Raw genomic sequence first — 144,179 nt, forward strand, 5'->3', positions numbered from 1 at the left:
AGGCCTGGCGTGCAGTGTTGCCAATGGAAATATTATAGAAATCTGCTAAATTAGTCTCAGATGCAGTAAAAATCCACCAGACTGAGGGAAATTAACAAAACAATAAGATAGGTAAGACCTTAAAAAAAGCCAGATAAATGTAATAATGTAACTTTTTACCAGCAAGATTGTTTTTAAAATCTCTAAATTTAGTGGGAAAATCACTTCATTGGTAACTGCTGGCATGAGTCATGAAAACATTCCAGATTTCACTTTTTATTTAATTACTGATTGATCTAAAAAAAAAAAAAAAAAGAACACTGAACTCAACTAATATTTTCACAAGATTAGTTTTTCTTACACCGTAAATAATGTTTGCAGGGCTGGCAAAGACTGTTTCCGTCTCCTAAGTGAACGTTGCCAGACCCAGGGAGTTTTGTCCGAAACTTAAGAGAAAGCGAGACATCACTTCTTTGGGCGATTGTACAATCACACCCTTTTCCCACTCTGCTGGCACAGTTTCACTCATCTATGCCTTCTTACATATCTCCAACAAGCACTTCATTCAGCTCTCTCCACTACACTTAATCAACTCTGCATACACCTCACCAACCCCAGCTGCTTTCCCATTTTTCAGCCGCTTCACAGTGCTCTTCACCTGTGCGAGGGTCACGTTTGCTTGCATTGGATTCCTTCTTTGCACACCCCCAAAAGCAATCCTTACTTTATTTATATATTTATATATATATATATATATATATATACACAGTATATACAGCTACTGCAAACTGACTTAGGACCTTCCCCCACAAGGTATTAAAAACCACAGAAATCATAGTATATCACAATGTTTACTCATGAAATGCCATTCATTAATATGAAATCATGTTTCCCTTGTTTTTCAGGACCAGTTGGATGCATTTTAGCATGGAATCACTTAGATCTCTAAAGTAATCTAAGGACATTTCTTTTGCCCTGTAGTTTTCTATCACATTTAGATCCAGACTGTTGCCAGGCCAGTCAAGGACCTCAATCCAATTATCCTGAAGCCATTTTGTCACCTTTCTTGACCTGTGACGTGGAGCTGAATCGTGCATGAAAAAGTCGCACCCATGAACAGCACAAAAGTATAACAAATGATCTTTCAGAACTTGAATGTACTGGCTGCCATTCATCATCAAGATCTTAGGAAGAAAGTAGAGGCCTCCCCTTCCCATTTCAACACAGAAACACCCCCATACCCTTACTGATTGTGGGTCCTTAACCCGTTAACTGCTCTATACAGCCTGGGCCGTTCCGAGTGCGATTACTCAATATAGCCCTGGCTGCACAGGTGAACTTCGAACATAGTGCCATGGTGACCAAGGCTGACCCATGCAAGAATGTTTGAGCCTTGAAAACCGAAACCAAAACCAAAACCAGAAAAGAAAACGAAAACCATACATTCTAATATGGAATCAGACACTTTGATGTTCATCCATGGCTTTACCAAGGTAAATATTGAGCTAATATTTCGTTACTATATTCTTTGGCATGTGTTCTCTCAATTCCCAAGACAAAATTTGGCCTCTGGGAAATTTCATTTTTACCCCTATGTTTACGCACCACGGACACCTTCAAAAAACCGCCATGCGCAGTTAACGAGTTAACAGTCGGCACCGTGTAAGCAGGGTCATATCAACTATGGGAGGCAGGGCGACGAACCTTGGTAGAATGCACCTGGAACACTTAAAATGTGCTTTCATCGGAAAACATGGCTTTTCTCCACTCATCCGATATCCAGTGTGCATACTTCTTGGTAAACTGAATGCACTGCTTCTTCATGCAGTCAGTGAGAAGCGGTTTCTTGGCTGTGGTGCGGCTTGGCAAACCCAGCTCCTTCTGTGAGCGGTGTTGGATAGTTTGAACTGAGATGTCTTGTAACAGCTGGGGATGCATTGTCTTCAATGCTGCTTTCAGTCGAGGATTCTTGATTACTTCCCTCTTCAGAAGCGTATCTGTACCTCTGGAAGTCGTCCTCATCTTTCCATCGCCATGCTTGTGCTCTGGTACGACATCAGGTGGCAGGCCAGGCGCAGCAGCAAGACTCTTCATGACGGTTGACATTGAGCATCCAGTATGTTCACAAATCGTGTTGATAGGGACATTATCCTGTCTCCATGCAATGACACAGACTCTCTCATCCCTTGGGCAGTACTTTCCAGGCATGACAACTCGACTCTAGGAAAATAACAGGGCAAACAGTAACGCATACGAAAAAAGAGGGAGGTGCAAGCGCGGACCGACGGGAACATATACTCCCACTCTCGTTTCTGGGCAAGCACTGATGTGCTGAGTGTTTCACCACCTCCTGCCAACACCAGAGGAGTTGCCAATTACTTCTTACCCCCAAAATTCACTTGGTTGAGGTGGAAACACAAAGCAAAAACAGACAACTCTCCCATAGCAATTCTGTGTGTAGGTCCTAAGTCAATTTGAGGTGGGTGTATATATATATATATATATATATATATATATATATATATATATAAATCACTGACATCTCAGGATGCAACTTTTAAATTTCAGTACAAGTAGGGCAACTTTTCACATAATACTCAGAACCTCACACAACAAAAACCAATTCATCTAATGCTAGCCAAACTACTCTATGTTAAGACACATACTGGTAAGTAAAAGCATCCACCCTGTGCTGAATGCAACCAAAACTTATTACAATTATAAAGCTACTTTTATAATTATAAACCTACTGTTTACTGACATGAAAATGTTCTGGCCTCTTACTCACATTGCGGAGAATTAGCTGAACTGAAGGACTCTGTCAAAAATAACTGTCAGAAGCTCATATTTGAGCTGTAATGTAAGTGCCAAAACTTTACTGAGTTAATTAAGTGATAAAAGTAACATAATCTTTTATAAAAACACATATACTCTGGAGTTTATTATGATTTCCACACAATTAAGCTGGATACATTACTATATCTCAAATATGTTAAACAAAAATATAAGACAATGATTATAATTAAACACAAACTGTATACAGCACAGTAATCATGAGGTCAAAGTAAAGTGATTTGGTACTATGGCAGTCTACTAGGACGGACTCTTACATTTATAAAACCTCTTACATTTAACCCTATAAAAGACGGAATTAATTCATCACAAAATACCATTTATATGGCACAGGAACACCACACCACATTAATGCAAATCACTACACTGATAAATATCAGGTACACAAAATACTTATACTGGATGGAATAGCTGCTATTGCACATTACAATGGAATATTTAAAGCTGGATTTCTTATTCTTCATGACTAACATGCTTCTGAAAATACAAATGTGAAGTGGCAGTAACCATCATCCACTCATTTGATGTAGTGCTGCCTACTTTCTCCTTCACCTTTATTATTCTCTTTCTGTGTCTGGCTGCCCTCCTCTCTTCCTATTTCTCCCATCTTTCCTGTCACTTTCTATTACTATTCTTTCCTTTTCAGGTGCCTTTACAATGAATGAGAAGCCTAATGGTTTCCTTTAAGCCAGGAAACCATTTACAACGCTGGGTGGTAAACCATATAACCAAATCAGTTCCCTACATGTCAACAAGTGGGTTTGGCAGAGGGTTAGTGCCCCTCCCCATAAAACCACTAACTCAAAGACAAATGACCACCCCTTATGGGATTATGGCATCTGGCTATAGATAGATTTTTTTTTTTTTTTCTTTTTTAATAATTAGCATACAGTACTAATATGATAGACCCTTCAATCTTCCCATACAGAATAGTATATACAATATTATTTTTTCTATTACTCTACAATTTTAAACTGATGCATAAAACTAAGATTCACTGTTACGATAAAGATATTACAGTCCAATAATCTTATGAATCATACTTGTACATACAGTAATTTCATATAAAATACATGTAATAAACACTACAAAATGCAGCTAGGAAGCACAACTGCAAAAATTCAGAAGACTGATATTGACTATTCAGTTCTAATGATGGAATACTGTACTGTAGCAGTTGTTTTTGGTGTTGTTGTGCTACCCCAGTCTGTCAGACTGAGAAGACCCATGAACCACTGACAAGCAAGTGCCCTTGCAGGGCCGCCCCAGTCAGCAAACCAATGCTCTCACATGGCTGACAACCTGCCACAGCAAGGCACAGGATTAGTGTGAAGGTTTGGTTCCTGGGTGGATGTCGCATTTGCACCTCTCTACCCAGTTAACAGAGGCACCACAGCAGGCTTCACATCACCCTGCTATTTGGCTATCCAGTAAACTCTCAATCATATGTCATTGTAATATCTGGCCCAACGCAATATATGGTGCTGCTGGATCAGTTCTATTAAAGCAATATCCGGCAAAATTATGCAATATACGGTGTCGAGATGTATCAACTGGCTCATAAATGGTAACCAACCAGCACTGTATTACTGTACTGTATCATTAATTTATTGTATTTTATGCTTAATTTTCACCTTTTACTCATGGAAAAGTATTTAGGATAGAGGGTCGAGATCGATAGTAATGCAATATCTGACTCAATCCTGAATACTGAGCCGATGGGGGATACTGTGCAATATCTGGCATTTCACGTCATTTGGCACAGGGCTTGGCTGAATTATGCCGCACAATTGGGAGTTTACGAGTATGGTTACCACCCGGCACTGTAAACGGTTTCCTGGGTTACAGGAAACCATTTACATGTCACTCGGTGTAGAGCCATATGAAGTGGAAAAAAGAGTAATAAACAGTGACAGGAAGGATGGGAAAAAAAAAAAAAAAAAGAGATATAACAGAAGAAGTAGGCAGCACTACATCAGGTGAATATATGATGGATGCCCCCAACTACCACCAACTGTGCCAGTAAATTGCACAACACCATTAATATTTCATCAAATAACTGTAATTTAAAGCTTTACTAAGCAACACTGCAAAAGATAGCAGGAATAGTAGTGTAATACATAAGTATACCACACTATACTACTGTAACATCAACAAACTGCTGCAGGCCCACACAATTCAGCACTGGAAACTTGGCTGCTGCAGCGCACTACATAAATATGCTGAGTCAAGAGCGAAGTTTAAGGAGAAGTAGCCACTACTACAGCATTTATGATACCATTAATTACTCTTTTACATATGAATCTTCTATTAATGTCCATCATTACATTATAATGCAAGCAAACTGCTCTTTATAGTCACTATCTTGCGATTTTCATTTCAATGATGGTAGTTATATGATGCAGTTCTTTACATTTAGCACTATGTTAGTTTCACTCCAAAGTTTTAAGGCAGAATGGTATCCTGGAACTATATTATCTCATGCCTAGTTGAGTGGAAACTTCAAACCAGATAGGCTAATACAGTAAATACTCTCACCAAAATAACACCATCATTCCAACCCAACTTTTCACAATCATATGAGCGCTGGGTGTTATATTCCCATTATAATCCCAGCATAAAATGACTCGGCTCCCCAACCACCACACTTTCTGGAAGTCTGTTACATGATGCAGGAATATATAGGAAGTTTTCTTTCACCCCTCTCCCCTAATATAAAGGTAGTAATGATAATGTTTTTACATAACAAGGATCTATACTTTTTATGCATTCTGACGCTTTATAATCAATCACAGACTGAGTGAGATGCACCCTGTAAGCAAAGTTAATGACCATACAAGCACAAAAGCACAAAATCTTTTGGAATGTCCTTATACAGGTGAACCTGTATTACCCCTCAGTCAACTATCAAATCACTTGCATCTTTCATGAAAACTACTTACCTTTAACTTATTGTCACCCCTTCCCCTTTATGTACATACCGCCACACCATCATTCTTTCCATAGACAACACATTTTTATAATGATTATAAAGCTACCTTTTCAATCAAACAGTCCAATACAAGGTGACAATCATATGCAGTACAGTACAAGGAATAAACTGAGAATAAAATCTATTTTTATGTGAAAAATGTGGTTAATGAAAAAAACACACAAGCTGATATTATAACATTATGAAACAGAATGAAGCTAAAAGAAATTCACAAAACACTTTTGCCGTTACACTGAAGCGACTTCTGATGTGGGGAAAAGGGTGGGGATGTGGGAGAGGAAGAAACAGTGCAAGTTACCCACAGGTGCTTTTTTCCATAAATTAGTGTTTGGGGGGTTGTGAACAGGGTTAGAGATTTCACTGATCACAGTACTGTTCTAAGCAATTAAGCACTGGTATAGGAATCCCTCTGAGATCCGACATAATAGAGCCAAAGGCATGTCTGGGACTTGGGAAAATGCCTGTGGAGTCACGTGGAGAGACAGGCTGATGAATGAGGATATAAAGAAGCGTTGTGGTGTTGATGTGGATGTGATAGGAAGCGTTATGAGGAACACACTGAGGTGGTTTGGCCATGTGGAGAGGATGGAGGGTGAAAGACTGACGAAGAGAGTGTATGTGAGTGAGGTGGAGGGGGGAAGAGGGAGGGGGAGGCCAAGGATGAGATGGAGAGATGGGGTGGAGAGGTATATGAGAGAGGGGGGGTGTGAGTTGGGAGCAGGGCAGTGAAATGGCGGGGGACAGGGCGACTTGGAGGCGATTTGTGTGTGGCCACCCCAAACAGGATTGAGGCATCTGGCAATAGATAGATAGACAGATTGTTCAAACTTGTTAAATTGTTGAGAATATGCACCAGTGAATGCTTGGTAATCATATTTCAGTAATAAAAAAAGACAACAACAGGAGGAACAAATGTCTCTTGCCTTCACTGTCAAGAATATGGTGTGAACTGTGTCTGGTATAAGGGTAAATCCCAGAGCGAAATGATGTCAACACTTTTGGTGCTGTGGTTAATCACAATCATCCTGACAGTAACTCTTGTTTCAGTAAAGTGTCAATACGACAATAAAAGCTTGTGGTGCATACATGAAAGATGATCATGACGTCAAACCGTCATTCTAACCCCTCAAGAGCCAGAGGTTAGCTGACATAAATAAACAGAAAACAGCTACAGTAAAAATATATAAAAGTAATCATTACACTGATAAGGTTATTGATAATATCTATTACCCCTTGTCCTTCTTAAGCAGAATGAAACTACACTGCTCTCACACAGTGAACGAGTTTATGGGAGGCAGACGAGCTTGTTCACTGCGAATTCATTCACTGTGAACAACATATCTTATGGGAAAAATAGCATAGGGGCAGCACCGATTCCTTAAAATCCACTTTTTGAGCCACAGAAATGTACTAAAGGGCACATTTCAAACACATACAGTACATATATATAAAATATAAAACACATGGTTATTTACCTTAAGTGGAGCAGATGGCAGTCCTGACTGACTTGAATACAGATGGTTCCAAGGCAGGGAGATACACTCAGGGTGACCCCACCACATCATCTAACACTCCCTCGTTCCCGTCATCAGTCCTGCCCTCATCACTTGACTGAACCACTTCCCCATGTGCCTCTACCTTATTAATCTCTCCCATAAAACCTTCAAAGTCCAAAGATGACGCCACTGACATCACATCATTGCCTTCACCAGGAAGTGTAGCAGACAATGTGGAGGCAACTGGCTCCTGTTGTTCTTGAGTTCTGTAGTACCATGTGATGAGTGTTTTTTGTTGACTTCCATATTGTGCCTTTCAGTGTAATAACGAAAAGTGGTTTCTACTCCACTGAGCATTTCCTGTGTTCTAAGGTAGCTGGTTTCATGTCTTGACCTCTTCTCTCAGAATATCCACTGCTGCTAAAATTTTACTGATCTTCATCATAGGCAAATCTTCGTCCTCTATTGGATTCTGCTCAACAGGCTGCTCAGACCTGGCCTCTTGTGCACCGTGGACTAGGGGATGGGGGGTCATTCAATATGGGAGACGGCAGTTATGGCCTACTCTTTTCCCCGATTTCGTTCACTCGGGGTTCAAAACGTTCACTATGGTTTTCTGGACCTGATTACCGACTGCTCGTTCACTAGGCAAATCATTTACTCTGAATACGTTCACTGTGCGAGGGCACTGTATATGGTATCTGCCAAAAATATATATATATATATATATAACATCATAATGAAAAAGTTAAGCCTCACTGTGCACAAATGCCCAAATGATGTCTTCCTTATCATGATAACTATTCTCTTCTAAACTGTCCTGATCTCTGTCAACATTTAAATTTTTGCAGAGTTTATCCTCATTTTCCTTTCTTTGTGATAATATTTTATCATCTCCAGCTGCCTGCATTGTTATTCTTTCATTTTCACTGGTGAAATTAGGACAAAATGATGGCTTATCAATGTTTTCTCTTACTACACTAGTTTCATTTACTAGTGGGGACAACTGCTCTGGCAATGCATCCTCAATGTGTTCAGAATTTTCTGTCTTGCTCTCGAAATGAGCCTCTCCATAGGATGGGGACTGAGATTCATCCCCAGCTTTATCTGCATTACAAAAATTAGTCTTACTGACCACACTATGACTTTCTGAAGCTAAAGATACCTCTGAATGAATTGAAGAGTCCGAAGGTGATAAAACTCGAGACACTTGTGCCTCTGAAAGAGAAACATCAGACTCTGAAGAGGGATCCTTATTCAACTTTTTCATATTACTGTGAGGAGATGAACTGATCTTCTCAGGTGTTGTCAACATAGAGGATGGTACACTTGGTGAGGGAGCCATGCTCAGGTCTAAGTCTCGTTGAAGGCTCTGAATGAGAGCTTTGTACTGCTTATACCTGGCCTCTGAGAGTTCCCTCTGTTTTTTAGTTAACAGCTGCTCTGCTTCACTTAAGTTTACAGAGCTGCTGGTTACTGCATCCTTATTTTTTGTTAGGAAAAGTGTTGTTTCATTCTGCAATTTGTCTTTGTCCCCTGTGCAACCTAACTGTCCCTGAAGTTTCTTTGGACTTGCTGACCTAAGTTTTTTTGTTTTTAAAATAGATTTTGAGGAAGATGACACAGGACTAGAACCAACAAGTGACACACAGCCCCTCCTTAAGCTGGTTTCACCACCATAGTATACACTCTCATCTACAATGGTCAGATCACACAGTCTGGTCACTCTTGTCCCAGCAGATGACGTTGGCTCATTATCTGGAGTGTGTGTATGTTCTGCACCCACATCCAACTTACAAGTCACTACTGGGGTATCTGGAAAACCAAGGTGTGAGGTCTTGGGCAACTCACCAGTCTTCCAGCTATGCAGGCAGAGCTTTCTCAGCTGAGTCTGCAGCCACCTGGAGTTTTAAAAATACAGTATTATAATATCTGCATTAATGGAAAACATCTGTATATGAGTTTGTAGCATATTCAAGGATGGATAACGAGAAGAGTGAAATGGTTTGTACTATTATACTGGAACCTTAGTAGCAACTGCCAAACATCTTACTTACCCCTCCAGCTTTAATACAGTAACTGCATGTCATGTGTTCAGTCTGTAGGATGAGGCTGGTAATGTGAAAAGTATTCAAATACAGTGCCAATTTTACACAATGCTGTGTTAGTCAGTACAACACACCTGTTATATGATCAATGTCCATTCACATATACAGTAAGACTGGGATATAATACTGTTTTGTATAAACTGTATCACACTGTACTGATTATAAAGGCTCCAACATGCTTGCATGTGTCAGTCTGGTCACCTAATGACAGCTCCCCATGCTGCTTGATCTCTGGCAGCTTCCCCCCCCCCCCAACCCCTGAGGACCGAAATAACTTGAACAGTTTCTGACGTACTTCGAAATTGGTAGGAAAAATCTTATTATTTATTGCAAAAAACAACTAACGTGCTTTAACCCGCTGACTCCCATTGACGTGTATATACGTCCAAACATTCTGTCACTGTGACTCCTGTTGACGTATATAAACGCACCGCAACTGCAAGGTCTGTCATTTGCACGTTTTTCAAATTTCGTGCGTGATTTTTGGTACGTATACACGGGACACCTTCCTTTACCAGATGCCAGGCAGGGACAATGTCTTAACCCGCATGACCTCCCCCCCCCCCGCACGCCACTGTCTTGGCAATTTACCCGTTACCAGTGACCTGGCCAGTAAAGACATGTCGTGCCACGGTACGAAATTCAAGGCCAGAATGATTCCCCAATGGATGACAATGTGGAGGACAAAGTTTATGTAGCATTAAAGGAAGAAACAGTCAGAAATGATGATCAGGTAATGTTGCCAAAAAAGGTGAAGTATGTTGATGTGTTTTGTGAGTGAAACAATGCTTATATTGCCTATATTACTGTGTGAAAATCAATATACTCTTGTGCTACATATACATTCGTACCAAATAAATAAATACCATTTATGAGTGGTGTGGAACAGTTACCCCTCCCATAGAACTCGTTTTCTCTGAAGCCTGCCTCATAGAAAACACAGTACGGTAAGGGGTTCTGTTACCTGTATCCAGTATCTTAACCCACAGCGTCCCGTTGTCGTATATATACTTCCAAACGTTTTGTCACTGTGACTCCTGTTGACGTACAGTGGTTCCTCGTTTTTCGTTGCTTGGATGTTCCACCAAAAACACGCGAAATGTGAAACGTTGAACTGTGAAGTTAAGAATCAATGGGAAAAATAGAGAAGCATTCCAGTGGGACACATACCTACCCTATCAGAAAGCACCATAACACCAACAGAAAGAACCATAACACGAAACAAGCCCTACCCAAAATTAAATGAAGAGTGTTTACTAGTGCTAAAATATCATAACACAATAAACATGTACCTGAAAAGACATTAAAACTGTTATAAAGAACTGCAACACCAGAAATAAACTGAAGACTGGCTTGAGTCGCAAGTGAAGGTGTGTTTATTGTTGAAGGTGGATAGGCTGGTTCCGATGCAAAGCATTTGTCAGGAGATCATTGCTCTTCAAATACATAATGATCTTGTCCTTTAGTATATTCTCGAATATCTTTATCATGTGGGAAGTGAGGGCCACAACTTCCAATGTCACTAACCAAGAAAAAACTGCCGTTTTTCACCAGATTATTTAATTATCGACATCAAAGTCTGTAAACTAAACCATGGTAATTTTATGTGCCCTCTTTGTCACTAAAAGGAAGGAAGAAATTATAATAACATTATTTTACTCACTGCTACAAGGAAGAGAGGCTGTAATAATAGTCAAATAGAATAAAAAATTGGTGGGCTGAGTCTACCATCTCGGTCATGGGACGGTTATTATTCTTTCCTTCCTTAAATATCGATAAGCTTTATTTCACATCTATTTCACATATTTGTCCATCAAAACCAACAAAAACAGTGTTATGAGAAACATATCGATTCTTTGCTAAGAAATAATAGCACGACACGGCTGAAGATCGTACGTACAGTATGTTACGATCACACTAACAAACTTACGTGTGTCTACTTCCCCCATGACCTTTTTTCCTTGTTCATCTACAAGTTATTTATCAATGAAATATAACAAGGCTTGAGCTGTATTGTTGCAGATGTTGTGGCTGTTTTGCAGAAGAAATAACAATCAAAGAACAGTAGATCACATGTTTTGATGGGGAAATGTGGGAAATGTTAAGGTTACTGTATATTATGAAGGCAATTATTGATGAATTTTTCCAAAACCTAGCTACAGCTGTGCCTCACGGTAATAATCGGGTAATATATTCATACGGCAAATTAGAATACATGTGTAGAATAACAGGAAACAACAAGAAAGTGTATCTAAAGAGTATCGTCCATAACCTAACCAAACCAGTCTTTGACAGGGAAACAACCAGCCAAGGTCATGCAAGCGATCCATGATTGTCCTAAATTCAGTTATGTCCGTGTTCCATGGTAATAATTCTTTGCCATAATCATGTAGACATTTAAGTATATGAAGAAAACTACTGGGAAACGTCTTGCAAGCATGAAGAGTGGGGAACCGACCATAATCTTACCTAACCTGAGTTTTGACAAGGAAATAACTGACTGAAAGACTCGTCGATGTGAAGTCAAGAAGGGATTCCTAACGAATTTTGTCATTATATTCGGCACTAGCTGTACCGCGTGGTAACCATTATTTATCATATGCATTCAGTAAAATACATACATACAAAACACCAAGAAAACATCTTAAAACATACATTACACGGAACTGTCTAGGTTTTGATGGGGAAACGACTACAGACGGCATAAATCAAAAGGGTAACGATGTAACGTGGATGACGGAAAATACTACCAAGAAATTCAAATTTCACTCTTCACTCGACACACAAAAGAATAGTAGTACATCCTATTTGTAATATTAGTAACAAAATCTCGATTGGACATGCACTGTGTCTGAAATAATTCATTGTTTTATTCACAAGAATTTTGCTATGCACTGCTTTTCATCCAGATTTCCTCCACATAAGAGTTTTGTACTTTACTTTGCTGAGCGGATGGGTAAGCAGTATCAATGGTAGCACTTAAGTAGTCCACTCATTAATGCACTCCAGCCTGAGATTTAAGTAGAAGTCAAAACTAAATACTTAGTAATTTCGTAGGTATGGGCCCTAGACTGAGCATTGGTACGCATCGTCTGCTGAGTTTCGGCTGCTGGCTGAGAGCAGTGAAATGTAGGGAAATCAGCAAAATGTGAGACAACATGGAAACTTTTTTCTTGCGTGAAAAACGAGGAGTTGAAGTAAAATGCGTTGAAAAACAAGGAACCACTCTATATAAACGGGCAGCAATTGCACGGTCTGTCATTTGCACATTTTTCAAATTTTGCACGTGATTTTTGGTACATATACACGGGACACCTTCTTCTACAAGATGCCAGGCAGGGACAATGCCTTACCCCGCATGACCTTCCCCTCCCCCTGCACGCCATTGTCTCGGCAATTCGCCTGTTACCAGTGACCTGGGCAGTAAAGACATGTCATGCCACGGTACAAAATTCAAGGCCATAGTGATTCCCAAATCAATGACAATGTGGAGGACAAAGTTTACATAGCATTAGAGGAAGAAACAGTCAGAAATGATGATCAGGTAATGTCGTCAAAAAAGGTCAGGTATGTTGATGTGTCTAGTAAGTGAAACAATGCTTATATTGCCTATATTACTGTGTGAAAACCAATATACTCTCGTACTACATATGAATTCGTAACAAATAAATAAATAAACAAATACCATTTATGAGTGGTGTGTAATAGTTGCCCTCCCACAGAACTCGTTTTCTTTGGAGACAGCCTGATAGAAAACCCAGTAAGATAAGGGGTATTGCTACCTGTATCCAGTGTTTTAAACCTCAGGTGAGCGATTTCTCTATGAATTTTTGATGTTTCTCACCAAAAGCGGAGGTTTGAGCCAAGAATTTTTTTTCCAAAATCGTTCAGGACTGGGGGCAGTCAGTGGTGGAAAATTGGTCGGGACAGGACGGGTTAAACCTCAGGTGAGCGATTTCTCTATGAATTTTCGATGTTTCTCACCAAAAGCGGAGGTTTGAGCCCAAAAAATGTTTTTCCAAAATTGGCCGGGATGGGGGGGGGGGGTCAGTGGTGGAAAATCGGTCAGGAAGGGGCGGGTTAATGGTTCTAGGATAGCAAAAATGTCTTTCAGCATTAATTTCCCCCAATGTTTGTTAATATACCATTCTGGCCAGAAAGGTGAGTGAAAATACAGTATATTTATTGCACTCTAATTGGATTGAGCCAGTGAAGGTTTAAATCCAAGGGATGGTTGGGGTTGATTGCTCATGTAATGCCACTCAGGGATGAGTGAGGTTGGTCACTCTCATCTTAAATGTCGGGACTAACTGCCTAGCCCCGGGCTCCTACGCTCCTCATGGGGCAATGTAGGATTGGATGATGGATGGATGGATGGATGGTGAAGATACGTGCGGAAAGTGCAGTAGGTCACTGGGTAGCTATGTATGTTACTAGCAGTAATGGCATTACTCACGGCATCTGGCTTCCATACACAAATAACCCAAAATGTGATAACACTTTATGCATTTCACACTCACTTATAACATGCTTCAGTAGATACCAGTGATGAAAAGATGTTTTTGATCTGACTGTGGTAAATATTCAGAATAAACTGAAGAGATGATATAATTAAAGAGGAACTCAACTGAAAGGACGAGAAATGATATGAGAAGTGTCGTATTCACAAGAACAGATACCGTACTGATGGTCTGGAATGATTAATTGTGAGAATTCCACATTCACAAACAAAATATAATGAAAAGAAAGTGAACTCACAATGTAAGTTATGAGAAATGTGCGAGAAAAAAGTAACCTGGTTTACAGTTGAGAGTAGCAAAATCAATGTAAACACTGCTGATCCAGTCCCTCCAGTATGTTTAGGGGTTATTATTCAGATATTAGGAGATGATAAATAAGTTTAGATAAGGTTAGGTTTGGATAAATTAGGTTGGGTAGGAGTAAGCTACAATAAATGGGGTTAGGTTAGGTTAGGATACTTTAATCTGGGTTAGGTTTGGCTAAATCAGGGATTGGGGTAAATTTGTGCTGAGATAGCAATCTAAGATGGCACCAGTCCATCTTTGGCGCCACTGTGATGGTAAACAAAAATTGCTGCAAAATCAATGTAAACACTGCTGATCCAGTCCCTCCAGTATGTTTAGGGGTTATTATTCAGATATTAGGAGATGATACGTAAGTATAGATAAGGTTAGGTTTGGATAAATTAGGTTAGGTAGGGGTAAGTTAGAATAAATGGGGTTAGGTTACATCAGGATACAGCAATCTGGGTTAGGTTTGGATAAATCAGCACTGATTGGGGTAAATTTGTGCTGAGATCGCAATCTAAGATGGCATCAGCCTATCTTTGGCGCCACTGTGATGGTAAACAAAAATCGCTGCATCAGCTGTTTACTCACATGTTCCCATTGCATCAGCTGTTTATTCAGCTGTTCCCAAGTTTTTAGTCCTCTGGTTCATGAAAGTGTTATTCTTTATCACACAATAAACATGCTCAGATGTCTTTAATAACTTTTACTAGCCACACACAGAACCTAACCCTACTTTCTGCAGCTTCACAACAGAACCTAACTGTACTTTCTCTGGCCACACAAACTGTAGAATCTAACGCTACTTTCAACACTGATTTACACGTATAGTAATTATATTATGTGAAATCATATTTTATAAAAAATTTTAAATACCTATCTCACATCATATTCCAACCTTACTGTATACTGCAATCAATAAGAATTTATGACCTTTTTTGGTTTTACAACTGTTTTCTCACTTATATCGTATTGTATCATTTATAAAGGCTTCAACATGTTTGGATGTGCTGGCATTGGTCACCTAATGGTAACTCTCCATGCTGGCCGATTTCTGGCAGCCTCCCTATTCAGTCTCTTATCCCTGAGGTCGCACTCTATGATCATGTCCCAAGTCTTTTTTTGGTCTGCCTCTTGCAACCCTGCTCTCAACGTCCATACCTCTCACCTTCCACACCCAACTGTCATCTTCCATCCTCCCAACATGTCCAAACCAACTCAATCTATCCCTCCTCATCATATCACCTATACATTCAAGTCCCAGCCTTCCTTTCAATTCTTCAATTGCAATTCAAGCTTCCCCAGACCTCACATTCAAGGAAACACTATACATCATCTAATCAACTGTCACCTCTGAATGATGGTCCATACAAAATGTTACTTTTTTTCTTTTATTTTTAGTATGTTGCAAATACGGGGGTGCTCACCATCCACTCACTCAGTGTAGTGCTGCTCTCAGGTGTCTGCCCTTTCCTCTCCTCCAACTCTCTTTCCTTTCATCCTCTTCTGCTTCTTTCCTTCATTCTTTCATTCTTCTGCCTCCAGGTGACTTTACGCTCCCTCTTCTGCCTTTCTTTCCTTTATTCTTTCCTCTTCCTTCTGCCAGTGGGTGACTCTACACTGAGTGATAAGCCAAATGGTTTCCTGTACACCAGGAAACCATTTACTATGCTGGGTAGTAAAGGTATAACCAAATATTGGCACCTGGTGGTTTAGTGGGTAGTTATGGTGCTCCAATCAGATTGAGCCGGTGAAGGTTTATATCCAAGGGATGGTTGAGGTTTATTGCTCACGTAATGCCACTCAGGGATGAGTGAGGATGATCACTTTCATCTTAAATGTCAGGATCAACTTGCCTAGTCCCGGGCTCCTACGCTCCTCCTGGGGCAACGCAGGACTGGATGATGGATGAATGCAAATACTGTCCTGCATTTACTCGACTGAAGTTTTAAAGGGGGGCAACTACTGCAAGTTTTGAGATGTGTTGTTCTTTATTTCCCACGTTTTTCAGATTTCACACAAATATTATTCCACTAGTAGTACGATCCACGACGACTCCACACTACCAGAAGTAGTAGCAGAGCTGCCCCAGGTTCATCTGAAATGTGAACCCAGCAGACTGCAGGCTGAAGTTGCTCTTCTCCAACAGTCCATTCTCCACCTTCAGGGAATGAGGAAATAGCTGAGGAATGTTTGTATAACCAGGCCATGGATCTGCCTGGTTATATCGTTGCCTAACCAGCACCCTGTCATAGGTGCTAAATCAGCGTATGGGTACTTTGAACTTCTATGCTTATTTTTCTGCCTCCAGTGCTGGGCAAACTGAAAATGTGCATTTGCACCTACATAAATGGAGAGACTATTGTAATTAAATTTAGTCAACATGCTGCACTTGCATAAATACAGAAACCATTTTTAACTGTACCTAAAACTGTTCAACAGGAGTATCTTAAAAACAAATTACCTGAGGCGAGCCTGCTGGGTGGCAAACCATTCGCTGGGAGATGAGGCAAGATCTGGGCTGAGGCGAACTAGGCAAGGTGCCAGGAATACATGGGAGGCTAGGATGTCCACTGCTACATCAACACTCTCACCCAGTGCATACAGCATACCCTAACATAGAGAGAAAGAAGAAAAAAAAGTTTCCATAACAATAGTGTCCAGTGCTGGAGGTAATTCAAAGAGTAAAAATGGGAAACATTGAATACTGTCGTCCACACTGTTACACAGTGGGTGTAACTGTGTGAAGGAAATAACGTATGTTTGTCTTCTACACTACTACATTATGAAGCTATGCATTATTTCCTTCAAGGAGCCATCCATACCTGAAAACATGCCACTGGCAATACAAAGTTTCCAGGATAAATAGTGCTTCTTGCACTACTACCTTATGAAGCTATGCAATGTTTCCTTCAAGGGGCAATCTGTAACTGAAAACATGCCTCTGGCAATACAAAATACCCACAATAAATAGTGCTTCCTAGCACACAGTGTTCTATGTATCCAAAATTGCTTCTTCTCTACTCTGCTTAGCCCAATTTTTCCCAGCCCTGGCTAGCCACAGCAGACAATGTATAACAGCAGATGATGCAGTCACAGCCAGATGGCCACAACTAGGCTGAATTAAACAAAGATGATCAAAACAACTGGTGCTGTTTTAAATGATGTCCTGTTATCATAACCATTTTTCAATATATTTGAGACATTTTTCATGCCAATAATCTATCTATCTATCTATAGCCCGACGCCCTAATCCTGCAAAGGGTGGCCGCACACAAAACGCCTCCAAGTCACTCTGTCACCCACCATTTGACTCCCCTCCCCCCAACTCACCCCCCCCTCCCTCATATACCTCTCAACTCCATCCCTCCACCTCATCCTCGGTCTACCCCTCCCTCTCCCTCCCTCCACCTCACCTACATACACCCTCTTAGTCAGTCTTTCATTCTCCATCCTCTCCACATGTCCAAACCACCTCAGTGTATTTCTCCTAATCTTTTCAACCACATCCACATCTACCCCACAACGTTCCTTCACTTCTTCATTCGTCAACCTGTCCCTCCATGTCACTCCACATGCTCCTCTCAAGTAACTCATTTCCACTGCTCTCACTCTTGACTTGTTCCCCTCTTGCAAGGTCCACGCCTTGCTTCCATACGTCAGGGTAGGGATCACAATACCATCATGCAGTGACTTCTTAACTTCCATACTCACCTCCCTATTTCTCATCACTGCTTTCAGTGTGCCAACAACCTTCCTTCCCTGCTGTACCCTTTCACGTACTTCATCCCCCAAAGTTCCATCCTTACTCATCACACTACCCAAGTACTTGAATGCACTCACATTCTCCATATCCTCACCATCCAACCTCACTTCACACTCTGTGACTTCATTCCTCTCAAACACCATAACTTTACTTTTGTTTACATTAACTTTCAGCTTCCTCCTCCTACACACTGTCCCAAATTCATTCACCAAACCTTGCAACTCCCATTCATCTTCACTCAACAATACTGTATCATCAGCAAACAGCAACACCGGAAGCTTCCAAATCTCACCCTCATTCATTAGGGCCACCCCCACAATAATAATATCATTTTTAATATAAATACATGTAGAGCTGCTTTAGGTGTCTGCCCTATCCTCTCTTCCTTCCTTCCTCTTCTGTCTTTCTTTCCTTCATCCTTTCCTCATCCTTCTGCCTATGGGTGACTTCACACTCCCACTTCTGTCTCTCATTCCTTCTTTCTTTCCTCTTCCTTCTGCCTATGAGTGATTCTACACTGAGTGACAGGCCAAATGGTTTCCTGTACACCAGGGAATCATTTACCATGCTAGGTGGTAACCATATATATATATTTTTTTTAATGCAAGAAAGAAGAAACCAAAGGCCTGGGGCCCACAAACCGTTCCTTCCACGAAAAAACAAAAACAATACAAAAGATAGCCAAATTCAAGATCTGTTCATTTCGAGATGCCTGGACACACTGTGTTTGAAAGACTGGAGATCATAGGAAGTAGGAAATACTGACAGAGGGAGACAGTTCCAGACCTGACCTGTTGCATAAATGAAGGACTGGGAGTAACGGTTAACTCTTGCATTAGAGAGTTGGACAGAAAAGGGATGAGTGTTGCTAGACGGGTGCTACGTGCCCGTCGTAGAGGTGGAGGGATGCAAGCAGACAGTTCAGAGGAGCAGCAACCACTGAAGTAGCAATAGAAAAGAGATAAAGATGCAACAGTGCGGCAAAGAGACAGAAGTTGAAGGGAACCAGTAAGAGAAGGAGAGTTGATGAGATGAAAAGCCTTTGACTCCACACTATTGAGAAGAGCTGCATGTGGAGAGCCTCCCCACACATGAGAGTTGCACTCCACACAGGGACAAATAAAACCATATTATGGCGCCTGGAGGTTTAGTGGGTAATTAAGGTGCTCCAATTGGGTTGAGCCTGTGCAGGTTTCTATCCAGGGGATGGTTGGGGTTTATTGCTCACGTAATGCCACTCAGGGATGAGTGAGGCTGGTGACTCTCATCTCAAATGTCAGGACCAAATTGCCTAGCCCCAGGCTCCTACACTCCTCATGGGGCAGGATAGGATTGGATGATGCATGGATGAATACTAAAACAAATTATTAATATAGTTTTTGTTCTGACTGTAGGTGATAGGTGGGGGCACTCACCATCCACTCACTCAATGTATCGCTGCTCTCGGGTGACTGCCCTTTCCTCTCTTCCTTCCTTCCTCTTCCGTCTTTCTTTCCTTCATTCTTTCCTCTTCTTTCTGTCAATGGGTAACTCTACACTGGGTGACAAGCCAAATGGTTTCCTTTACTATGCTGGGTGGTGACCATATAACAAAATAATGGCACCTGGTGATTTAGTGGGTAATTAAGGTGCTCCAATTCGATTAAGCCTCTGCAGGTTTATATCCAAGGGGTGGTTGGGGTTTATTGCTCACATAATGCCACTCAGAGATGAGTGAGGCTGGTCACTGGCATCTTTAACCTCATCTCAAATTGCCTAGTGGCTCCTACACTCCTCATGGAGCAACACAGAATTAAATGATGATGATAATGTTCCAACTGCAGAGGATTTTGGAGTTTTGTGAGGGTTTATTCTTTCACAAATGGGTTCAGTCATAGTACAACTATGGTTGCCCCCAAAAGCCCATTCTCCGTAATGTGCTGTAGGTGGCACCTGTTGGACATACACAGTACAGACATACCTCAACTTAAGAGCATTCAAGATCCAAGCATTTCAAAGATGCGAACACGAAAAAAATAACAAACATTTCACAGGTACGAACATAACCACAAACAACTAATTTAGTTGTAGTGGCCCGTTGTGACTACTTTTGAATGTGGCAGGTGACAGTACTTGCGAGGTGGGTCACTAGGCTGCAAGTGTGGGTGCTAGGACGCTAACCCGCCATCTTTTGTATTTGTTTTATTCACCTGGTGGAGAGAGGATCACTGTTCATTGTGCTTTTAGTACTTTCACCCCATTTAATATGGCTGATAAATGGCAGAGTCTATGCTGCTGTGCATGATGCCCTGCCCTGCTATTGTCTCATTATTGACGAGAAAAAGAAGAACGCTTCCCAGTCGTCAATAACGAGGTTTTTCTCAAGGTGGAAACAAAATTAGACGAACCACAGCCTTCAACCTCCTATGCTAAGCCTTCAACCTCCTATGCTGAGCTTTCAGCCTCCTATGCTGAGCCTTCAACCTCCTTTGCTGAGCCTTCAGCCACATCCGTTCAGCCTGCCTTTCCCAAAAATCCCGACTCGCCCACTGCTCTCTCCTCACCCGCATCTTCTAACTAATTCCACTCCTCCACCTGCCTCCTCTCACTTCCTGCAAGTCCTGCTGTGTCTGCCCTCAGGTGAGCTACAGTAATGTTTATAAAATAAGATAACTCTGTTATCGCTTATGTCTGATGTACATTTTCAACTAACGATACAAAATGAAATGCTTGCCACATCCACATCTTCACAGGTGGCAAACGTTCCATTACCTTTCGTCAGTTGTAAATAGGCATCGAACAATTGCAGGAACAGAGTTGTCTTATACTCTACGTTTTTCTTGTGTATTTCTTGTGTTAATTTATGCATTTATATTTCATGATACAATATAAACTGCTTAAGAACATTTAAAACCCTACTGACAGATCAGTGAACAGTACAGTGTTTTTTATGTTGTACATGTAGTACTGTAAGGGATTTTCATTTTGCAAACAAAATTAACTTGCAAACAGACTCTTGGAACCAATTATGTTCCTAAGTTGAGGTATGCCTGTACTGTGTGTTAGGCCTTAATAACAACTACACTAAAATTACTCCCTCTGAGGTGTAGGGGCTCATGGCTAGGCTATTATATTTAAGGGGTTGTTTACACAATCACTTGCTGGGAGAGAGCACAGAACTGACCACTGTTCAGTGGACCAGGTTAACACAAAACACCCACAATTAAACTGTCATTATTAAGCTGACAGTTTAACACAGCAAAGTTGTACACTGGCATTTACAGATATTGCTTGAATGCATATACTGGCATCTGTGTAATGAATGCACATGATAGGCAGGTGATTTAGTGTTGCTGTCTACACAATCACTGCCTGAGCACTGCTTTGTTATCATGCTTGGCAAACATGTTCGAAGACTGTTTGTGCTAATGACCCCAAAGGTGGATGACCAGCCTACACCACTGGTGTTAACTGAAAATCCTTGAGCTGCAAACAAGGCACATGCCTATCACTCAAACTGGTGCTTTAAGCTATAACAAAATTTTTCTGGCAGCAATACTTGGTACTGTAATCTCTCTTCATTCACAAAGGCAACGAGTATTAAAGGACAAAAGAAGAATAATGATGCACTGCACACCAACATATATTATACACTGACTATGCTTTTACTGGGAAACAAGGAAGAGGAGACCAGGGAATTTTGAGTGCCCTGTTAGTGTTTTTCAGCAGTGATGTCATTTCCATTTCTGCTGGGACAATTATGTATTACACAAGCTTAATCTGAATCTAGATAGGAATAAGTAGCTATTCAGACACCACACTCTAAGAGGCCATTAAGTGATATTCTTCACAACAGAACATACACTTCAAGAAGTTTCAGTTACTATGAGATTTTCTGTGAATACATCTACAATGTAAAGTGAGATAGTGTACTGCATTACTATGTTTATGATACTATAAAGTCTCTCACCTTCAAGTTCTCTTCCAGGGCGGTGGAGGTTCTATCTAACTCTTGCACTTGTGTTGTGTACTGAAGTGAGAGCTCCCTTAGACGCCCTTGTTCCATCTTCTTTGCACGGTAGGCAGACCGGAGCTGGTCATATTTGGCCTGTGGGGTGACTCAAATGTAAGACCAATAGTATATGAAATTCTTTGTCATTTTTCTTCAATTTTTTCTTTTTCTTCCCCCCCCCAAAAAAAAAAAAAAAAAAAAAAACTACAGACTGAAGGCTAGCAAACACTGTCCCTACCTAAAATTTATTACCCATCCTTTATTGCCCCATCAGGAGCACTGGGGTTCAGAGCTTGGCGTTACTTGTCCTGGAGTGGTATTATGTAAGCAATAAACCTCAACCATCCCTAGCAAGTAAACTTTTATGGGTTACATCCACTTGGCGTGCCATACACCACTACACCATCAGATGTCCATTTGGATATTATGGTTACCACTTTCCTGGACTAAAAGAAACCATTTGACTAGTCACTCAGTGTAAAACACCAGAAGGTAACACTAGATCAGGGGAGTGGTTAGTAGGTGCCTCTATCTACCACACCTTACCTTAAAAATGTTAACACAAACAAAGGCCAAATCAAGACACAATTTAAGGCATCTGGATAAACTGCAGATAAATTCATGAGGTCATGTACGTATAGACACGTTAGTGTTCTGGTGTTGACCTGCTATGTACATACAGGATAAGACATCTCACCTTACAGAATTAGGTAGGTGCTGATATATGCTCACACCTGTCATATTGAGGTATCTACACAAGATATGTTGGAAGAAAGCTCAGAAAAACAGTATTCAGTGTAACATCAACATGAAAGAAGGAGTGATGTGACAATGTAGTGAAGAGACTGAAACTGACAAGTCTAGGAAGAGGAGGGAAGCTGATACGATGAAAAACAGATGACTAGCCTGTTTAAATGAACTGTGTAATAGGCCACACCACCTGTATAAGGCTGTATTCTACACATGATTATACAGACCTCTGTACACAAATCAGTTGCAATGCTGGATGAAAGATAACCATAGCTGTGCCTTCCTCTCATTGTGATGTTACTCTAGCATCGTCGTTTCGTTTCGTTTCATTTTTAAAGGCTCCGACATGCTTGCATGTGTCGGCCTTGGTCACCTAATGGCGGCTCTCCACGCTGCACAATCCATTGCAGCCTCCCTGTTCAGTCCCTTAATCCTAAGGTCACACTTAATGACCTCGTCCCATGTCTTTCTCGGTCTACCCCTCATAACCCCACCCCCAATATTAACACTTCTCACCTTCCTCACCCAATTATCATCCCCCATCCTCTCCACATGTCCAAACCACCTCAATCTACCTCTCCTCATCACAACACCAATACACTCCAGTCCCATCCTACCTCTCAACTCTTCCATTGTAAACCCAGCCCCTCCAGGCCTTGGATGCAGGGACGCACTGCACATCCACCTAATCATTGTCATTTCTGTACGTCTGAGCCGGCGAATGTCTTCCTCCTTCACTGCCCAGGTCTCACTGCCATACAGCATTACACTCCTAACACATGCTGCGTACAAAGACCCCTTAGCACGTAGGGAGAGCCCTCTCAATGTCAGGAGAGGCAAGAGCTCCCCGAACTTCTTCCAACCACTTCTCACCCTAGCCACAGAGCTAGCTCCAGCCCCACCTCCAGCACACAACATGTCTCCCAAATAACAAAACTCTTCAACACACTCAAGAGATTCACCAGCAAGTTCAATCCTTTCACGTCTGACGATCTCCACCTGCTCACCCCGGCACGCCGTACACATAAAATCAGCATTATCTCGCAGTCTACCTCTGATACCACTACATCTCTTATGCACCCATTTATCACACACACCGCACAAGATGGAATTACTTCCCACGCCCTTGTGGCAAACTGCACATGGCCACTCCCCCTCGTCTTTGACAGTACCGCCACCAACCCTAGATATCATCACTTTTGTTTTATCTGCATTTACCCTTAAACCCTTTTGCCCCACACCATCTCTCCACTTCCTAAACCTTTCCTCCGCCTCCCTTTCATTCTCTGCAATCAACACCAAATCATCAGCATACAACAACTCCCATGGGAGTCCGTTTTTAAAGTCACGTGAAAGGGCTTCAAGTACCATGATAAACAACATGGGACTCAAGACTGACCCCTGATGCACACCAACATTCACGGAAAACTCATCACTCAAATCTCCATTCACTCTCACCTGGGTGTGAGCACCCACATACATGGCCATAATCACCCTAACCAGCCACTCCTCCAAGCCAAGCTTTCTCATTGCCCACTTCACCACCTCTCTAGGGACTCTGTCAAAGGCCTTTTCCAAATCAACAAAAACAAAATAAAGATCCCTTCTCCTACCAATATATTTTTCCTGAAGCTGTCGAACAATGAATATGGCATCAGTGGTCCCCCTACCTGGCATAAACCCAAACTGCATCTCATCAATATTCACTCTTTCTCTAATCATACCTTCTAAAACTCTCTCCATTACCTTCATTATCTGATCTAAAAGCTTTATACCTCTATAATTTCCTCTTTCCAGGGCATCACCCTTCCCTTTATACAAACATTTACAATTACACTCTTCAGCCAATCATCTGGGACAACACACTCATAAATAATCCTATTTATCAGGTCAGTGACTAAACTCACCCCTATATCGCCTGAGGCCTTCAACATTTCGGCAGTCAACCCAGACACACCTGCTGCCTTCCCCACCCTCATCCTGCCTATTGCCTCACTCACAGCAGCAGTATCAATCAAAGGCCAAGGGCCAGACACTTGATCTGCTGGCTCCAAACCTTCCCTGTCCCAGTCAAACTCCTCATTCAACAATCAGTTATAATGCTCTCTCCATGCATCTTTAAAATCCTCACTGTTCACCACTACCCTTCCTTCATCATTCTTCACACACTGCTCACCTATGATATCCCGATTATCCCTCTTCACCTGACCTGCCACCCTAAATATATTTTTCCTTTCCCCATGATTTAGGTTATCAAGTAATTGTCTCTGTGACTCAGACTTTGCCCTGTATACCTCTCTCCTAGCCCTACGCTTGGCAGCCAAATATTCCTCTTTGCTACCACCCTTCTTCCATTCCCGGAAAAGCCTTCTTTTCTCCTTAATTGCAGCTTCTACACCCTCATCCCACCACCAAGTTACTTTATGTCTTGGTGGTCCTCTTGTCCAGCCACATGTTACATCAGTAACTCTCAAGAAATTGTTCTTGAGGGCTCTGTACTGTTCATTAACGCCTCTGTCTACAGCTTCCTGTTCAGCCACCACTCTCCTCAACTCGCTATAGAAGGCATCCCTTACTACTTGGTTTTTCAGCTTCCATATTTTCCTCCTAGGTACATAAGTCCTCTTTTTCATCACTTGTTCTTCAAGCACCATATCACAAATCAATAGCGTGAGCTGCTGCACACACTCCTCACTTCCTATAACTTTAACATCCCTCACTAACCTCCTATCAGCCCTCCTAACCAGAAAATAATCTATCTGACTGCTATTTCCCCCAGACTCATACGTAATTAACCTACTGTCTCTTTTCCTAAAATATGTGTTGCACACAATCATGTCCGTTGCCTCCCCAAACTCGAGTATCCTTTCCCCTTCTGCATTCCTTAGACCATATGCACATCCCCCATGCACTCCTTCATAATCTTGTGCTGCTTCACCTACATGACCATTTAAGTCCCCTCCCAAAATCACTATCTCATCATCCCGCGTACCACCCACATCAACCTTGTTTTGTTTTTTTTCTCACCTAAGATACAAGGTGCTACCCAAAAGCTCCAGTAATTTGAATAATTTAAGAAACTAAGTTACCTTACCTCCTAGTTCTCACTGTCAGCTTTGAAGTAGTCCCCTTTGGCATGTACACTGTACAGTAGTCCCAGCGTTATTTCCACGAGTCCATGCATCCCTGGAAGGCTTCAGGCATGATGGTCTTGAGCACCTCCTGCGATTCTGTCTGGATCTCCTCAGAAATGAGTCAAATCGACACCCTTTCAGTTGTAATTTGAGCCTGGGAAACAGGGAAAAGTCGCAGGGGGCAAGGGCAGGCAAATAGGGTGGGTGGGGAATGACTACCATGTTAATGAAGCCAGGAACTGCCAGACAACAATTGATGTGTGGGTGGGGGCGTTGTCGTGATGCAAGGCCCAGTCCTTGTTCATCCACTGTTCTGGACGTTTGAGGTGGATGTTCTCCCTCAGACGCAGCAAAACTTAACAGTAAAACTTTCCGCTGACAGACTGACCGGGTGGGACAAATTCCTTGTAAACAAACCCATGGATATTGAAGAAAATGATCAACATCAACTTGACATTGCTGTGAACTTGATGTGCTTTTTTTGCCCTTCCTTGAACCACCTGTACCAGAAAAATACTGTATTCTGCTTTGGGACATTGCATTGTCACCAAAGGCTTGCTGAAGCAAACAGTGACTTTCTGCAGCTGTCTTGTTGATCTTGAAGCAGAACTTGATGCAGGTTCTTTGTTCCGTGAGGTCCACCAATGCAAAACTGACAAACCACCTACACACATTACAATAGTAAGCATAGCTCAACAACATATCCACTCACAGACACGGCCGGGGCCACACTGACGCACGAAGGGTGCTGCTGACTCCTCCTAGCAGGACAAGGCAAAACTGCAAATGGTTGGCTCCCTCTGTTCAAATTACTGGAACTTTTGGGTAGCATCTCATATAACATATCTGAGAATACAGTATTTGAATTAGGAAACTATTAATGAGGTTACAGCTTAGTTAAAACCTAAGCATAAGTTAGATTCTTTCCCATTTCCTGCCTGATGGAGCTAATGATATTTTATGTTTAACTCCTAAAGACCTATGGCTGTCGAATGACAGTTAGGAAAAATGTCGCATAAAGTCCTATGGCTGTCGATGGTACAGAGGCTACCAAAAACTGGCAGTAGGTAGCACCACCTCTTTCATGATGTAATGGGACCTGGTCAATGGGAAGGGGTCCTCCCCCCAGGTGTGGGGACCCCTTCCCTCCCCAGGCCATCTCTCCACCTCTCTTTGCCCCATTGGATCCTGCCTTCTGTGTCCCCTCCCACCCGAACTATCCTCCATACCCCTCTCGACCATACTGGGTGTGTGTGTGGCAGACATATTCCCTTCCTTTCCTCACCTCCTGATGCTCCCCCACACTCCCTCCACCTCCTTATTTCCCCTTACTTCTCAAGGATGTCCCATTCTCCCTCATAGTGCAGAGTGACCTTTTTTTTTAATTTTTGACAATTGATTGTGCAGTAACCATTACACATATGAGTGAAATATACATTTTCTGGTGTGTAAAATCAAACTCTTCAATTCTGTAAGACCAAAATTTACTTTGGTGCAATTTTCTTTTCCTCTCTCTTCATACTGTACAGGAAGGGTGACAATTTCAATTTTTGAAGTTCTTTGACAATCGATACTGCAGTAACCGTAAGTCATATGAGAGTGAAACATACTGTACATTTTCAGGTGTGTAAATTCAAGCTCTTGAAACCTGTAAGAAAAAATTTTACCTTGGTGAAAGTTAAAAAAATTGGGCCCTTTTGTGCATCTGAGGATAGGCAGGCTGGAAGATTTGCAGTCCTTAGGGGTTAATAAGAAAGTGCATTAAAACTTACTAAGACATAGATCCTATAGGTGTTTTAAAGATAACTCTAGCTTATGAATCTGTTGCTGTGTTTGTAGCTTACACTATTAATCAATATGCTGAAGATGCTTCTGTGACCACTGGGAAATAGGTTTTGCTGTGCCCATTGCTCAATTTATCGGACCAAAGTTACAAATATGTTACTTCAAAATTTCAACTCATGGCAAACCTAATTTTCCTGTGAATGCTTTTGAAAAATGCAATACTGCATCAACTGTTTCCTCTTTTTGAACTGAATGAAGTGAAACTATCATAGCAATCCACCAACAACCTGACATTCTGCTGAGGCTGCTTTGAGTAACATTTCATCCTTTTAATATGTTCTGATATTAAAATCTTGTTCAGGTAAACATCTTCATTTGATACTGCTCAACCTCTCCAATACCTCTACCTATGTATAACCAAACGCCATAATCCCTTAAGCAGTGGCTGTTTGTCTTTGAGTTAGTGGTTTTATGGGGAGAGGCACTAACCCTCTGCCAACCCACTTGTTGACACATACAGTTGGATCTCACCAATAATGATTTCGACAATAACGTTTTCAGCAATAACGGTAAGTTAGAATAGCTACTCAGTTTCTATGATAATGTTTGGATTCACTTGGATAACGGTTACTTCGTGAATGCCAAGTTGTTATGCTGCAAATATGTCCATAAAAAGATGAGGAACGAAACAGACAAACAAGAAAAGATGAAGGAAATTGCCAAAAATGTGAGCAATAGTGAGGAGGAGATGGAGAATCCTCCCCTCGCCACCTCCCCTGACTTGCCCACCGTCATCCCCTCCACCTCCACTGCCCTACCTGACTCACAATCTGCCTCCCCCTCCACCTCCACAGCCCCACTTGACTCACCTGCTCCACCTGGCATACCTGCAACCCAACATAATGACTGTTGCTGCATTCTGGAAGAAATATAACATACAACAGGCTGTAAATTTCTTCGTCAGTGCCAGGAATACAGGATTGGCAACCGTTAAACATGCCTGGTCGGTGTCACGGGGTTTTTAAAATAAATGCTTATATTATTTAACTGATAATAATATTCAATAATACTGAAGAGCAGGGACAATGATTGTCTTGCTAAATCAAGCAACGATTACTTTACGCTGACTTGCTTTGCACGATTCTCTAAGAACGAGAATTTATAAACTTTCTCGACAGTACACAGCAGAGACTAATCACTCAATTGCTGTTTATTAGTACTGTAGCCTCTGGAGAAAGTTTCTTCACCCCTGACAATAAATAACTAATACTAATAACAGTATCAGGTTCTTGCTGATGCTTAACTCCTAGGAGGCACAACGGATTTTAAGCTTAATACACTGGCCTAAGTACCAGTTATGAATAGCAAACGTTTATGCAAGCTAGGAGCTATATGGAAAATAAGCCTAATTGTGGAGAAATGAAACAAGAGTTTACATTACATTAAGCTCAAGAAAAAGAACTGTTAAATTTATTGATTACAAAAATTAATTTAACGTTACACTTCAAATCAAATTAATGAGATCGCACTCACTCATCACACAAGAGCTAAATTCTTACGCCTAGGAAAAACACCTTAACTAAACTCTTAAGACTAGGAAAACGAAAAGAAATACTGGTCAATGAATGCGGTGTATCACCCAAAGCTGGAGAACTAAGGGTGGGAGCTTGGAGAAACTGTAGTCAAGTGGAGTCTGGGTACTAGCGACCTCTCACACTGCTGGAGCACAGGACCTCTCTCCGTCACAACAAACACTTGACTGAGTAAGTCGTGGGAAAGAAAAGAGGAGCACTAGGCCGCATTTTTTAACGGTCGAGTGAGCGAAACGTGCCCAAAACAAATCGCTCAGCGGAAGCGCTAATGTCTCACACAAAGACGATCACATACGACAATGAAAAATTGATCTGACAAAGCTTCCGTCCAAATGAGCGGTTAACTGAACGATAAACTGGGATTCCACTTAAGTTCGCGGTTTCCCACAAAAGCCAATGTCACTAGCCGACTCATGACAGTCGGCACTCCAGCCACAACTCAAATCTCCTGAGACTGAGAGAGAGCGGCCATCAGAATTAATGACTAATGACTTGACTTGTATATCAGATTTCATGAAAATACCAGAAACAGTATCATGATCGAGTGAATGCCCGTCATCAATCACTCATCACACACTCTCTTTCACAAAGCTTGCCAGCCGAGGAAGAACAACAGAGAAGGGTTGAGTAGATGATGACACTGGGGACTTTCCTGAAGATTTTGACTTTATGGAGTTTGATGAAGTGTTGATGGAAGTGGGTGACCCTAGCGTGAGAGGCAGGAGTGGGGACGAGCCCAGCCAGGGGTCAGGGGGTACGATGCAGTAGCGTCCATATGCAAGCCTCGAAACAATCATCATACCAAACACCTCATACCTCCTTTAAGGTGAGTTTTATATTACTCATGATGATTTAATAATTAATCTTATTATTTCAGCTAAAAAAAAAGTAGTGATAGGAGGGCTCCAGGTGGGAAAAGTGGATAAAAGTCCTGGAGTGGCAGCACCAATAAACCCTTTATACATGTATTTTAATATCACGCAAATAACGTTTTTGCTAATAACGGCGTTTTTCTGGCACCAATTAGACGTTATTGGTGAGATCCTACTGTAGGCAATAAGTGTGGGTTGGTTATATGGTTACCACCCACCAACGTAAACGGTTTCCTCACTTACAGGAAACCATCAGGTTTGTCATTCAATGTAAAGCCACCTGAAAAGGAAAGAAGAGTAACAAAATGGCAACAGGAAAGATGTGGGAAATAGGAAGAAAGGAGGGCAGACACAGAAAAAGAATGATAAAGGTGAAAAAGAATGATAATGGTGAAAGAGGAAGTACACAGCACTACACCAAGTGAGTGGGTAATGGTTGCCACCACCTACCACCATGCTCATTCAGTTAACCGCAAATATTGGTTGAGTATCTAAGAAACGATGATGTCCATATTTCAGCTGTCACTTATGAAATGGTAATTATTTAATCAATTTCAGACTCTTGTTACTAGTAAACTATGCCTAATCTCTCTGATCACTTTGAGAGTGGAGTGATTAGTAAACTACATTATGTCAGTTTTAGGTCTTATGCTCTATGGACTATGAGTATGACTAGTTTTGAGTCCAGCATTATTTACTGCTTACACCAAGTCTTTCTGAAGTGCTAGAGGAAAATGAAGACGCTTATCACTTAAATGCTGATGATAAACAGCTTTACTTTGTTTTGCTCTGTTTGCTTTGCTTATAAAGACTCCAACAAGCTTGAAAGCTTTGGCCTTATCACCTAATTACAGTTCTTCACACTGCTTGATCTCTAGTAGCTTCTCTACTCAGTCTCATAACCCTTAGATCACACACTATGACTTCTTCCCAAGTCTTTTTCAGTCAGTCTCTTGAAACTCTAACCTTAACATTCACACCTCTCACCCTCTGCATCCAGTTGCCATCCTCCAGCCTTTCCTCATGCCTAAAGTATCTCTGTCTAACCCTTCTCATCACCTCTCCACGTGTCCAAACCATCTCCATTTACCCTTCTCATCTCAACTCTAATATATACAAGTCCCATCCTTCCTCTCAACTCTTCATTTACAGTCCTAACCTCACTTGGCCTGTCACTCAAGCTTGCACTACACATCCATTTAATCACTGTCATTTCTGTTCATTTGAATCTACAAATATCTTCCTCTTCCTCTTTCTCCTCACCACCACCACCAATACCACTTGAATGTAAATGTAGAAAAAATAAAAGCGGTGATATCTAGGTCTGGAGACAGTACTGTCAAAGCAGAGGGAATGTGGTCATGTGTGGTTTGCCACAAGTGTGTGGGAAGTAGCTCCATCTTATGCAGTGTTTATGATAATTGGGTCCATAAGAGATGCATAGTATTAAAGGTACACTGTGAGATAATCCTGACCTAGTGTGTGAGGTGTGTCGGGGAAAGCATGTAGAGACTGACCTTGCCAGAGAGTCTCTTGAAGGAGTGGAAGAGTTTTGTTATTTGGGAGACATTATGTGCTGGGGGTGGGGCTGGAGCTAGCTCTGTGGCTTGGGCAAGGAGTGGCTGGAGGAAGTTCAGGGAGCTGTTGTCTCACCTGATAATGAGAGGGCTCTCCCTCTGTGCTAAGAGATCTTTGTGTGTAGCATGTGTTAGGAGTATAATGCTGTATGGTAGCGAGATCTGGGCAGCAAAAAAAGAGGATATTCGTAGGCTCAAATGCACAGAAAAGACAATGATTGGATGGATGTGTAATGCGTCTTTGAATGTGAGGAATGCAGGGGCTAGGATTATGACTGAAGAGTTGAGAGGAAGCATGAGACTGGAGTGTTTTGGTGCTGTGATGAGGAAGGGTAGAATGAGATGGTTTGAGCATGGTGAGAGGATGGAGAATGACAACTGGGTGTGGAAGGTGAGAAGTGTGAATGTACAAGATAGGGTCACAAGAGGCAGACTGAAAAAGACCCAGGATGAGGTCACAGAATGTGACCTCAGGGATAAGGGACTGAATGAATAGGTGGATAAGTGTGTGAGGAAGAGAGGTTTGGAAGTCGGTGAGGCTGGGGAACTGACAAGAGATTGAGCTGGCTGGATGAATGTTGTGCACAGAAGTGCATGATCAGGGATCTGGCACTCCTTTTTAACATGGCAGCGTCTGAAATGACTATCGGATATGTCTGTGTGAAGCTACAGAACGTAGTGAATGTTTTTGGCATATCAGATAGAGCCAGGATTCTGGGGGCTTGAATGATGAGTGAATGGAAGCATGGCCCATTGGACTGGGCAAATCTGGGCTGTCTGGGCTGCCCTAGGGTGGGAAAAGAGGTCTGGATGATGATGATGATGATGATATTATTATTATTATTATTGAAAGCAGTGATAAGAAACAGGGAAGTGAGCATGGAAGTGAAAAAGTTACTACATGACAGTATTGTGATACCAACTCTAACGTACGGAAGTGAAGCTTGGACATTGTTGGAAGGACACAAGTCAAGAGTGAGGGCAGTGGAAATGCGTTATTTAAGAGGAGCCTGTGGAGTCACATGGAGAGATAGGCTGACGAATGCGGATATAAAGAAGCGTTGTGGTGTGGATGTGGATGTGATAGGAAGCGTTATGAGGAACACACTGAGGTGGTTTGGCCATGTGGAGAAGATGGAGGGTGAAAGACTGACGAAGAGAGTGTATGTGAGTGAGGTGGAGGGGGGAAGAGGGAGGGGGAGGCCGAGGATGAGATGGAGGGATGGGGTGGAGAGGTATATGAGAGAGGGGGGTGTGAGTTGGGAGCAGGGCAGTGAAATGGCGGGGGACAGGGCGACTTGGAGGCGATTTGTTTGTGGCCACCCCAAACAGGATTGAGGCATCTGGCAATAGATAGATAGATAGATAGATAGATTATTATTGTTACTATTACAGTAAAAGCTCGATTAACCGGAATGCATGGGGATTCTTCCATTCCGGATATGGAATTTTCTGGATAATCGAATGTTACTTTTAGAAATTTTCTGGGAGGTCAAACAAATGAAATAGTACCAAACTTGGGACCATATTTCATAAAGTACATTATTCAGTATTAGATACAGTACAGGTAAGATACAGTACAGGTACATTCACACTCATTAATATCTGCCCAGGGATGCCCCCTTCCTACCTCAGAATACCCAGGGAAGAGGGGAGGAGGGAACAAAACAAGCTCCACGTGCCACTGCCCCAGCTCCCGACCATCCCTCATACCCCTACCCAACCACCCATCATTCTTAACTAGCAGTTACATCTCAAGCTGATTTCATGCTTAACACTCTTGGTCCCACTACTAATACAAAGAACATTAGGATATGTTAAAAGAATATACACTCAATCCTCGTAAATCGCGTGTTCATAAATCACGGATTCGTAAATCACAGCCAAGTGGCCGTCAGACTGCCGGCAACCTTAAATCACTGTAAAGTCACGAAAATCGCAGATCTAGGCACCCAAGTGGGCCTTTTCCGAGGAGAACCGTAAACCGTGGCATTCAAACTGAAAATCGCAACCCATCAACCAATCATCGTGCGTCCCTGGTGGCATATGTGCATACTAATGCCGCCATGTTGCTGTTGTTCATGTCCTGCCAGTCCACACACTACAGAACGTCGCTGTGGAGTATGAGAGTTACCTGCCTTTTTTGTGCAACTTCCCCCCGCCTCCTACCTGCCATGGCCCCTCCTGACCCCCCAATGATGCGCTCTAAGCAGTATGGCGTCAAGAAGCTGCCGCAGATGTCGTACGGTCAACGTTTGGAGCTCATTGGTCGTGTTGAGAGGGGAGAGAAGTTTTCAAAGCTGGAGAAAGAGTTTGGGAAGAACAAGTGCTGAGAGGTTCTAAGTTCTTCCCAACACCACCCCACTCCATTCACTTAAGCAATTTCGTCATACGATTAAGGTGAGATCACTTAATACATGCACTGAATATTCCTAAATTTGTATGATTGTGTTTGATGGTGCCTAGATAGGTGTAGGTAGGGTGCTGTGGGGGCGAGTTGGCCAAAGTCCAGACCCAAATTAATTTTTCACATAACAGTTTTTATTCATAAATCACGGAATTCATAAATCACGGCAGTGGTCCAGACCCAAATTGCTGCGATTTACGAGGACTGACTGTACCCATCAACATGCTGCAGCAAGAAATTAATGAATTACAGTCATTACTCGTTTTACAATGATTCGGTTTATGATAATTCGCTACAACGATAATAGAAAAGTTCCACCCCAAAATTCAATTTACGATAAATTTCCCGCTATAACGATTTTGCCATTGGAAAGCGCCAGGCACACGCAAGGTGACTGTCGCTTGTCTCAGGCAAAATGGCAGCCACGGCGTGCAGCGCATTGTTATGGTTCAGGTCCTGGCACCCCTTCAAAGCCCTGTCTTTTCAACTTGTTCATGTGTGCCCCCCTGTTATCATCACCTCTCAGCCAAAAATTGTACTATAGTACTGTGGATTTGTGTGCCCAGTGGTAAGGTCAGTGCCAGTGTAGGCCCCGGTGCTATGGTTGGTGCAGGTATGGGTCCCAGTGCTAAGGCTGGTGCAGGTATGGGCCTGATTCCCCTCCCCCTAACCTGTTCCTGTCTGACTCAGAGGCTGACCACTAGTGCCTGTAAGCACAGGCTGTCACCCAGCCTCTGGGGGGACGACTTGGACCAACACAGGAAGGAATGAAGGTGGGCTGTCATTTATGGTTCAGTCTTGGTTAGGTGACTTTGGGAAGTTGAGTTGACATAACCCCCCTTTTATAATGGATTTCAATCTCCCAATTTACGATAAAATCGGTATACAATAAGGTATGACCTGATGTAACCCCATCGTAAAACGAGTAATGACTGTATGACGTTGACAGTAAAACAAAAACGTTAACAACAGCCACCTCAGGCCTCCTGTGATGGGTGCACTGCTTTGCAAAAACACACACACACACACACACACACACACACACACACACACACACACACACACACTGAAAAACACAGGCACAAACACACCCAAACACGCAGGAACAGTCATAAACAAACCCAAACACGAAGACACAGACATGGACATACTCAAACACCCAACGCATGAGGCCTGGGATGGCCGTTGTTAACGTTTTTGTTTTAATGTCAATGTTATAATGCATTAATTTCTTGCTGCAGCATATTCATAGTCATATTATATACTTTTTACATATCCTAGCGTCTTTTATTTGCGTATTAGTAACATGACTATGAGTGTAAAGTATGAGGTTTGCCTGAGATGTAACTTCCAGTTAAAAATGACGAGGGGGGGGCTGGGAGGGGTAGGGTATGGGGGAGGGTTGGGAGCTGAGGTAGAGACGGGTGGAGCTTGTTTCGTCCCCCCCTCCTGCCTTCCCTGGGTATATGGGAGTATGAAGGGGGACACCCCTGAGCAGAAATTAGTGATTGTGAGTGTGCACTACAATACACACAAAATGACCGGTATCCAGAATAGTAATCCTTCCAATATCCAATGTAACAGAGCCATAGGCATGTCCGGATAGTGGTCCTGTCCGGATATTGTGCCCCAGCCTTCTGGACTTGTACTTATGGACCCTAACTCAGAAAAACACCGATACAACTCCCTCTGGACATGCATAGCACCTATTTAAGACCCAAATCACACCAATAAGGGACATAAAAGACCGAAATAAATGCAAAAGAAGCGTAAAATGAGGTTTTTGAGGTAGGTTCATACAATATTAAACATTCTGGGTACTTACAAATCTCTGGCTCCTGGATTGGTAGTTATGGACCCTAACCTACCCTAACTCAGAAAAACATCTCCCTACTGCACATGCATAGCACCTAAGACAGCATATTCACACCAATAAGGGACATAAAAGAGTGAAATGAGGTGTTTGAGGTAAGTATAGTATGGAAAATACAGTAGAGTACAGTATGAAACATTCTGCCTACTTACAGCAAGTCCATGGCCATCTCGATGAATAACCGCATCCTCTCAGACTCTGACAGTAAGAAGGATTTCCTGAAGCACTTGCAGTACACTGTTCTTGAAGTCTTGCACTGAACTTAGTCATTCGCACTCAGAAGTCCATTCTCTTCACAATGCGCACTCTTGTCTTACTTGTGCTCCATTGTACCTTAATGAAATAAGTGCTGCACTCTGCACTTTAAGTCTTTCCACTCTTAAAACCATTTTCTAAACCAAAAACACTCGTTAATTTATGTTACAGTTACAGTCCATTAAATTTTTGTCTTTTCACTCACAACTCTAAATCCTTAACACAATGCATGTGGGCAGCCATGACGACGAGTGTTCACTCGCGACGAGAGACAGGCAGAAAGTGGGGAGGATGCAGGGGCACTCTAGCGGACGTCAGAGGAATGACGCGCCACAACAAAGCTGTCCCGCGCCCCGCGCGCCAAGTTCAAATTATGGGCGGGATTTTTTTTTTTTTTTTTTTTTTTAACGGTTTTCAGACCATTTTGGGAATAATGGATCCCAGGACGATTATGTCCGGTTAGTGGGGATGTCCGGATAGTGGGTGTCCAGATATTAGAGGGATTACTTTTCGACCCCATGCCGGATCGAATTTGCATTCCGGTTATACAGAAGCGCAGATGCATCGGATGCCAGTTAATTGAGCTTTTACTGTATCACTATTATTTTTATTATTATTGTTATTATTATTATTATTACCCTCTGTTCAATATACACATGAAGGGTAATAATAATAATGATAATAATAATAGTTTGTGGTAGGTGGGGGCACTCACCATCCACTCACTCTATGTAGTGCTGCTCTCGGGTGTCTGCCCTTTCCTCTCTATCCTTCCATTCTCTTCTGTCTTTCTTTCCTTCATTCTTTCCTTGTCCTTCTGCCTATGGGTGAGTTTACAATCCCTCTTCTGTCTTTCTTTCCTTCATTCTTTCCTCTTCCTTCAGCCTGTGGGTGACTCTACACTGAGTGACATGCCAAATGGTTTCCTGTACACCAGGAAACCATTTACTACGCTGGGTGGTAACCATATAACCAGATTTTGGCACCTGGTGGTTTTAGTGGGTAATCATTGCGCTCCAATCGGATTGAGCCAGTGAAGGTTTATATCCAAGGGTTAGTTGGGGTTGATTGCTCATGTAATACCACTTAGGGATGAGTGAGGCTGGTCACTCTCATCTTAAATATCGGGACCAACTGCCTAGCCCCGGGCTCCTATGCTCCTCATGGGGCAATGTAGGATTGGATGATGGATGGATGGAATAATAATAGTAACAGTAATAATAATAATAATAATAATATTATTATTATTATCATTATTATTATTATTATTAATAATAACACCCGTAATAATAATAATAATGTTAATTATCATCATCACCATCATCTAATCCTGTGTTGCCCAATGAGAAGCGTAGAAGCCAGGGGCTACACAGGTTGGTCCTGGCATTTAAGGTGAGAGTGACCAGCCTCACATATCCCTGAGTGGCATTACGTGAACAATAAACCCCAACCAGCCCTCGGACATAAACCTGCACAGGCTCAATCCAACTGAAGCGCCTTAATTACCCACCAAACCACCAGGCACCATAATTTGGTTACTGTATATGGTTATCACCCAGCGCTGTAAATGGTTTCCTGGTGTACAAGAAACCATTTCACTTGTCACTCAGTGTAGAGTCACCCACAGACAGAAGAAAGAGGAAAGAATGAAGGAAAGAAAGACAGAAGTGGAAGGAAGGAAAGAAGGAAGGAAGAGAGGAAAGACCAATCAATTGAGAGCAACACTACACTGAGTGAGTGGATGGTGAGTGACCCCACCTACCACTAAGTGGTAATAATTATAATAATAATAATAATAATAATAATAATAATAATAAAATAAATAATAAAAATAATAATAATAATAATAATAATAATTCATCCATCCATCATCCAATTCTACGTTGCCCCATGAGGAGCGTAGGAGCTCAGGGCTAGGCAAGTTGGTCCTGACATTTAAGATGAGAGTGACCAGCCCCACTCATCCCCGGGTGGCATTACGTGAGCAATAAACCCCAATTACCCCTTGGATATAAACCTTCATCAGCCCAATCCGATTGGAGCGCCTTAATTACCCACTAAACCACCAGTGTCATAATTTGGTTATATGGTTACCACCCAACATAGTAAATGTACAGGAAACCATTTGGCTTGTCACTCAATGTAGAGTCACCCACAGGGAGAACGAAGAGGAAAGAATGAAGGAAAGAAAGACACAAGAGGGAGTGTAAAGTTACCCGCAAGCAGAAGGATGTGGAAAGAATGAAGGAAAGCCAGAAGAGGAAGGATGGAAAGAAGAAGGAAGGAGAGGAAAGGGCAGACACCTGAGAGCAGCATTACATCAAGTGAGTGGATGGTGTGCATCCCCACCTACCACAAATAATAATCATCATCATCATAATTATAACAATAACAGCAATAATAATAATAATAATAATAATACAGTAATAATCTGTAGTGCTGCTCTTGGGTGACTGCCCTTTCCTCTCTTTCTTCCTCTTCTGTGTTTCTCTCCTTCATTCTTTCCTCTTCCTTCTATCTATGGGTCACCCTACACTGACAAGCCAAATGGTTTCCAGTACACCAGGAAACCATTTAGTACACTGGGTGGTAACTATATAACCAAATTATGGCACCTGGTGGTTTAGTGGGTAATTACAACGCTTCAATCGGATTGAGCCCGTATAGGTCTATATGCAAGGGCTGGTTGGGGTTTATTGCTCAAGTAATGCCACTCAGGGATGAGTGAGGCTGGTCACTCTTTTCTTAAATATCATGACCAATTCTCCTAACCCCAGGCTCCTCCACTCCTCATGGGGCAACAGAGGATTGGATGATGGATAGATGAGTGGATAATAATAGCAATAATAAAAACACCTGCAATCTGTCCTGCGCATCAGTGAGCTCCCTGATTGAACGCTGAAGGAGAAGGATATGTGCTGAGCTCTCCTGGTCTGCTGCTTCAAGTAAGCGTGCTCTCAACTGCTCCTGATGAACCTCACCCTGGAAGGAGGGGGGGAAAAAAAATCATGAAGTAAAATGCACTAGACAGTGATAATGATGATAATGTAAGGCTCCACATTTGATCCTCAGAGTATGTTTAACATGTGGAAGTAGGTAGCTTCCACTACCCAGTGAATGGAAGTGCTGAGCTGACTCCATACTTATAACACTGAAGAGCTGCTGACTTTGGACATGGGCCTTATTCCATGAGAGAGGCTCACCACATACACCATTTCCAAACATGATGGAGTTAAAGACTTTTTATCTTATCAAATTCTCTTATCATACTGACTCCCTTCTCCCTCTCCCCTGAATTTTTACTCCCTCTCTCTCCTCTGAACTTTTAATCCCCCTTCCTCTATTACTGCAATTTCAGTGATGACTCCTCTACTGAACATCTGCCTCCATCCTTCTCCCATTACAGTGGATGCACAGTACTCATCTTACAATGCACTCCCATCTGTTTCCTATCTAACTCTAATACAAGAGCAATCTGAAAATCTCAGGCACAGGCAATGAGTCAACTCAGGAAATATCTTCCTCAATCTGTATTTCCCTATACCTAGTCAGTCACTGATTTGATAAATACAATTATATATGAGTGTGTTGTCCCAGACAACTGACTGAAGAGTGGAACTGTAAATGAGTGCAAGGGGAAGCTTGATGTCCTGGACAGAGGAAATTATAGAGACATATAGCTTATGAAGCAGATAATGAAGGTTATGGAGAGAGTTCTAGAAGGTATGACTATAGAAAGAGTGAATGCTGATGAGGTGCAGTTTGGGTTTATGCCAGGCAAAGGGACCACTGATGCCGTATCCACTGTTCGATAACTTCAGGAAAAATATATAGAAAAGAAAAGGGAATTGTACTGTATTTTGTTTTGTTGATTTGGAGATGGCCTTTGATAGAGTTCCCAGAGAGTTTGTGAAGTAGGCAATGAGAAAGCCTGGGATCGAGGAGTGGCTGGTTAGGGTGGTTATGACCATGTATGTAGGTGCTCGCACCCAGGTTAGGGTGAATGAAGATCTGAATGAGTTTTCCATGAATGTTCATGTACATCAGGAGTCAGTCTGGAACTCCTTGTTGTTTATTATGATACATGAATCCCTTTCATGTGACATCAGAAATGGACTCCAATGGGAAATATTGTCTATCTATCTATCTATTGCCAGACGCCTTAATCCCTTGTACAGGGTGGCCACAAACAAATAGCCTCCACGTCACCATGTCCCCTGCCATTTCACTGCCCTGTTCCCAATTCACACCCCCTCCCTTATATACCTCTGCACTCCATCCCTCCATCTCATCCTTGGCCTTCCCCTCCCTCTCTCCCCCTCCACCTCACTCACATACACTCTCCTTATCAGTCTCTCACTCTCCATCCTCTCCACATGGCCAAACCACCTCAATGTGCTTCTCCTAATGCTTCCTATCACATCCACATGCACAGCACAAATCTCCTTCACATCCTCAATTGTCAGTCTGTCTCTCCATGTGACTCCACATGCTCCTCTCAAGTAACTCATTTCCACTGATCTCACTCTTGACTTGTGTCCCTCCAACAACGTCCAAGCTTCACTTCCATACGTTAGAGTTGATATCACAATACTGTCATGTAATAACTTTTTCACTTCCATGCTCACTTCCCTGTTTCTTATCACTGTCTTCAAGGAACCAGCAACTTTTCTTCCTTGTTGTACCCTTTCAAGCACTCCACCGTCCAAACTTCCATCCTTACTCATCACACTATCCAAGTACTTAAATGTACTCACATTTTCCATTTTGTAAGCTGATGATTTGGTGTTGGTTGCAGAGAATGAAAGGGAGGTGGAGAAAAGATTCAAGAAATGTAGAGATGGTATGGGGCACAAGGGCTTAAGAGTAAATACAGATAAAACGGAAGTGATGATATCTATGGCCGGGGGTAGTACTGTCAAAGAAGAGAGGGATTGGCCATGTGCGATTTGCCCTAGGGCCACTGGAAGTAATTCCATATTGTGTTGTGTTTGTGACAAATGGGCACATAAGGAATGTAGTGGTACTAGAGGTAGACCGCGAGATAATGCTGATTTCATGTATGCGGTGAGCCAGGGAAAGCATGTGGCGATTGCCAGGCATGAAAGGCTTGAACTTGCTGGTGGGTCTCTTGAGTGTTCAGAAGAGTTTTGTTATTTGGAAGACATGTTATTTGCTGGAGTCGGGGCTGGAGCTAGCTCTGTGGCTAGAGTGAGGAGTTGTTGAAAGAAGTTCGGGGAGCTGCTGCCTCTCCTGCCATTAAGAGGGCTCTCCCTTCGTGCTAAGGGATCATCATATGCGCATGTGCTAGGGGTGTAATGCTGTATGGTAGTGAGACCTGGGCATTAAAGGAAGACAATATTTGCATGCTCAAACATACAGAAATGGCAATTATTAGGTGGATGTGCAGTGCATCCCTCAGTGTAAGACATGGGGGGATTCGGTTTACGATGAATGAATTGAGACGTAGGATGGGACTAGAGTGTACTGGTGTTGTGATGAGGAGAGGTAGGTTGACATGGTTTGGGCATGTGGAGAGGATGGAGCACGATAACTGCATGCAGAAAAAGGAGAACTGTTAATGCCGGGGGTAAGGTAGTGACAAGTAGACCGAAAAAGACCTGGGACAAGGTCACTGATTGTGACCTCTGGGATAAGAAACAAACTGGGGAAGCTTAGAAATCGAGCAGAATGGAAAGCTGCGACCAAGGCTGATGCATGCAAGCACGTTGGAGCCTTCAAAACAGAAATAAAAACCTAGAACCTCCAGTCTTTTAATGCTGCGTGTCGAGGCATCATGATATGAGTGGATCTTGACTCTGTTCTTTTTCAATATTTCCTGGAAAATATAACCTTTTGTAGACTGCTAGCATTTTTTTCACTAAAAAATGAAGAAATGTAACTTTCTGATGTGATTCACCCTTACAAAACTTCCTAGGGGTCATACAATAGTTGTAGTAACCTGACGTATGGAAGCGAGGCATGGATCTTGCATGAGGGGAACAAGTCAAGAGTGAGAGCAGTGGAAATGAGCAACTTGAGAGGAGCATGTGGAGTGACATGGAGGGTTAGGTTGACAAATAAAGAAGTGAAAGAACGTTGTGGGGTGGATGTGGATGTGGTTGAGAAGGTTAGGAGAAATACACTGAAGTGGTTTGGACATGTGGAGAGAATGGAGAGTGAAAGACTGACTAAGAGGCTGTATGTAGGTGAGATGGAGGGAGGGAGAGAGAGGGGAAGACAGAGGATGAGGTGGAGGGATGGAGTTGAGAGGTTTATGAGGGAGGAGGGAGTGAGCTGGGGAGAGGGTAGTCAAATGGTGGGTGGCAGAGCGACTTGGAGGTGTTTTGTCTGCGGCCACCCTTTGCGGGATTAAGGCGTCGGGCTATAGATAGATAGATAGATCTTCCTTTTCCCATTATTTATTGTCAGTCAATATGTATCTTAACTCTGCTGTATAATGTTCAAAATACAGTGGTAGGACTTTGGGATGCACTATCCTTGGAAGGTACATTACCAGGTTCTATCTCTTTAACTCTTACACTCTTATTAGTACAGAATTAACATCATTATCATCTCTTATCAGTGTAGGATTAACAATATCATTATCATCATCATCCAAATCATATGGATGAAACATTCACTTGAAATTCAATCTTCTAAATTCTCAGCTCCACCTTAAAGGATTATGCCAACACCATGTCCATCTGATGGACTTGCATTAACAAGATCAGTGGGGAGGAGGCTGGAGCACCAGTCAAAAAGGACGGTCCTTCTGAGGCAGATGAAAAAAGCTAGAGACAAGGTGAGCTGGGGCTCCTGAATCATTAGGCCTAATGACTGACCTTTTTCAGTACTTCAAGGAACTAAGAATAGTTTGGCAAAATCTCCTAAACCTTTTCCTTAGTAAGAACTGCACATACCAAACTACATGTGTTTCACACACTACTCAGTGTACATCACACTGAAATAATCATGATGACTATCAACCTTACTTCAGTATCCTCAAGGAAGGGAATGAAAAATGTACCCCACACATTCCTGGTGGTGAGGGCTCAAGATGTCCCGAACCAATACCAGACTCACTTCCCATCAATTTTTACAACATACATGGATTTTTCTCCTACTTCCTCTCTACTGAACACCAAATCTTCTTAAAGCTTTGCCAATTCCTCAATACTGTATTTTGTGCAGTCAACTCCCACAGCCATTCTTTTGGGCTCTTTGGCATCTCCCAATTACCATACCTTCCCAGACACTGGTGACTGGGTATACTGTATTTTCAAACTGAGAACATCCATAGTCATTAAACAATAAACACATAGAAAGAAGCACCTTAAGAACTACATTTTTTTTTTTTACAAGGAAAAAGTAACAGTACTGAATTTAATGTATACTATGGGTGGCAGAACAAAAGAACTCCTAAAGCTACGAAGGAATGCAATCATAAGAACAAGGAATGAATAGAGTGAAGCAGCTGACCTAAAGAAAACTATTTACAAAAACAAAGATATCTGAAAGTAGGATGTGAATGCAAGTGAAGGAAATTTAAGGAATGAAGGAAACCTGATGACATCCAAAGAGAGACTTGGTGGAAGAAGAAACCAAATGTCAGCTCTCAGAAACAAAACTCAAGAAGTACATACATGCATACATACATAGACATATACATACGTATATACATCATCTAATCCTGTATTGCCCCATGAGGAGTGTAGCAGCCAGGGGCTAGGCAAGTTGGTCCTGGCATTTAAGATGAGTGACCATCCTCACTCATTCCTGAGTGACATTATGTGAGCAATAAACCCCAACCACTCCTTGGATATAAACCTGCACAGGCTCAATCCAGCTGGAGTGCCTTAAGTACCCACTAAACCACCAGGTGCCATAGTCTGGTTATATGCTTACCACCCAGCACAGTACATGGTTTCCTGGTGTACATGAAACCATTAGGCTTGTCACTCAAGAAGTAACAAATAAGAAATGTAACATGATTACAACAGCACAATTGCACTAAAAACTTTACACTGTACTACCTTAGTAAAAAATATCACTAGAAAAATATCAAAACAGCATAATTTTACTAACAACTTTAAACTAGATGTACTAGAAATGACAATGATTTGATGAATGTATAGTATGTCCTTGAATATGAGGCCTGGGGGACCAGGACTGCAATTAAAGAGTTGAGAGGAAGGATGGGACTTGAATGTTTTGGTGCTGCAGTGAGGAGGGGTAAGGTGAGATGCCTGGGCATGTTGAGAGGATGGAGGATGACTACTGAGTGCCAAGGGTGAGACGTGTGAACATTAGGGGTTGGGTCGCGAAAGGCAGACGAGAAAAGACCTGGGACAAGGTCATAGAGAGTGTGGCATCAGGCATAAGGGACTGACTATGGAAACTGCTAGAGTATTTGAGCTTGAGCAGTGTGGAGAAGTGCCATTAGGTGAACATGGCTGATGCATGCATGCATGTTAGAGCCTTCATAAAAGATACAAACGAGTTTTACGGGTGAGTGACATGCCAAATGTTTTGATGACTACACTGTCTTCCTTCTGTCTACAGGTGACTACACCGAGTGACAAGCAAAATGGTTTCCTGTACACCATGAAACCGTTTACTATGCTGGGTGGTAACCATATAACCAAATTATGGTGCCTGGTGGTTTAGTGGGTAATTAGGGTGCTCAATCAGAATGAGCCAGTGCAAGTTTATATCCAAGGGGAGGTTGGGGTTTATTGCTCACATAATGTCACTCAGGGCAGTGGGGCGGGTCTCTCTCATCTTGAATGCCAGGACCAACTTGCCTAGCCCTGGGCTCCTACACTCCTCATGGGACAACACGGGATTAGATGATGATGATGATGATGACAAACGAGTTCTACTTTCGGATGACTCTACAATACATGACAAGCCACTTAGTACTTTTAACTCAGGTGGTATGTTCAACCTAACCAAACGAATGCCTGGTGGTCTAGTAGGTTACGGTGCTCCATTATGATGTCACCCAAAACAGAATACATCTGCTGCACTCATGTAATACAGCTCAAGGATGGGCAATTGGTCTTTTTTGCTTTAAACGTCTGGACTAAGCTGTCTTGTACTAGGACCCTCCTGATGGGAAAACAGAGAACTTAATGACTGAGAGACATACAGCTAATACTATAAATGACAATTCAGTTCAGGATAAAGAAGTGGACACAGCAAATCTCAGCATTACAGATGAAGGAAAGAAATCCTTGTAAGGAAGGAAGAGGCATAATGCAGGAGATGACAGACTCCCCACTGATCTCATTAAAGATGTAGGTGACTGCATTAAAAAAAAAAAAAAGCAAACATCATTTCCAAATGCTAAGAAATCAATGCTGTACCTAAAATTATACAAAACTGCATTTACTGTTTTGCTGCACAAAAAGGTGACATTAATGACTTAATGAATTATCATCCACTAAGTCTTATCCTTATTCTGCATAAACTTTTCAAAAAATTCTACCAAATCAAATTAGTGAATACAAACCAGGCAAGAGAACAAGCTAAAATTCACAGTGACTAATTGACAACTGTTCATATTTATATTATTTAAAGTAAATTGAGAAAATTGCAGAATATGTAACATCTTTGTGCATGGCATTTAATAATAAGAAAACACTTAATGCAGCTGAAAGAGTGATAATGATAAATTAACTTCAGGGCATGGTGTGGAAGAAACCTATTAAATACTAGATGATATTTATACTGGACTGTAGAGACACCCAGCTACCCTAAAGCCCCATATGGATAGCCTGAAAATGCTGGTACTATGAAAGACGCATGTTAAACAAAAATACAAGTTCATCCAAGTTATTCACTGCATATCTAGATGACATTATTAGAAATTTAAACTGGATTGCAAAGAAATCAGCCTAAATGGTAAGCATCTGAACAATCTCTGATCTGCTGATGACATACATACTATCATTCTTTTCTGTGAACCAGGAGAGGAGCTAAAAGAGATGGCAACTGATCTGAGCAGGGACAGCCTGAAAAAAAGCTGGAAAATAAATATGAAGAATACAAAACTTACGCTTAACATACATTCAGTTTCTTCCGACAAACATTAGAGGTGAAAAACTAGAATGATAAAAATTATATAGATAATTATGGCAGGCAATTAAGCCACTTCATAACTATGGAATCAAATGATTATACTGAAGGGATGGAAAGCTTTTGGTAAAACAAGCAACTGCATGAAGGACATGGGACTGCCTTTTGTCAAAAGAGAGAGTTATACAATCAGAACCCTTAAAACTTTAACTTGTGGATTGGAAACCTGAAGTTTAACACAATTCTTGACGTGTAAACTTATCAGTGCTCAGTGAAGAATAAAATGGATGTGAGGTATTTCAGGGAGAGATAAAAGAAAAAAAAAAAAAAATCCTGGACAGCAGAATAGACAAAAGTAGAGTACATCATCATTACTATAACAAATCATAAATGGATGTAGGCAGATCACATTCTACACAGAACAGATAACAGATGAATATCTGAGATGAACTGAGTGGAAGAGGCAAACACAGAACAAGATGGAGCGATAAGAATTGAAGATATTCTGGGATTTAACAGAACAAGCCAACAGCCACTAGGTCAGAGTGAAAGAAGCCAATGTCTTGTAGTAGACTGAACCAGGATATTGATGGTGATGATTATGACAATAGGCAGCATGCAAGGATACAGTCAGTAAAGTACATAGGAATAACTACATATTTATTATTATTATTAATGGTACTTTACACCATCAGCACTAAGTGAAAACAGAACAACAAACAACTGCAGAATACTTGGAATGAAACACAAGGAAATGTAAAAGATAACATAAAAAAGGAACATCACCTTGAGCCTTGCCACGGTCTCAGCCCATCGCCTTTCCCACACTGCTCTTTCTTCTTCCATCCTGTTTTCCCAAGCCCTTCCATCATCCGATCTCTGGTCAGCAGTGTGTATTATGACAGACGGTGAAAGATTAGATGTAAACAAGAAAAATAGCAGGTTCAAGATCCAAAAATGTATCATACTGTCCACAAAAATCTTAACATTACAAACACCTGATTATCTTTAGTCATTTCTGCATAAACCTCACGATCACCTGTTGCCTTCTCATTCTTCAGCATCTTCACAGTCTTCTCTACTTCTACTATATAATACAGTAATATGAGCAATGCATGTTAGTAACCATTTAAACGTAAGTATCTTCCATTACAAAGAAGCTAATTGCAAATATGATTCACACTGTAAGGTGCAAAAATATTTTCTAGAAATCCTTCAGTTTGAAAGGCTCTTCTTAAACTGGGAAAAATTATCTGATGGTACATGTATCCAGAATAAAACAGAAAAAGCAGTCACTATATTTTAGGGATACCGATCTACCCCTAGCATGCAAGCACATGCACAGGCATGCATGCACACAAGCACGCCTGCACACAAGCGAACATGCACACGAACACACGCATGCACACACACACACACACACACACACACACACACACACACACACACACACACACGCACACACTGACACACACACAAAACATTTAATTTTGCCAAACTGTTCTGTATTTCAACAAAAGTAAAAATTAGAACCATACCTTACATTTATCACTCTCCTTTTTTCTTTCTTCTTTCTCTTTTTCAAATTCATCCCTGTGCTTCTTTCTTTCTTCTCGCTCTCTCTCTAACTCTTCCAGCTCTCTCTTTCTTTCCTGATCTAGCTCTTCCCGCTCCCTCTTCCACTCTTTCAGAAGTTCCTCCCTTTCACTTTTCCAATCCTTCTGCAGTTCCTCCCACTCTTTTCTTCTCTCTTCCCATCCTCTTTGATATTCATCCTTTTCTTTTTTCTTCTCCAATTCTAGTTCTTCTCTGTCTTTAATCCTCCCTTCTTTTTCTTTTCTTAATTCTTCCTGTATGTATCTTAGTTCTTCTTGTAATGCTGCAACCTTCTTATCTGCCTCTTTCATCTTGTCTGCACAATCTGCTTCTGCTACCCTCTGAGCTGCTGTCTTTTCCTTCAACTCACTGCAAAGGTTGGCCAGTTCAGCTGTCTGCTGTTGCTTCTCCACCTCTAAGTCTTCTATCTGAGCTTTCAAAGTTTCTACCTGTTTGGAATGGCAAGCTGTAAGGAACACATTACCATTATAATAAATATTGCACTGTATCTGCATATATACATACATTTTGCATGGAAATATTCCATGCCTGCATGAGTTAGAATTATTTACCAGAAGGCCATTTTCAAAGCTACATTGTCTTCCACAGCATCTCTGTCAAGTCCCCAAACCCTGAGGTCACTTTTCACTTTTCTGGTCTGTCTGCTAGGACTCTCCCATCCATGCGTCCTGTTTTTCTCACACTATCTCACCACATGGCCACATCATACTAGCCTACCTGTAACAATCACCTCACTAATATCCTTTTTACTCAGGTGTCCTCTTAATTCTGCATATATGTCCATCAGCATGACATTATACATCCAACTCAATATTCTCATTTCAGTATGTTCAAATCGCAGTTATCATCATCCTTAACCCTTGCTGAGCCGCAGACCTCTTGTGACGCACAATGAAGGTCCGCATGGGCCAAGCTGTAGGCCTCATATGAGGTACAATTTACACTGGTTATAATACAATGACTCAGGGGAGGTAAACTACCTCATAAAGAATCAGGCAAGCAAGGGTTAAGTGCCCACTCATGGTTATTCAGCATTACACTTCTCATACATGAAATTATACAACTTTCCTTTTCGAGTTAAGTCAGCAGTGCAAGAGCTCTTTAATTTTCTTCCGACCACTTCAGACTCTTGCACCTTTGCTAGTTTTAGCTGGTTTTTACACTCCCTCCAACAATAATTACATTACCAAATATGAAAACACATCAACACAGTCCACAGCAACAATTCCTATGGCAATTTCCTCCAGCCACATGTTGGTATTTGTATATGGTACATTCATAACTGATTACATATTCCAATCTATGAGGTATGTCATTTACTGTAGAGTCATTTGAACATTGAACTCGTTTGTATCTGATAAATGCTCCAACATGACTGCATGTGTCAGGCTTGGTCACCTAATGGCAGCTCTCCACTTTGCTCAGATACTCTGGCAGCCTCCCCATTCAGTCCCTTATCCCTGATGTCCCACTCTATGACCTCATCCAAGGATTTTTTTGGTTGGCCTTTCTCAATCCTATCCCTGATGTTCAAACTTCTCACCCTTGGCACTCAAGTGTAATTCTCCATCCTCTCAACATGTCCATGCCATCTCAATCCACCCCTCCTCACCAGTACATTCAAGTCCTATCCTTCCTCTCAACTCTTCAATCACAATCCTAGCCCTCAGACCTCGTATTTAAGGATGCACCACACATTCATCTAATCAGTCATTTCTGTGAAAGCTTCAATCACCATGGCAAATAATACGGGGCTCTAGATTGACCCCTGATGTATGCCAACATTCACAGAAAACTCGTCACTCAAATCTCCATTCACTCTCACCTCGGTGCGAGCACCCAGATACATAGCCACAACCACTCAAACCAGGCATAACCATGAGTTGAAAAAAAATATTTCATGGGTAGGTGCACCATGATATGGATGGACTGATGGATGGATGACAGAGTGTATAAAATCCAGCAATAATAATACTGTATTTACTAAAGGTGACTTTACACTCCCTCTTCTGACTTTCCTTCCTTCATTTTTTCCTCTTCTTTCTGCCTGTGGGTGACTCTACACTGAGTGACAAGCCAAATGGTTTCCTGTACACCAGGAAACCATCTACCTATGTTAGGTGGTATCCATATAACCAAATTTTGGCACCTAGTGGTTTAGTGGGTAATTACAGTGCTCCAGTCGCATTGAGCCGGTAAGGGTTTATATCCAAGAGGTGATTTGGGTTTACTGCTCACGTAATGCCACTCAGGGATGAGTGAGGCTCATAACTCTCATCTTAAATGTCAGAACCAACTTGCCTAGCCCTGGGTTCCTCTGCTCCTCATGGGGCAACATGATTGGATGATGGATGGATGGACTTAATAATGCCACAAAGCACTAATATTTACTTTCATGTTTTGTTTGTTTCATTTATAATGGTTTCAACATGCTTGCATGCATCAGCCTTGGTCACCAAATGGCAGCTCTCCATGCTGCTCAATCTCTGACAGCGTCCCTATTCAGTCCCTTATCCCTGTGTAGTGGGAGTTTACACTATCCAAGTGAGATCAAGAACTGGAATGTGGATATCTGGAGAGTAAATGGCATACCTCCTTCCTGGCTGTGGTGATGGTAATGGCTGTAGTGCACTCAAGACTCTCCTTCTGGGCCACCACCCGGTCCTTCTCTAATCGCTGTCTGTGAACCTCCTCCCAGCCTCGTTCCACCTCACCCTGGTAATTCAGTAATCACTATCACAATCATCATCATTAGCATTAGCATCATCATCATCATCATCACCATCATCATCATCCAGATCTTTCCCACCCCAAGGTGGGGTGAGGTAAGGTTCTAAGAGCCAGAAAAAATTGAACTACTGTTGATATAATAAAAGGCCTGTAATCTGAATGGCAGGGAATCGAGGGTCTTTCGAACTATTGTTTTTTTTTTTTTTAATTACTGGGAAGGACCTCTGAAAACATTAAAAATAGGTACATGATCATTAACGTTTTTCAGTTCAGTGATACTATTTTCGTTCGTGGGAAAATTCGGAAACATGAGCAAAATATGTTTAGAAAAAAAAAGTGGGATACACATTTTTATGCACTCGTTCAACTTATACTCGTCACAACTATTTTACACTATGCAATGTCACTTTCCTTTTTCTTTCAACTTACTCTACAAAGCCTCAGCTTTCTAATGGTATAAAAACTAATCCACTAATCCACACATTTTGGGATGAAAAAATGATCAGAAAATAACAAACTTGAGTGCACGGCAGGGTAGGAGGGAGGGAGAGCTGGGAGGGGGGGAAAGCAGGAGGGTTCTAGGGGCTGATGGGGGACGGACCTCGAGTTTATCACTCATTGTGTCACATGCTCTTTTCAGCTGTTTTCTTTCCACCATGACTAGTAGGTGTGGGAGCCATTGTTACTCTGCTGTAGTCACTTATTGGTACGAAAATCAAGTGGAATTATAGGAAGAGCGTCAGACTGGGCACATGTATATACTGAAAATGGCCGTCCTCCCCGCTTACTTCCACTCCCGGCCGCTAGTGGGATTTCGGCGCTGCCTAGAAAAATTTGGAGTATAGGAAGAATCGGATTACTGGTGGTCGAATTAAAGGACTTTTACTATATTAACCAAAACTTAGCTCAAATGAATGAGCAGCACTCCCATTCATTCACCATTTAACACCCTAGAATCCTGGCTCCACTTGATAAGTCGAGAAAACATTCTGCACAAGGCTTCACACTCACCTGTCAGCAATAATAATAACAATAATAATAATAATAATCATCATCATCATCCAGACCTCCTTTCCCATCCCAGGGCAAGGTGAGGAATAGCAAAGTCCAGATGGCCCAAATCCAATGGGCCATGCTTCCATGCACTCATCATTCAAGCCCCCAGAATCCTGGCTCTATTGGATACGTCAAAAACATTCACCACGTTCTTTAATAATAATAATAATAATAAAAATAATAATAATTAGTGATAGGTGGAGTTGATCACCTCCCACTCACGATGTGGCGCTGCTCTCAGGTGACTGCCCTTTCCCCCTTCCTTCCTCTTCTGTCTTCCTTTCTTTCTTTCCTCTTCTTTCTGTCTAAGGGCGACTCAACACTGAGTGACAAGCCAAAGGATTTCCTGTACACCAGGAAGCCATTTACTAAGCTGGGTGGTAACCATATAACCAAATTTTAGCGCCCGGTGGGTTAGTGGGTAATTACAGAGCTCCAATCGGACTGAGCCGGTGAAGGTTCATATCCAAGGGATGGTTGGGGTTTATATCTCACATAATGGCACTCAGAGATGAGTGGGGCTTGTCACTCTCATCATAAATGTCAGGACCAACTTGCGTAACCCCGGGATCCTATGCTCCTCATGGGGCAATGTAGGATTGGATGATTGATAAATGAATAAATGATAATAAAAATAAAAATAATAATAATAATACAATAATAAGAATATTAACAATAATAATAATAATAATAATAATAATAATAATACAGTAATAATCATCATCATCATCAGGACCTCCTTTCCCATCCATGGGCAGGGTGAGGAGTAGAAATGTCCAGACAACCCAAATTTGCCCAATCCAAAAGGCCACTCATCATTCAAGCCCCGGAATCCTGACTCCATCGGGTACGCCAAAAACATTCATCACGATCTGTAGCTTCACATAAACATATCCAATTGAGTCAATCCGGATGCTGCCACGTTAAAAACAGATGCTAAATCCATGATCATGCACTTATCCTCACAACATTCATCCAGCCAGCTCTATCTCTTGTCAGTTCCCTAGCCTCACTGACTTCCAAACCTCTCTTCCTCACACACACATCCACCAAATCTCTCCACCTTCTCCTTGGCCTACCTCACCTCTTCCCTCCTTCAAATTCGCTCAGATATACCTCTTTCACCACTCTATTGTTATCCATTCTCTCCACATGACCGTATCATCTCGGTACACTCTCTTCAATTATGGTGTCCACCGACTTCCTAATTCCACATCTTTCACGAATCACATTATTTTGTATCCTATTCACCCTCTGTACTTCATGTACATTCCTCAGCAGTCCCATCTCCACTGCTCTTATTCTTGACTTTTCATTTTAATGCTACACCATAGTCTCACATCCATATGTTAAAGTTGGCACTAACACTCCCTCATGAAAGCCAAGTGCAGCCATAACACTCAAGCCTCTGTTTCTTATCAAGGCCTTCATTGCACCAACTATTTTTCTTGCTTGTGTCACTCTACTTCCCACTTCTTTTGCACATTTTCCTCTCTTTTCTATCACTGTACCCAGGTATGTGAACTCTCTCACCTATTCCGGTCTCTCTCCGTTCACTGTAACATCGCACTGGGAGTCACCTTCTCTCTCAATAACCATCACTTTACTTTTTTCTACATTTACTCTCAAGTCACAACACTCACAAACATCAGCAAAAGCCTACCAAGTTCTTGTCCAGTACTTGCAAGCAGTACTGCATCATTAGCATACAACAAAAATTTGAGATATTCCATCCATCACCATTCATTACCAATGCCATCCCTCTCTCCATTACTCGTGTTTATACTTCTCTTATCGCCCCATCCATATATATACTGAACAACCATGGGGACATCACACAACCTTGTCGCATGCTCACACCGATTGTGAACCATTCACTTAGATGCCCATTAACCCCTACACATGCTTCACTACCATCATAAAAACTCTTGACAGCACCTAGCAGCTTACCATCTACACCATACATGTGCAAAACTTTCCACAATCCTTCTCTGTCCACTTTGTCGTATGTTTTTTCCAGATCCATGAATGCCTTAAACACCTTACGGTGCTTCTCACAAGCCTACTCTGCTATCTGTCTCACTGCAAGTATTTGATCCACACATCCTCTGCCACTCCTAAAGCCATAATAATAATAATAATAATAATAATCTCACCATCCACTCACTCGATGCAGTGCTGCTGTCAGGTGTCTGCCCTTTCCTCTCCTCCATCCTTCTTTCCTTCAATCCTCTTCTGTCTTCCTTTCATTCATTCTTTTCTTGTCCTTCTGCCTACGGGTAACATTACACTCCCTCTTCTGTCTTTCTTTCCCTCATTATTTCCTCTTCCTTCTGCCTGTGGGTGACTCAACACTGAATGACAAGCCAAATGGTTTCCTGTACACCAGGAAACTATTTACTACACTAGGTGGTAACCATATAACCATATAACTCAACTGCTGGTAATCTCTCTCTCATTTTCTTCTTTACTGTCCACAATTCGCACCCGTATAATAGCGATGACCAGACAAAACATTTCAACACTCTTAGTGTCCTCATTATTATCATTATTATTATTATTATTGTTATTATTATTATTATTATTATTATTATTATTATCATTATTATTATTATCAGCAGCAGATGCAATGTATCTTACTCAATTACACGACCACCCATGAGAAGCGAATTTCCACAAAGTAATGAAACCCTTAAAACATGGCTCTCACAGCCATAATTTCTCCCTGAAATTATCTAAAATCTTTGTAATGACCAACATCATCAGACATTGCAATCTACTTGTTTAAATTTTATTTTGAGATGATATGACAAAAAATTTTATCAAATGATCTCAAAGTACACCTCTCTCTCTCTCTCTCTCTCTCTCTCTCTCTCTCTCTCTCATGAATACACAATATGGTATAAATGTAAATGTTCACCTGTAAAGTACGGATCCTGTCCTTTAGCCTGTGAGTGAGGCGGGAGCTTCCAAGGGACTCGGAAAGGCTGAGCGAACTATCTTCTTTAACTTCCTCCAGTGATCTGTTCAGGAGACAGAAGAAAAGAGACCAGATCAACATGCGTGTGCATATATATATATATATATATATATATATATATATATATATATACAGTATAAATATATATATATATATATATATATATATATATATAGAGTAAAAAAATAAATATATATATATATATATATATATATATATATATATATATATATATATATATATATATATATATATATATATATATATATATATATACACACAGTATATATATATATATATATATATATATATATATATATACACACAGTATATATATATATATATATATATATATATATATATATATATATATATATACACACAGTATATATATATATATATATATATATATATATATATATATATAAAGTCATCCCTTAACATCCGTGGGGGTTAAATAACAGACACCCGCAAATGTAAAAAATACGCAGATATCTGCTGCCCCCCTTTAAAAACACCTCTGGACCCCCCATTTCCTTATATAACTAAAGACAAACCCTATGTGCATGTTTACAACCACTTTATTTAATACAAGAACACTAAACAACTACTTTACTTAATACAGGAAAACTAAAAGTTAAAAATAATGAATAGTGTACTTCTGCATGGCCTCTTCTGACTACTGTGCTCATCCCAGTTCCCTCCAAAAGGAAGAGTGTTACAGTATATTTCATTCACTGGATAATGCCATTACTGTACTAAAACAGACACAAATTGTGCCTGGGATAAGGTTACAGTGTCAGCAAGTTCAAAGAGATTTTTTTTTTTTCTGCAGCCATCCGCAGATATTCAAAACCATTTATGGTAAAACCGCAGATGTTAAGGGATGACTATATATATATATATATATATATATATATATATATATATATATATACTGTATACAGTCACTACTCGTTTTACGTTGATTCGGTTTACGATAATTCACTACAATGATAACAGAAAAGTTCCACCCCAAAATCCAATTTCCGATGAATTCCCGCTATAACGATATTGCCCTCGGAAAATTTTGCACGAAGCGCCAGGCACACACAAGGCGACAGTCGTCTGTCTCAGCCAAAGATGGTGGCCCCAGGGCGTAGAGCACTGTTTTGGTTCAGTTGCGGTCCCGCCATCCCTTCAAAGCCCTGTCTTTTCCACTCAATCATGTGTGACACCCCCTTGTTATCATCACCTCTCAGCCAAACACCGTGCTACAGTAGGCCTATACATTGTGTAGCACCAGGCCAATGTTATGCAAGTGTGATTGTTGTGTTGTTGCAACGATTTACTGTACGTGAGTAACGCCGCCTGTATTGGTGTGGTAGTATTTGTTTTGGTCTTGGAGACGACTTGGACTGACACAGGAAGTGATTAAGGTGGGTTGTCATTTTTATTTCAGTCTTGGGTAGGGGACTTTGGGAAGCTGAGCTGATGTAATCCCCCTTTTTTAATGCGTTTCAATCTCCTGATTTACGATAAATTCGGTATACAATAAGGTATGACCTGACGTAATCCCATCATAAAACGAGTAGTGACTGTACATACATATATATATATACTGTATATACAGTGGAAGCTCGATTATCCAGGCTCGGATTATCCAGCTTTCAGTATATCCGGGCCGTGACCGAAGGTTCTGTGGTACAGTAATACATAGAATTATCCATACGATAGTTCCGGTTTAAACAGGAAGCACCCAGTTGCTGGCAAGTGAGTCATGGGTAAACCAGAGAGAGTGCCCCCTCTGCCCCTACATACACCTCCCGCTCACAATTCAATCACAAGGGTGGTAGGATGGAGTTTGGTGAGACAACTGATACACCTGACCTAGCCTAACCTTGCTTAACTACCTAATAATTTAACCTAATTTAACCTAACCTAATGTAACCTGGGCTCCAGTTGGGAAATTGGGAAACTAAATTCACTTTTGTGTACGATGAGTTTCTTCCATTATGCCCAAAACAATTGTAGGTATGGCCTAAAGAACGTGATAATAAAGGAGGAAATCTTTCAGCAAGAGAAGGTAATTTACTACCTCCAAAACAGAAAAATACAGAAAACAAACTGGAGGAATATGAAGAGAATTGGTAAAGTCTTTAGGCTGTATGCTCAGACGAAAATTAATGGGTTTCCCAATTATAGGGAACGAAATGGAAGAAAAATGTCTTCTATCTATCGATCTATCTATTGCCAGACGCCTCAATCCCGTTCGGGGTGGCCACAAACAAATCGCCTCCACATCGCCCTGTCCCCCGCCATTTCACTGCCCGGTCCCAACTCACACCCCCCCTCTCATATACCTCTCCACCCCATCCCTCCATCTCATCCTTGGCCTCCCCCTCTGTCTTCCCCCTTCCACCTCACTCACATACACTCTCTTCGTCAGTCTTTCACCCTCCATCCTCTCCACATGGCCAAACCACCTCAGTGTATTCATCCTAACACTTCCTATCACATCCACATCCACACCACAATGCTCCTTTATATTCTCATTTGTCAGCCTGTCTCTCCATGTGACTCCACAGGATCCTCTTAAATAACTCATTTCCACTGCTCTCACTCTTGACTTGTGTCCTTCCAGCAACGTCCAAGCTTCACTTTCATACGTTAGAGTTGGTATCACAATACTGTCATGTGGTAACTTTTTCACTTCCATGCTCACTTCCCTGCTTCTTATCACTGCTTTCAAGGAACCAGCAACCTTTCTTCCCTGCTGTATCCTTTCAAGCACTTCACCCTCCAAACCTCCATCCTTACTCATCACACTACCCAAATACTTAAACGTACTCACATTTTCCAATTCCTCACCATCCAACCTCACTGTACATTCACTGACTTCACCTCTCTCAAAGACCATCACTTTACTCTTCCCTACATTCACCTTTAGATTCCGTTTCTTACACACTCTCCCAAACTCATCCACCAAGCCTTGCAGCTCTCCTTCGTCTTCACTCAACAACACAGTATCATCTGCAAACAACAGTACAGGAAGTTTCCAAACACTACCCTCTCTCACCAGGGCCACTCCAACATCCACTACCCTACCTTGTACCTCTTGTATTACCCCATCCATGTACAGATTGAACAACCATGGAGACATGACACATCCCTGTTTCAACCCAACCATCAAAGAGAAAAATTCACTCAGTTCACCATCCACAAGCACTGCAGCCTTAGCACCATCATACATACCCTTCACAGCATTCAACAACTTCCCATCTACTCCATATATTCTTAATACTTCCCACAATCCTTGTCTATCCACCCTGTCATATCTATCTATTTATCTATTGCCAGACACCATAATCCCATAAAGGATGGCCATTAGACTTTGAGTTATTTGTTTTACGGGGAGGGGCACTAACCCTCCACCAACCCACTTGTTGACACGTAGGGAGCACGTATGGGTTGGTTATATGGTCACCACCCAGCGTTGTAAATGGTTTCTTGGCTTACAGGAAACCATTAGGCTTGTCACTCAATGTAATGCCACCTGTAAAGGAAAGAAAAGCAATAAGAAGTGACAGGAAAGATGGGAGAAACAGGAAGAGAGGAGGGCAGGCACAGAAAAAGAATGATAAAGGCTAAGGAAGAAGTAGGCAGCACTACATCAAGTGAGTGGATGATGGTCGCCACCACCAACTACCACATGCTTTCTCCAAATCCATGAAAGCCGCATACAACTTCTTTCCCTTCTCTAGAAACTTTTCCACTAAAGATCTAAGAATGAATATCTGATCTACACAAACTCTTCCCTTCCTAAAGCCTCCCTGTTCTTCTCCAACTAATTCCTCTGTTCTTTCTCTAACTCTGTCAATACACTTTTCCTATTATACTAAGAAAACAGATGCCCCTATGATTACCACACACTTCTTTTTCCCCATTTCCTTTGTACAAGGGAATAATTATACCTGACTTCCAATCCTCCGGGACTCTACCTTCCTCCCAGGCCAATCTGCACATTTTCCACATCCATTCTACTACTATCTCTCCCCCATACTTCAGCATTTCACCACACACTCCATCAATTCCTGGGGCTTTCCCCAATTTAACTTTCTTCATTGCTTCCACAACTTCTATCCTACTGATTTCTTCCTGTCTTCTCACCTCCCTCCTCCTCCCAGCCATTCCCCAGCCACTTTTACTCGCATTACTTCCATCCTCTATGTTCAACAATTCCTTAAAGTGTTCTCTCCATCTGCTCACTTTTTCTCCCTTCTCCACGAACACTGAGGGGGGGATAAACATATGCTTTGCTGTAAGCAGTAGAAGCACCTTACCAAATCAGTTCATCCTTGATAGTCTGTTGTATTTTTCTGATTATTTCTGGGTTGGGAAATAAACATTTCTTGTTAAATCTGTTTCCCCGCTGTTTTTAGCTGTTCTGGTGTGACGACTCTTTGTTTGATTCGTTAACATAATGGCAGACAACACTCTTCTAATCTAAGTGTTTAACTAAACCTGGTCTAACCTAGCTTAACTGCACCTAATAATTTAACCTAACCTAATCTTCAGTTGGGAAGTTGGGAAACGAAGTCTACATTTGAGTACAATGAGTTTCGTCCATTATACTGGAAACAATCATAGGTACAGCTTAAAGAATGTGACGATAATAACAGGGAGGAAATTTTTCAGCAAGAAAAAGTAATTTACCAAACTGAATAAAGTCTGAAAAATACAAAAAAATACTGAAGCAATATATTGTACAATGAACTGGTAAGGTCTTTCTGCTACTTATAGTGTACATTTACCAGTAAATAAATCAGCCTAACAGTACAGTACTTGTGTTTTGTTTCTGCTGGATTAATTGTGATTTCGGACTAATAGGGCACCCCTTCACACCATATAGCCTGGATAATCAAGCTATCTCTGTCTATTTATATATATATAGTGCTTGAAAGGGTACAGCAGGGAAGAAAGGTTGCTGGTTCCTTGAAAGCAGTGATAAGAAACAGGGAAGTGAGCATGGAAGTGAAAAAGTTACTACATGACAGTATTGTGATACCAACTCTAACGTACGGTAGTGAAGCTTGGACATTGTTGGAAGGACACAGGTCAAGAGTGAGAGCAGTAGAAATGAGTTATTTAAGAGGAGCCTGTGGAGTCACGTGGAGAGACAGGCTGACGAATGAGGATATAAAGGAACGTTGTGGTGTGGATGTGGATGTGATAGGAAATGTTATGAGGAACACACTGAGGTGGTTTGACCATGTGGAGAGGATGGAGGGTGAAAGACTGACGAAGAGAGTGTATGTGAGTGAGGTGGAGGGGGGAAGAGGGAGGGGGAGGCCGAGGATGAGATGGAGGGATGGGGTGGAGAGGTATATGAGAGAGGGGGGTGTGAGTTGGGAGCAGGGCAGTGAAATGGCGGGGGACAGGGCGACTTGGAGGCGATTTGTTTGTGGCCACCCCAAACGGGATTGAGGCGTCTGGCAATAGATAGATAGATATATATATATATATATATATATATATATATATATAGTAATCCCTTAACATTCATGGGGGTTAGGTAACAGAGACACCCGCAAATGTTAAAAATCCACGAATATCTGCTGCCCCCCCTTAAAAACACCTCTGGACCCCCCATTTCCTTATATAACTAAAGAAAAACCCTATGTGCATGTTTACAACCACTTTATTTAATACAAGAACACTAAACAACTACTTTATTTAATACAAGAACACTAAAATTTAAAAATAATGAATAGTATACTCCTGCATGGCCTCTTCTGACAACTGTGCTCATCCCAGCTCCCTCCAAAAGGAAGAGTGTTCATTCAATGGATAATGCCATTACTGTACTAAAACAGTCACAAACTGTGCCTGGGATAATGTTACAGTGTCAGCAGAGTTCAATGAGACAATTTTTTTTTTTTTTTTTCTGTAGATTCAAAACCGTGAATGTTAAAACTGCGAGTGTTAAGGGATGACAGTACATAAGTCAAACCCCTTCTTACGAAGGATCGACTTATGAAAAATCCGCAGATACGAAAAAAATTGTGTGTGTGTGTGTGTGTGTGTGTGTGTGTGTGTGTATTTACCTATTTGTATTTACCTATTTGTAGTATACAGGAATTGAGCAATGCTCATGTTGTCCTGTCTCCATATCCACATTTATCAAGTCTACCTTTACACACATGAATGTTTTTCTCATGCACCACCTCTTTGTCTAAGTCGTTCCAAATATTTAAGTATTTACCTAATATACCTAATTGTGATATACACGGAATGTACTATGCTCCTGGGTTTCCGTCGCTGTTTCTCAATAAGTCGAATTTAGCTTTAAACTCGTTTAAGTTTTTAGACTGGACAATCTCTTTGTCCAGGCTATTCCATAAGTCTATACTTCTGTAAGGAAAGCTATATTTCTTGATATCCTTCAAGCAGCTTGACTTTTTCAATTTCATTCCGTGTCCTCTTGTTGCTCTCTTATCCCATACAAACAGATCTTCTTTGTCAATTTTGTGTGTGTGTGTGTGTGTGTGTGTGTGTGTGTGTGTGTGTGTGTATCAAATATATGGAAAAAAGTCAAAACACTAAGTTCTTTGTAGAATGTATACCTTTTTATTTTCACAGAGGGAATTTTCGTTACTTTACAAGCCTTTCAGGCCAATGATGTTCCTTCGTACTTTTTTTCCAACATCCTTTACTAGGAAACACATTTCTTAGTTAAATGGAAAAGATATCATTGCAGTTATGGGGTTAAGTAAAAGTTTTATTGCTTCCATTAGCCAGAGCACCTGACATGTTTACCCGACACTGGCACGGCAAGACTGGCTTCCCTCACCTCCCAGAACTACTACTCAAGCCGATGGGTGAGTGGGCAGGGCCAAGGGGGTGGGGAACAAGTGACTCTGGCTAGCGCTACCCATACAGCTGCTGACAACATATGTACAGACACCTTACCATGGCCTCTTTACCATCTTTTGAATTCATTACTTGGACGTTAGAAGCACAACACCAGTACACAGAACCACAAGACATGATGTCAGAGTTCTCTCTGAAACTCTGCTCTCTCTCTCTCTCTATCTTCAATATTTCTTTCATGACTCTCTTCTTCTTTTCTGTCTTACACACAATACTAACTTTTAGATTAAGAATTCAATACAGTAACCTCTCAACTAACAAGAGTTTAAAAAAACGCGTTTTCGTTTTAACACGAGCAAATATTTAAGGAGATATGTTTAACTAACAAGGTTTCCTCGATTCAACGCGACTTTACACATACGTGATGGTTTCAAATTAGCCGCATGCGCCTTGGACAGTCCCGAGCTGATAGACCGTGTATTGTGCATAAATACAATTTTTTATCTGTCTGTTGCTTAAACTGGTTTTATTCTAACTATAATATTCGAAAATGAAGTCTGGCCCCATTCTGAGCAATTTGGCTCATTTTCGGACAAAATTTGGCCAGGAAAGTGATGACAGATCTAAATTGTTGCAACTTGATGCTATCTATCTATCAATCTATCTATTGCCAGATGCCTCAATCCCGTTTGGGGTGGCCACAAACAAATCGCCTCCAAGTCGCCCTGTCCCCCGCCATTTCACTGCCCTGCTCCCAACTCACACCCCCCTCTCTCATATACCTCTCCACCCCATCCCTCCATCTCATCCTCGGCCTCCCCCTCCCTCTTTCCCCCTCCACCTCACTCATATACACTCTCTTTGTCAGTCTTTCACCCTCCATCCTCTCCACATGGCCAAACCACCTCAGTGTATTCCTCATAACGCTTCCTATCACATCCACATCCACACCACAACGTTCCTTTATATCCTCATTCGTCAGCCTGTCTCTCCACGTGACTCCACAGGCTCCTCTTAAATAACTCATTTCCACTGCTCTCACTGACTTGTGTCCTTCCAACAATGTCCAAGCTTCACTTCCGTACGTTAGAGTTGGTATCACAATACTGTCATGTAGTAACTTTTTCACTTCCATGCTCACTTCCCTGTTTCTTATCACTGCTTTCAAGGAACCAGCAACCTTTCTTCCCTGCTGTACCGTTTCAAGCACTTCACCCTCCAAACCTCCATCCTTACTCACCACACTACCCAAATACTTAAACGTACTCACATTTTCCAATTCCTCACCATCCAACCTCGCTGTACATTCACTAACTTCACCTCTCTCAAAGACCATCACTTTACTCTTCCCTACATTCACCTTTAGGTTCCGTTTCTTACACACTCTCTCAAACTCATCCACCAAGCCTTGCAGCTCTCCTTCGTCTTCACTCAACAACACAGTATCATCTGCAAACAACAGTACAGGGAGTTTCCAAACACTATCCTCTCTCACCAGGGCCACTCCAACATCCACTACCCTACCTTGTACCTCTTTTATTACCCCATCCATGTACAGATTGAACAACCATGGAGACATGACACATCCCTGTTTCAACCCAACTTTCAAAGAGAAAAATTCACTTAGTTCACCATCCACACGCACTGCAGCCTTCGCACCATCGTACATACTCTTCACAGCATTCAACAACTTCCCATCTACTCCATATATTCTTAACACTTTCCACAATCCTTGTCTATCCACCCTGTCATATGCTTTCTCCAAATCCATGAAAGCCGCATACAACTTCTTTCCCTTCTCTAGAAACTTTTCCACTAAAGATCTAAGAATGAATATCTGATCTACACAACCTCTTCCCTTCCTAAAGCCTCCCTGTTCTTCTCCAACTAATTTCTCTGTTCTTTCTCTAACTCTGTCTATAAGTATCCTACCATACACTTTTCCTATTATACTAAGAAGACAAATGCCCCTATGATTACCACACACTTCTTTTTCCCCTTTTCCTTTGTACAAGGGAATAATTATACCTGACTTCCAATCCTCCGGGACTCTACCTTCCTCCCAGGCCAATCTGCACATCTTCCACATCCATTCTACTACTATCTCTCCCCCATGCTTCAGCATTTCACCACACACTCCATCAATTCCTAGGGCTTTCCCGATTTAACTTTCTTCATTGTTTCCACAACTTCTATCCTACTGATTTCTTCCTGTCTTCTCACCTCCCTCCTTCTCCCAGCCATTCCCCAGCCACTTATACTCGCATTACTTCCATCCTCTACGTTCAACAATTCCTTAAAGTGTTCTCTCCATCTGCTCACTTTTTCTCCCTTCTCCACTAGTAATCTACCATTTTTATCTTTCACTCCCCTGCTAACTTCACTTCCACCCTGTCTTACTCTTTTCACTTCTCTCCAGAACATTTTCTTACAGTCCCTCCACTTTACACTCAAATTCCTTCCAAATTCCTCATCCACTCTCTTCTTACTCTCTCTTACCAATCTTTTCACCTCTCTCTTCCTTTCCACATATAACTCTCTCTTCCGCCTCTCAACCACTTAGACCAAGATAGAGCAGTTCTTTATGAAGAAGACTAAAAACCTAAGGCAGCACGCGACTCAGAGGAAGAGGAAGGACAGCAGAGCGAGGAGGGACAAAAAATTTAGGGTGGGGAGCGGCAGAAGGTGGGTTAGTGAGGTGAGGAGGGACAGCAGCAGACGAAGTGTGATGCATAGATGAAGCGAGGCTGTGTGTTGTTAATGTTTGTGACCTACTTACTGTAATGAAAATGTTGCTTTTACTGTAGTGTTTTTATGACCTACTAATGCATAAATAATGTTGAGGAACTTTCACAATGCCATGAATGAAGCAGAATTGAAAGAAGATCCACGTAAAAAACAAAAGCAGTATGTATTTGGGGAGAAGTAAACAATGCTTCGGCCCAACTAGGGCTTAAATGTTGTTTATTTCTCCTCAAATATACTGTTTTTGTTTTTTCGTGGATTTTCCTTCAAATTATTATTGTTGCTTTTAAGTTTACAGTAGCATAACTCTCCAAATGAGTAGACTTTCCCAGAGTCCAGGAACGTAACCCCCAATAATACCATTGTTTCTTATGGGAAAATTATGTTTAAAAAACGCGTTTTTAACTAATGCGACCTCACCAGGAACCTAACCCTCGCGTTATTTGAGAGGATACTGTATATGATTTTTAGTCTACAATGATCGGCTGAAAGTGCCCTGTTAAAAAAACAGATTATATTTTCATGGTATGCCAAAATTTAACAGAGAAAAAAAAGAAAAAGCTTGCACCAGATGGGAGGAAAAAATAAGAAAAAGGCTTACAATGGATGAAGCATGCACACAAGCACTTGTTTACACACACAGCATTACTGAGAATACACTACACACAAAATTTATATGGCCTACCTGACTTGACACTGCAACTGGTCCCTCTCTGCTTCAGCCTTAGCTAGCTGTTGTCTCACTCCTTCAATCCTTCCCCGGGACACTCCCATCGCTTCCTCCAGCCTTCCTGCCAGACAGTCATTCTCTTCCACTAAGCTTTTGATGCGTTCTTGTAGTACCACCTTCTCTTTTTCTACGGAGGAATATTTATATCAATGTCATAAATTGCCGTAACTTTAAATATCATCTGTATAAGAAGTACCATCAGTAAATGAAGTAATGTCATTATAAGTACAGTGGATTCTCACATTTCTATAGTTTAGAATTCGACGAATCAAATTTCGATGCATTTTGGAGTGGTCTGCCTACCTCACTTTTCGATGCAAAGTCACGTATTTAGATGCTCTCAGGGCCAGACTCCAACCAAAACAAGCAAAGATAATATTTTTGATGCAAACCAAAATGCTAGAAGTGAAGGAAAATTAGAAGGAAAAGTATAAGCCTAACCTAATATTGTATGTGACATTTGCTCTCAGGGCCAGACTCCAAGCAAAGATAATATTTTTGATGCGAACCAAAATGCCAGAAGTGAAGGAAAACTATAAGAAAAAGTATAAGCCTAACCTAATATCATATGTGACATGTGTCAAGAAGAGAATGAAAATCAACATCATTTATTCATATCTGGAGCACACGATGATTATAGGTTCCGAGACAATTCACCGTCATGTTAATTCGAAGGCAGGTAACTCCCTGTCAGGACAATTCACACCCTGGACTATTCCCCGTCATTCTAAAAATATACTTACAGTACAGTATTATTAATTAATCAATACTTTAATAACTCAAAGATATAACAAGGGAAATTAAAGGAAAAGAATCAATAATAGAAATACTAAAACAAAATGAATTACAGGTGGTAGCAAATACAGTAGGCAGAATACTGAAATGAAGAGAGGTACAGTAATTATAAGGAGCAACATAAGAAACGAACAATAATGACGGGGAAAAAAACAAAAATCATGTTGTTTAAGGACAAGAGCTCTTGGATGGGAGTAGGCACCAATAACAACAAGCCATGTGTCGGTGGCCATCTTGCGACTGTCTTGCCAGCAGCCAGCCCTCTACAGCCAAGTGCCACACTTTCAGCCTGTACCTTCCACATGTGGACATGCATTTCACTGCAATTTAGTTGTATGTATTTTCTTTGTATTTTCATCGCAACTTACCTGTTTCAAGATGGCAAGCAAGAGTGGTTCTTCGGGTAGCAGTGGTAATGGACAAGAGTAGCCTGGCACCTCTAAATCTTCGAAGCCAAAGGAGAAATGGCAATACAGGAAAGGGCAGAAATACACCAAGTATATACTTGCTAACAGTATGGCAATACAATGCAGAACAACACTTACTTAACCACAATTATATTTCATAAAGTTTACAAATGGTGTGGGCAATAAATCATGGTTTTACGCAGTTAGGTTTGGAGGCCCCGGACCCAAAATGATTTTTCCCATAAGAAGTTCAGCTTTAATTTCGATGATTTTAATTTCACGGTGATTATTAGGTACCCATGCCCATCGAAATTCAAGAATCCACTGTATCATAGACTGAATCCTAATATCTACCTAAACAGCTGGGTGAGGTGGGATCCAGGAATGAGGAAACAGACAGCATGAAAGTGGGCGAATTATAAACAGAATGCCCAATGAAATGGGCCTTCAGAATCCTGGTGCCACATTACAAAGATAGCCACTTACAGTTTTTTCCTTTTTCCTTCACATACATCAGCAAAGTTGCAGGCCGAATGTGAGGTACAATTTACAATGGTTGTAAAACAATGACTCAGGGGAGGTAACTAACTTACAAAGAATCAGTCCAACAGGGATTACAAAGTCCTCAAGCTGAAGGAGTTAAAGATTATCTCCAACCCATCAGTCTGACAGGTTTTCTTTTCAGCAGAATAAACTCATCTGGCCGTTCTGAGAAAATTATAAACAGGATATCATCATACTGAATGTTTTAATTACCTCAGCCAACGACATTGGAGGAGGTTATGTAGTCACCTATGTTTGCCTCTCTGCTTGTATACATGATATCCCCAAAAGTTCGCAATGAATTTCAATGAAATTTTGTGGTAGGGTGGGCCATGGGCCAAGAAAGAACTGATTAAATTTTAGGGCAAATCCAGATCCGGATACAGAGTATCCCACACAATATCTCCAAAAGTTTTCCATGAATTTCAATGAAATTTTGTGGAAAGGTGGGCCATGGGCCAAGAAAAAACAGATTAACCCATTCTGGTTTTTGGGCCAAGAAGATTATGTCTGTGCAAGAGTCAGCCACTCTTGCGCTTACCCACATCTTCGAGCCGCAATATTTTTCTTTGATCGTTCCATGTAAATACACTTTTCATCTATCTATCTATCTATCTATCTATTGCCAGATGCCATAATCCCATACGGGGTGGCCATTAGACTCTGAGTTATTTGTTTTACAGGGAGGGGCACTAACCCTCGTGATGGAATGTTATTTTGGTGTCATTTTAAAGCTGAATAGTTGTACTTTATTGTAGTATGTTCAAAAAAGGAAAACAATGCAAATAAAAAGTCAAAATGAAGCGTTGACATTTGGCGAAAACCAAAAATATACTGTACCTTGTAGTAGAAAAATATTTGGCAAAAAAAAAACTAATTTAGATATATAAATCTGGTTTAAACCATCCAAAACTACAATACATTACTTTACAATGCTAGATTATGGTTATTTCTGCATTTTATTACACAGTAAAGTCAAAGGAAAAAGATGCACATTTTTTTATTATTCTCTTTTTCTTTCATCAGTCAGTGTAAATACAATTTTAAAGATACGATGCTGGTTGTGGTGTTATTTTGAAGCTAAATAGTTGTACTTTATCGTAGCATGTTTGAAAATGGAAAACAAAGAAAATAAAAAGTCAAAATGACAATCTGAATTTAGGCAAAAACCAATAATTTTAAGCCTTTTCATAGGAAAATCTTCAGAAAAAAAAATAAAAAATAAAAAAATAACAAAGATATATTAATCTGGTTTAAACCATGCAAAATGCACAGTGCAAGCACTTAGCAACATTATGCCTGAGTCTCTTTGTTATGACATGTAAATGCAACTATCTATCTATCTCTTGCCCGACGCCCTATTCCCGCAAAGGGTGGCCGCAGACAAAACGCCTCCAAGTCGCTCTGTCACCCACCATTTGACTACCCTCCCCCCAATTCACCCCCCCCTCCCTCATATACCTCTCAACTCCATCCCTCCACCTCATCCTCGGTCTACCCCTCCCTCTCCCTTCCTCCACCTCACCTACATACACCCTCTTAGTCAGTCTTTCATTCTCCATTCTCTTCACATGTCCAAACCACCTCAGTGTATTTCTCCTAATCTTCTCAACCACATCCACCGATCATGAATATTTTACAAGAGTATCTTAAAATGACAAATAAATTAGTCATCGCAATCTCTGAGGTTGGATTTGAAATGATGCTAAAAAGCGTCATCGGAATCTTAAAGGGTTAAATTTTAGGGAGGATCCTGATCTGGATCTGGATTTGGATCCTATGTATCCCGCACAGGATCTCCAAGAGTTCTCAATGATTTTCAATAAAGTTTTGTGAGAGTGGGAGATGAGTCATGGAACAACTGATTAATTTTTGTGTGGCTCTCGATCCTACGTATTCCACACAAAACAGTAAAACCTCACTATAACGGACTAAATGGGACCCAGGCCATTCCGAAAAATGAGAAATTCCAACAAAAGCGACATCCGGACTTCTCCCTGCTAACCCGGGCTTTTTCCGGTATATCAGACATAGTGCGGATCATACCAATGGTTTTTAAACTGTTTCACTACCACTGCAGTACTGTACTGTATTATACATTCACTACAATAATAAAATGGTGTATATATATATATATATATATATATATATATATAATAATGATAACTATGTCTTTTATTTACTTTCTTGTGGTGAACATCGCAGAAGCGGTCAGGCAGTCCAGATTGCTTCTGGCTTTGTCGAACCTATTCTGATAAATAAGAATTAATTCAGGTAGCTCCTCGATTCCAATGAAAGTGAATTCCAGCCAACTGAAGTCCGTTATATCAAGGTTTTACTGTATCTCCACGGATCCTTTTTAACGACAATGGTATTAGCTGAGGTGTGCGCTCTCAGAATGCTTTCTAGTTGGAAGAGAGTACAACTGGCAATGTCATAACCTACCTGCTTGCTTCAATAGCTGCATCCAGTTCTCCTTTTCCTTTCTGAAAGTTTGCTTCAGTAGTCCATCTTCATTCCTCTCTTCTACACTGATGCATCCTTTAGTCTTATTTTCATTCCCTTCACTATATTCTTCGGCACTCAGTGTCTCTCTCCAGTTCCCCTGTTGTTTTCTTTCCTCTGAGCATGGAGCATCTTTTGTTTCTTCCCCATGATTTAGAGATTCAGAGCTACTCTTACGATTCTTATTGTTAACCAAATTTTTTACATCATCTAACTGATCCATCGTATTCATGAGAGATCCCTGTATTTGAACTGAGGAGCCAGTCTCACACTGACTGATCCCCTCTGGCAATAACTCTGTTCTATCATTCACAATACATAAAGCTTCACCCTTCTGTGGATCACCTGATACCTTATGTTCTGTGGATTTTCTTTCATCACTGCACTGACTTTCATTTCTGGAAGTGGATGCATCTATAAAGTTAGACTCCATTTTTTCCTTTCCATCAACTTTCCAGGTTAACTTTGGCTGCTGACTGGTACACGGCACGATACCATTAGTAGTACACATGAAGGAATGTGATTCACTTTCAGCCTCAATATTATATCCCTTTTGCTTTTCATCTGTATTTCTTTCTTTCATCTGCAGCTCCTCCTCCTGCAATCTGTCATGCTTTGATAAAATTTCATTCTGTTTCTGTTTTTTCTCTGATGTTCCACCCAATTCCTGGTCTTCCCTGTGCAGCTGATTTAGTTCCAAGTCAAACTGAATGGATGTAGATGGTGCCAGAGGAGTTAGCTTCTCCTCAATGTTCTCCATCAACTTGAAGTGCCGCTCCATCACTTTTAGGATATTAGATTCTAAGGCTGACTGCGAAGTTTTTGATGATTTCATATCATTTAGTCCACTGGCAATGATCCTGGTTTCTTTCAATAATTCCTCAAGTTGCTGTGTTAACTTTATGTTCAATTCTGTTTCATGTGTGTTACTCTGCACAGCCAAATCTTTTTCCTGGATATCACAAGTGGGTTTACAATTATTATCAATGGATTTATCTGCACATTTGTTGTTGCTTACTACTTTATTTTGACTGGGACTTTTAATTTCCTCAGAAATAAGAGCAGATGAAAAAAATCTCAGCTTCAAGTTTTTTGCTTCTTGTTCTGGACTCATGAAGCTACTTATGCCACTCTCAGATTCTACTTTAGATTCAGTGTCATTGCTACTTGTAGTAACCTTATTATTAAGATCACAACCACTAAAGCCCTCAGGCTGATGGCCAGTATCCATGTTATTTGTACCTGCCATGTTATACTGATCAGGAATGACTTCCACTGTAACTATTTCAGACTGTCTGTCAGACAAAAACACAACTGGGCCTGAATCGCTTCTCGGCAATGTTAAAGCTGAATTACTATGGGAGACCTTGGCATCACCACCTGTGTTTGACCTACCTGCAGTCTGACTACCTGCAATAGCAGCATCATGACTGGCTAACTCTGTCTGACTACTCTCTGTTTTCCTTTCCTTAAATGTGACTTTTTCTTCACTAATCTTCTGACACAAGTTTTGGTTTTGTTTAGAAAGTATCTGAATGCGTGCTTCAAGCCTGGCACTTTCAATATCCCTCTCACAAGCTTCTTCACTCAGTTTATCTCTCAGTTTCTCATTATCTTCAACAAGCCTTTTATTATATTCTCTAAGCTTATTGAGCTGTTTTGACAAATTTTGGTCTTCCAGGATTTCACTGCTTACTGTGGATTTTTCTTCTTTTGTCTCACATGATTTTGTCTTCTCACCTTTGATCTTATCTTCCTCAATTACATTCCACAAAGTCTGATTATGGTGGGTCATGTGGGCAATTTCAGTTTTCAGATATGCTTCAGAATTAATGTTACACACTGAATGTTCCTCTTTATGATCTGTGTAGCTGTTCTCTCCTTCTTCAGTTTGAACAGTACATGGTGTTTTCATTCCATTATCAGGTCCTTCCTCTTTCAAAATAAGTTTTTTGTCTACTTCACTTTCATCTGTGTTTGTATTCTTATTTTTACCCTCTATAAAACAGAATTTTACACCTTTAACTGATTTTGGAGCACTGGTTGCATCTTCTACACTGCTTTCATCTTGCAGGTTTGTTTTCAATGTATGGTTTTCTTTACTCAGGGACTGGATCTGAGCCTCAAGTGCAAGCTTCTCCTTATCAACTTTCAATATTGATTCACATGTCATCCCCTGAAGGTACTTGTGCAACTGCTGATTTTCCTTTACCAGTTCTTGAATAGTGGCATTGATTGAATTGATTTCACTACTTAATCCACTGTCTCCCAAGCCAGGCAATTCTGCTTCATCACTACGAAGTTCCATGATTCTGTCTCCATTGTCAGTACTTTCCATTGTGAGGCTAGGAAATTCACTTCCCTGATCCTCACTAATCATGCTAAGGTAGGCATCTCGCACATTTGCTTCTCTAACTTTGTCCTTTCTTTTAGAGTCCCTTTCAGGATACTGTTCTTCATAGCTCTTGCTTCTAGTACTGTATTTTTTTTTCTTTGTTCTTAGTCTCTGTTGTTCTACATCTTCAAGGCTCTTACTTCTCCCTAAAGGTTTGTGTTTTTTCATTACACTTTCAGGTTGATTCAATTCCTTCTCTCTTTGCCTTAGAGCTATGAGAGACTGAATCCTTAAGTCCAATGCTTGCTTTCTTACCACTATGTCATCTATCTCCTTTCTCAACGATCGAGTTTCATTTATTAGAGGGTGCTGTGGCGCTTCATGTACGTGTTTATTATCCAATCTGCTACCTGAAGAATGCTCATAATGACCATGAAATGGATTCATTTGTCCTTCATTTGTTCTGGGCCAAAGAAGCAGAGAATCAGTCTGACTAATACAGTCTTTTCTGGACCCTTGAGAAAAATCCCCACAATTATACTCTGCCTTCATTGATGCATCTCTTATAAAGATCTGTGGAGACGTATCTCTATAGGAATCCCTGTTAGTTTCATGCTGCTCACTCCCTTGTGTTCCGAGATCTGGTGAGAGAACATTAGCACTATGCCTTTGTAAATCCTCATCCACAACACTGCTGGAGTGGCACGGAAAACTGTTTGTCTGAGTTGCAAATGCCATTACTCCATTAACTCCTCTTCCAACTGCTGAGTCATTTAAATGGGCCCCAGGAGTACCGAAGTATTTAGAATTGTTATTTACACTACCAGTCAGGACAGGATGTGGGGCTCCAGAGCAGGAAGTATGACTGGAGTTACAAAAGGGCATTGAATGGTCCTGAGAAGGGATTAAGAGTGTCTGTGGATCAGACAAACTTCTGGTGTGCATCCTTGTTTTGCTGTCTCCCTGATGATGTGACAGGGATGGGTGCTGCGTCTGGTCCCTTTTGTCAGTTGCCATTGGGCGAGATGCTGATGCCTGAAAAATGTTGCAAAGTCATTTATGTTTTGTATTAGTCATAAAGAAAACTCATGTTATGGAATGGTGGCAAAAAACTTCATCTGGAACGATGGAGTAATGTTCAAACTATACATGTATACTAAAATACTAACTACAGTACCCTCGTGTCCAAGACAGTAATACAGTAAGACCTCACTATAACTGACTAATTGGGGTCCAAGCCAGTCCAAAAAACAGGAAATTTCGATAAAAGAGACATCCAGACTTCCCCCTGCTAATCTGGACTTTTTCCGATATATCAGACATTAGTCCAGATAGCATGAACAGTTTTTAAACTGTTTTGACTACAATTGCAGTACTGCACTGTGTTATAACTTCACTACCTTCATCCAATGGTATAATATATACTGTATACTGTAAATTATATATAATAATATTGTACTGTACATTGATAAACATCTCTTTTATTGACCTTATTGTGGTGAACATACCTGAAGTGGTCAGGCAGTTCGGACTGCTTCTGGCTATATCACACTTTTTCCGATATATAGGAATTTGGTACGGTAGCTCCTCGAGTCTGATAAAAGCGAATTCCGGTCTATTGAAGTCTGTTATATCGAGGTTTTACCGTACTGTTGCTTGAGGGTCCCGTCTAGGACGAAAAATGTCTTGGACCAACACTTGACCTTATGGCAAAAATTAATACTGTCACAAAATCTTTGAAAGGTGCCCCTAAAAACATCAACCTAGACCTCTTTTGGCAACAAAACAAATTTCCTCATCTTGAAAGTGTGTGTTTCTGAGCGTATCTCCAGCTTAGAAGCTCAATTATCTCCAACTTAGTATCTTGAGGTAGATGGCGGCACTTGAAGGGGTTAGCAGATGGTTTCCTAGGCATGGTTATATAAGGAGAGGCAATAACCTAGGAGCATATGAGAGTGCAACACGCGGTAAGTGTGTCCACAATGCTCTGGTGAGAGAAAAAAGCAAGCCCCGCTTGCTCATCACGTGACCAGATGCCAATTTTTTATTGGACAACATCTCAACCACATCACTCTCCCGGGCACGGGAACCGTGTTGGACCGGTGAGACCGTCATAGCTGTATTGTCCTTGGATTTGGGCCGTTATGAACCGATGGTTCCGTATTGGATGTATGCAACCCTATTACAGCAATATTTTAGATTATTATTTATGTTATTTATGGTCTCCGTCTTGGTCGTGAAACGTCTTGGACAAACCCATCTTGAACGTGAGGGTACTGTTTATAATACCGGTACTACAGTACATGAAACTGAACACCTGCTGCCTTCCCATTCTTCAGCTAGATCACAGCAATATTCATATTACTACTACTGCTACTATTACTTCTACTGTTACTACTATTATGTAATGCTATACCCTACACCATACAACAAAATCACACTATCTAACATTCACATAAATGAGAAAAAAACACAGCATCTCATGTGTGATAAACCTATGGTCGACCCATGTGGAAGTAGTCAGTTACATCTGTTGTTTGTCTAACACTACTATTCATTCAAATATGCCTGAGCTCACTCACTACATTTTTATGCCATGTAACTTAGACATTTCAACAGACATTTTTCATGAAAGTTTTGTACTCACCAATCCATTTATGGTACTTCTGAACAAGGGTACAATCACAGTTTTTTTCAACTCCACTAAAGCAATTCAACCTATTAAACATGCCTTCTGATACAGTCTCCACACACTTCAATTAATTCACCCCACTACATTTTAAAATTTCTACATACACCTTATAAACACCTAATACCCTTCATTTCAACCTTTTTGCTATCTTATTCAAATCTGCCAATGATGTGTTCTTGGGCATCACATTCCTTCTTTGTAAATCAATGAATGCAATCATGTAAACCTTTCCCATTCAACAGGTTTTTAAAGTACCTTTCCATCTTTTACTTCTCTCTTTGTAATAATTCTTCCATTTCAATCCCTCATATTTTCACATTTTACCAAACTCATTTCCATACAACTCTTTCCATCTTCCAATTCTGAGTGGGGTTCAAACCCATTTTCCTTCTGAACACTTCATTGTCTTACTCTTTCTTTATTCACCCATAAATTCTTTTAAATGAACTCTTGGATCACCATGCTTCTGAATGTCCAATTCTCTTATTTCCATATCCCACTCTGTTGCTCCTCTCACTTGTTAGTGAAGAATGACATAAGGAACACTGATGACAGTGCTTGTACAGTGAGGTGGGTTACTGTCAAGGACTAGCTAAATGATAAAATCAAGCCCAAGCAAACTCACCAGGAGTGGATGTTGCTCATAGGAAGAGAGAGTGTTGGTCAGGTGATGAAGAAGGCTCAGAATTTCCTCTAACTTGGCTTCGTCAGTCTTGGGCTCACCATCACCAAGCCCCTGGGTATTACATATGCAACTAAAGTCAGTAAACAGGATAATACTACAGAATGATCTCCATAACTCATGCAGTTGTAACAAAGTTCATGAACAGTGAATTACCATTTAAACCTTCCACTTCATCTTCCATTTTCATTCATAATCGTAAGCTGAATCATATGATTACAATAATTAATGCTTTAGATCAGTCTGTAGCAATACTGTACACTGATGTAATTCTACTGCATTAACAGATAGCACTACATGGCATCTGAAGGAAAAGAGATTATGGTTATGCCATCCATCCAGCCACCTTATAGTCCTGTACTGTCCCACCTGAAATGCAGGTGCCTACAGCTAGGCTATATAGTATACAGCACAGACGACCAGTCATTTATCCCAGAACAGCATCAAGTGAATGACAATCCACAGCTAACCCTTGAACCTGAACCCTTATGAGTCACATATGGCTGGAGCACCTTAACCACTTCATTCAATTCTGTACTATACGGCAGGGTGTTCGCAGCAATAACAGTATCTGAATGTGTCCATGATATGGGTGGTTGCCAAAATATGTAGTACTTATTGAAATATAGCCATTTGGAATTTACCCCTGGGGGTAGGGGGGTTTCAAGAATACTCCCCCAGTATCCCTGCTTGTCGTACGAGGCGACTAAAAGGGTTGGTGGTGGGTTAGTGCCCCACCCCGTAAAAAGAACTAACTAAAAAAGCAAACAAAGCGCCTCGGACCCGGACGGACCATACATTGACGACTAAGGAATGGACAGAGGACATTCTTAGGGTGGGAACATGGAATGTGAGAGGAGTGAATGATGAAGTGAAAGAGAGAGAGAGATTGTCCAGGTGCTTGAGGATGCAAAAGTGGATATATGTGGATTGGCTGAAACTAAATGGAAAGGTGAAAGGGAGAGAGAATGGGAATATGGTGTAGGTATATGTGCGGGAGTCAGTGAGAATGAGAGGGCAAGAGAGGGAGTATGTCTGATGATAGGCAAGAAGTGGAAGGAAAATATAAGAGAGTATGGAACAGTGGGTGCAAGGATTGTATGGGTGAGGATGAAAGTAGGTATACAAGCATGGGCGATTGTATGTGTGTATGCTCCAACAGAGGATCGAGTGGCAAGAGTGAAAGATGAGTTTTGGGCGAGAGTAGAAGCATGTATGGACAAGTCTGAGAGGAGCGAGAGAGTGCTGTTGATTGGAGACATGAATGGCAAAGTTGGGAATGTACGAGTGGATGGAGTGGTTGGTTAGTGGGGTGTGCCAGTTGAAGTAGATGGGAATGGTAGTGCTTTGGTGGACATCTGTGATTGTAAGGGGTTGGCAATAGCCAACATATACTTTCGTCATAAGATGATCCACCGGTATACATGGAGAGTGATGAGGAGGATGGATGGTGAACTTGTTGAACGAAAGGCAATGATAGACTACGTGTGTGTGGATGAGAGAATGAGAAGTCAAGTGTTGGATGCAAGAGTGTGGAGAGAGTGGGGGAATGGAGTCTCGGACCATCACTTAGTGATGGCCAAGGTGAAGATGCAAAGAAAGTGGTTGAGGAGGCGAAGGGGAAGACAGGAGGAAGCAGCTCCTGTGAGAAGAGTGGAGAAATTGCAAGATAGTGAGAAAATGACAGAGTATAAGAGCATAGTGGAAGAAAGATTGGGAAGGTATGAGCTAGAGCAGATGGAAGGGGTGGAAGACGTATGTAAGATATTCACGGAAGAGATAGGCGCAGCGTGTGAGGCGGTTTGTGGAGTGAGGAGGAGATGCAAGGGTGTGCAAGGGACAGCATGGTGGAATGATGAGGTGAAACGAGCTGTGGAACAAAAGAAGAAGGCATATGGTGAATGGTTGGTGAGTAGAGGTAGGGGAGAAGATGAGAGAGAGAAGAGAGAGGTATATGTGAGCAGGAGAGTAAGAAGAAAGTGGATGAAGAGTTTGGGAGGAATCTGAGTGTGAAATGGAGGGAGAGTAAGAAATTGTTTTGGAAGGAGGTAAAGAAAGTAAGGCAGTGTGAAAGCGGAAATAATAGGGGAGTGAAAGATAGGAATAATAGATTGTTGGTGGAGAAGAGAGAGAAATTGAGGAGATGGAAGGAGCACTTTGAGGATTTGTTGAACGCAGAGAGTGAGAGCAGTGTGAGTATAAGTGGTCGGGGAATAGCTGGGAGAAGAAGAGATGAGAGGAGGGAGGAAGAGATCAGTAGGGTGGAAGTAGTGGAAGCGATGAAGAAGATTAAGCTGGGAAAGGCCTCAGGAATTGATGGAGTGTGTGGTGAAATGCTTAGGTATGGGGGTGAGATTGTTGTGGAGTGGATATGGAAGTTGTGTAGATTGGCTTGGGAAGAGGGAAGGGTTCCAGAGGACTGGAAATCAGGTATAATTGTTCCTCTGTACAAAGGAAAAGGGGAGAGAGAAGTATGTGGTAACCATAGGGGTATTTGCCTTCTTAGTGTGACTGGTAAAATATATGGTAGAATACTCATTGATAGGGTTAGGCATATGACAGAGGAGCTAGTTGGAGAAGAACAAGGGGGATTTAGGAAGAGAAAAGGATGTGTAGATCAGATATTTGTTCTAACATGTTTAGTGAAGAAGTATCTAGAGAAGGGAAAGAAAGTGTATGCTGCCTTCATGGACTTGGAGAAAGCTTATGACAGAATAGATAGGCAAGGTATGTGGAAGGTATCAAGAATATATGGAGTGGAGGGGAAATTGTTGAGTGCTGTAAAGATTATGTACGAGGGAGCTAGGGCTGCGGTGCGAGTGGATGGTAAGCTGAGTGAGTTCTTTGATCTCAATGTGGGACTGAAACAGGGGTGTGTGATGTCTCCATGGCTGTTTAATATATATATGAATGGGGTTGTAAAGGAGGTGCAGGGTAGGGCAGTGGATGTGGGGGTGGCCCTAATGAATGAGGGTGTGATTTGGAAGCTTCCGGTGTTGCTGTTTGCTGATAATACAGTATTGTTGAGTGAAGATGAATGGGAGTTGCAAGGTTTGGTGTAGGAGGAGGAAGCTGAAAGTTAATGTAAACAAAAGTAAAGTTATGGTGTTTGAGAGGAATGAAGTCACAGAGTGTGCAGTGAGGTTGGATGGTGAGGATATGGAGAATGTGAGTGCATTCAAGTACTTGGGTAGTGTGATGAGTAAGGATGGAACTTTGGGGGATGAAGTACGTGAAAGGGTACAGCAGGGAAGGAAGGTTGTTGGTACACTGAAAGCAGTGATGAGAAATAGGGAGGTGAGTATGGAACTTAAGAAGTCACTGCATGATAGTATTGTGATCCCTACCCTGACGTATGGAAGCGAGGCGTGGACCTTGCAAGAGGGGAACAAGTCAAGAGTGAGAGCAGCGGAAATGAGTTACTTGAGAGGAGCATGTGGAGTGACATGGAGGGACAGGTTGACCAATGAAGAAGTGAAGGAGCGTTGTGGGGTAGATGTGGATGTGGTTGAGAAGATTAGAAGAAATACACTGAGGTTGTTTGGACATGTGGAGAGAATGGAGAATGAAAGACTGGCTAAGAGGGTGTATGTAGGTGAGGTGGAGGGAGGGAGAGGGAGGGGTAGACCGAGGATGAGGTGGAGGGATGGAGTTGAGAGGTATATGAGGGAGGGGGGGGTTAGCTGGGGGGAGGGTAGTCAAATGGTGGGTGACAGAGTGACTTGGAGGCGTTTTGTCTGCGGCCACCCTTTGCGGGATTAGGGCGTCGGGCTATAGATAGATAGATAGAATTTATTCACTACTCTATTTAAAGGAAAATATTTATAAAGTAATCTCTTGATATGCCAAACCCTCATTTATCGAATTTCCGTTTTAACGACCACCTTGAGCCCGCCAAATGTTATGTTCATTTAATGAATTTAGTTTGGTAAAAGAATGGACGTGCGGGAAACACCGACCAGCATGGCATCCCTACACACACACACACACACCACACAAACACATCCACTACTGCACATCCTGCAGAATGCTGCATCAGTCTCTAGGTGACCAGCATTGAGAAAGGAACCATAAATAGAGCATTTGATGAGAAAATGAGCCATTTAGACCCAGGTGTATGTTCTTGTACATGACTGTATGGCCAAATGAAGCTCTATATTTAATGATCTTTGCTCGGTGAAAGCCAAGACTCCTGGGATATTACCAAACACATGGTGTTTGGCTTTAACAAACTATTGGTTTTAATGTCATGGGTCTGGTACCAATTAGTTTATTATATAGCGGTGTATTGTAATCAGTTTCTTTATAGTTATTTTTGTTGGAAATGCTAAGGTAAGTGGTGGGTGGAGGCGCTCACCATCCACTCACTTGATGTAGTGCTGCTCTCAGGTGTCGGCCCTTTCCTCTCCTCCATCCTTCTTTTCTTTCATCCTCTTGTCTTTCTTTCCTTCAGTCTTTTCTCATCCTTCTGCCTACAGATAACTTTACACTCCCTCTTCTGTCTTTCTTTCCTTCATTCTTTCCTCTTCCTTCTATCTATGGGTGACTCTACACTGAGTGACAAGCCAAATGGTTTTCTGTACACCAGGAAACCATTTACTATTGTGGGCAGTAACCATATAACCAAATTTTGGTTTAGTGGGTAATTACAGCACTCCAATTGGATTGAGCCAGTGAAGGTTTATATCCAAAGGGTGGTTGGGGTTTATTGCTCACGTAATACCACTCAGGGATGAGTGAGGCTGGTGACTCTCATCTTAAATGTCAGGACCAACTGCCTAGACCCAGGCTCCTATGCTCCTCCTGGGGCAACATAGGACTGGATGATGGATTGATGAATGGAAATGCTAAAGTTTGGTGCTTAGTGAATAAGACTGTCTGCATACTTCAAAATGCTATAACTAACTGTGGACAGTACAGTACAAGGTATGTTATGATAATTATGTAAATTTATAGTCAATTATATACTGTACACCAATGGGGCAACTGCACCAACACTGTATGGGGTATATGCGATCATGATATTAACCCCTAAAAGACAGGCATTGGAATGTTTTAACATATGCTCAGGACGTGCATAACTGGTGGGTGCGATATGGTCGGAAGTTTGTTGGTGGTTGTTGTGGGGGTTGGAGGGGAGGTGGGGTGTGTGGGGTGGTGTGAGGGGGTTGGCTGGGTGGTTGGGGGAGGTGAGGTGTGTGGAGGGTAGGGTGGAGGTGGGGGAGGGATGGGTGAGGTTGGGAAGTGGGGGTTGGGGAGGGGGTTGGAGGGGTGGATAGAGGGTGGGGGTGGTATGGGGGTGGGAGTGGTGGTTGGGGTTGGAAAGGTGGGGTGGTTTGGGGGTGGGTGTGTGGGGGATGAGGAAGAGGGGAGTAGAATGTTAGGGGTGGTGGAGATAATGGATGGGCAATAGGGGGTGGGGGTGGTGAGGGATTGTAGGGGTGTGGGGTGTGGTTGGGGGGTTGGGTTGTGGGGAGTGGTTGCAGGGATGGGGGGTTACATGGGGTATGGGTGGTGGGTGGTGGGGGGTTGGAGGTGTTGGGATGGTGAGGGTTAGGGGTGGTAGGTGGCAGTGGGGGTGTTGGGGGAGCAGTAGAGGGAGTTGAAGGGCTGTGAGGGTTTGGAGGTTGGGGTGGGTGCAGTGTGGGGGTGGCAGGGGGGGGTCTGGGTGGTGGGGTAGGGGTGGAGAGGGTGCGGGTGGTGTGTATGTGCGGTGGTAGAGGGGTGCAATGGGTTGGCGGGATGTTGGGGGGGGGGGGTGACCGCAAATGCAGACACCCGTCTTTTAGGAGTTAATGTATGTAATGGTGATTATAATTGCTGTGAACCTCTCTCACACACTGAAAACAACTAGCCAATGTGTTTTTTTATTTACAGGTAAATTCAAGTGGTAACCAATGAGACTGAGTGGACAAAATCTGACTGCAGGATGGAAAAGGGTGATTATGTCCTAGCGCACTATCCAGGTAAAGGCAATGGCAATGACTCTCATTATACAGGTACATTTCAGAACTTGACTGAGCCAAAAAACACTGCACAAGATGTTTGCATTTTCATACAACAGAATCATAGAAAATGCAGCATAGGTTTCTGACTTTCATGAAGCCTGAGGTCCCAAACACTGACATCATATCTACAGAGTAGACTGCTACAAAATTAAAGAAACCTGAGATTGTAAACGAGACGCTTATAAAAGATAATCTTTTGTACCAAGGATCTCACTGTACCAGTGTGCAGAATTTTGTACTCTTTGATGCTGTAAATACATTTTCATTTGATTTAACACTGCTTCTGTCTATGTTACATGATTTACATATGTTTTGCAAAGTTCTGTTCTTAGTACTGTATGATTTTCTACTATCACACAATATTCTGTTCTCAGCAGTGTTTAATGATTCCTTGATGGTTTAAATACCACTGGCAAAAGGCATTTATGTATGAAAATAATTTTAATTTTTTTATGGGACCAGCGTGATTGCCCTAAAGCATGGGGAACTTTATGCCATCATAATTTCTCATATATCAGTGATGTTATTACTGTACTTTGTGCAGCAACTCTGCTTTCACAGAATAATTTTTCAGCATATACTTATAACATGCAGCAAAAAACTGAAGGAAATAACCCCTGTAGTTTCCATTACAGTTAAAAAAAAAAAAAAAAAAAAAAAAAAAAAAGAGCATGATCTCCAACTCTGAATGGTGTGGTAGTTTCTTTCTATACTGGCTACCCAACGGATGATCTGATGCAGCTTAGGGAATGGGTGTGTCTAACCCCAAGATATAAAAGTCTTTCATAAGTTGAATAAATTCATATGATGGCAGCAAGAATAAATTAAACACAACTTCCTTGAACTGACAGATTTAAGTTGCCTGGCAACCAGACATCAATTTATTAATTATATACCACCCACTGTAATAAATTATTTCCTGGAGTACATGATGCCACTTGGCTTGTCACTCAGTGTTGAGCCACTGGTACAGTAAGTATCATGACATCAAGGGTTTGTGGACAGTAGTGCTATACACAATGAATGACAGCCAATGGTTTCTTGTACTCATTCATTCATTCTTCTAATCCTGTGTTACCCCATAAGCGCTGAGGCCTGGGGCTAGGCAAGTTGGTCCCGCCATTTATGATGAGAGTGACCAGCATGACTCATCCCTGAGTGGCATTACATGAGCAATAAATCCCAACCTCCCCTTGGATATAAACCTACACCGGTTCAATCTGCTTGGAGTGCCTTAATTACCCACTAAAACACCAGGCGCCATAATTTGGTTATATGGTTACCACCCAGCATAGTAAATGGTTTCCCAGTGTACAGGAAACCATTTGGTTTGTCACTTAGCGTAGAGTCACCCGTAGACAGAAGGATGAGGAAAGAATGGAGGAAAGAATGAAGGAAAGAATGAAAGAAGAGGAAAGAAGGAAGGAAGAGAGGAAACGGCAGTCACCCAAGAGCAGCACAACATCGAGTGAGTGGATGGTGAGTGCCCCCACCTACCACTAAAGGAAAAAATACTACACTGGATGGTAACCATATACCCAATACAAAATGTAACCATACCTTACATTAATGTTAATTTACATGCCACTGTAAAATGATATACTGTAGGCAAAATCTTCCTTAATGCTTTAAAAAAAATTATTGGATGGCATTACCAATCAGTTTGCAAAATTCAAAACTCCATGCCCTAGGAAGGTAATGTAAAGATAAAATTCATGTATCAAATGTTTAACATATAACTAGGCTATATCACCCAAAAACAGCAAAGCACACACAAAAGAAAATCTGAAAATAATTAGGCCTTTGTACATGAGCTGAACAGAAATATACTACATTCGTTAAGCAATCTGAAAATTTAAAGCAGAAATAGCATATGTGTAAAATCATGATAATAAGTCAGAAAGTCCAAAGATTTTCATTCAAACAGTGGTGTCTGGGAACTCCCAGTACTTGGAATAACTGCCTATTTTTTCAAGAGATGAAATGTACAATGCTAAAAAGTAACATTAAATCAGCTCCTGTGTTCTAAAACAGTTTTGTACTTCAGTCCTGTAAATGAAAATGTTTTAGTTACAATTAAAAAAAATCCTGATATGAAACTTTATGACAAACAGTACTGTACCCATACTTTCACTCAATGACATGTAGGTAAAATGCATGGAATTACCATAATATCAGATATTAGTTTACACGAAGTGGTAGGTGGCGACCATCATCCACTCACTTGATGTAGTGCTGCCTGCTTCTTCCCTAGCCTTTATCATTCTTTTTTTCTGTGCCTGCCCTCCTGTCTTCTGATTTTTTCCATCTTTCCTGTCACTTCTTATTGCTTTTCTTTCCTTTACAGGTGGCTTTACATCGAGTGACAAGCCAAATGGTTTCCTGTAAGCCAAGAAACCATTTACAATGCTGGGTGGTAACCATATAACCAAACCATACATGCTCCCTACGTGTCAGCAAGTGCGTTGGTGGGGGGTTAGTGCCCCTCCCTGTAAAACATATAACTCAAAGTCAAATGGCCACCCCTTATGGGATTATGGCATCTGGCAACAGATAGACAGATAGTTTACTTGAACATTCATTTAATTGTTACCCCGAGAAGAATGCAAACAAAACACTCAACATATAAATGTGATTTATCATCAAACATATATGATATCTCAGTACTGATTAAATAAGCATGTTTTTTCTTCCATCTTTGGCACCTACATACACATAAGAGGAAGGTGGGAAACAAATGTGTCTAAGTCTTGCAAGATGGAATGCCATAAAGCATGGAGAGCAAATTGTTCAGTTCAGAGGCAAGCCATCATCACATAAACAGGATTAACATTCAATTAAGAATACAGTACTGTGATTTCACAAATACAGTACCCTCGCGTCTAGTACAGTATTTTTGTAAGACAGTACTGTACTACCGTACTGGACTAAATCTGTACTGGACAAGCAACAGACCTTATGGGAAAATTGAATAATGTCAGACAAGCCTTGAAAAAGTCCCCCCAAAATTCAACTTAACTACATTTTGACACAACTAAGATTTTCCCAACCTTTAAGGTGAGTGGTGATTGGCTTGAGGAGGAAGAGGGAGGGGTTTCTGAGGCTGTAGGAGGTCCTACTGACCCCCTGGAGGAGGGCCTTCAGGATCCTGAGGAGGCCTCTCTGCCTCAACCTTCCTCATAAATCCCTCATAGTCACACACTGACACATTGTTGTCTTCATCATCAGGGGGAAGTGCAATACTGCAATTTGGCTGGCACACATCATGAGTCACAAGGAAGGTGTACTGGACTGGCGTGGCAGTACTAGGGAAACGTTCCTCGGTGCTGGCCATCTTCCCACAAGCACACAGGTAGTAGTACTGGATGCAGCACATCAGTACTCGAGAAGAACTCCTTGGATTTGGCCCACTTTGTGCGACCAATCCATACTAGCCCAACAAATCCGTACTACAGTAATAAATTATTTAATTTTTTTGTCGACCATACTGGACGAGAATAGTACTGGACAAACACATACTGGACGCAAGGGTACCGTACTAACCATCCACAAATGTATGACAATCAATGATAAAAGTGCCTCAGTCGGGAACATCTCAATGCTTTAATTACTGCCACTACTCAACATTAATTACTGTACTGTCTTTATCATCAAAATAAAAACAGTACAGTACTTCAAATAGGGTTTACACAATGGAGAAAAATTTCACGATGTTGGCATTGGAAATCTGTTAACTGATTTTTGGTAAAATAGGCTGAAACTGTCAGTACCTGGCAACTATGCTGCCACACTATCTATGACTTGGGAAATCTGTAAAAGCTATCTTAAACTAAAATACTATATATATATATATATATATATATATATATATATACACACACCTTTCAGTTCATTTTTCATTTTTTTTTAACAGAAAAGAAGAAGAAAAAACAAATGAATAAGAAAAAAAATAATACATACACCAGATTACTGGGGTCTTCCAATCATAAAAAATCAGTAACAGTTTGACCTGAACAGCTGTAGGTTGAAGTTCAGGGGGAAACAACTCTGGGAAAGCAAGCTCCAAAGAGATGCAGTTTGGGGAATAAGAGATTTCTGATAGGCGGAAGTTCTGCAATATGGCAGTGTGACATTCCAGTCGTGAGCACTACCAGATGCCCCTGTACTACAGGGGAAGGCATTGAGAGGTGGCACAATGGATGCAACTTCGTCTAAGCATTTGCCATAAAAGTATCCGTAAAATAATGCATGGGAGGCAACATTCCTTCTTACCTGCAGGGAAGGTAGTTTATTTGTAACAGCAAGGTTATCAATAATTCTAATAACTTTGTTCTGAAATTTGTCTAGTTGTTTTAATGCAACCTCTCCACATCTATTCCACAAGAGTGAGCAATATTCCAGTCAAGGGCACACATGGTTTAGGCTACAAACAATAGCTAACTGCTTGGCAGTGAAGAAGCTACGAACTCTGTACAATATTCCAAGTTTCTTTGAGGGGGTTTTAGCAAGTAATCTGACATGAAAGGTCCAGGTGAGGGCACTGTTAAGTAAAACACCGAGAATTTCAATACTTTTGGAGACAGGAATACTAGTAGCACTGAAGGTAATACAGGAATCAGGCAATATCTGCCTATTAGTAAACTGTATAATTTGGTTTTACTTGCATTAAATGAGACAAGGTTATTTTGTCCCTATTCAGTGAACCTTGATAAGTCCTCATATATGGAGATGGCTGTACTGAGTTGTGAGTTAGATACAGGTATTAAACTTTGTGAATGGGTATTTAAGTGTGAATGAATGTGAAGTGCTGAGTCATCTGCATATGAATGGATGGGATTACAGGTGACAGATAAGAGATCATTAATATGAATTAGGAATAGGGTTGGAGCCAGAACTGACCCTTGTGGCACGCCAGCATTAACTGAGTGGAAATTGGAATATACTTCATCTACTTTTACTCTCATCTTTCTGTTGCTGAGATATGAGGAAATCAGAGGAACAAAAGACGTTAGTCCATCGCAAGGGAGTCTGGATAGCAGGGAATGGTGCTACACTCCGTCAAAAGCTCTAGAAATATCAAGGGCTACTGCATGAGTTTCTCCATGTTGGTCAGTTTATTGATGGATGGTGTGAATCAGGGAACTGAGTACATCAATGGTGGATCTTTCGTGGCGAAAACCATACTGTCTATCATTAACTGAGTTGATGGATTCAAGATGTTTAACTATGTGCTTAGTGATTACAATTTCAAGTACTTCACCAAGAGAAGATGTGATAGCTATTTGTCTATAATCTGAGGTGTCAGAACTTCCTTTCTTTGGAATTGGGTGGATATTGATTTCTTTCCAAGAATTTGGGAATGATGAAATACAGTATGTATGTATTGTCTAAATAATTTAGCTAAAACAGAAGCAAGTTCTGGAGAGCACTTTTTTAAAACAATTGGAGGAATTCCATCTGGACCTGGAGCTTTGTTGGTTGTAAACTGTCTAGGATACACTATACATATCTAGTCTGTATTTAAGTGATGCAATTTTGGGAGAGTCAAGTTCTAGTACTGGGATAGTCAGGCTGACTTCCTCTAACATAGAATTTCTGGCAAATGTACTGGCAAGGATATTCGTTTTACCATCTGAAGATTTTTGTGGGGGAATGGGTGATGACTTGTTAAAGTTATTATTGAAAGAAATGAGAGTTGACCAGAATATGCTATTGTCAATAGGATTGTTTAGTAGTTTGGATGCTTGGTTGTGAAGAGAATTTTATTTAGCAAGATTTATTACTGTTTTTGCATGGTTTCTGGCATTTCAAAATTGACTCAGTGATTCAGATGTTTATTATTTTGAGCAAGACTTATATGCTAATGACTTTTGGACCACTGCTCCAGCACAACTACTATCAAACCATTTTGGGAAGTCTGATCTTTTGGTGAACTGTTCACTTTTTTGGTATGAACAATTCCATACCAGCTTGTATTAAGTCATTAATGTGGGACTGGGTAGAATTGATGTCACTACAGAAGAATGACTGCGATGGAATGTCAGCATCATCATAATCATCCTCATCATCATCATCATCTGGACCTCCTTTCCCATACAAAGGCAAGGTGAGCAGTAGCAATGTCCAGACAGCCCAACTTTGCCCAATCCAATGGGCCATGCTTCCATTCACTCATCATTCAAGCCCCCGGAATCCTGGTTCCATCGGATACGCCAAAAACATTCACCACACTCAGCAGCTTCACACAAACGTATCCGACTGAGTCAATCTGGACGCTGCCATGTTAAAAAGGGGTGCCAAGATCCCTGATCATGCACTTCTCCTCACAACATTCATCTAGCCAGCTATATCTCTTGTCAGTTCCCTAGCCTCAATGACTTCCAAATCTCTCGTCTTCACACACTCATCCACCATATCTCTCCACCTTCTCCTACCTCGCCTCCTCCCTCCTTCAAATTTACTCAGATATACCTTTTTCACCACTCAATTGTTATCCATTCTCTCCACCTGACCATACCATCTCAGTACACTCTCTTCGATTCTGGTGTCCACCGACTTCTTCACCCCACATCTTTCAAAGATCACATTATTTTGTATCCTATCCACCCTCTGAACTCCACATACATTCCTCAGCAGTCCCATCTCCACTGCTCTTACTCTTGACTTCTCATTTTCATGCCACACCATAGTCTCACATCCATACGTTAAAGTTGGCACTAACACTCCCTCATGTAATCCTCATGCAGTTGCAACACTCAAGACTCTGTTCCTCATCAAGGCCTTCATTGCACCAGCTACTTTTCTTCCTTGTGTCACTCTACTTTCCACTTCTTTTGCACATTTTCCTCTCTTTTCTATCACTGTACCCAGGTATTTGAACTCTCTCTCACCAATTCCAGTTTCTCTCCATTCACTGTAACATCACACTGGGAGTCACCTTCTCTCTCAATAACCATCACTCTACTCTTTTCAACATTTACTCTCAAGGCACGACGCTCACAGACACCTGCAAAACTCTGCACTAGCCTACCATGTTCTTGTCCGGTACTTGCAAACAGTACTGCATCATCAGCAAACAACAAGTTTGAGATATTTCATCCATCACAATTCATTACCAGCGCCATCCCTCTCTCCATTACTTGTGTTTTTACTTCTCTCATCGCCCCATCCATATGTATATAATGAACAACCATGGGGACATCACACAACCCTGTCGCACGCCCACACCGATCGTGAACCATTCACTTAGCTACCAATTAACTCTTACACATGCTTCGCTACCATCATAAAAACTCTTGACAGCATCTAGCAACTTACCATCTACACAGTACACGCGAAAAACTTTTCACAATCCCTTTCTGTCTACTTTGTCGTGTTTTTCCAGATCCATGAATGCCTTCAACACCTTATTGTCCTTCTCACAAGCCATCTCTGCTATCTGTCTCACTGCAAATATTTGATCCACACATCCTCTGCCACTCCTAAAGCCACCCTGTTCATCACTCACAAGGACTTCTGACGTCTTTCTTACTTTCTCTTTAATAATTCTTTCATGTACCTTCCCTTCCACACTCAATAAACTTAAGCCACAATAATTTTTGCACTCACTTCGCTCAGCTTTATATTTGTACAGGGGCACAATCACAGCCATTTTCCACTCTGCTGGCACAGTTTCACTCATCCATGCCTTCTTACATATCTCCAACAAGTACTTCATTCCACTCTCTCCACTACACTTAAGCATCTCTGCATACACATCATCAACCGCAGCTGCTTTCCCATCTTTCAGCCACCCCACAGCACTCTTCACCTGTGCGAGTGTCATGTCTCCTTGTACTGAATTCCTTCTCTGCACACCCCATAAACCAATCATTTTCACAGCCGCTCTGCTCTCTCTATTCTCATTCATCAGGCTTTCAAAGTATTCTTTCCATCTGGTCCTTACTTCATCTCCATGGGTTAATAATCTACCACCTGCATCTTTCACACCGTCACACTTCTTTCCGCTTTCACTGCTACATTTCTGCACCTCTTTCCAGAATAACTTCCTATTGTCAAAGTAGTTTGCATTCATTTTTCTTCCTAGATCCTCATTTACATTCTTCTTTTTCTTCGTCACTAGTCTCTTTACATGCATTTTGCTCTCAATATACTCAGTTCTTAATTCAATTGAACCCCTAACCTGTAACCACTTTAGCCACTTCTTCCTCTTTTCCTCCACCTCTCTCTTAACTTCTCATCCCACCATGCCGTACCTTTCTTCTTTGTTGTTACTCTTGCCACAGCACACACCACTTTAGGATTCCTAACTAAGCAATCCCTATATGCATTCCACAGGCTGTCCAGATCCATTTCATTCCAGTTCACTGATTCTAACTCCTCCTCTACTTTGGTCCTGTAATCATCTGCCATTTCTTTGATCCTCAACTTTCAGTCTCTCTCCCTGGCTGCTCCTCCCTCTCCTGATCCATCTCACTCCTCTCAGCTTGATCGTGCATTCCACAATCATATGATCTGACAGACCTCCACATCGTCCTCTCACAGCCCTTGTATCAGCAACCATTCCCAACATCAACCTCTCTAAGAGCACGTAATCAATCAGGGTTCTTTCGACACGGTCCCCGTTCCCTCTATACCACGTATATTTATGTGCATCTTTGTGTTTGAAATACGAGTTACAAATGCACAACCTTCTCTCCTGACACATATCCTTTAGTCACTTCCCGTTATCATTTTCTCCTCGTACTCCATAACAACCCATTATGTCATCCTCAGGACCAGTGCATACTCTTCCATTCATATCTCCCATTATGATCACCTTGTAGCTCCTAGGCATTTCTCCCACTACTTCATCCAGCTCATCCCAAAATCTGTCTTTCTCTCTCTCACTCCTGTCCTCACACAGTGCATAAGCTACAATCACTGCCACTTTCACCTTCTCAAACTTGAACTTGACATACATACACCTCGAGCTGACACATTTGTAGTCTCTCATTCCACTCTGCCACACCTCATTTACCAACAAAGCAACTCTTTCCTTGCATCTTCGTCGCCCATTCATTCCCAATCTTACACATTTCAAACCCTTCCACTCCTCCACTTCGCACCCTTTCATCTTCATTTCACACAATGGAATCACGGCATATCTCGTACTCTTGAACACATTCACCACTTCCACCCTCTCGCTCTCCTCATTCACACCTCTCACATTCCACATGGCCATGCAAATCTCCCCATTGGGTTGGGGCCCTGGGCAGGTATTGGGCCCTCCGAGGCTCTCTGAAACGACTGCCATGATTAAGTGATTCTGGATAGAGGAATCTAAGGGACACTTAACCCTACCAGAAACCCCGGTTATATGGTTACCACCCAGTGTAGTAAATGGTTTCCTGGGTACAGGAAACCATTTGGCTTGTCATTCAGTGTAAAGCTCATATGGCATCACTCTACATTGAGTGAGTGGATGATGGGCGCCCCCACCTACCTGCAGATGGAATGTCAGCAAGATAATTTCTGAATCCATCCCAGTCTGCCCTATCAAAGTGCCATTATGTCACCCTGACAGGTTCAAGATGGGGAGGTTCAGGGGTACCTCTTGATTTACGAGAGTATTGTGGTCCAGAAGTTATGTAACATGAAGCTTGTGTAATTTAAACAATTTTCCCATAAGAATACATATTAAGTGAAGGAGTTAGGTTCTGTGAACTTTCTTGAGAACTATAGCAATCCCTCAATTATCTGGACGCTCCGTATCCGGTCATGTTCCACATACAGACGTTGGGCCTTGGCTCTATTAGGTCCATATCTGGATTTATTTGTCCATACCAGGACATAAAAGTTCTGGCATCGGCAGCCGGCAGTCCTACAATATAAAAAAAAGTCCGTTGGGTGGCTCACCAGCCTCTCTGTCCATACACGGGTAATAGAGTGACCCACAAGCTGAACAAACATGGCTGTCTGGCTCTGTACCAAATGGTCGAAATCCCCCAGCCACCCTAATTACCGGTAACATACTGGCAGCGTGCGAGAAAACAGATCGTAACCCACAAGCTGTGAGAATGGCTGTCCAGCTCCCACCTGAATGGCCAAAGTCCGCAGGCCCTCCCCAGCTGGTTGGCTGGCCCACAAATTAAAACAAAAAAAAAGTTCCATTGGGTGACTCACCTGCCTCTCTGTCCATGCACAGGTAATAGACTGTAACCCACAAGCAGAGTAAACAAGGCTGTCTGGCTCCCTACCGATTTGTAAAAATACCCCAGCCACCCTAATCACTGGAAACATACCAGCAGTGCTCATGGAAAACAAATCATAGCCCACAAACTGAGCAAGAATGGCTACCCAGCTCCCCACCGAATGGTCAAAATCCTCTGGCCACCCTGATCACCCGTAACATTCTGGCAGTGCGTGAGGAAAACAGATCGTAACCCACAAGCTGAGCGAGAATGGCTGTCCGGCTCCCTGACAAATGATCGAAATCCTCTGGCCACCTGGATTAGTCGGAAACTCCCGGCCACGCACGGCCTTCTGCCTCCCTACAGAATGGTCAAAGTCATAATGCTGTCCGGATTACTCGGGCACTCCTTAGGCCCATGAAGTACAGGGACCCAGCATTTCTGCCAAGTTGCAACATTTGCCTGAGTGAGCAGAAAGGGTCCTTGCACTCATAGGTCAGTGTGTCGCTTTTGCTTGCATACTTATAGCCAAGCGTAGGTGGAGACATGGCAATGCTGTACACTCCCCAGCACTACCACACTTCAGTTCCTGCCTTTGTCTCTCCATGTGGGGACGTGCTTGGCTGAAGTAAAACAATGGTAGCTTCCACTGTTGTGTTTGTGGTGGTGCCCTACCTTCTGCAGGCCTTAATCCTCCTCTGTGGTGTTCTCATGTATGTGATGATGGCCCCACCACCACCTGAGAAACACAAGAGGAGGGTTTTGACTATGGAGAAGAAACATGAGATATTGGGCAAAGCTGATGCAGGCTGGCCAACTTCATAAATTCTGCATGAACATGACCTGGCCCGTTCAACCTTGTTTGATATCAAGAAATCACAGGACAAGCTGACTTGGTACGGACAGGACTATGGCGATACCACTCAAAAAGGTGACCAGAAGGTCCCAGCCCAGCCATGCCAGCAATGACCAGTCAACTTTTGTTTGGTTCAGCCAACATCGGGGTGCCGGAGTGCTTGTACATGGGACCAAGTTGAAGGCTGCAGCTGAGGAGTTTGCACGCCTGCACAACATGCATGACTTCAATCCATCCAAGGGTTGGATCTTCCGGTTCAAACTTCGGCATGGACTTACTGGCCGTAGGGCACATGGCAGGGCTTTGGGCGCGACAGTGGAGGATATTCAGCCATTTCGCCAGAAAACGGAGTGCCTGCTCGAGATGTAGGGCCTTGCTCTCGGTCAAATGTACAACGTTGACGAAACTGGCCTGTTCTTCTGCTCCTTGCAAGCCAACACCCTGGCGGAAAAGATGGAGAAGACTGTGACTGGTTAAAAGTTGTCCAAACAAAATGTCTCGCTGTTGCGCTGTGCCAATGCTAAGTGGATGCACTGCCTCAAACCTGTTATTGTTGGACATGCAAAACAGCCAGGTTATCTCCATGGTTTGATGGATAGCCTGCCTGTTGTGGGGTATCATTCTGTGAAGGCCTGGTTTACCGCAAAGATCTTCAGAGATTGGTTCCACAGACACTTTGTCAAGGAAGTTATCCATTGTCAAACAGAGGAACTTGGTGTACCTCACAGCCAGGTGAAGGCTCTCCTGATCCTCGACAATGCCCCTGCGCATCCGTCAGAGAAGGATTTGGTTGCTGATAACGGCCATATTAGGTCCATGTTTTGTGGTAGGTGGGGGCGCTCACCATCCACTCACTCAATGTAGTGCTGCTCTCGGGTGTCTGCCCTTTCCTCTCCATCCTTCTTTCCTTCCATTCTCATCTGTCTTTCTTTCCTTCATTCTTTCCTTGTCCGTCTGCCTACGGGTGACTTTACACTCCCTCTGCTGTCTTTCTTTCCTTCATTCTTTCCACTTCCTTTAGCCTGTGGGTGACTCTACAATGAGTGACAAGCCAAACGGTTTCCTGTGCACCAGGAAACCATTTACTACTCTGGGTGGTAACCATATAACCAAATTTTGGCACCTGGTGGTTTAGTGGGTAATTATTGCGCTCCAATCGAATTGAGCCGGTGAAGGTTTATATCCAAGGGATGGTTGGAGTTGATTGCTCACGTAATGCCACTCAGGGATGAGAGAGGCTGGCCACTCTCATCTTAAATGTCGGGACCAACTGCCTAGCCCCTGGCTCCTATGCTCCTCATGGGGAAATGTAGGATTGGATAATGGATGGATGGATGGATTCTGCCACCACCATACAACTGCTCTCATTTAACCAACTGACCAAGGTGTTATCATGGCAGCCTATCTTGACGAGGTGATGGTGGTGCTTGAGGACAAGGAAGGGGTTGACATAGGTAGGAAGCGGACCATGGAGAATCTGCGGCACTACAACATCGAGTCTGTGGTGTTCAATTGGCCCAAGGCTTGGAAGGAAGTCTCCATCAAAACCGTGGAAAGTGGTTGGTCTCGTCTCATTCAGAGATGAGAGGAGATGAGAGGCTGTGCATGACTCTGAACAATTTGATGTGGACGATTTCTACTTCCAGCTCCAAAACGCAAGCAAGGATGTGGAAACCAATGATGTGAGGGCTTGGTTGGTTGACGACAGTGGCGATCTAGGTTATCAGACGCTGTCTGATGAGGAAACAGCCGCTGCTGTCTCTGCAGGGCTGACAGAGGAATGCTACGAGGATGAGGACAAGGATCCTGACTCTGGCCACCCCACCTCTCCATCACTCCCTCATCTTGATGAGCTACGGGCCGCATTGAGCAAGTGCTCAAATATGCTGAGCACCTTCATTGCGACGGAGAGTCGGTGCCACTCAAGCTGGCAATGAATCTGCGGGCAGTCAGGGACACTGTCATCCTCTAACAGAATTGCTGCACCTACTGTCAGATGAAGATCAACTCCTTTAAGCCCGCCACCCCCATGAATGCCAGCCCCTTCTCCCCACCACCACCACCACCCTCTCGACCCCAATCTTCACTCTTGGACCCTCAACTGAGCACGCCAACAGCTGTTGGGTCACCATTAGACATGAGCTTGCGGCTGTCTTCAGAGAGTCCTGAGGTGGGTAGGACTCCATCACCTTGCCAAACGTCCCCGCTCATCAGCCGGCTTAACCAGATGGAGGAGGAAGAGGAGGAGTTCTTTGACCTTTGCTAGTGGCAGTGTTAGTCAACAGACCACATGGGATACCTGTACACCTGCTGCTGCCTGGCGGGTTATGACGCCAGTTTGCCGTTCACTGGATGGTAAGTGTACTGTGTTTTTTAAAATAACTTTTACTGTTTATGCATTGTTTTCTTAACCCTTTAACCGCAGGCATTGTTTTGACGCGACTGGCCCCCCCCGCGGGGGTTCCAGCCAAAATGTAAACAAACTTTAAACCTTTATAACTCTGCACAGAATAAATCTAGAGCAAAAAATAAAGTACCATTAGAAAGTACTAACCTTCGGCTTTGCAATGATGTAGGTTTCATGATTTCGTTGACTATCACTGGATGGGCAGTGCCATCAGAAGTGAGCTATCTAAAATCACTATTTTTCGCTCACACACCATTACCAAATGCCAACCTCATTCTGATAATAATACTATAAACATACATGAACACTGCACATACGATAAACACCCACTCTGTGTTCACTGAGGCAGGTAAAAGGCACTGTAATTGCCCGCACTTCACTGCCACATCAGCGCTGTTGTCACTCACACAGCTGGACAGATACTGATGCGTGTTTGGTCAGGGGTGGGGTGGGGGGGCCCGGGGGGTGGGAGGTGGGGGCCTGGGGGGTGGGAGGAGGGAGGTGGGGGTCGGCTGGAGTGAAAGAACTTAATAGCTACTCTCCCTTGAAACAATTGGCGCGCGGAAAAACGCGCGGTATTCAAAATATTCACAAACATTCCAGAATGACACAAGCGGTTTGGTCCAGTTTTTGCAATGTCATTCTGGAATGACACCCGCGGTTAAGGGGTTAATGTTTAAGATTACATTGCATATTGCAATGTGTGTTCCTATGTCTAAAAACAGACGAAAGACTACAGAACACTGCCAAAATTAGGAGTGGTACTGTGCATATAGTTATTTTGTTGGTTAGTTTGTTTATGCAGTGTTTTCTTAGTGTTTAGGATTTTATTGCATATTGCAATGTATGTTTTGATGTCAAAAAACAGCTGAAAGACTACAGAACACTGCCAAAATTAGGAGGGGTACTGTGCATACATATTGGTAGCTTTGTTTTTGTTGTTGTTGTTGTTGTTTATGCATTGTTTTCTTAGTGTTTAGGATTATATTGCATATTCCAATGTATGTTTTGATGTCTAAAAAAAGCCAGAAGACCACAGAATACTGCCAAAATCAGAAGGGGTACTGAATATATTGGTAGGGTTTTGCATACTTTTTTTTTGTTTATGCACTGTTTTCTTAGTGTTTAGGATTATACTGCATATTCTAAAGTGTGTTATGATGTCTAAAAAGTGCCAAAAGACCACAGAATACTGCCAAAATTAAGAGGGGTACTGTACATAGTGGTAGAGTTATGCATACTGTTTTCTTGTTGCTGTTGTTATTTATGCACTGTTTTCTTAGTGTTTAGGATTATACGGCATATTCCAACGTGTGTTATGATGTTTAAAAAGAGCCAAAAGATCACAAAACACAGCCAAAACTAGAAGGGGTACTGTGCATAATGGAATGGTTTTTTTGTTTTTGTTGTTGTTTATGCACTGTTTTCTTAGTGTTAGGGATTATACTGCATATTGCATTGTGTGTTTTGATATCTAAAAAGAGCCAAAAGATGGCAGAACACTGTCAAAATTAGGAGGGGTACCGTACATATAGGTTGGGTACAGGTAGTAGGTTGGGTATAGGTAGGATATGGGTACAACAGAGGATATTGCTCCGTATCTGGACATTGCCCATATCCGGATATGCCTTTCGTTCTACTACGTTGGTTAATCACGGGATTACTGTATGTAGTCAATAAAACACAGTTATACTGTAATGCCATACTCTTAATAACACATGAATTATGTACACACACTGTACAGACAGAGAGGAGAGGCACAGGCAGCTCACATCACAACTCATCCAAATCTGTTTCCTGCTCTGACTCGCATCCAACAGCTGGCTCTGGCTTCCTCAGTTTAGCTTGGTGATCTGGGTGGTTTTCCTCTGTTTTTCCCTCAACATCTCATGGTAGCATCAAAGCTCTGCCAGCATTGCACTTCCATTAACTCCAGAGTTAGAAGGACAATTGGAGGCCATGATGAATTAGATGAGGGTAGGTTAGGTATCGAAAAAATGGTGTAAAACACTGGTCAGGCTGCACAGTGATGTTGACACAAAGTTGGTACAACAGTGAATGTGTGTTTGGTGTTTTCCATCCTCTAGCGCTGGAAGACAGTGTGAGACCTTTGGTGGCAGCAAAATTAAATGCCCCATGGCACGTTTCATTTTTCTTAAATTGTCTTATTTTAAGGGAAACATAAATAAAAAAAACAGATTTTCTTACACTGTGTTATTTTAAAAATGTGTAATTTAAACTCATGTAAACCATGAGGTACCTGTACTTCCCATCAGTAATTATGACAAATACCATGATATAAGCATTGCTAAATCTTTAACATTATAGCATAATATAGTACAACAATACACAGTACTGTATATAGTAAAACAACATGAGAAGGGAGATGTGATGGAGGAAGGGCAGCCTACTGGCAAAGGACAGAGTGAAATGGAGGTGATCTTTCAGCCACCCCTCATGGGATTAAGGTGTATATCTAGTAATGGACAGACAGATGGACAACAACAATTTGTAGCACACTGAAGACCAATTATACTGTATATCTGGCAGATATTACCTATGCAGGGCTTGACTGAAGTACAGTATTCTGAATATTGTGATACAACTCCCTATCACAACTGTACCATGCAGTACATAAGATCTCCCTATAATGTGAACAAAACTTCTTTGGTGAACAAAACTTCTTTGAAATACAGTAATGAGTTTCAGGTCATACTACCAGCAGATAACAGACAGCAGGATTTTAATTTTAGAAGCATTTGCCAGCATACCCCCAGTAAAGTTTTGCATTGTACCATATCTGTGCTTGCAAAACTCTGATAAATTCCTACAGACATTTTTCCAATACTTCTTCTCTAATTCTGAAATACTGTAAAAGATTTCAGTACTTCTTTCTTAAAGAATGTGTGACTATCATTATGGGCAGTGCTGTATCTGGTAATTTTAAGACACTGCACATTTAGTACATTTACTTCACGATTCACCAATCATCCAACAGTGGAGAATGTATATACCAATGTATTTTTAAGTTCTCTTGGCTATCAATCACTGGTGCATTTGTCCATATTCTCCTAATAATTCCATGAATACAAGATCCCCAGTCTCCCTCTCCCTTCTTTTCATTTTTTACTTCTGACAGAGTACCTAGGGTAAAGTCCAAGCCTCCACATTCTCTTTCAGTAATCAGGTGCAATGAGGGTGATGGTTATGTCCTGTCACTACCTATGCTACTTGTGTTCCAAGATCTGGCTTAGTGAGCATATATCCCTAAACTATAAGGCAGAAATGGTCCTTCATCTACTACCTGAGGGATGTGATCAGAGGGCTGTGAAGTAGGAGCTGGAAGACTACTAAGATGTTGAGTTTGGGGTTGACTACTGAGCCTCTGATGTTCGAATATGAGGTCATCCATTGCTCGTAAGTTGTGCTGCGTCTCCTGGAAATTACACCAATCATTAAAAAGTCTAAAAGAGGGGCTACATGGATCATAATTAGGATTTTTAATCAGTCTTACCTCACACGAAACCTATGTTTCAAATGCTCTAAATTTCATTTCCAGTAGTTTAGAAGTATGTCTCTGGGAGCAAAGCTTTGCACTGATACTGCACCTCACAAGCCTCCTTTGGGGAGACAGGGGATGGCTGAGGGATATTCGTGTAACCATGCAGCTTTGCCATCTGGATATGAGGTCTGTTCAGAAAGCATCCAACCTTAAGTTCTAAAAATATAAATAGCTAACCTGCTGAGCTAGGACACTAATTCCCCTCAAAGTAGGCCCCTTCAGACTTGACACACATAGCCCAGCATTCTTTCCGCCGCCTGAAACATTTTTCACAGCCGGTTTTCGATATCCCCTGTACATGCTTCGCCACATTCATGATCTCTTCTCTTGTCTCAAATCGGGAACCCGTCAGCAAAGTTTTTGGCTTGGGGAATAACTGAAAGTCACACGGTGCCATGTCTGGTGAGTAGGGAGCCTGCCAGAACTGTGGGATATTGTGTTTGGCCAAAAATTCCTGAATCAGAGGAAAAGAATGGTTGGGGGCGTTGCCATGGCGCAGCTTCCAACTTGACACTTTCCAAAGGTCTGGTCTCTTCCACCAAACTGCATCATGAAGACAATGGATAATACTGGGGTGGTAATGTTTGCTGACAGTCTGACCTTCTGGCGTAAATTCACAATGTACAAAACAAACGGAGTTGAAAAAAAACTGTCAATATGCAGGTGCACTGCACCTTGCTGTGGACCTGTTGTGCTTTTTTTGGCTGAGGCAACCCTCCATGCTTCCACTGGGAAGACTGTGTTTTGGTTTCTGGGTTGCACCCATACACCCAAGTCTCATCTCCAATGATAACAGTCTTCAGAGAGTCTGGATTGCAATATGCCCGTCTTGAACAACGTTCATCCGAGAGAAGAGATCACAACGAATGTGACAAAGCACCTGCAGGAGATACTGAGAACCAGCTTTGAAAAATTTTCAAGGCAAGGGAAAAAACACTGGTCTAAATGTGTCAAGCCAGAAGGGACCTACACTGAGAAGTGGTGGCCTAACTCAACCTAAGGGCAGTTACTTTCTGAACAGACCTTGTACATCAGTGCTTCTCCTTAAACCCAAGCTGCACTTTACAAACGTATAGGCACCACAGCCATCCAAAAGCTCTAGCCGTTAAAACAGCATCCTTCACGATCCCCCACATGACATTCATCATTCAGAAATTACCCTTCCCAGAGAGACACAAGAACACCTAGGCAAAATATGAGGTGGAAATCAACCTTCCCAGCTTCAAGGCCAATACAACTTATAAACAGCTAAAAAACAGTCCACTATACCCCACATTGTAATGTGCTTATTTTGCTCATACATCTCACTATCACACTACAGACAGTCCTCCAACATAATTCCTACAAAAGATCTCTGATAGTGCCCAGCTGAAGTGAGCAGTTTTTTGCAGTCCACGAGGTTTACATCTAGAAAACCCTGGGATAACAAAAGCAGTGGCTCCAGCAGTTTGAAATGTCAATCATAGAACAGTACTTACCTATGAAAGAATAAGGATGGGTGGTGTCAGCAGCAAAGTCTATACTGAATCACTCTGTCTGACCTTTTACGTTGTGTTTCTGAGCAGACAAAGTATATTTTTGCTCAAATGAAGGGAGCTACAGACTAGGTTCCTCACTGCTGCTCACTGACCAGTGACTCGTGTACGGATCTGCTGTCTTTATCTGCTTGCTGTTACTGATGGTGGAATATTGTTACACGTGTTGTAATATCTTGCTGAGGTGACTTTTATTTATCTATGGGCAACTGCATTTATGCACGTAGTGACAGTGGTGTGGGAGGCTGCTGTGTGCTGAAGCAATAAATTATGCACTTCTCAAAGCTATATGAATGGTCAATGATAGCCAGAAATATTTATTCAGTGCATGTATGATATATGGGTGATGTTTGTGTAAATCCAGCGATGAAATGCAGTGTCATCTTTCATATGGTACAGTAAAGTTGTCTTGAGTCATAGTGCAATTGGAAAAATATTTGTATAAAATCTGAAAAATGTCGGAAATGAAAAACAACAGCTGTCAATGAAAGTTGTGGTAATTGCCTCTGTTTAGAATTACAGTTGAGGTTAATGAAATATTTGAATACGGTGAAAAAAAAGAGAAGTGTATTTTGTACAGATCATCACTCTGAGGTGGTGATCCAGACAGACCCAGAGGCACCACCAAAATAAAAGTAAATAAGCACATACACATATAAATTAATGAAAATGCTTGCTGCATAAACGCAAGTTAAAAAGTGTGCAATATACCATACGTGGGTGCAATGTACTGTACACTTCTAAATTGTCATGTATAGAACAAGACTCATGTGTAGGATAGGATGCAAATTGCACTACTACACTATAATGCCACAACTTAAATACTCACCCTTATCACCAATATTTACCTTTACCCACAACACCATGAATAACTTAATGACATGCGGAATGTAAATATAATGACGAAAAATTACAATAAGGGGGAGGGGAAACAACCTAACCATTGCTGAGACACATGGAAAGTAGACACACACCATATGGTGAGCTGATTGGTGCTCCCACAATGCTGCTAAAGATACTGGCTTCATTTACATCACTGTATAAATGATGATTTTAGCGGAACTGAACATTACATTACATCAATTGGACTGAGGTAACGCCATCCTATTACAGCATTTGGAGTGTACAGTACTGTCATGTGTGATTTCATACCATATTACTTGGGATAGGTGTGGGCGCTCATCATCAATCCACTTAGCATAGTGGTACTCTGTTTTCAGGGTGGCTATACACTGAGTGGCAAGCCAAGTGATTTCCTGTAAACCAGGAAAGCATTTACAGTGCTGGGTGGTAACCTTATAACTAACCAACACGTGTTCCCTACGTGCCAATAAGTGAGTTGGCGAAGGGTTAGTGCCCCTTCCCGCAAAACAACTAACTAAAAATACAAACAAGAAGCCTCGGACCAGGACTGACCAAAAGGTGACGACTAAGGACTGAACAAAGGTCATGGTCCGGATGGCTACATGGAATGTAAGGGGTGCAAATGATGAGGTGAAAGATGAGAGATTGTCCAGGTGTTTGAGGGTGCAAAAGTGGATGTATGTGGATTAACTTAAACTAAATGGAAAGGTGAAAGTGTGAAAGAATAAGGGTATAGATGGGGTATATGGGCAGGAGTAGGTGAGAATGAGAGGGTAAAAGAAGGAGTGCGTATTGTTGTGAGTAACAGATGGAAGGAGAGTATAAGAGGGTATGGATCAGTTGGCTCAAGGACTGTGTGGGTAAGATTGAAAGTTGGACTACAAATGTAAGCGATTGCATGCATGAATGCACCGACACAAGATCATGCAAGCTGAGTGAGAGAAGAGTTCTGGACTAATGTGGAAGTGGGCATGGAAAAGTCTGATGGGAATGAAAGAGTGTTTTTTATTGGAGATATGAATGGTAAAGTAGGAATTGTGAAAGTGGATGAAGTAGTTGATGAGTGGGGTGTGCCTGCAGAGATGGTTGAGATTGGCAGTGCTTTAGTGGACATTTGTGCCAGGAGGGGGTTGGTGATAGCCAATATCCTCCTCAGGCACAAAATGATCCATAGGTATACGTGGCAAGTGATGAGAAGTGTGGGTGGTGAACTGAATGAACAGAAGGCAATGACTGATTATATGTGTGTGGATGACAGGATGAGAAGGTGTGTAATGGATGCAAGGGTATTTAGAGGCTGGGGGAGTGGACTTTCTGACCACCACTTGGTCGTGGTAAGAATCAAGGTCCAAATGAAATGAAGAAATAGAAGAAGGGAAGGACAGGTGGATGCAGTTCATACAATGAAGGTGGAAATGTTACATGAGGATGAAAAAATGGCAGAATATAAGAGGGAAGTGGAGGAGTGATTGGGTAAATATGGATTGGAGCAGATGGGGGACGTGCAACATGTGCAAGATATTCACAGAAGAAATCTGTGCAGCATGTGAGGTGGTGTGTGGGGTGAAGAGAAGACGAAAGGGGGTGCAGGGAACAGCATGATGGAATGATGAGGTGAGAGATGCTGTGACACAAAAGAAGAAAGCATATAATGAGTGGATGAGAAAAAGGGGTGTGGGAGAAGGTGAGAGATGGAAGAGAGACTTATATGTAGAGAGGAAAAGAGAGGTGAAAAGATTAGTAAGAGAGAGTAAGAAGAGAGTGGATAAGGAATTTGGAAGGATTTTGAGTGCAAAGTGGAGGGAATGTATGAAAATGTTCTGGAAAGAGGTAAAGAGGGTTAGACAGGGTGCCAAAGAAGTTAGATGGGGAATGAAAGATAAAAATGGTAGTTTACTAGTGAAGAAGGGAGAAAAAATGAGCAGATGGAGAGAATACTTTAAGGAATTGTTGAACAGAGAGAATGAAAGTAATGTGAGTGTAAGTGGCAGGGGAATGGCTGGGAGATGGAGGGTTGTGAGAAGAGAGGAAGAAATCAGTAGGATAGAAGTTGTGGAAGCAATGAAGAAAATTAAAATGGGGAAAGCCCCAGGAATTGATGGAGTGTGTCGTGAAATGCTAAAGAATGTGAGAGAGATAGTAGCAGAATGGACGTGGAAGATGTGCAGATTAGCCTGGGAGGAGGGTAGAGTTCCAGAAGATTGGAAGTCAGGTACAATTATTCCCCTATACAAAAGAAGAGGGGAAAAAGAAGTATGTGGTAATCACAGGGGCATATGTCTCCTTAGTGTAACAGGAAAAGTATATGGCAGGATACTTATTGACTGAGTTAGGGAAATAACAGGGAAATTAGTTGGAGAAGAACAGAGAGGTTTTAGGAAGAGAAGAGATTGTGTAGATCAGATTTTCATTCCTAGATCTTTAGTGGAAAAGTTTCTTGAGAAGGGAAAGAAGTTGTATGTGGCCTTCATGGATCTGGAGAAAGCATATGACATGGTGGATAAACAAGGAATGTGGAAAGTATTAAGAATATATGGATTAGATGGGAAGTTGCTGAATGTAAGTATGAGGGTTTTAAGTTTCAAGTGCGTGTGAATAATGAACTGAGTGAATTTTTCTATTTGAAGGATGGATTGAAACAGGGATGTGTCATGTCTCCATGGCTGTTCAATCTGTATATCGATGGGGTTACAAAAGAGATACAAGGTAGGGCAGTGGATGTTGGAGTGGCTCTAATGAAAGAGGGCAATGTTTGGAAACTCCCTGTACTGTTGTTTGCAGATGAGACTGTGTTGTTAAGTGAAGACGAATGGGAGCTGCAAAGCTTGGTGGATGAGTTTGGGAGAATGTGTAAGAAACGGAATCTAAAGATGAAGATAGGGAAGAGTAAAGTTATGGTTTTTGAGAGAAGTGAAGTCAGTGAATGCACAGTCAGGTTGGATGAGGAGGAAATGGAAACTGTGAGTGTGCTTAAGTGCTTGAGTAGTGCGATGCATAGGAATGGATGTTTAGAGGGTGAAGTGTTTGAATGGGTGCAACAAGGAAGAAAGGCTGCTGGTGCCTTGAGAGCAGTGATAAGAAACAGGAGAGTGAGCATGGAAGTGAAAGAGTTACTACATGACAGTATAGTGATACCTACTCTAACAAATGAAAGTGAAGCTTGGACCTTGTTGGAGGGACAGAAGACAAGGGTGACACCAGTGGAAATGAGTTATTTGAGAGGAGCATGTGGAGTCACATGGAGAGACAGACTGACAGATAAAGAAGTGAAAGAGTGTTGTGGTGTGGATGTGGATGTGATAGGAAGCATAAGGAGAAACACAATGAGGTGGTTTGGCCATGTGGAGAGGATGGAGAGTTAGAGACTGATGAGGAGAGTATATGTGAGTGAGGTGGAGGGGGAGAGAGGGAGGAGGAAGCCAAGGATGAGATGGAGGGATGGAGTGGAGAGGTATATGAGAGATGGGGGATGTGAGCTGAAAGCAGGGCGGTGAAATGGCATGGGACAGGGCAACATGGACGCGATTTGTTTGTGGCCACCCCTTGTGGGATTAAGGCGTCTGGCAGTAGACAGACAGATAAATTATTTGGATTGTATTGTCATGTGTGACTGACAAGCTGAGTACCCATGCAGGGTGGTCATAGTCTATCATAAATGTTAGTGGTACTGTTTACAGTCATGACCAGGTATGCAATGAGGTTATATGAAGTGAAACCCCATCACATACCAGTTTATAATAAATCGATGTTGATTTAACATGGGTTCACTGGGGATACAGTGGGGGGTCAAGGGTCATGTAACCTAAAATTTCAAATAATCTTACCCTTTTAGGCTTGCCCGTGGTGCCCTCAGTAGCACCAGACTTTCCACTAGTTGCAGCATCCTTTAGCATCAATGTCAGACACGATTTCCGAGTCACAAGTTCCAATACAGTATTTCACACAAAAAGTTATCACTCCACTTAATATAACACACTGCACTATTTGTTGTGCACTTACACTATTATTTGGTGACAATGACAATGACAGTGTTGCAATGACCTTGCATGCACAAGATGGAATGACAGGGAGATGATCACATTGCATAAAAACAATGAGTGAGCAACCTGGCTCAAATGTCTGACTGTCAGCTTGTGCAAGCACCAATGCATACACACAGGACTGTCATATGTGACCAACACAATTATCATATAAGCACATTCTGCAATCATTAACCCAAACTGTCATATACTGGGTCCTGACCGTACATCTGTACAGTAAACCCTAGATATAACGAACCCTGACATTGCCAATTTTGGAGATAGCAAATGGCCAAATCGCGACTGAACTTCCCTCGGATTTTGCAAACAAAGGTCGCTAAATGCGGGGAAAGTTTGCGAATCAGCCCACAGTGACAATAGCATCCCTTCCTAGCATGATGTGTACAGTAACAGTACTACATTATATTGTATTCTTATTATAGATACAGTAAACCCTCAATATAATGAACCCCAGTATTGCGAATTTCGGATATAATGAACGGCCAAATTGTGACCAAACTTCCCTCAGATTTTGCGAACAAAGGTCGCTAAATGAGGGGGAAGTTTGGGAATCAGCCAACAGTGACAACAGCATCCCTTCCTGGCAAAGTAAATGTACTTCAACAGCATCCTTTCCTGGCACAGTAAGTGTACTGTAACAGCCATAATTTATACTGTACTCCTATTATACTGTAGATATTGTATTTATATGTTCACCTTCATACAGTATTGTATTTACATATAAAATGTCATAAACCATTCAATTCTCAATGTAAAACTTCACAGAGTTAGTTTAAGTTATGTCTGAGCACCCAGGCCCGAATGACTCCCCTTAGGTAGCAAACTGAGTTCAGTAATCCCCCAGAAATACCGAACCCGTCGTATATAGCGAACTTTAGGATATAGCGACCCACCCCTCCTCCCAATTAGTTTGTTATATCGAGGGTTCATTGTATTCTGTATGTATACATACAGTATATATATATATATATATATATATATATATATATATCTATCTATCTATCTATTGCCAGACGCCTCAATCCCGTTTGGGGTGGCCACAAACAAATCGCCTCCAAGTCGCCCTGTCCCCCGCCATTTCTCTGCCCTGCTCCCAACTCACACCCCTCTCTCTCAGATACCTCTCCACCCCATCCCTCCATCTCATCCTCGGCCTCCCCCTCCCTCTTCCCCCCTCCACCTCACTCACATACACTCTCTTCGTCAGTCTTTCACCCTCCATTCTCTCCACATGGCCAAACCACCTCAGTGTGTTCCTCATAACGCTTCCTATCACATCCACATCAACACCACAATGCTCCTTTATATCTTCATTCGTCAGCCTGTCTCTCCACGTGAATCCACAGGCTCCTCTTAAATAACTCATTTCCACTGCTCTCACTCTTGACTTGTGTCCTTCCAACAATGTCCAAGCTTCACTTCCGTACGTCAGAGTTGGTATCACAATACTGTCATGTAGTAACTTTTTCACTTCCATGCTCACTTCCCTGTTTCTTATCACTGCTTTCAAAGAACCAGCAACTTTTCTTCCCTGCTGTACCCTTTCAAGCACTTCACCCTCCAAACCTCCATCATTACTCATCACACTACCCAAGTACTTAAACGTACTCACATTTTCCAATTCCTCACCATCCAACCTCGCTGTACATTCACTGACTTCACCTCTCTCAAAGACCATCACTTTACTCTTCCCTACATTCACCTTTAGATTCCGTTTGTTACACACTCTCTCAAACTCATCCACCAAACCTTGCAGCTCCCCTTCGTCTTCACTCAACAACACAGTATATATATATATATATATATATATATATATATATATATATATATATATATATATATATATATATATATATATATATATATATATACGAGCCTCTGTGGTACAGCGATACAGTGTGCATTTTGCACGTTTGTGGATGCGGGTTCACCTCCCGCCAGAGTTGTAAAAACTCTGGGAAGCATTCAGCGAACCACTTGCTACTTTGGCTGACATAAGGGGTGCTGTGGTTGAACCAGTGTTGCATACTAGTATGCTTCCACCCAATTGGCTTAAGGCGGGCCGATTACACTTGGTTCACAGACTACACACACATCCAAAGCCACTCCAAAATTAGTTACACTCACAAGCACTTCTCACCCTACATACAGTCTCTACCAGGCAGCCTAAGCCACTGGGTAGAGATACATTGGCTGTATCGTCCCTGCTTCGGTAGGGATAGGCCGGTCCTGCAGTGGACCTCAATGGCTGAGGATGATATGATGATGATGATGATGATATACTGTATATATGTACACACACACACATATTTATATAATATATATATATATATATATATATATACAGCTACAGCAAATTGACTTAGGATCTCCCCCCACAAGGTATTAAAAAACACAGAAATCATAGTACATCACAATGTTTGTTCAGGAAATGCCATTCATTAATATGAAATCATGTTTCCCTTGTTTTTCAGGACCAGTTGGATGCGTTCTGGCATGGGATCACTTAGATCTCTAAAGTAATCTAAGGACATTTCTTTGCACCAAACATGTGTCAGTTCAGTCTTGAGGTTGTCCAGATTGAATTTCTTCTTATCTGCCATGATTTTCTTCATCTTTGCCCTGTAGTTTTCTATCGCATTTAGATCTGGGCAGTCGAGGACCTCAATTCGATTATCCTGAAGCCATTTTGTCACTTTTCTTGATTTGTGACATGGAGCTGAATTGTGTATGAAAAAGCCACACCCATGAATAGCAAAAAAGTTTAACAAATGATCTTGCAGAACTTGAATGTACCGGCCACCATTCATCATCAAGTTCTTAGGAAGAAAGTTGAGGCCTCCCCTTCTCATTTCACCTGAGAAACACCCCCAACCATTACTGATTGTGGGTACTTAACAGTCGGCACCGCGTAAGCAGGATCATATCAACTACAGGAGGCAGGGCAACGAACCTTGGCAGAACGCACCTGGAACGCTTGAAATGTGCTTTCATCGGAAAACATAACTTTTCTCCACTCATCTGATGTCCAGTGTGCATACTTCTTGGAAAACTGAATGTGCTGCTTCTTCATGCGGTCAGTGAGAAGCAATTTCTTGGCTGCGGTGTGGCTTGGCAAACCCAGCTTCTTCTGCAAGTAGTGTTGGATAGTTCAAATTGAGATGTCCTGTAACAGCCGGGGATGCATTCTCTTCACATCTGCTGCTGTCAGTCGAGGATTCTTGATTACTTCCCTCTTCAGAAGTGTATCTGTACCTCTGGAAGTCGTCCTCTTCTTTCCACCGCTATGCTTGTGCTCTGGTACATCAGGTGGCAGGCGCCACGCGCTGCAGCAAGAATCTTCAAGATGGTCGACTTTGCACGTCAAGTATGTTCACAAATCGTGTTGATAGGGACATTATCCTGCCTCCATGCAATGATACGGACCCTCTCATCCCTTGAGCAGTACTTTCCAGGCATGACAACTCGACTCTCAGAAAATAGCAGGGCAAACAGTAATGTATACAAAAAAAGAGGGAGGTGCAAGCTCAGAGCGACGGGAGCATATTCTCCCACTCTCACATCTGGGCAAGCACTGATGTGCTGAGTGTTTCACCACCTTCTGCCAACGCCAGAGGAGTTGCCAGTTACTTTTTGCCCAAAATCTTCATTTGGTAGAGGTGGAAAAACAAAGCAAAGACAGACAACTCTCCCATGGCAATTCTGTGTGTAGGTCCTAAGTCAATTTGCGATGAGTTATCTTTCCATCCATCTTCTTGTGTCTTTCTTTCCTTCATTCTTTCCTCGTCCTTCTGCCAACAGGTGACTTTACACTCCCTCTTCTGTCTTTCTTTCCTTCATTCTTTCCTCTTCCTTCTGCCTGTGGGTGACTCTACACTAAGTGACAAGCCAAATGGTTTCCTGTACACCAGGAAACCATTTACTATGCTGTGTGGTAACTATATAACCAAATTTTGGCACCTGGTGGTTTAGTGGGGAATTATTGTGCTCCAATCGGATTGAGCCGGTGAAGGTTTATATCCAAGGGATGGTTGGGGTTGATTGCTCATGTAATGCCACTCAGGGATGAGTGAGGTTGGTCACTCTCATCTTAAATGTTGGGACCAACTGCCGAGCCCCGGGCTCCTACGCTCCTCATGGGGCAGTGTAGGATTGGATGATGGATGGATGGATGTATATATACACACACAGTACAGTACCCTATTATATGTTTATGTTCATAGTCAGTGCCTGGATGCATGGATTGTAATTCAGCCATGGTTCACTACATAAGGGATAATCTGCAAGAATAATGCATCTATGATCATGGTCATACAGACACTGAAACTTCCTCCACCACAGCTGCTCACCACCCTGCAAGCATTAGTTAATTGATTTTTAGTGGTGGATAGTAAAAAATGGGTAGAGCTTATCTTTCCTCTCAGTATCATATACTGTACAATAAGTAAGAGGAGATGCAAGGAAGCTTTACATAGCCCTAAGCTATCTCCATAGTAATGTACTGGCTTATAGCATTTTGGATATGTCCTCGTGTTCTCCTACTGCCCAGAAATGATGCACAGGGTACATCATCATGGTGAAGGGGTTAAAATATACAATAAATATACCAATCTTATCAAATTAAACAGAACAGCTTAATCCTGTCATAACAGAGTTCATCAACCTCATCACCATTATTCTTTTTTCACCAACAAATGAAGTGGACTCCAGAAATCAGATATAGAAAACAATTAGAGGGGCACTCAGTGGAGTACACCTCTCCACAAAGGGCAACATGATTTCCAAACCACTCTTCATAATAGGTGAGGTTTTCTCATCAATGATTAGGGTTTTGCAAAAAGTGTTTTGCAGACCCAGAATCTTTGATACAATCCAGATCAGTCCATATAAGTTAATCAATTGTTCCCTGGGACATGGGCTATCTACCCACTAAATTTGGTTCAGCTCTCTCTCTTTTAGTTTTTGAGTAATCCTGCAAACAAACAAACAAACTAACTAACTAACTAACTAACAAACACCGGTCCCAAAAGTTGACTGATTGTTCCTTGGGACATTACCTACGCACCAAATATGGTCCAAATCTCTCTTAGTTTCTGAATAATCCTGCTAACAAACAAACAAACTGGGGTAAAAACATACTCTCCTTGTTAGAGAGAATAAAGTATGTGGCCTATCAAATGGGTACCCATTGAAATGGTCATGCATAAATTCACTCATCATTCTGTCACTGGAAATTCTTGGCTCCACCCCACAGCCAAAGTGTATGCATCTCACACTGTGGGCTTCATCCCATTAAGTTTTAGATAATGCTCTCTATCTTCATTTTTCATACACCCCAAACCACTCTGCAGATTTATTTCAAAATTATTTTTGCACTCAGTTCAGTCATCTTTACTTTAGTTGGAGGTGTTTACAAGTGTACAATACTGATCACTAGTAATGCTTTTAAACTATATACAGCTATGATAACAAAATGCAAAAGCATTCAACCCAACCGCTAACTTAAAGAAATGTCTATCTATCATTCTATCTATTGCCAGATGCCATAATCCCATGAGAGGTGGCCATTTGACTTTGTGTTATTTGTTTTACGGGGAGAGGCACTAACCTTCCACCAACCCACTTGCTGACACGTGGGGAGCTAAATGTAAATACAGTAAAACCTGACTATAATGGACTAACTGGGTGGGGAAACCTGATCCAATAAAACTGAATATCCATTATATCCAATGATCTCACCATGAGGTGGGATTTCAAGCACATGTTTGAAAATAAATGAGTACAACAGCATATTGTAGTGTCTATAATAAAAATGAAAATTATACCCATTTTACACTATCTTGGCCCATAATTTTGCCCCTTTGCAGTTTACTTCACATCCTTGTCATTGCACTTCATGAAACACATTTAGGCCTATTGCAGTCCAATGCACACTTTTAACAGATGTTGTTCTTTATAGCCAACTGAAATCTGGTTGCTTAGTAATGTCTGTTAAATCCAGTATCTAGTCTACTGAGGTACCCGGTACGTTATATCAAGTTTTATTGTTGCCATCTTTGTGGCATACCAAGCTTTATCCCTAATGGTAAATAAATGTGACAGCAGCTAGCCAGTAGTTCTATACAGCAATATGCAAGCTTGCCAGTACAGTTTTAAGATATATGCAGGTATGACAATTATATAACTGGTATATAAAACTGAGGGCAAATATACAGATTACCTTTAGTATTGAAGAAAGAAATTTAAATTTCTTCCACACTACAGGGTCGACTGACAATTCTGAAGTGCTGTCATTGCCTCTGTCTGAATATGTTGAATGGTTGAAGCTTGTCTCCTCATAGCTTGTCTCAACAACAGTTTCTCTGTCATCTTCCTCTTCACTCTCTGAACTTGACCTTTCTTGGTAATCAGAACTCTCCTGACTTTCATAGCTGCCTTCAGTCTCCATGGCTTGAACAGAACTTGATAACTGACTTTTTGAACTGGAAGAGAGATTATCAAGTTAGAATGATAATATAATCAGACAAACTACAGCATACAATACAGCAGTGTTTCTCAACCAGGGGTACATGCACCCCCAAGAGATACACAGAGCGTCAGCTCAGCGTACAGTGGAGTGATGAGTGATGGCAGCGTTTGGAAACTTTCTGTATTGTTGTTTGCAGATGATACTGTACAGTATTGTCATGGTAAGTGAAGACAAAGGGGAACTGCAAGGCTTGGTGAATGATTTTGGGAGAGTGTGTAACAAGTGGAATCTAAAGGTGAATGTGGGGATACCAGTAAGTAAAGTTATGGCCTTCGAGAGAAATGAAGTCACTGAATGTACAAAGTGGTTGGATGGTAAGGAAATGGAAAATATCAGTGCATTTAAGCAGCCTACTTGGGAAGTGTGATGAGGATGGATGGAAGTTTGGAGGATGAAGTGCTTGAAAGGTACAACAGGGAAGAAAGGTGGCTGACTCTTTGAAAAAAGTGATAAGAAATGGGGAAGTGAGCATGGACGTAAAAAAGCCACTGCATGACAGTACCGTATTGTGATACCAACTCTGAATTAGCTATGGAAGTGAAGCTTGGACCTTGTTGGAAGGACACAAGTCAAGAGTGCGTGCAGTGGAATTGAGTTATTTGAGAGGGGCATGTGGAATTACATGGACAGACAGACTGACATATGAGGAAGTGAAGCAGCTTTGCAGTGTGGATGTGGATGTGACAGAAAGCATTAAGAGAAATACACTGAAGTGGTTTGGAAATATGGAGATGACAGAGAGTGACAGACTAATGAGGAGAGTGTAAGTGAATAAAGTGGATGGGGGGAGAGAGAGAGGGAGGCCAAGGATGAGAGGGAGGGATGGAGTAGAGAGGTATACCGGTATGAGAGATGGGAGTGTGAGCTGGGGGGAGGGCGGTGAAATGGCAGGGGACACGGTGACATGGAGGGGATTTGTTTGTGGCCACCCATTACAGGATTAAGGCATCTGGCAATAGATTGATAGATAGCGTCCAGTACTGCCTGGTAAAATTATTTTCCTTAAAAACATGGATTTGTAAGAAAACTGGGTAAATATTTTGCAGAAGCCACAACTGGAAATCAAGTCTGAAGTGTTTTCCATTTATATCTAACCATTTGCTGACACTTTTCTTCTATGACACTTCCATCACAGAATAATTCCTTCCCTCCTTTAAGGTCATTAATCCTCCCTGGGGGTTACTAATAATCCTAGGATTCATTCACAGTGGAAGTTTCACAGAACGAAAGTGTTAGCAATGGATGAGATATAAACAGAAAACACTTCACACTACCCGGTACCTGAATTCCAGCTGTGGCTTCCGCTTAACATTATCCACAAACGGCCTGAATGGCTGTGTAACTGTTTGCATACTTTACTACAATAAAAAAATATGTGGAAAGAGCATACAAAATGGTGAATAATTATAACATTACAAACCCAAGGTGCCAACTCATTCAGTACATTTACCGGTACTTTATCACCAAACCTCTGACCCAATACCAATGTAAGTATATACAGTACATGTCAATTTTTATATATATTAGGAAAATATTGCACTCGTCACAATTTACCTCATCTGACTTTGATCGTCTTCCCTCCTCTCATCCTTCCAGTCATCCATTATTCATCACAAGTGTTGATCTGCAAGTGCTAACTGTTATTCTCATCAGTTTGCTGCTTGGTGTTGGCGTGCCTTACACCAATTAACTCATCTCCGAAGCCATCTTCCCACGTCCTCAGGAGCCTGTCTATTATCTCATGTCGTTTAGCTTTCATGCTCTTTTACAGCTAATGGGTGATCTCCAAACTAAACATCAATACACAATCTAGCCAGCGAGCTTTCATTCTCCGTTATTTTCTCGTTCCCATGGAGTTAAATGCCTTCAATTCAGGCTTCCGTACACTGCCCTTTAAACCAACCTCCTAGTAAACAAAAGAACCCTGAATGTTTACGAGATAAAAGAAAACCTTATGCCTGTTTCTTTTTGTCAGTTCATGATGCATCAATATGTGTTTGCTAGTTTAAGAACGATACCTCCAATATGCTACTATTATTGCAATATTATGTTCTAAAAATAAATAATTAACACATAATAACCAACAAGACATGAATTATAATTTTAAAGTAGTTAATATATATACTTGCTTTTTATTCTTATGCCTTATATATATTCCAAACGCTTACAGCACAGGTACCGTTTACATAATCTTACCAACATTAAGTATTCTATTAACATCATTGCTGTCAATGACCGGGAAGACGGTCACTAAAATTGCCGACTTCTTGCCGCATTATTATTATTATTATTATTATTATTATTATTATTATTATTATTATTATTATTACTGGGTCATCGGTCCCTCCTCTCTAATCGATGATGCGTCTTGAGTCTGTCTTTTCTCCAAGCATCTCTTCTCCTTACTCAGCAACGACAGTCCCTCCTCCTCCTCTTTCATGTCACATCAGCTTAATATGAACGTTAATTTTCTTTACGGTAACATCTTATTTAATTCAGCCTTGCTTCCTCCACACGATTTTATTCAACATACGATGTTTTTGTTCCCCGGCTTCATCTGGATGTGAACTCAGTGAAACTGCCCTTCTGATGGTTGTTTTTCCCTTTTCAGGGGAAAAGAGTTATCTGGCCGTGCATCCGGTGGACTGCATACTGTAATCCAAGATCTAGTCTTTAGATCTTGCTGTAATCCATCATTTTCCTGTCGGAAGACAGGGGAGATAGCCGGACGTATCTTGACCGTATTAGAAATAAACCAGTTTTGGGGGTTTATAGGCAGCCTACATATAAATGACCTAGAATAATTCTGGGATAAAAAAAATTTTTAAATATAAGTCAAGGGTAAATGTCATAACTCTCCCAAAAATTCTTTCGAATCGAAGAGTGAGGTACGTACATTCGTCGCGAAATCCCTCATCACCTGGATTATTCACCGGAAAGGATGTTTCTATCTACCTTTGAAAGGATAATCTCGCTCTTCAGTCTGTCCATTCCTCTTATAAAATGTATTACTAAGTAATTATAAAAGGTGTAGTAATGATAGCTGTATTAAGACTGGTGACAGTGATGATAATGAAAGCAGTTGAGGTGACTAATGATGATAATTAGCCTAAAAGGGGTTGTGGTGACAGCCATGATAAAGACAGCAATTGTGATGAGTGATGATGACAGCAGCTGTGGTGACAATGCATGATAATTAGAACAATTTTGGTGATCATGATGATAGTGACAGTTTTGGAAGCAAGAAAGATAATAACAATTGTAGTGACAGTGACGATGAAAGCAATTTTGGTGACAGTGATGATGATGATGATGATGATGATGATGATGAGAGTTGTGGTAACAGTATAGATAATAATAGCATTTGTAGTGACTGATGTGGATGTGATAGGAAGCGTTATGAGGAACACACTGAGGTGGTTTGGCCATGTGGAGAGGATGGAGGGTGAAAGACTGACGAAGAGAGTGTATGTGAGTGAGGTGGAGGGGGGAAGAGGGAGGGGGAGGCCGACGATGAGATGGAGGGATGGGGTGGAGAGGTATATGAGAGAGGGGTGTGTGAGTTGGGAGCAGGGCAGTGAAATGGCGGGGGACAGGGCGACTTGGAGGCGATTTGTTTGTGGCCACCCCAAACGGGATTGAGGCGTCTGGCAATAGATGGATAGATAGTAGTGACTGACGATGATGACAGCAGTTGCGCTGAGTGTCGATGGCAGCAACTGTGGTGACGGTGATGATGATGTTGATGATGATGATGATGATGAGAGATGTGGTGACTATAACGATGGTGAGAGAGCTGTGATGACTGGTATATGAGAGAGTTGTGACTAATGTACATGTCATAGAAATCTAGTTATGATCTGATGACGCCTAAGTGTCGAAAAAAGAGCTGGTATATCAGGAGCGAAAATAACTCCTCTCTCCCATCCCGTCGATCTTACCTGCCCATCAGTTAAGTTCACAACCTTCATAACTCAGGGTCTAGTTAGGGAGGGGAGGCAGGGCGGGGGTGGAGTATGGCCTGGGCTGAGTATTTATAACCTCCACTCCCACCCAAACCCCTACATTCCCCGACATTCCCCCCCGTGTTGGAGAAGGAACATATTCATTCCGTTTCATAACACATCGTTTACATTTTTCTCCCTTTTCCTGTTCACAACTCTCTCTCTCTCTCTCACACACACACACACACACACACACACACACACACACACACACACACACACACATACACTGCGCAGCATAACGTTCTCGAAGATCATTTGACTGAGATGTGGGAGGGTGATTTCGTGTAGCGTGGTGTGAGGTGGTATGATGTGCGGTGCGTTGTGGTGTGGCTTTGCTAAAACCACTTAAGTCTGCGGGAGGGAAGCACCTCAAATCCATGAATAGTTAGTGGGAGACAGACAGACAGACAGACGCAGCCGCTCCTGGAGATGCTATTAAAAAAAAAAAAAAAAAAAATACAGATACGGTCGATGGAGATTACTTGGAGGTAATAAGACCAAAGTGAAAATGACGTTGTCGTACTAAAATGTCAATTACACGTTTCAGGAATCGAACACAGGATCATCCGGTGACAAGATGCTTGAAATTGCATGTTAAGCCTCAGACGACGAAAAAATGTCTCATCTTTTATTCTTGCTACTCCAGGTGATTTATTCTCCTTGGGAATGGATGGCCTGTCGTCTTCTGATTACACAAGAAGGGGCATTCAAAGCGTGCAATACCCGCGCAACCATCAACTTAGCTGAGGGCCTGACATTTGACTTTGTCATATGACCTTGACTTTCGGCTGTAAAATGCAGTATAATATCACCGAGGGCAACCCAACACCCCCAGAAGGAGCCCACAGAGGAGCATATACAGCGCGTCTGGACTCCGGGCGACAGGGACATAAGTCCGCCCAGGCCGCGCGCCCCTATGAGGCTCGATTCACAAGACCCGTTTTGTTTCCGACAGGCAGTCCGCCGGTCTGATGCCATCAGAATGTTGTGTAGTCACATGACGCGTTCCCGGTCCGTCCAGCATCGTCATTCAGAGTGTGCTCATTGTTGCGTGAAGATCCAGGCCGATCGGTCGCTAGGGAATTTGGCGGCAGTTGCTATACTATTAGAAGAAGAGGAGGAAGAAAAAGTTCGTGGAAGGTGGAAAAGGTTATGGGTACACCAGTCACTGAAAAAGAGAAGGTTCGAGGGAGAATTCTGGACCCTGTATAAAGAACTGGCAGATGATGATGTAAAATTTTTCAATAGTCCTGCTGGAGCAGTACCTTGGGAGTGATATAGCATATATATCCAGTATTATGGCAAGAAAAACAGTGAATTTTACCCGCAAAGATTATGAGTTATAATTTCATGCGTAACAAACTACTGACACACTCACCTGGTTTGTTTACTTCGTCACCAATCGCTTTCAATATCTTTATGCAGATAAACACTGTACTTCTTGTTAGTCATATCAAGTAACTCTTCATAAGAACGCACAAGTTCGATCAGCCTTTCTTCCATGATGCCAAACAATGAACTGTATGTGTCATCTACATGGACAAGGCGGTAACAGAGGGTAGTGGAATGGACGGGTAAGCTACATGTTCTCGTTCACATAAGCCATCACCAACCCAGCAGTCCGGAGTCAAGTCGCCAGCCAGCTGGTCAGGATTTCTCGAGAAGATATCCGTGACGTGTCGGTCGGCTGACGGATGGCTGTTGCCATCAGCTTGACGTGTCATGTGAACAGTTACATTGGAATGGATGTAAGAAATCTAGACGGCGTCTAGCCGCCGGACTGCCTGTCGGAACCAAAATGGGTTGTGTGAATCGGGCCTGACACAGAGCTCACCCACCGCCGCCATAGCAGGAATACGAGACTACCTTCCAGGTGAGCTGACCACCAACAACCACGGGGTGAAGCTGTTACTCCAGCTCCAGTCAGCACCTGAGACGGCCAGTAGCCGCTCAACCTTCCTACAGAAGGCCTGCAGCCGCTCCGAAGGTAACAAGGAGACGGCTGGTAGCCACTCCCGCCTTCATCAAGAGATGGCTGGTAGCCGCTCCGAAGGTGCCCCTGAGTCGGCCTGTAGCCACTCCCTTCCCCAGCCCACGGCCAGTAGCCGGGCCTAAGCGACTGCCAGTAGCCGCTTCTCTGTCAGGTGCTGACTCCTGCCCACCAACCTACGATCCAGAGGGAGCCCCCAGCCTTGAGGAGTACTGGAGAGGCCCCGTGACTACCTCTGGGCTCTTCTCCCTTCAGCCAGTTCCTGAGAGGACTCACTTGACGGACCCCAACGTAGGCCAACGCTGCAGCCCCCTCCTGACGGTGTCCCCGACCACCGGGGACCGCAGCCCTTGGGACCTACAGACCACCCCCAGGACCCCCAGGCGGGACCTCCCTACACTCCGACGCCGACGATCTTCGTCCTCCATCAGGCGCCTGAGCAAGAAGTTCAGGCAGCTATTCAGCCCCCGCCCTGAGGGCCAGACTCCCACCCCAAGCCCTGAAAGTGGAGGACCCTTCGCCACCAGCAGCCCCGGACGAGAGAGGACGCCCCTACACGTGATCCCATGGCCCCTGAATATAGAGGCCCCTGGCATGCCTAAGCCCCGTCAGTAGTGAGGCTGAGTCACCTCCGCTGCCCTTTTACCTGACCGTCACTATACCCAGACCCGAAAGTGAGTGATAATGAAAGCACAGTGTCCGTGACATAGTGAAGTAAGGGCAGAGCAGTGAGTTAACAGAATAGGGGAAGTCAGTGAGAAAAGTATCAGTAATAATACAAAAGAGTGGTGAACTAAGCAAGGTAACAGTGAAACAGTGAACACGGCAAGGCAGTGAATTACGGGCCTATCTCAGTGAACACGCTACCAGATGGTGACACCGCCTCACACTAAGATCATACGGAGGCCCCAGTGCAAAAGTACTGATTAACGACCCGACCAACAAACCCGTTAGCCTACCCGCGGTGAAATAGTGCCACCACCTTCACCAGTACACAGAACCTAGACTTTCCTACAATCATAGTGCATAACCTCCCTGCCCTAAGTGCTATTCACCTTACTCGATCTTGTCCCGAGTAGTATCCTGCGCGATACTAACACCCCATATCTAGCCCTTAGAATTATAATTGTCCAGTAACCTGTATTTGTGACATCTGCCCGTTCCACTGTAGAATTTAGCAATACACATGTAAGGTTGTTGCCTTGAGTTTTTGTGTCCTGCCTCTCTCTTATTTGTCTAAGCTCCGGTCTAGAAAGAGAACCCAGCTGCACACTACTATCCATTTCATGGACCGTGTATCATGGTTTTTCTCAAATATCTTTCAAACTAATCAATTGATCGGTATGATACTTTGACACAGTGTACATGACACCTCCCGCTAATTTTTGGTAATATACGGCATTGCCAAGTGGTGTTACTGAAGGCGTTTACTCTTGACGTTTAAAGGCAAAGTCGCGTGAGTCGCCAGACTAATCAACACAATCGAACGTCCGCTATCCCCCATCCCCTTCCTCTCCCTCCCTACCTCCCTCCCTCTACCCCCTCTCCCTTCCCCCTCCTCATTTTCCCCCTCCCCCTCCTCACTTCCCCCCTCAACCCTCATTCCTGCTGGCCTTCCCGTGCCCCCCCCCCCTTCTATCCACTCTATCATGTTATAATGATTAGTATCGGGTATCATAAATACAGTATGTTGTTGTTTGTAGAGTCTGTATCCTTCACTAGCCTGATGCAGTCAGTAGGTATACTACAAGTGCTGCAGCCGACAGACAACCCCGCACCTGACACCCTCGTTGGGAAAACTTAACCATTAGCCTATTATGGTCGTTAGGTCAGACCACGCTATATCCTTTTCATTAAGAACTTTCCAGTTATCTGCTACTACTGAATAATATAATGGTAAACGGTATTTTATTGCATATTGTATGTTACATACAGGTATTTGGGGGGAATGCTGAGAGAAAGAGAGTGAAACAGTGAGACAGAGGGAGGGAGGGAGAGAGGGAGGGAGAGGAAGGAAATGGGGGGTAGAGGACGTTCGTTTGTGTAGATTAGCCCTGCAGGGCTCACGCGACTTTGCCTTTAAACGTCAAGAGTAAACGCCTTCACTAACACCACTTGGCAATGCCGTATATTACCAAAAATTAGCGGGAGGTGTCATGTACACTGTGTCAAAGTATCATACCGATCAATTGATTAGTTTGAAAGATATCTGGGAAAAACCATGATACACGGTCCATGAAATGGATAGTAGGCGTTAGAGGGACGAGAAGCGGGCCCTAAAACACCTAGCATTACAGGCTGATTGCTCTCAAAATCGAATCCCTTCTTCCTTGTCAAACCCTGAACATTACCACATTGTTGGGTCTAAATCAGATCGAAACTGCTTAAACTGACCTGTAACTTTTCACACTAGCGATTTATCAGACCTTCCACTATGTTCTTTGACCCCTCCCTGTGACCTTGCCCTGTGATCTTGACGTTTGACTGACTGTTCTCAAAATTAACTAACTAGTCCTTCCCCTTCATTCCTTCCACAAAGTTTGGTATAAATTAGATAAAAACTCATTGGGTTGATGTTGCTAGAACAAACTTTGACCCAGCCCTGTGACCTTGGCTTTTGACCGATTGTTCTTAAAAACAAGAAGTCATCCCCTTGGCCATACCACAACTTTTTCACTAAGTCTGGTTAAAATCGGACAGAAACTTTTACACACACACACACACACACACACACACACACACACACACACACACACACACACACACACACACACACACACACACACACACTAAAACAAAATGCCTGGTCTCACGCAGGTATAAAAATTAACACTTGGATGAGGAAAGAAATATTAATTATTTTAATGTTGCTATACTGTACCAGGCGAATTTATTCCGTTTAGGAGATCTTAGGTTTAAAGGAGTCTGTTTATTGTTTCGCTCGACGCGGGACGTTTTTGTTGTAACATTGGCCTTATGGGCATGTGGCACTCCCTTTGTTTACATTTTCTGCCGGGGGACAGATATAGGCATAGATTTACAAACAAAATGACAACCAATACTCTGAGGTAGCTATGATTATTTTGTCTTTACAAGAAGGAGGAAGAAATGAGATAGCAGATCCTTCCCCACGCCTTTTTTTCTTTCTTACAATCATTTTTTTTTCCCTCTTGACATAACCTTCTGCTTTGGCCAAGAGGGCGAATACTGAGACCAAAATATTTTCATGCCTCTTGTTGTTCCTGCAAAAGGAAATCAACTCCTGGACATGGAGGGAAAATATCGTAAGTTATTTTGAGACATGGCGCGAGGAGAGACAGTGCAAGGCCCATGGGGACAGTGTACATCCATGTTTGTTCTCGAGTTTTTTCTCGAGTCTCATTACTAGGATTCCTTGTTTTCATCGCCCTGTCTGCTCGTTCTCCATCCTTTGTTATTTGAGGGGCTTAGACCAAACCATTGATTCAAAAGTTATTTAAAAGATATCTGAATAAACTCTCATAATAAATAATGATTTGAAATATGACAACACGTGTAGGCGGGTAATATGAAACATGTAATGTTCCCCTAACGCTTTGTCTGGTATGGATTTCATATTGCTACATAATGGACTCACAAGCCAGAGTAAAGTGCTAATGTGTAACAGCATCATTGGGAGAATTAGTGTGAAAATCAGTATTGTGAATCCCATACGTCAGTGTGTCTCATTTTCTGTCCTGAATTTCAGTTTCCATTTCTTAAGTTCATATTTGCTCCACAATTCTTTCATTCTTCCAGTTTTCTTTACTCGTCTCCTTGCTCTTCTCTGGTACGGTTGCGGACATAATTTCGATATATTTCATTATGATAAATCAGCAAATAGTGAGCATAGCTTTCAAAACTCGGTGAAAACGATCTTAGGATACCAACAAAATATTCCAGAAAACCGTGCAAGAGTTTCAAAATTTCTGGACTATAAAGTGGACCTATAGTATTGTCCACAACTGTACCTCTATTGTTTGCCAGTGTTTGTGTTATATAGAGGCCCAAACAACATAGCTCTCTCTCTCTCTCTCTCTCTCTCTCTCCCTGTCCTGCCCCTTACCACGCTTTCCCACCTCATCCCTTTCCTGAATCTCTGCATTCATCTTCCTGCCTCTCTTTTGACTCTCTGTACCCCACATTTCACCTCCCTTTGTTTTCCTCGTCCCTTGTCCCTCTGTCACATGTGTATCATTCATTTTAATTTCTACCATATTTTCTTCTCCGTTTCTCTTCCCATTCACCCATCCTTCTCTTTTCGCCTAACTATTTTTTTTTCTTTCCTTCCTTTATTTTTTAAATCTTACTTCTCCCTCTTGTCTTTTTCTGTCTCAGTCTTCTACCTCCTCTCTCCCTACTTCCATATTATTTTACTAACTCAAGGCCTCATTTCTTTGTGTATTTTCAGTTCCATCTTCCCCTTGTCATTCAATCATGTTCATATTCTACCTCTCTTCCACTTGCCTTTCCCCCCGCCTCCTCTGTCCCTGACTCCCCTTCGCCCCTCTCTGAGTTCTCATTTCCTTCTTAATCTCTTTCACTCTCATCTTCCCTTTATCGTTCTCTCCTCATTTTCATCATTTACCTTTCCTACCTCTCTCTCGCGTGCTTTCCTTCTCCCTCCTCTCCCTCCTTCCATCTCTGTAGTGACAAGCGACCTCCCCTCACCGGAGCGACACGTGTCTGCCTCTCTTGATTAGCATGAAAAGTGGGGTTTCACTGCTCTACCTGATGTGTGGTTTCACTATACCCTATGTGTATGTGTGTGTGCGTGTGTGTGTGTGTGTGTGTGTGTGTGTGTGTGTGTGTGTGTGTGTGTGTGTGTGTGTGTGTGTGCGCGTGTGTGTGTGTGTGTGTGTGTGTGTGTGTGTGTGTGTGTGTGTACTCTTACCTGATTGTTCTTACCTAATTGTATCTTTACAGGAATGTGTGTGTGTGTGTGTGTGTGTGTGTGTGTGTGTGTGTGTGTGTGTGTGTGTGTGTGTGTGTGTGTGTGTGTGTGTGTGTGTGTGTGTGTGTGAGAGAGAGAGAGAGAGAGAGAGAGAGAGAGAGAGAGAAACTAAGTTCCCCTTGTCCAGAACAATAAGGGTAGGTAATTGGTCAACTTTTTAACAGTATTACACTATCGAAAAACTCACAGCTGCCTTTTGCAGATTCAAACCTACACGTAACCCATTATTGTCACTTCGACTGAGCGCATTAGACCACTGGGCCACCAAATGTCCAATAAAGAGAGGTGAAAATGTAAGGCCATACTGCTGCTGACCACTTCAGTCGAGCACGTGTTATACTGGTATGTTTTTACTACCTTCAGATGACTTTATTGAGCTTAGGCGACCCCTTTTGTTGCAAAGTGGGTAATTAAAGTCTGTTTAATCTCTCGAGTCCTAAAACTCTTTCCTCTTCTGAAAAACAATATCTAGAGATGCCAATAAATTTTAAAAATGTCATCGGTCTAACTGGAGGTGTTAACAAAAAACCTGAGAGCCATTCTTCTACTTCTTCTCTCTCTCTCCCTCAGTGATTTCTTCTCCTTTATCCCATTTCCCTTTTCCTCTCTGCCACTTGTCTCCTCATTTTCTTCTGTTCCTTTCTCTCATTAGTCACCTCCTCCGTTTCATGTGTCTGTTCTTCCCCTACTCTTTCATCTTATTTTATTTGTTTGTGTTTTCTTGTTTGTTTGCACGCACACTTTCACATTCTCACATTCTCTCTCTCTCTCTCTCTCTCTCTCTCTCTCTCTCTCTCTCTCTCTCTCTCTCTCTCTCTCTCTCTCTCTCTCTTTCTCCTGCCCAGTTCTTGGAAAGAGACGAATGAACACAAGTAAACAGCTTCTGACGAGAGAACAGAGAGCGGAGGTTAGTCTCTGGCACATGGGGAAGTTACGTAGTTGTTGAACCTGGTGATAGTGAGGGACGTCCTTTTTTGGTGGCACCGATGTGACAGGGCGGTGGAGATATCCTGTTATAAAAGCGTCCCTCGATTCCCTCCCTATCCCCGAAAAGAGAATGATGGACTTCGGAAGGATAACTTTGGCCTACAGTCCACTGGGTTCACATCAAATGAGCCTTTGGTTGCAACTACTACTACTACCAGGTCGCATTCTTGTTGGCATGGCAGACTTCGAAGCACTTTTTCCTTTGCGATTTATTTCGTAATATTGCGCCAAAACATTCTCTTGCATGTTAATTATATCCCTCTAATACTAACACACCCTGCATCATTAACATACAAGAGAATACTGAGGTGCAATGTGCAAAATAAATGGCTAAGTAAGAGATGTTACGAAGTTTGGGAACCCAGATAGAATACGCCTCTGTCTCCTCGGTATGAGTGGAGACATGGTACTTTTTGTTGTCACTAATTCTTCTAAAGTGTTTTTATTTTTTTGAGCTGACATGAACGTACTAAAAAATTTTACTGGGGTAATACTAAATGATTACGTTCATCTGAGAGAAATCCTAATAATCGCAGTTTCAAAGCTATCTCGTTTAATAGTTTAAATGCTATTCACACACACACACACACACACACACACACACACACACACACACACACACACACACACACACACACACACTTCTACTGTTGACTAAGGAGGCTCTAGAAAGATTAAATACTGAAGTTTAAACATTGCATTTAACCTTTATCTGCGGAAGGATCATCTCAACTCACTAAAATCGTCTAGCGGTAGCAAAAATAAAATATTCAAGTTCTGCATATCGGTCAAAGTTAGAGGAATGACGGGGTTAGGGGATCGAAAGGGAGGTGAAGGTGGATGAACCTGAGAGACTTCGGAACACCCTTTTCTTAGATATTTATTATGCATATTACAGTTTGATATATTCTTTCAATGTCAGTTTTACCTTGGTTTCGGCAAACGTTTCCTCAGTAAAGTACGAGAGAATAAAAAGGTGTTATATGCAGGATAAATTGCCGAGGAAGAGGGACTGCGAAATCTCCTCTGCCACTTAAAATATTGGCCAAAATGTATAGCCTAGGATTGAGTGTATTCATGTTCAGAGCAACCAAGGGGAAAGTTGGCACCAATATACCTTCCTCCAGCCACGCATATAAACACACACAAAAAAGAAGTGTGGACAGTTTTCGAACATGATGATATTCACACACACACACACACACACACACACACACACACACACACACACACACACACACTAATACATGCTAATATCACCTGCGTTCGGAAAGGCACACTTTTATATACATGTAAAAATTAATGCTTGGTTATCAATTAATCAGATTTTCAGTTAAGAACATTTTCATGTTTTCTTACTCACTGATTAATTTCATTGACAATGAACATGCGTACATTATATACGGCAATTACGTACACACAGACACACAGTATACATATATACATACACACACACACACACACACACACACACACACACACACACACATATATATATATATATATATATATATATACAGTATATATATATATATATATATATATATATATATATCATCGTAATCACCATCAACCCTCCTCTTTTTCAAACCTACATGGTGTTAGAATTTGCATGGTCTGCGTACACTTACACGTATACTCCTGTTTGTTTTGTGTTTGCAGACTCATCTACATTCATATCAGTACAAGAACAAACATTCGGTTATGCATAAATGTGAATGTCTAATACATATGCAAAATTTCAAAGACATACTGTTATATGCACTGAAAGACATTCAGTTGAATGATTTTTTGTGCGTTGCATATATCAGTAAAAGTGAGGGACAGTTATAGCTATATGGTTGTGTATGTGTGAGTCAATGATCCCCCCCCCCCTTTTGGGGGGCATGTGTTTATAAATATGAAATGAGTGAATATGTTGAATTTTCTGGCGTATATATATGTGTGTATGCGTATGAGCCAATGAGCGAGCGGGTGAGTTTTTTGTGTTTATATTTGTGCATTTTTTTTTTTTTTTTTTTTTTTTGCCTGTCCTTTTTTTCGGTGGTGGCTGGGACGAGAGTGAGGGTAAATAAGGGGGCGGCAGGTGAGCTTCCATAAATACCACCAAAACATCCCAGGGTGTCGTGTGAGGGGGCCTCGTCATGGATGGGGAGGGGTAGGCGGAGGAAGAGGGAAGGGGAAAGAGAGGGAGGGGTGGGGAAATGGATCAGAGAGGGGAAAGGGAGGAAAGGGAAGTGAGTGGGAGGCGAGGGAAGATAGGGAAGAAAGAGAGAGGGTAGGGAAAGGGATCTGAGAGGGGGGAGGGAAAGGAGCTCAGACGGAGGGGGGGAGAAGGATGAGAGGGGGGGAGGGAGGGGGGTGAGAGGGAGGGCAAGGGAAGGAAGCTAAGTGATAGGAGGAGGGAAGGAGGCTGACAGGGAGGGGAAGAGAAGGGAGCTGAGAGGGAAGGAGAGTGAAGGAGGGGACTGAGAGGGAGGGAGAGGAAGGAGGGGGCTGGAAGGGAAGGGTAGAGAAGGAAGGGGTTGAGAGAGTGGGGAAGAGAAGGGAACTGAGAAGAAGGGGAAGAAAGGGAGGCTGAAAGGGAGAGCGAGGAAAGAAAGGGAGGCTGAGAGGGAGAGCGAGGGAAGAGAGGGAATGATAAAAGGGAAGAGGGAAGGAAGACAGGAGGAGGAGAAGAGACAGGTTGCAAGGGATGTGAGAAGGTAGAGGTTGGGAAGAAAAGGGAGGGGTGAGGAAAGAGAGGGTTGATGGAGTAGAGATGAGGGTAGGAGAAGGTGAAGTGGGTGCTGGGAAGGTGAGGGGATTGGGAAGGGAATGGAGAGGAAATGGACGTACGAGAGAGAGGAGAAAGGTTGAAACTGGGAAAGACTATAGGGTAGAACTAGGGATGGAGAAGGTGAAAGAAGTGAGGAGATTGGAGAGAAGAGGGTGAGGAAGGAGTAAGGGTAAGAAAGTTGCGAGGTTTAGGAAAATGTGGGGGTGGAATGGGGAGGGTGAGAGGGGAGATGAAACAAAATGGGAGAGAAACTGTGAGGGGACTGGAAAGGTAGGGAGAGGAAGCAAGATCGAGAGAGAGAAGAGGGAGATAGAAGACGGAAAGGTAGGCACAGAAGACGGAGATGGGGTTAGGAGGGGACTGTGAAAAAGAGACGTGCAATGAGCTAAGGCAAGAAGCGGAGGTTAGTGGAAGGATAAAGTATTTAAGAAAGAATGAGAGGGGCGGAGGCTGGTAGAGGAAGACAAAGGGAAGACTAAGGAAGGCTAAAGAGTTAGAGAATGAGGAAAAGGAAGGGAAATGGGTTGAAGGTGGAGGTGCGTGGCTATGATGAGAGTGTGATTGAAGGAGAGAGGGGGAGAATGAGGGGATATAGAGGAAGAAAATGCTGGTAGAGGGAGGGTAGGGGGAGGAGGGAAGAGGGGACACGGATGTAAAGTGTGGAGGCAAGGAGTGGGAGAGATAAAGGCATAGGACATGGAGATGATAAGAAGTGAAAATGAAGGAAGGGGAATGGGAGGGGATGATGGTTATAAAAAAAGTCGCGGTGCACGTCTCTGAGGTTGCCATTATCGTGCTCTGGCAACCTACCTGTCAATAATGCGTCCGATTTCGTATCATATTATACACAAATCATATCAATATGCACGGACATATTATACATGAATATTATTATAGAGCTTTTCCACGTGACGTCACGAGTCATGTGATTTTTGTTTACGGTGCCAAGCCACAGTGGACGCGAAATTGTCGGACGTCTAGAGAGAGAATTGCAGAATCCACAATGGTACTCCACTGTTGTGCTTTCAGCTGTAAGACAAGGCAGAAAACTGGAAGTGGGGTACACTTCTACTGGTTTCTAGCCATTGAGGAAAGGCGACAGAAGTGGAGAGCTATCGTGAAGAGGAAGAATTGGCAGCCGACGGCCTACTCCAGCCTCTGTAGCATGCATTTCATATCAGGGAAGCCGATGATTTGTGAGTAGATACGGGCATATTTACTATTCTTAGCAGTTGTAGGTGTCATGGGATATCCTAATTATGTTAATGTCACACCACAAGACCCACACGGCCATGTGTGTTCGTGGGAAAAGAGGAGGAGGGTCCATTTCACAGGCCTTGTTTTGTGATTATTCCAGAGTATCACCCAAGCCAAAGCGGACATAGTGTAGTAATTTATAGAGAAGTTTTGTTGTTTAGTTGTCACTCTCGATTTCTTGTTGTAGGAATTAAAGATGAATACAGTGAGTTGATCTTAATTTATTATCTTCAGAGAAAATCTAAGTTGAGCAGGGTATGTCTTACAGAGACAATATATTAAGTCTAGTTGGGCCCCTCTTTCTTGTTCACTCTCTCCACTACCTGTCGGTTCTATGGCCTGTCTCCTTCAGAGCTCTGCTTCCTAAATTCTGGTTGTCGCCGGTCGTGTTACGTGTGTTACACTGTGGTCGGAAAGTTCCAGAAATCTGTGTGTGAGTATGTGTGTATGGTCACTAGGCTTTGTTCGCATGCCATCTCGCTGACACACTACCTATATCATCCCCTGACTTGCCACTTCCTGTGTATGGTCAACATTTCCTCAGTTAACTTGCAAGATCATTTCCCTTTCCCAGGCTTGCGTGGAGCTCCGTCTATCTATCTATTTATCTGTCTATCTATTATGATTTGTAATTATAATATGGATTCATAACAATAGCAGTGATGATCAAGAATGTTAGATGCTTAAGTAAAACCAATTAAATTAAAGGTTAGGTCATATTTAAAGTTAGGTTATATTAGGTAAGGAGGTTAGGTTAGGTTACATTAGGTTAAAGCTAATGTTTTTATATTTTCAATGTTTTTCAGTGTGATTCATTTGAAACTGATATTTATGGTGGATGATTTTAATAATAGTGCAGTACAGAATATTGTTCAACACTTCAGCATAAAACTGTTATATACCACTGTGAGCCTGTGTGCTAAACAATGTTTCAGTTACAACTGAAGCACAATTACTAGTACTACTATTTATAATTTTCTATTTTATTTGGAAATGAATGTTGCTTCACAGAAAGCAAAACTGTCAATACATACACCAATTAAATATACATTTTTCACATAGTACAAAAATACTTTAATTACAAATAATAAGGGGATAAATTATGTACTTATATCAACAGCCCCCTATATTTATCCTTTACCAGGTATGTAGCTAACAAGATTATTTTGTTAATATAAAATGTAAAATCATTAAGACTATGTTGCTGAAGTTTTTTAGTTTTATGCTGTGATATTTATCAGCATGAAATGAATGACCTTAGTTTAAATTTGTGCCAGTGATATGTTTTAGTTGTAATGTAAAAGTTAACTTCAAGAGTAATTTTGACAGTTTTGGTATATACTATCAATTATGCATTTTATGTAAAACTACGTTAAACATACAGTATATAGGCCGTGTGTATGTATCTAGGCCTATAATTACTGAAATTTCCAAAATAAGTATTTTTTTGGGTAAATTTTCAGAATTACACCCAGATCACTTTGAAGCTTAAAATTTTCAATTTTTAATGTTTTATAGTGTGATTAACTTGACTCTAACATTCATTTCTGCCGGAAATTACTTTTTTTTTTTTATTCCAAACCAAGCTAACCCAACCAACCTAACCTAACCTAACCTGACTTGAAGATTAAGAAGGGAGGATAACTGCAGTAGGCCAATAGGCCCACGCAAGACAGCTCGCACAAGAGTTAGACTAATTTACCCTGCCTACAATAGCCCATGCAGGCCCATTCTAGGCAGCTTTTACAGGAGTGTGACTACAAGAATGACAAATTTTGTATGCAACCCATACCTGTCATACGCATATCTAGCCTATGCTTGAAACTTTCTAAATAGGGAGCAGCAACTAGTGTACATCACTGAGAAACCTGTCCCATTCATCAACTACTCGATTCCCAGTTAGTGTATACAATCCCTCCCCCCTTGGCCCCAAGTCAATAATTTACTGATTACCAAGACGATTTACATGTACCATATGTCAGTTCCAGCTATCTACATTGCATTTATACAATATGACATGTCTATTTACCTTGAAGGATGCCCTAGTGAACTTTGATAGAGTGTTTACCAAATAGTGACAGAGATCGCCATATCTGAGATCTGATTTCGGTTCTCAGTCCTTGAAACTCATGAATTTCTTCCTAGAGATGGTGTAAGGATCTAACCCCAAACAATTTATCATGTTCCTGTACAGAACTTGGTGGCATTGACTCAGATTACTGCATGAATCTGATAGTTTCATCTCTGACAGCCTTGTCTGGACAGCCATTACTGCGAGGAGTTTGCCGTCCAATATGGAGTCGTAAACAAAACCACGTGATTTCTGTGACGTCACTGGAAAAGGTCTTTACACAAACGTATTATACACAAATCACATGCGTGTCATATTATACATGAAATTGGAAGCATAGTTGACAGGTAGGTTGCCAGGACACGATAATGACATCAGAGTCGTTCGCCGTGACTATAGGTTAGGGAGATGGAAGAAGTGGGGAGGGTGAGAGAAAGGTTGAGAATTTAGTCGTAGCAAAATTAAAAGAGGAGGAAATGGAGGTGATATCGAGGGATGAAGAGACAGAGGAAGGGGAAAGGGAAAAGGTGTGGGTAAGGGAGGGTAAAGAGAGTGCAGAGGGGCCAGAGTTGGCGGGAGGGGAAGGTAAATGAATATGAAGGGATGGAGAAATAAAGAAAGGAAGGAATGTGTGGCTGGGTTAGGGGTGTATTGACATAAAGGCATAAGAAGGGTGTAGGAATAGTGTGAAAAGTCTTAGGGAACAGGGAAACGGTTCCGATGAAGATGAAGATATAGCATGTGGAAGAAGATATATGCATGGGGGGGATAAGTGGAGGACTGCGCAGATGTAGGTGAAGGTGGATGTGGGTATGTGGGTTTAGGCCCAACGGTAGATGTGGAAGTAAATGTAGTTATGAGTGTGCGTGAAGGTGTGTGTGGACATGGATGAATAGATACGTATGGTGTTTGAGGAGGTAAAATGTGAGGCAATTTTGTGCTCCTGCTGACATGTACCCTCGCTTCAACAAGGCATAAGAGGAGCAGAAACTAGAGTGACAGAAAAAACAGCGTTGTGGAGCGTGTAGGTGGATTGTGGTGGACGTATACCGACGCTCTGCGGACGGACAGTGCAGCAGTAAGAAAATAACAGAGGAAGAAAAAAAAGCAGAGAGAAAGTGGGACATTATGAGAGAGAGAGAGAGAGAGAGAGAGAGAGTGTGTGTGTGTGTGTGTGTGTGTGTGTGTGTGTGTATGTGTGTGTGTATGTGCGTGTGTGTGTCGGTGGGTGGGCTGTGGGGTGTATTAGAGTGTGCTGTGAGAGCAGAGCACCCCAGACTGATTGTTTACACACACGCACAATGACAGTCCATCGTCTATCACATTTACACTCATCGTCATCCCATCCTTTCTCTCGCTTCTCTTCTCCTTGTCCTCCTTCTCTTCTCCTCTACTCTCCTTCCTCTCGCCTTTCTCACATTTCCTCTCCACTTCCTCCTCCTCTCACTCTCCTCTCCGTCGCCCTGTTTTCCTCTCCTCTCCGTTGTCACACACTCTTTGCCTCTTTCATCTCACTCTGTTATCTTGTTTTTTTTTGCTTTTTCATGGAGGGAACAATTTGCGGGCTCCTGGCTTTTGGTTCCGTCTTCTTTGCATTAAAAAAATAAAAAACTTCTCTGCCCTTTATTTTCCTCTACATTCTCCTTTCTCTCATTCTTCTTATCTCTATTCTCCTTTTGTCTCCATTCTCTCCTGTGTCTTCTCACTCTTGTCTCCTATTGAAGAACTTCATTCTGCGGTGTACTTGCGTGTGCGCGTGCTTACTTTGTTGGTGTTATTGATGTTGTTTTTCCTCTCTGAAACAAGCTTTGAATTTAATACTTGTACAACGTCACTCCCATTTTACATTCAGGCCTGTTTTATTTTCAGATTATGTATGAGTGATATTTAGTGTTCAAGTCTATTTTGTACAAGAATTTGCGATTTCGTTTTCCCTCTGACTATTTGCAGTCTTTTATCATCTCTGCACCCTCACTCAAAACCATCTTAATCCTGACACCCTGGCGGCACACTACCACAAACATTTCAACCTCCCTCTTCGATATCACATCTCAATTTTTTTTTTTTTTTTAGTTCAGCCACCACGTCCCACGTCCCCAGTCGCTCTCAAACTCCCCCTGCCCCTCCATCCTACATACTCCCACCCTCTACCCTATCGATCCTCTGCAATTACCCACACTCTTCAGTTCATCCACACTCTAAAACCCACCCACAGTTTACACACTACCTCAGACACTGTCCAACACTCTTTCAACCTTCTTCCGTCCCCCCAACCCACCCACACACACAGACACACCCACACTCCACCATACCCACCAACCATAACCTACCTACACTGTTCACGTCACTTGCACTCCATATCTACCCACACTAAACACAACCCACACTCTCTGTCCCACAAATACTTTCAAGTACTCCAACTTACGCACTCACTTCAGCCTACCCTTACCGTTCAGATCACCTATACTATTAAAATTCATCCCATAATCTGCATATCATCCACACTTTCCCGTCCACCAACTCCCTCCTCCCACCCCTCTCTCTCCCTCATTCTAAATACCCACCAAGCACTCATTCCACTCCAATACTCACTATCGACACTCTCCAACTTTCCCACATTCTCTATTTACTACGAAGATCTCATGCTGTACACTACCCAGACTTTCAGTCCTACCAACCCACTCTTTTATACCAACAATCTCCCTCTTACCAATACTCTCCACTTACTTTGATCGTCCACCAAACATCCATTTCATTGCTCCACTTTTCACCCCATCCCCACCATGCCAATCTCCTTCATGGTTCCCAGACCACTTTTCCACTCTCAAGACGCAATTCGCCCACTTAATCCGCCCATTGACGCCCTGTACATGGCACAATCCCACCTACACCCACTACTACTCGTACTCCACCCATTCCGTCACCCACAATCGTTCAACCTCAGTCTCGTCATCCTTTGTCGCTTATCCATCTACATTTTCTTTATATACCGTCACTCTGATTAGGCCACACATCTCCCCTCACCCACCTATACTCTACCCACCCCATTCTTCATCCATCCGTACCACCCCTTACCCACTTCACTCATCGCCCACCCGCCAGTAACTATCCCTCACCCGCTTATACTCTATCCACTCCTCATCCACCCATACTCCAACCGTCCCTTCCATCCATACCATCCCTCACCTATACATACCCTTCCCATACCTTCTCACATCCACTCCTCATCAACTCCAGCCATACCCTACCCACCAAACCCTTCACCCACTCCTCACCAGCCTCATCCCTCACCCATCCATTCCCTCCCCAAGAAACCCTTCACCCACACCTTACCCATTAAACCCCTCACCCCATCCCTTACCCATCCCATCCCTCTCCCACCCACATCCAACCCAACTCATCCCTCACTCAATCACACCCTTCCTTTTGCTCACTCATATCTCAGTAACCACATCTCACATTCACTCATATCCCACCCACCCCACCTCTCACCCACCAAGCCCCTCTCCCCACCCCCCTCCACCCTGCCAGTGTGGGTGGGTGGGGGGCGCCTCTCCCCACATGCCCGGAGCAAAAACTGTCCGGGCTGCCTTCGTGGCCACCCCCAGATAATTTTAGACACCTAGCTATGAGTGAGGTGCGGGAAGGGAAGGGTGGAGGTGGATGTGAGGGGGAGAAAAGGAGAGGGAGGGGTAGAGTTGGAGGTGAAGGGGAGACGAACGGAGACGGAGGGGAGAAGAGAGAGAGAGGAGAAGGGAAAGGGGGGAAAAGAAGAAGAGGTGGAGGGATATGAAGAGGGAGGGAGCGGGAAGGGGAAGGAAAGGGAGAGAGGGGGAGGGATATGAAGATGGAGGGAGAGGGAAGGGGAAGGAAAGGGAGAGAGGAGGAGAGGAAGAGTAAAGAAAGTAAAAGTGAGGGAATGGCGGTGAAAGGGGAAAAGGAGAGCAAGGGAAAAAGAAAATAAACGGAAAGGGAGAGTAAAGGAAGAGGGGGGAGAAGAGAAGGGAATGGGAGGGCGAAGAGAAGTGCGAGGGAAGAAAAGAGACATAGGAGAGACAGAGGGAGAAGGACGGGGAGAAGAGGGAGAAGGACGGAGAGAAGAGGGAGAAAACAGAAGAATGTGGTACCTAGAAGAGGACATGATGAAGGAGAGAGACGAGGGAGAAATGCAAAAGAGATGATCATAATAACGTGAGGGAAGGAGAGAAAGAGGCAACAGAGAAAATAGAAGGAAGAGTCGAGTAGGAGACACAGATGAAAAGGGAGGAGAGGAGTGACAGGATGAAGATGGGAGGGATGGGAGAGAAAGTGGTTAAGGAGAGAGATGAGGAAGGAAAAATAGAAGGGAAGAGGAAAAAACGAGGAAGATAAAATATGACAAAGGAGAAAAGATGGAAGAAGTTAAAAAATGACAAAAAGGTGAGAAGGGGATTGAGAGAGAGAGAGAGAGAGAGAGAGAGAGAGAGAGAGAGAGAGAGAGAGAGAGAGAGAGAGAGAGAGAGAGAATCTTGATAGGAAGGTTATGAGGAGAAGAAAAGAGGGAAGAATTATTGGAGAGAAGGGAAAATTATGAGGGGAAAAGAGGAGGGAAGCTGTGAGGCAAGATGGACAAAAGAAGGGGAGAAACTGGGGTGAGGGGGAGTTCCAGGAAGACAAGAGGAGAGAGTGAGTTCCTGGTAGGTGGGAGGGATTGAAGGATACTTGTGTATATATATATATATATATATATATATATATAAAGAGAGAGAGAGAGAATGGATAGAAAAACTGAGGAGAATGAGAGGAAAAGAGGGGAAGAGCGAGGTACGGGAAGAGAAGAAGAAAGAGGATGAAAGAGGGGAAGAAAGGGAGGAGAAGAGAGGAAAAGAAAAATGAGAAGAGGATACAGGGAAGAGAGGAGGGATAGGCATGAGAGAAGAGAATGAAAGTCACGAAATGGGAAGAATGAGATGAGAGAGAATCAGAGAAAAGGAGAGAAAGAGTGTGAGGGATGACTAGGAGTGGAAAGAGAAAGGAGAAGAATAAAGTGGGGGAAGGAGGAAGAATGAGACAGGGATATTAGAATGGAGAGAAAAAAAATATAGTAAGGGGAAAGGGAGGGAAGGATAAGAGAGTGGAGAATGAGAGGAGAAAAGTGAAAATGAAGGAGATAGATAAAAATGGCAAATGGGGAAGGGATAAGGCAGAAGAAAGGGAAATCAGAGGAGAGCAGGTTGGAGGAGAGGAGAGAAAGAAGAGAAGAGCAAGTTGGAGTAGAGATGGCAAGAAGGAAGAGGAGAGGAAGTGAGAGAGAGAATAGAAAAAATTAAAGAAGATGTAGGGACAGGAAGAGGGGAGTTTGGGAGACAAAGAATAATGATGAAGGAAAAAAACAGAAGAAAGAAAGAAGGGGAAAAGTTTTTGCAAAAGAGGCAGAGGTTGGTGGAGAAAGGGGGAGGTTAAGAAAAAGAAGAGTGGGCGTTACTCCGAGTTAGGAAAGAGGAAAATGAAAACAGTGGGATTGGCTGGAAAATGAGGAAAACGACAGAAAAGACAGATGGATAGAGATAGGTTGACTGACAGATACACAAAAGTGTACTGAAGTATAAATATAAATAAATTAATAGATAAAATTATATATATATATATATATATATATATATATATATATATATATATATATATATATATATATATATATATGAGAGAGAGAACATGATAAACATTGGCCATTCGTCTCCACCCTTTGCCGCTGACTACAGTCTTACCCTCCTGCCTGTTTGCAACTCCCCCCACCCACCCCACCCACAAACACACACACACACACACACACATCACTGTACTTCACAACAACCCCACTTCACTGTCTTGTTCCAGTAATGTTTCAGCTAACGGTTTGGCTGGTAAGGCATCAGGAGCAAACAAGGATTCATTAAATCGCACTAAACTCACCCACAATGCCAAATATTCAAATCTTTTAGGCCTGAGTCGCTAAGGGTTTAACAAGCCGAGAGGAGACCGTCAGCAGTTTGTTCAATAGCTGGAAACTTTAAGATGCGAAAGTGTACTTTTTGTCACTATGTTGCTTAATATCGGAAAAAATTGCACCTCTATATTATATAGTTTTGCGTTTTTTTTAACGCGTGAGTCAAAAACGCAGCAATTAATTGCTCGTTGTCTAATAAGGTGTGAGCGGAATCATATGCAACATCCGATCAAATGCCCAGGGAGATTCGAAGCACTGAGGGAAAATGAGAAATCTGAGTTATCCTTTCGAAGCAGATTCACTCTGGTAACCGATCATAGGTTCGCTGTTCCGGTTCATTCCTCCGTCCGAGGATCGAAGCATCAGCACCGGCTGAAGTCTGCGTGATTGTCGTGCACTGGCAACCAACCTTGTTCCTTAATGGAGATATTAAAGTTCTTCAGAAGATAATTCACAACTTGATTTATTGTTCTTACGCGCGGTAAACGAATGCTTTATTATTATTATACCCAATAATCAGTTAGTGCGAGGTGGAAATGTTTACACTGAAGTTTTATGACCACGAATTCACTTCAATGCAGTTACCTGGTGTGTCGAATATAAGTTATCATTGTACTCTTTTCTTATGAGATATGAGATGGAGGGATGGAGTTGAGTGGTATATGAGATACGGGTATGTGGGTTGGGGGGATGGCAGCGAAATGGCACGGGACAGGCCGACATGAAAGCATTTGTTTCTGGTCACCCCCTACGGGATTTTTGGCGCAATTATGTGTAAACGACAGTGAATCATCATAAAGCCTACCACCATACGCCTGAAATGGAAGGTGTACTGTAGATGTGGTCCAAGACAGTATGAAGGTTTAAAAGGGTTGAGGATGAGAATGATGTTCTGGTAATACTGCGGGTAGTAAGGCGAGTTGGGTCCGTATGAACGTGATGCAACCTGTGTTAGTACTTACAAAATCGAGCTAAGAGCGGAGTTGATGGTGTTACTGGTGGCCTGTAATCAGCGTGTGACATCTTAGAAGTTTTCGGTAACAATAATTTTCCAGCAGGAACAGAGTGGTATAGTCTTTTTGCTACAACATAAACTATCAGCTTCCTTCATACTTTTTTTTTTCTTTTTTTTTTTTTTAAATACTCGACCTCCCTCCCTACTCTTCCTCCGCTTCCTTCTTCCTCCTCTCCACTCCTAATCCTCCTTCATCTACTTTACTTCCCAAGCCTCCCCTTCTCTCAGATTTCCCATCTTTCAATTCATCTTGCAATCATTCCAACTTTTTGGCAAGGGAAATAAGCCAGTCTCTCTCGAAAAGGCGGCCTACAAGAGACTTCACCTCCCCACCGTCACCCCAACTTGGCGCTACGGTTGGGTGAGTACAGGAAATTTCATTGTATAATATTTGTCACTGTGTCTTTGACCACTTCACCCCGAGTCCGTTATTTACATTTTATTCTTGCTCCCAGACGATTTTATTCAGCTTTTGAGAGCCCCCTAGTAGTGCAGGGGTTAATGAAGGCTACATCCAACTCCTCCAGTTCGAAAAGCGTCTCTTAGGCTGAACAGAGTTGTCTGGAGATAGCTAAAACGAAGAAAGAAAAAACGGAGTGAAGAATTAATGCCGTGGTGTTAAATACGAGTTTATCGTTTATTGTTTATGCATGACAATCTATATTCATTAGATATCAAAGTATTATAATTTTTAAAATGTCCAAGCATTAGTATGAATAAGATTGGGTTACATGTTAGCTGAAAAAAAATAGATTTTGTGATAGAGTTAGAGATATTTGTCTTACTGTGTCGTGTCACTGACGTAGTATCTCAAAACCTACATTCCCCCCTCCATACACCGCCGTCTGGTCCTGACAGCCTGTGTTGTAACTGAACCTGACTGGACCTTGATCACTGAGGACAGAGCGACTGGCGACTTTTAAAAAAATGTCTTGACTAAGTAGCCTAGCCTCGGGCCCCTACGCTCCTGATGGGACAGTAAAGGTTAGGATGATAGACGGGCCTTCTAATATACTTTTACGGTACCTCTCAATGGGTACGCTGCCGATAGTTTTCCCACTTTCATACTTTTTCCTTGTTATCGGCAATCGGCATCCCATCTCCCTCCCTCCCTAGGTGAGAGAAAATAGGCAGGCATTATTTCTCTTCAGTTACCTCTTACTGTCTTTAATTTCTTTTGTGCCTCTCATCTCTAATTCAATGTCCACATTGCTATTATTCTTGTTTTCGTGTTTTTCTAATATTCCACTATATTTAGCAAAATAATGGCGTGGATGGGCGACTCTCTCTCTCTCTCTCTCTCTCTCCCTCTCTCTCTCTCTCTCTCTCTCTCTCTCTCTCTCTCTCCCTCTCTCCCTCTCTCTCTCTCTCTCTCTCTGTAACTTGCGGGCGTTATGTAGGTCACAAGCGAGAACCATTTAAACCTTGATCGCAGGTTGCCGTGGTGTGGCGTACGTGCGTCCTCAAAGGATAAACTGTGTCCTGAATAGGTGAATCGGGGTGAGAGAGAGAGAGAGAGAGAGAGAGTGTGTGTGTGTGTGTGTGTGTGTGTGTGTGTGTGTGTGTGTGTGTGTGTGTGTTTTACAGAGCAAATGAGAATGATTGCTGTTGCTGCTGACTAACCCTGGTCTGTCTGACCGAGCAGACCCATCAACCGCAAGCAAGCAATCACCTCTCCAGCTCCAGGGCCTTCCCGTGCAGTAGACTCATTTTCCCTTGCTACAGACAGCGCCTCGCACAGCAAAGCACGGGGAACAATGTGGAGGTTTCGTTCCAGGATGGACGCCACATTTGCGTCTCCACCCAGTTAACAGGTGCACCATAGGCTACACATCACCCCGTTATTTGAATGTATAGTTACCACCCAGCGCTTCAGATGGTTTCCTGGGTGGCAGGAAACTACAGTATCAGGCTTATCGCTTTGTATGGCCACGCGAAGTGGAAAGTGAAGTAATAAAAAGAGACATGAAGGATGAGAGAGAAACAGGAAAAGAGGAGGGCAGACAGAAACAGAATGATACAAGTGAAGGAAGAGGTAGGCAGCACTGCACCAATTGAGTGGATGATGATCGCCACGACCTACAACGTGTGTGATGCAGGATGAGCCAGAGTGACTGGGTTCGTGAGGGTGGTACAGGATGAGGAACAGTGATACAGGGCGAGTAAGGGTGATACAGGGTGAGTATTGAGTAAGTATTGTGTGACAGCGGTAGAGTAGGATTGAGCCATGTGGTACAGGGTAAGTGAAAGGGAATGCTGTGATAAAGGGTGAGTGAAACTCAGTATTCTGATACAAAGTGAGTGAGTGAATGTATGATACAGGGTGGGTGAGAGTGAGTAGAGTAAAATGCAGGTTGACTGAGAGAGTGACCAACGTGATGCAAGATAAGTGAGAATGTGTGGTACAGGGTGAGGAAGAGTGTGATGCAGGGTGAATGAGAGTGAGTACTCAGCAGAGTGTGCAACAGAGTGAGTTACTGAGTATATGATACAGTGTAAGTGAGAGTATAAAGGATGAGTGACAGTGTGATAAAAGGTGAATGAGAATGTGATGCAGGGTGGGTGAGTGAGGGTGAGGTTGGCACAGTGACAAGTGCCATCCTTGAAGGGCGAACCAGACCCTTCGTCATCATACCCCTGCTCTGCCTCACACTCTCCTCATCCAGACACACACCCTCCTCACCCTGCCAAACATACCCTTACCCCGCCATACACACCCTCACCCTGTCACACACCCTTATCCAGCGACACACCCTTCTCATCCTGCCTCACATCCTCTTCATCCTTCCTCACACCCTCCCCACCCTGCCACACAATTCTCACCCTGCCACACACCTTCCTCACTCTGCCACACACCCTCCTAAACCTGCTTGCTATTCTGGGTTGCTAATATAATCGTGGTGGTGTGTGTTTGTGTCATTTTGGCTCTCTTTGTTGCCTCAGCTTCAGGACGCACAGTATCTTCTTAGACGGTAGGCTTTACCAGGCTGGCTAAGGCGACGTCAGGTTGCTTACGTGCCATTCTTTCACAGTGCTGAGCGAACCCATTCAACCAGGGAGCGTCCTACATTTTAGCATTGCTACCACCAGACCTTTATATGTAGCTTACATAGAAGAGATATCAGATACAGCCTTCATTAACCCCTCACTACAAAGGATCTCCCTCAAGCTAAACAATACTGCTTAATGGTTGCCTCGTTTACCCTTTGACCCTGGTGGCGTCCTTTCTTGTTTAGCTTCCTCCTACCAGTTTCATTCAACTTAGGCGTCTCGTACTGAAAAAATAGCCTCCAGTTCGAGAGGTCTATCTTAAGCTGAATAAAAGCAAGAAGAAACTGAAAAAAATGTGTCTCCGGAGTGAATGGGTTAATATGAAAAAGATGTGGCGGGAACGAAGGTGTTAAGGGATACGATGGAACAGTTATAGCAATACCAACAAATAAATACCTGGATAAATTCTTTGCTTACGATGTACACAAAGGATCGTATTCTAAGTGGCGTTGAACATTTCCCAACATCCTTTCCTCTGCGATTTACTATGGTTATTAATAATCTCTATTTTTCTCTCTCTCTTTTTTTTTTTTTTAAATATGAATCCACCTCTCTCTCTCTCTCTCTCTCTCTCTCTCTCTCTCTCTCTCTCTCTCCATTTGTTGTGTTAAACCTTGTACACTCTTTAATTGGTCTACACTACCGTATTAGTGGTAGGTGGTGGCGACCATCACCCACTTTATGTAGTGTTGCCTACTTCTTCCTTCATATCCATCATTATTTTTCTGTGTCTGCCCTCCTCTCTTCCTATTTCTCCCATCTTTCCTGTCACTTTTTATTATTATTCTTTCCATTTCAGGTGGCTTTACATTGCGTGACAAGCCTAATGGTTTTCTGTTAGCCAGAAAACCACTTACACCGCAAGGTGGTAACCATATAACCAACCCATACGTGTTCCCTACGTGTCAACAAGTGGGTTGGAGGAGGATTAGTGCCCCTCCCCACTAAACAACTAACTCAGAGACAAACGACCGCCCGTTACGGGATTATGGCGTCTGGCTATAGATAAAATATCGTATTCATTCTCACTGACTTTTTTTTCTCATTGTCGCTTTCACATTCATCTTAGATGCTTAGCACAAAACCATAATATTGGAGAGAGAGAGAGAGAGAGAGAGAGAGAGAGAGAGAGAGAGAGAATGATGATGATGATGTTAAAGAAAGAGCATGGGAGGGAGAGAAATCATGAGAGGGGACAGAAGCTGAAAATGAAAAATAGACTGGCTGTGAAAGAGGGAAGAAGAAGAAAAAGAAGACGAAGAAGTAGACAGAGAGAGCAGGAGGAAAAAGAGGAGGAGGAGGAGGAGGAGGTTTGAAGTATGTTAACAGGTGTGGGTGGAGGCATAAGGGATTTAGGTAGAAGGTGTGTGTGTGTGTGTGTGTGTGTGTGTGTGTGTGTGTGTGTGTGTGTGTGTGTGTGTGTGTGAGAGAGAGAGAGAGAGAGAGAGAGAGAGAGAGAGAGAGAGAATGCATTTGCGTAACAGTCTATACAGTTGTACGGATTATTGCTTCAATACATTTAACAATTGCTCTATTTGCTCTGTCCGTTTTTGTCCTCCTACATGAAGCAACACTATTCAGTTCGTTGTGCTGTAAGTGAAAGATGAGCTTGACCCCAATCCCTTGGTCCCATTTTTTCAACGCTCCTTCACGTGCCTCGCAAGACGACAGGTATATGAGAACGGCGCGTGCTTGCTTTTGTTGTTTTAGTACAGTCTACATACATCTTGTTTGGATGCAACACTCCTGTCATCGCACCACCCACTATCTTCACACCTCGCGTAACCCACTTCATCCATTCTGTCTCTCCGTCCCCGAATGGGATTTGAATGAGAGATATTTGACTTAAAACTTTATATCATCAGCACCGTCGAACATACAACTCCGTTCTCCAGTGAGTGTACCGGCATTCCCGCCCTGTCCACTCCCCACCACCCATCCCACTCACTCTTTTCTGCTCACCACCACTTCACCCAGCCTATCCTAGCCTGACGTACCTCATCTTTACACCCGTCCTGATCTCCTTCCTCTAATTTTCCTAGTCAGATCGTACGTTCCTAACCTCTCTACCCTCCCTATATAACTTGCAACATATCTATCCAAACTTACCGACTTCCTACGTCATATCTACCTTCCGGATATTCGATATTTAAATCTACTTCTACCCTGTCTCACCATAATACTCTTAAACCTGCCCGCACTCCATGGCCTACACCTTTTTAACTTAATCTGTCTCAGCCAGCCTTCTTAACATTTCTCACGACCACAATGGTTGAGAAATCTATGTAGAATGATAGCTTTCAATATACAATTGCAGTATATCACTACTGCACCCAAAAGCAGTACTGTAGATTGGGGTGTAGGAATCCAGAAGGAAACATTACAGTATGTTGTCTCACATCTTTTTGCCCGGCAATTCGCGAGGTGGTTATGAAGAGTCCATAATATAGGTGTTCAGCTAAAGAAAGTGTTTACTGTAATTTGTCATTCTACTAATAAAAATTATATATATATATATATATATATATATATATATATATATATATATATATATATATATATATATATATATAATCATTACCGTAACTGTCTAATGACCGTTTCTACTATCATATGTTATTGCAGTTAGCGCCAGGTGATGTTATTCGACTGAAAGTATAATGGGAGCCTGGAAGTGTTAATTCTACTGCCATGAATCCTCTCACCGTCGAAAAACTAATATATTGTTCCAGCTAAAGCAGACGATTTTGTTCAGATGAGAGTGAGTCATAGGATCCTGAGAGGGTTAAGTGGTCTGAGATATATTATCCATTTTTTCACCGGTAATCTGGCCCGATGCACTTGATGGTGAACTTGTACTGTGACTAGTGCACCACTGGCTTTGTGGCCATTGCCTTGCCACCGCTGGCAACAACATCATGTCTTACTCATACCGTAATCCCTTGGCTCTAGTCTCCAACAAATAGCGTTTTCAACAGTTCATGAATATGGCTTATTTTAAGAAAAAAAAAACAACAACAACAAAGACAGACCAAAGTTACAACGTCAGTGAATCTTATTATGCTCTGTGTAGAATGGTCTTTTAGATTTTATGATCAGCCAAAGAGCAATGTCCTGTTTGAATATTAAAATATTTTGCATTTTGTTCTATTCATTATTAGAATATGCCCCGGTGTTGCCAGAGAAGAAAAAAGGAATAACAAAGATGTGCTACTTACGTCAGCGTTTTTATACCTACGAGTGATAAATATAAAGCTTATACATTGTTATGTTCGTCCCTTCTTAGCCTTTCCCTAATTAACTTGTGGACAAAATCTAGAGTACACACACACACACACACACACACACACACACACACACACACACACACACACACACACACACACACACACACATCCCGAAATCCCGCCTGATCATTGCAAACTAACTTTATCTATAATTTTTCGTAGCTTATTGACCTATACTTTTACACGCATTTCCTTTCCTCGCTAAGCAGACTTTACCCTTTTTACCTCTTTTATAACAACATAATTACTCCTTTCTTCTAAACATCCGGCACCCTCTTTGCTTTCACCCTTTGTCGGATGTATAGTTTCCCGTTAATGGTGGGGTGATTTAGATTGGCAATAGGCAAGTTTAGAGCCTAATTGCTCCCCCCCTTCTCTCTCTCTCTCTCTCACGGCCTGTCCTGACGTCACTGCACCAAGGTCAGTGCCACGCAACTTACCACCCCACCCTCCCTTTCTCGCTTCCCACCCCGTAAAGAAATCACCAGGATATTATTGACTCGAGGACACGCTTTTTACGCCGTCACTGAGCTCCTGCACTTGGCGAGAGGGAGGTCACCAGCATCATCACTCATCATCATCATTATCGTCGTCGTCGTTGTCGCTGTCTATATCATCATCATCATCATCATAAGTTTTCTCACATACAAATACATTCCTTGTTCACGACGACTATATTCCTGTTTAATTTTTGCTGCCATTAGGCAATTCTGTATATGATTAGAAGAACCGCTCCGACTGAAACGGTAATAAAAAAAAAATCATAAACTCTTGCCTTCACAGTCCTAGCGGGGCTATATAGTCCAATATAAGGCTTAGCTCGGGGGAACTCCATTTCTCCCATTTGCCTTCACAGTGTTGACTATTTTTTCTCATATATTCTTGCTACCTCCTGGTGATGTATTTTGCTCGAGAATGACCTCTGTGGATGCAAAGGTTAATAAGTCTCCTAATCCCTTCACTACGACGATGATTTATCTTACAGTCATGCTAACACCGGATCTTCTTCAGCTCTTGTAGCGAAAGGGTCAGGTATGCTGATGCATATGACTGAGGAGTGCAGAAAACAGTACACTTGTGTTTGGGTTTGCGAGGAGAGAGAGAGAGAGAGAGAGAGAGAGAGAGAGAGAGAGAGAGAGAGAGAGAGAGAGATTGCTATAAACAGCTACATATGCGCTTAATGCGAACAGGAAGAAGAAAGTGATGAAAGTGAAGAGGCTGGGAAGGAGGTGATAAAGTGGTAGAGGGATCCCTTACAAGGAAGTGGGGTGGGAGAGACAACCCGGAAAGGAAGTAGGCAATTGAAAAGATAGGAGAGACCGGTGGCAGAGTATATATATATATATATATATATATATATATATATATATATATATATATGTGTGTGTGTGTGTGTGTGTGTGTGTGTGTGTGTGTGTGTGTGTGTGTGTGTGTGTATGTGAGAGAGAGAGAGAGAGAGAGAGAGAGAGAGAGAGAGAGAGAAGGTATAATAGTAAAAGAAAGAGATGTGGGTGGGAAAGAAAACGAGAAATTCAGGATAGAATGAATCGTAACTGAGTCATAGATAGGAGGGAGAGGACAGGAGATGTTAAAGGTGAAGAAAGACGGGATGAAAAGGATACAACGAAAGGGGAAGACCATAAGGAGACCATGAGGAAGAGGAAGTGAGGGAGGGAGAGAGAAGGTTAAGTGGAGAGAAGAGAGCAGAGTGGGAGAGGCTGAAGTGGGTTTGATTGAGAGAGAGGCGGAGAAGGAACAGCAGAGAGAGAGAGAGAGAGAGAGAGAGAGAGAGAGAGAGAGAGAGAGAGAACAGTTTAAGAAAATAAAGTAGGAAT

General features: G+C 42.2%; 1 protein-coding gene across 1 annotated transcript; it reads right to left on the minus strand.

Moving 5' to 3' along the window:
- Positions 1–7,702: 7,702 nt before the first annotated feature.
- Positions 7,703–112,545, minus strand: LOC145412850 (uncharacterized). Its single transcript, XM_080282650.1, has 15 exons — positions 112,518–112,545; positions 110,655–110,916; positions 97,738–97,869; positions 74,934–75,044; positions 69,222–72,651; positions 64,987–65,158; positions 54,645–54,747; positions 50,531–50,653; positions 47,860–48,366; positions 47,108–47,200; positions 39,095–39,220; positions 21,952–22,089; positions 16,701–16,849; positions 8,080–9,221; positions 7,703–7,836 (listed from the first exon to the last, which is right to left on the minus strand). The coding sequence occupies exons 1-15, from the start codon at positions 112,520–112,522 to the stop codon at positions 7,703–7,705; spliced, it is 6,627 nt and encodes a 2,208-aa protein (XP_080138776.1). The 5' UTR covers positions 112,523–112,545.
- Positions 112,546–144,179: the final 31,634 nt, after the last annotated feature.

This window comes from Coenobita brevimanus, chromosome 94 (assembly GCF_032717465.1).
Source record: "Coenobita brevimanus isolate Jiangsu-jjx chromosome 94, ASM3271746v2, whole genome shotgun sequence".
Taxonomy (NCBI): Eukaryota; Metazoa; Arthropoda; class Malacostraca; order Decapoda; family Coenobitidae; genus Coenobita; species Coenobita brevimanus.

Coding starts and splice junctions, on each gene's coding strand:
- LOC145412850 (XM_080282650.1), bottom strand. Junction 97,870..110,654: donor TTCTTTCTTCAATACTAAAG/GTAATCTGTATA, acceptor TGTAATTTCCAG/GAGACGCAGCACAACTTACG. Junction 48,367..50,530: donor TCACCACAGCCAGGAAGGAG/GTATGCCATTTA, acceptor CATTCCAAACAG/GTAGAAACTTTGAAAGCTCA.